Raw genomic sequence first — 121,896 nt, forward strand, 5'->3', positions numbered from 1 at the left:
GTAAAAGAGCGATAACACCAAATTTAACACACCTGCTCCCCATTCACCTGAGACCTTGTAACTCTAACAAGTCACATGACACTGCGGAGGGAAAATGGCAAATTGGGCCCAATATGGACATTTTCACTTAGGGGTGTACTCACTTTTGTTGCCAGCGGTTTAGAAATGAATGGCTGTGTGTTGAGTTATTTTGAGGGGACCGCAAATGTACGCTGTTATACAAGCTGTACACTCACTACTTTACATTGTAGCAAAGCCATTTCTTCAGTGTTGTCACATGAAAATATATAATCAAATGTGAGGGGTGTACTCACTTTTGTGAGATACTGTGTGTGTGTACACCTTCTGACCGTGGCTGTGTAACACTGTCGTATGCATAGTATAGTGCCTTGGCCTCTCCACGACCCCGCGACGAAGCTCCTGTGTGATCTGAATGGGCGTCGTTTTGATAGGCTGAACACGAGAGCCAGTATCGCTGCCTGTATAATAACCCGAATGGTTACTGTCACGGAGGAGTGGGAGGGGTTCGGGTTTCTCTCCGGGTTCCTCGAGTGGTTGTCTCGCGCCGTCAATCCCTGGGGGAGCGTTGTTTTTGGCCGTGGGGCCGTGGTTTGTTTTGCTAGCGGTAGGCCTGTTGTTTGCGGTGGCGGGCCTGGCGTAAGGTGGCGAGCCTCCCTGTTCAGCCACCGGCCCGGCGGTGGGTACTGTGGGTAGTGTTTGTACCGAAGGAGAGGAGAGCTAATTCTGGCTTCCCTCTGCAGCTTTACAACTCTTCGGCTTAAGCCCCTGCAAGCTGCTCCAGCAGTGTTTCTGTGGTTAACAACGCGCTCTCTTGCTCTCTCTGTTATTCTTTCCTTTTTTTCTCTCTTCCCTCTTTGTCTCTAGCATGTGTGTTCTTACTCTCGTCACACCTTTTCTCAGTGTATTATCTCGATTTCCCTCCCTCTCTCCCTCTCTCCCCCTCTCCCTCTCCCCCTCTCTCCCTCTCCCCCTCTCTCCCTCTCCCCCTCTCTCCCTCTCCCCCTCTCTCCCTCTCCCCCTCTCCCCCTCTCCCTCTCTCCCTCTCTCCGTCTCCCTCTCTCCGTCTCCCTCTCTCCGTCTCCCTCTCTCCGTCTCCCTCTCTCCGTCTCCCTCTCTCCATCTCTCTCTCTCCATCTCTCTCTCTCCATCTCTCTCTCACTGTCTCTCTCTCTCCGTCTCACTGTCTCTCTCACTGTCTCTCTCTCTCACTGTCTCTCTCTCAAGAGTGCTGGAGGCAGATTCCTTCGCTAAGAGCTCACAATCCTAGTGCACACAACAACCCCCCAGCCAGCGCGTCATAATTCTAACATTACAAAGCATTGGTGAGGGGATGTGCAAGCCTCTTACCCTCCTATCCTCCTCCACCTTAGCTTTCCCCTCCCCTTTTTTCCTATTATGTCAGTAGAAACACAGAAAAACCTTTCGGGCCCATTGGAGATTAACAAGCTGAAGGCAATCGGAGGGCAGGGTTTATTGGTATACGAGTCAAAGGCGAAAGCAGACTCTGAAACAAACATGCCACCTTGACACAAGGCTACGAACGCGACTGTCACGGACTACACAGCCGTGATCTTTCCACAGTGCTGTTTTCAGGGCTAAAATTGGGGTCTTGGAAATGGAGGTATTGCGAGTCAATTTTGTTATCAAGGCAATTTTGTCACAAGACACGTGTTATTCTGTCATTTTCTACTCATCTCTCGGCCGTGCACAGAAACACAGCAGCGCAGTTTGATTGGATCAGTCGCAATAATCTGATCTGCGTTCCGTTCTGGGCACTTTGCGAGGTTGGTTGGTGGATACGAGGCCCAGTTTTTTTCTTTTTTTGCTGAGAAAACCGGCCACCTGTGTATTTCTGACACATCAGCTGTTGCGTTCTCTAGCCTCTCGATCCACCAACACATGACTCCATAAAGGCTGCAGCTTTTCGAAGGAACAGGGCTTCTTGGAAATCACCTGACCTTCAGAGTGAGTTTTGAGAAAAGGTTACAAGGGTGTGGGCGGCAGTTATATGGACCATTTGAAAGTGTTTGTTCCCTTTGCGTGTACGCGTGTGCTCATTTCTGGGGCTGGGAGTGTGTGTAAACCTTTGTGCATGAAGTGTAGGAGGTGTTTGAAGTCTACTAAATATACATGGTACATACACTTCAAGTGAGCTGATCAGATTCACAAAAGGCACATGCCCCTAAGTGACAAAGCTGCCTCATGACAAGGACCAAGTGGCCCATAATGTATACCATACCCTCATTTGTCATTATCGCAGCGGTTCTCAACCTCGGACCAGGTGACCTGAAGTGCTGTCGATTCCGTTCTGCCTGCTAGTTTACCGCACTCACCTGACGTCCCCGGTTTAAACCAGTGCCTTGTTAGAGGGATAGATTGAAACGCAGCGGTACTCCGGTTCCCGAAGCATGTGGGATGTACGGAAACCCATTTATCTCCACACACTCACCATACCTCAGCGTGCTCCATACATTTTAGTCGACGTAAAGCCAGTGTCGAGTAAAGCGGTGACTGTTTGAAATGGTCCAGTTTTTTTCCCCACCTCAACCTGCGGTGTAATTAGAACTGGCCAGCAGCCAACCCAATCTGGTCACATCCACTGGGACTCCACTTTAATCCTGTGTGGCCACCGTCTTCCCCTACAGGTGATGAGCAGTCGCTTTCTGCCCTACGAGACCATCATCACCGACGCCGTGCTCAGCCTGGACGAGGACACGGTGCTCTCCACCACAGAGGTTAGTGTTGCTATGGATACGGTCCTGCATTGGAAGGTGGTGGGGGCCCATGACAAGCAACATCTTGCTTTTCTAACCCCACTTTCCTTTGACCTTCAAGCTCGGTCGTGCTCCGACTCCCTGTATTCGTCACCTCCTTCTGTACCCTCTCCTCCTCCGGTTCGGTCTTCAAACGTCTCCCTCCCTCCGGCCTTGGTCTCCCTCCCTCCCCCTGTCTGTCAGTGTGCTGTCCAGGCGGCTGTGGCCTCAGCTCGGCTGGGTTTTGCTCTGTTCTGACGATGGGGTTGATGTCACCCGTGGCATGTCTCCAGAAGCCCTGGCTGCCTTGTGCGGTGTTTTGTCAGTTCAGTGCAGGAACCACAGCTGGCCGGCCATCCCCGTGGGAGTACAGAGAGCTCCGAACGTCTCTCCCACGCCGGCTCCAGTCCCACACACGAACGACTTAGGCAGTACTTCGCAGTCCTGACATCCCCCTTGCTATTTCGGCTTCTCATTATCTCCCAGCGTTTCGGTACCGCACCCCTTCTCTGTCCCACACACTTCACTCTCCACTCACCCTTTCTCTGTCCCACACACTTCACTCTCCACTCACCCTTTCTCTGTCCCACACACTTCACTCTCCACTCACCCTTTCTCTGTCCCACACACTTCACTCTCCACTCTCACCCTTTCTCTGTCCCACACACTTCACTCTCCACTCTCACCCTTTCTCTGTCCCACACACTGTACTCTCCACTCTCACCCTTTCTCTGTCCCACACACTGTACTCTCCACTCTCACCTTTCTCTGTCCCACACACTGTACTCTCCACTCTCACCCTTTCTCTGTCCCACACACTGTACTCTCCACTCTCACTCTTTCTCTGTCCCACACAGTTCTATGTTTTTCTTTCATTGTTTGATTAAAGCCTCTGATCAGCCAATGACAGGTCTGGTGACTGCAGAGGGCTTTTGAGAACACTTTAGTGTTTGTCCGTTTCTTTTATCTCAGTTTTGGTTTCTCTCTGTCTCCGTTTCTCTCTCTTTGAGGCTTCCACGGAGAATGTGCTTTGATGGAGTTAACGTCAACCTGACTGTCTTCATCCTCAGGTGGATTTCGCCTTCACCGTCTGGCAGAGCTTCCCGGAGAGGTTGGTGGGTTACCCGGCCCGGAGCCACTTCTGGGACAGCAACAAGGAGCGCTGGGGCTACACGTCCAAGTGGACCAACGACTACTCCATGGTGCTGACCGGAGCCGCCATCTACCACAGGTACTGTTCCAGACCACTGGAGGAGGCAGTGGACCGGGCACATTGGAATCCCTTGCAGGGAATAACTGGCAATGTATCCCAGCGAAGTAGCCTGGGGCCACAAACATAACATTGTGGATCATAAAATAGAATGTTTTCCAGCTGTTCAACAAAGACAACATTTTGCCCCGTCTGTAGACTAATATTGAACTGCTTGATTAGCTCGATTCATTCAGATATAGTTATCAATCAATGGATCTTTTTCAAACACCTCGAATCCACCCTGTGAACTCTTGATAATATGATGATTTACAGTCTTGGCCAAAAGTGTGGTCGCTCTTGCACCGTTTTCAAATAATACACAACTTCTTATGGAAACCTTAACATTTTTTGATCCACATGTGTATTTGATTTGCAGTTGAACAAAACCAAAAAATCTGCATTATGTACAAACTCTTAGTTTATTTTACAGAGAAACTTGAAATGGCCAAGACAGTATTTTTGGCACCTTCTAAAAGTAGTTAGATATAATTAGATTTCAAGCAGGTGATTCTTTTTCACTTGCAATTGAAGTAACTTGCAAGTTGCAATATGAAAATCATTCATTCAGACACTTTGACAGGACTTATTTTCCTGTTTTGTCTCACTGTGTGTACATCCAATGGGTGGAGAAAAGGAACTAGAGAATTGTCTGAAGAGGTCCAATATAATATTGGAAAATGTCATGGCTTCAGGACCCTCTGCAGAGACCTAAATGTTCCTGTTTGTTCCATATGTGATGTTCAAATCTGTGAAAATAGCAGCAGACAAAATGCCAGTACCGTGGTGCAGGAAGCTCATACATGGCTACAGAAAGAGCTTGATTGCATTTTGTTTTTGCCACTGATCAGCCATAACATTATGACCATTGACAGGTATGACCACTGACAGGTAAAGTGAATAACACTGATAATCTCGTCATCATGGCACCCGTCAGTGGGTGGGATATATTAGGCAGCAAGTGAACATTCTGTCCTCAAAGTTGATGTGTTAGATGCATGAAAAATGGGCAAGCGTAAAGTTCTGAGCGACTTTGACAAGGGCCAAATTGTGATGGCTAGATGACTGGGTCAGAGCATCTTCAAAACTGCAGGCCTTGTGGGGTGTTCCTGGTCTGCAGTGGTCAGTACCGATCAAAAGTGGTCCAAGGAAGGAAAAGCGGTGAACCAGTGACAGAATCATGGGCGGCCAAGGCTCATTGATGCATGTGGGGAGCGAAGGCTGGCCCGTGTGGTCTGATCCAACAAATGCGCTACTGTAACTCAAATTGCTGAAAAAGTTAATGCTGGAATAGAAAGGTGTCAGAACACAGTGCATCGCAGTTTGTTGTGTATGGGACTGCCTACAATGGGCACGTAAGCATCAGAACTGAACCACACAGCAATGGAAGAAGGTGGCCTGGTCTGAAGAATCATGTTTCCTTTTACATCACATGGATGGATGGATGGATGCGTGTGCGTTGCTTACCTGGAGAACACATGGCACCAGGATGCACTATGGGAAGAAGGCAAGACGGCAGAGGCAGTGTGATACAATGGGCAATGTTCTGCTGGGAAACCTTGGGTCCTGCCATTCATGTGGATGTTACTTTGACACTTACCACCTACGTGTCAAAGTAATTGTTGCAGACCATGTGCACCCTTTCATGGCAACGGTATTCCCTGATGGCATTGGCCTCTTTTCAGCAGGATAAAGCGCCCTGCCACAAAGCAAAAATGGTTCAGGAATGGTTTGAGGAACACAACGAGTTCAGCATGTTGATTTGGCCTCCAAATTCCCCAGATCTCAATCCAATCGAGCATCTGTGGGATGTGCTGGACAATCAGGTCCAATCCATGGAGGCCTCACCTCGCAACTTATAGGATCTGCTGCTAACGTCTTGGTGCCAGATACCACAGCACACCTTCAGAGGTCTAGTGGAGTCCATGCCTCGACGGGTCAGGGCTGTTTTGGTGGCAAAAGGGGGACCAACACAACATTAGGCATTGTTCATAATGTTATGGCTAAAGTGTTAATTTGTTCAATGCTGTCTGATTAAAAAGGATATTAATTTCTGAGTCAAATACCAAGATTCATAATATTACATTGACAGTGAAATAAAGAAATGTTTAGACAAAATACTTATTTTATACTTGCTTTTAGAAACAAAGGGACTTATTTGAAGATGGTTCAAGGGTGCCAGTACTTTTGGCACCAACTGAATACCATTGAGCAGACACTTTTATCCCAAGTGTCTAAGTCGTTAGTGCATCTTTATGTACTGGGTCCTGGGTATCAAATGTTTTACCAAATAAGCAGCAGTAGACCAACTCCTCTTCTCCACTCCAGATATTACCATTTCCTGTACACCAATTTCCTACCTGCCAGCCTCAAGGGCATGGTGGACCAGCTGGCCAACTGCGAGGACATCCTCATGAACTTCCTGGTGTCAGCCGTCACCAAGCTGCCACCCATCAAGGTCACCCAAAAGAAGCAGTACAAAGAGACCATGATGGGACAGGTAATGCATTTCATATAACTGGTTCAGAGGATTCTGGAATCCGATTGGCTTGAACAGGCTTCTGAGCCATGGGAATTCCCTGGTGTCAACCCTGTAATATTGAATTATTAATAATATTATTGATATGAATGTTAATGGTAATATTTTATAATATACAGGCTGTGATGTGACTTGGATTATGTAATGTGTTATAGCCAATTATGAAGAATTGTGAATGATGTGCTTTATTTTGGTATTGGTGTATTCTAAATAATCTGGCAGGTTAGTGCAACACTTTATGTACCATTTTATTTCCTGGGACCCATTTGTGTATATCCAGCTGGCAAAAAATCTGGGACTCCCCTAGAACCTTCTGCAATCCGACTAACTCTGTTCTCTTTGCAGTCATCGCGGGCGTCGCGCTGGGCCGATCCGGACCATTTTGCCCAGCGGCAGACGTGTATGAACAAATTCGCCAGCTGGTTTGGCGGCATGCCCCTTGTCCACTCCCAAATGAGACTGGACCCAGTGCTGTTCAAGGACCAGGTCTCCATCCTCCGCAAGAAATACAGGGACATCGAGAGGCTCTGACAGGACTTGCAGCCCCTGCTGGAGAGGCTGGGGGAGGCGTTGGTAACAGCCAGAGACTCTGTGCCGAGACAGTAACAGCCCTGGTCCCGGTGGCCCCGGCAGCGCTGTCTTCCACTCAGCACATTGCCAATGACCACAGCAGTGCCAGGACTTGACGAGCGGAAAACGGAGATGTCTGAAGAACTGAAGCACGTCCCCGCAAATCGACGGATATACAGATCTGTAGAATGTTTGCATAAACACACAGACACTACTGACGACAAGGAATATATTCATTTTTTCTGTGTGAATGCCACAAAGGAGCGAATTGCTGAGGGACTATCCTGCAACTCTCAGCACACATGCAGGGCGGTAGTGGAAGGGAGGAATACAGCACGACCCCCCCAGCTGGGAACCAAGTGACGCACTCCCTCCTAAACCTCACCTTGACCCCTCTGCAACCTCCCCCATGTCTGCATCAGGACCCATGACACTCACCATCAGCCCCCGCTCCACCCTGGAAAACCATGTTCCTCCGTGACCTTTTTTTTCTAACCACAGTTCTGCCCGTCATGTGTGCACTGTTTTTAAAGCCCTGGGTTATGTTCCTAGGATCTGTCATGTGATGAAGTAAATTCAGCATTTGGATGGAAAGAGTCTGAAGTGTCTAGTCACGTCTTCTGTTTTAATTTTTTTTGTTTGTTTTAATAGAAGGATGATCAAATGGTGCCACTTGTATCACTACGACTAACTAAAACAGCCAGTCTATCTATGCTCATTACTTGATTTTCTGATATTTAGTGTCAGACTATTTTTTTTTTATTATTACTGGTAGTAACAGTAAGCGAGAAGAATCCTGTTTTAAATGCAGCCTTTTTTCCCTCTTCAAAACTCAAAAGTAGTTTAACTTCTTATTTTCCTGGGCCAAAACTTCAGCTTCAGTCTTGTGTATACAGGCTGAAAGTAGGCTCATCCAACCATAAGCCTGGAGTACTTTCACTCTCTCAGAATGAACGAAGAGAACATTTCTGAATGAAATGGAGCAGAACGTTGCCTTCTAAACTGAATCCTATTCACCCATTTATTTCCCCTTTAGTGCCTAAGAGCACTATCGTGGCAGAAGAAATCTAAATTTAGACCCTAAAAAGTTCCTTATTCACCTGCTTCATTTCCACAGAATGCATTATAATTTTTTTTAATGCGAAGTGCGTCTGTTGTGCCACGTCCACATTATTCATGGTTGGTCTGCCTTTCTAAATTGCTTCTTGCACGTATTTCCTGTAAATCATTCTCGAAGCAATAGAAGACGCTAGTCAAAATGGCCGCTGAAATATTAATCGTTATGTGTCGATTGCCTCATCATAATGATGTTGGTGAAATACGAGCCTCGAACCTATTTGTTCCGTTTCCCTAAGATACGCGTTTGTGGTTCGATTCAAGAAAGCCATTTCATATGAAGTGTGGCTCTCCCTGGGGAGCAGCCCTCATTGAGACCTTCTGTCTCAATACATTTCCCCATCACCGATGCGGTGACCCTCAGCCGTGACCCTACAGTGTAAGGACAACCAGCTCCCAGACACAGAGGGTCGGCATTCTAACACACTTCAGCACTGTAACTATTCATCCCTTATGTCGATCAAGGTCCTCTAATGTCGTACTCGCAACTCGTCCCAGATGAACTGCATTCTTTAGCCACTGGTAAAGCATGCATATTGTGGTCGAAAAATGAAAATCCTGTATTGATCACTTTCAAGGGAGTGACTTCAAGAGAAGGGGTGACTCATTGCTGTGTAAGTTGATATCCTGTTTGGAAGAGGCTTTTGCCTGTGTACCATGCCAGAGTACCCTGCCAATCCACTCGACCAGGCACTTGAATGTCTGAAGACTTGGAGGAGCGATCTGCTTTAGTGGCCTTTCATTGTGAAGGTGACTGAATTCAAGGGGCATGTTTCCCAGACACACCAAGCCTAGCCCTGGGCTAAAAATCACTCTGAACGGATATGTTCCATTGAGATGGCCTTTTAATTGAGAACAGTGTAATCTGGCATGGGAAACTAGCCAAAATCATGTCAGCTGAGCAGCTCCACTGTCGTCATTGACTCACTGATGATGATTTTGTTGTTCACAATCTTCCATGTTCTCTCATCACTATAAAATCAATGGAGGTCAGTCTCTCCTGGTTACATGGTCAGTGAGATGATATTGTTTCAGAGGTGGGCCTGGGACATCCACTCTTGTCATTCATGCGATGTCATACTTGATATTATCATAACACTTAATACTACAGTACAGTTATAGTTAGTACAGTTTCACAATGCTGTCATTATAGGGGTTTTTTCACTACATTGTTGCATATCATATTTGTATTTTCTTTCTGGAAATGTACTTGTACACAGGGAGGAGGAGTTTGCAATGAACTTGATTCGATGTTGCCCAAGAGAGATTTACGTTGTATTTGATGATTTGCAACGAGCCTTAGATCTCTTGGCACTAGACATTCATCTCAATGATTATGAAAAATGTTGGCCCGCATCTGGTCCCCATTTGAAGTTCAGTAAACCATTTTTGTTTGAATCTATATCAACTCTTTTTATATCTATGATTGAACTTGTTGTCATTTCATCTCGTGAGAGAAAGTCCCCTGCCTTGCACACTGACTTCACGGGCGATACCAGAGACATTTCAGAAAACCCTAACTGTCATCTGTACATAAACATGTATATTTATTTTCATATGTGAGCAGAAACAAAGTGTATAGTATGAAATGACAGGGGAAAACAGGATTTATTGGCTGAGGGAACAGTTGGTGAGCAAAAATTTAACAAATCCTATCTTGTACATGTATCCCCCATCCCCTTCCAAAATGGAGCAACTGCAACCATAGTCTATCGAAATACATGTTCAGAGTTCCTATATAACTTAATTCAGAATCACCATGGAGACAAGTTTACATCAATAATCTAAAATTGTATTTCCTGTGAGTATTTCTGCTTGTGGAACACTCTTTTGCTAAAGCAACAAAGAACTATTTGGAAACCAAAATGCACCTTGGTCTCTTCTAACTTCCGCAGAGGTTTTATTTTGTTGCTGGAATATGGATCTTTTTATAATACTCATAATGTTGCTTGTCCGACAAGGTCCCCATCTGCATATTCATCAATTAATTTTGGCCAACTCAGGCAATTCATGGAACATGTCTGGTAAAATAAATACTCAGCAGTAATTTTTAGGGAATTAGATACATGATTGTATAATGCAACCCAGTCCCCCCAGTACCCATGTGTAATTTAAGCATATTCTTTCATACTATACTGGACATTATGGTTTACCAATGCATGGCATCTTTATCAATGTCGGTCTGTATGTGCAGGTTGGCTCTGTACTTTTACTGTGCCTTTTATCAAATGTTGGTTTATGTGCTAGTAACACACTAACTGACATTTAGACCATCAGTCAGAAGGGGAGTACATAAAGGGGTCTCGTTCACCTCAACATACACTGGAGGTTCATCACCACTTCCGTTCCATTTGTTGTATACTTAACTGTGGGGGAAACCGACAACACCTCTGCATGAACACTTCCATGGGATTATTTAGCAGTAAATAATTTATCACAAAAAAAGGAATTTGCTCCCAGCTGTCCTGATGCCTTCCTCCCGCCTACCTTGTAATTAACAAATGACTTTTATAGAGGTAAGAAATGAAATAGAAAAATGCCAATTTTGTATGAATGATTTATAATAATAAAAGAATACTCATTTGATGATTGCTGCGTGTGTGTGCGCGACTTTGTGCCGAAACCTGGCTACGTTCTGTTTACCTGAGACCAGGTTGTGTTAATGTCCCGCGTACACTACGCAAATGACAAGGAACATATGTGATGGTTTTGTTTAATGGTGCAGAGACAACAAAAATACAACTAAGAACTTAAATACACTGAACTTGCATTCAGGTGAGTGAGAATGAATTCCTTGTGCGCTGTACAATTAAACAGTCCTCTGTTATTTTCCTTAAACACACCCAGTTTAAAATGATACAGCTGAAAAGGAATTATGATCCACAATCCAGGGATTAATTTTGACTGTGGAAGGACAGTCTTTGCTTTCAATATGGATACGTCCCAAGTTGTGTTCTATTCTTCTGTGTCCTTCTGATTTGACCAAAATAAAGTAGTGCACTATATATAGGGAATAGGGTGCCATTTGGGAACCAACATGTCCTCATTTCCCTGAGGACAATAACCTCATAACACACAACCTGGATACTAAACCAACCATCTAAATTATAACAAATCTAAAGCTTTTTATAAATAGCTGTGATTTATTCTTTTGTTGAAGGGAAACCCACCATGCAAGAAAAAAAACTGTGCCATGGAGCAGACAGAACATTTTGCCTTTTTGAAGTGAATTTCATTTTGTAGAATGGCATTCTACTAAGGTTAGCCAATTTCAGCTTGATTTAGGACTAACGGACACAGGAGGGTGTGGGGGTAGAGGTCAGGGCACCTGGGCACCTCTGTTGCACACTAAAGGCTCATTTAAATCCGTATATAAACAAAAGCTTGCTTTCCACTGGTCGAAATTGACAGATTGGTTTTGTGTACTGTGTATAAAAAATACTAACTACGATGTGGGCACGAGACCAATTTTGTGAATAATTCTGCTCTTGAGAATCAATATTCTGAGACATTAGAACTAAAGGTTGATGTGTAAATGCAGTAACATTAAAATAATGATTTGCTCTAAATATAAATGGGGTGGAGGTTGTAGTTGATTTCCTAAGACATATTGTAGTTAATGTATGTGGTTGTATAGGGTCATTAAATGAAGTCAATTTCTTTTAATGAATGAACATATTTTTAGGAAATGAGTGTTTTATTCTAAAACTTTCAACTGAAAGGCTATTAAAGAAACTGCACAAACAGTATCCAATGCTGTAGAACGTCTGTATTGGTACATCGTCATTATCACCAGCAAATCTTCAATACATTTTCATGATGGATGTTGCAATTTTCCATGTACTGAATACATTTACTTTCAGATTTTAGAAATCGATCATTATCTCAAAAATGACAACTTGCTGACAGGCAGCATACATTACAATATCTCCGCCTCAGAATATCTCATCCTTAAAAGGTACAAGTGCATGTTGTTCAGAAATGCCATTCTACGCCAAGGGAATCTATGCTGAGACTGGCAATTTGTGTTGACTAATGTTCCCATTGTTCTTTATCTTTCATTAAAGAAAACATTGGGCTTGATCCAAACGGATGCTAAGACATCAGATGCAAAATGGAGAAATCACAAGCTTATATGCCCCAGTTAGAAATACCATTTCATCCTGGTTTCTTGTAGCATGGATGACAAAAACAGTCATTTTCCCCAACTGCATGATATCCAATTTGTGAAGGCCCTGCTTCGTCACAGTAACTCGAAGCAGACCTGGGATTTTAGTCAATATTGTGATATCTTCCGAAGAACATTCAATCCCACTTGACTGGAATACTTACGCGCTGGAAGGAGTCACTTGTGTGTGAGAAAGCAAGTCAACAAAACTAAATTACCTAGCCCCTCCCAAACCCTGATGGCACTGGCCAATTGCACAGCACTTAGTTGGACCCCTGGGATGATACATGTGCAGGATTCAAACCCTGCTTTTGCAAGGGCCAGAGGAAGTAACTTTTCCCCCGCAATATTTTGTAGGTTTGCTGGGCTACTATAATGTATCTTATTCATACTGCCAGTTTGTGTTTAATTTCAACATTCAAATATTGAGGTCAATACACACTGACTGAAATTAGATAATGCAATTGTACTATCAACAGCACATATAGGGAATAGGAAGCATGTGGCAAGCATATGAATCTTAATAGTCAAATTATAAATTCAACTGATACTAATCCTGCATCACATAATAAGCCGCTTTCCAAGGCAACAAAAAAGTATACTACACAGAATGTCTGTAAAAAAAAAAAACAGTACTTCTCAAGTCCGGTCCTGGTGTACCCCAAACGGCACACTTTTTTGTTTTAGCCCAAGATAATCATACCTAATACCCCAGATAATTACTTGACAAGTTGAATCAGAATGTGTCTGGCTGGGGCTAAAATAAAAACTTGTAATGCTGGGGGTATTCGAAGGACCGAAGCTGGGAACCACTGTTTTAGACTGCTGTATGAGAACCTTTTAAATGGGGAAGGTTTCAGTTCATGATTTTATGATGGATTTTAGTGGTTGTTTTTTCTCTCAGTCTGTTGCTCTAAATGACAGTAGGTTCTCAGTAAACTCACCAGTTAAAATAACTGCGAATACAATAAATAGAACATGGCTCAAAAAAATTAAGGGAACATTTAATCATCACAGTATAACACCAGGTCAATTCAACTTAAAGGATATCAATCTGTCCAGTTAGGAAGAATAAGTGATAGTGAATCAATGTCACATGTATTGGTGCCAATGAAAGTGACAACAGGTGCACTGGAGAGGCAACAGCAAGACAACCCTCAAAAAGGGAATGGATTTGCAGGTGGTGGCCACAAACAATTGCTCTTTCCTTATCCTTCCAGACTGACTCTTCTCTAGTTTTGTGTTTTGCTAGTGTTGTTGTCACTACTGGTAGCATGAGGCGGTCCCTGCAGCCCATTCAGGTTGCACAGGCAGTCCAGCTCATCCAGGATGGCACATCCATACATGCCATCACAATAATGTTTTCTGTGTCTCTCAGTAAAGTATCAAGAGCAGGGCCAGGAGCTGAGGTGTAGATACCAGAGCAGTATATCTATCAAAAACTGATGCAGAAAAATTAATCCATGCTTTTGTTACTTCTAGACTAGATTACTGCAATGCTCTTCTCTCTGATTATCCAGACAAACTAATAAATAAACTTCAATAAGTGCTGCACACGGCTGCTAGAATCCTAACTAGAACAAAAAAATGTGAACACATTACCCTGTCCTGGCGTCCTTACATTGGCTGCCTGTTAGGGTTAGGGCTGATTTTAAGGTTTTACTCTTCACCTATAAATCTATACATGGACTTGCTCCTACTTACCTTGCTGAAATGATCCAGCCATACATACCTACACGTAACCTATGATCGCAAGATGCAGGCCTTTTAATTGTACCTAGAATTTCTAAACAAACAGCTGGCGGCAGGGCTTTTTCTCATAGAGCTCCACTACTGTGGAATGATCTGCCAATTAAGGTTAGAAACGCAAACTCAGTTCAAACTTTCAAGTGTCCACTAAAAACTCATCTCTACAGCACGGTTTATAATTAGGTGTAGCCTGGCCCGGGGGCGTGAAGGTGACCAGTAGGCTTGATACTGTCCACCCTTACTGTCTTGCCAGATGGGCTCTCGTCGCCACTGGGATGCCCTCCCTCCAATGCCTTTCAGGGGAAGAGTCACTGGCTTGTTGTTGTCTCTCTGTTGCGCACTTGTGCAATTGGGCTGTACGCTGCTGCCAATACTCTGGCCTCTTTCAGGGGGGTTGCGGTTGGGGGGTGTCCCTTTGGTTGATGCCTGGCAATGTGGGTGGATTGATTTCCTGCCTGTTGGGCCCTGTCCGGGGCCTCCCCCGGGTATGGCCACAGTGTTGCCGGACCCCCTCGTCTCAGTTCCAAGGTGCTACGCTGCTATATTATTGTGCTGGGGGATATGAGGAATGCACTTTCTAACTTTTCTCAGTCTCCTCCAGTTTAAAATTTTAGGAGGAGATGAAGTCCTTGTTCATACTTTTGACCTAGTCTAGAATCAAATAGACTCTGGATTTAGCCCAGCGAAATGTATTTATTATTCTAATTGGACTCTTAATATCTCACCCGGCACAGCCAGAAGAGGACTGGTCACCCCTCTGAATTTTAAGGTTTCTTCCTTAAATTCGGCCTTCTTAGGGAGTTTTTCCTAGCCACTGAAATCCAACACTACTGTTGTTTGCTCCTTGGGGTTTAAGGCCGGGTGTCTCCGTAAAGCACTTTGTGACAACTGGAGACGCTGTGGTGCCTGCAACACCGGGATGAAATCCACAGACCCATCTTCAGAAGGTACGCTGGTGCAGTGGGCCCTGGGTACCTCCTGGTGCAGGACAACGCCCGACCTCACTTGGCCAGGGTATGTAGGCAGTTCCTGGATGACAAATGCATTGTTGCCCTTGGCTGGTCCTCACGTTCCCCAGACCTGAATCCAATTGAGAACCTCTGGGACGTTATGTGTCTGTGCATCTAACGCCAGCAAGTAGCGCCACAGACTGTCCAGGAGCTCACTGATGCCCTGATCCATGTCTCAGATGAGATCCCCCAGGACACCATCCGCCGTCTCATCAGGAGCATGACCAGATGTTGACGGGAGTGCATTCAGGCACATGGGGCCCAGACACACTACTGAGTCACATTATGAGTTGCCTTTATTAAATACACAGAAGTTGGAACAGCCTGTGATTTCAATTGTTTACTTTGATTTCCTGTGTGACTCTGAATCCAGCCCACAATCGGTTGGTGATTTTGGCCTTCAATTGACAGTTCTCACCTCATTGTGTTCTCAACTAATTACACAATGCTCATTAAAGATTTTGATCTTTAATATATTTACTTCATCGAGACCCAATGTGTGATTTAAGTATTCCCTTAATTTTTTTGAGCAGTGTATATCTATAAGCACAAGTTAAAGTTTGATTTGACCAGGGAGAGCCAGTCTCTTGCCAACTTTGCTGATGGAACCACCTGGTCGATCTTAATTGGATCCCTTGTCATTAGTTTAGCCCTTGAGGAAGCGCCTCCATCAGATATGATTACGGCTGGGATAAGGGCCCCTAATAGATGTGGGACCCTAAGCGTCTTATCACTTGTATGATCCGGCACTGCAAAGAGACCTTCCCACTTGATCTGGCTGTCCTCATGAGCAGTGAACCCCACTGATGTAAAAATAGAACAGAAAGAAAGTTGGCCTAAATCACAGCAGGATTTATAGCGCCATAGAATTACCAGTTAACGAGACAGTAGGATGAACATAAAAAAAAACATCCAGAAGATGCAGCATACAGACGCTTCTAAATCAAGCAGCCAACCACACATGAAAAGCAAAAGAAATACAATACACAATAAAACTCTGTTTTATCACACTACCATTTTCATGGTGTATAACTGCACAGATCTGTATGTGGTTGGTAGTGGGCGGGGATCAAGCAAGCCTCAATTTGGAAGCAATTTCAATCTGCGTTTTTTCATTTCAACGATGTGTGTTTTGACTTAAGTGCTCCTATGCACCCTGAAAATGCTGCCAGATATCTTTTTCGCTAAAATATTTTAGGAACATGACATGAGAAATGAAACTTCAAATACCCCTCTAAATAGGTACATTTAGTATTTCAAATATCTGAGGTTATAGAGATTAAATAATTTTTTAAATGTTGAATGTCTACATATTGTCCTGCATTAAACCTAGTACCTACAGTAAATTGCCTGATTTAAATTCTACTGAAAGTCATTTCTATAATACTAGTCTTTTAAACCACAACACTGAAAGTCCTTTACCATAATAGGCTGCAACTGTCACAGCATTTCTCCATTGCACGACTCTTATCTGCTTTCTTCCCCCTTGTTCTCTCCCAGTAGGTCTTGTGGGACTCTGGGTGGTGTAATATATATTATTATATATATAGATATAAAATATGAAAGCCCGCATTTCTAAAGTGCAGTCTCAGCATCAGCCCTGTCACAAATCCAGTTAATAACCATGTCTTCCAGTCTGTCTCCGGTGTGTGTGTGTGTGTGTGGGCGAGCCAACGCTCATGTGTCAGTCTCTTGGTGTCGCCATGTTTGCCGTTTCAACTCCTAACAGCCAGCATGGAGTTTATCTCCCAGATGAGGTTACGGAGCTGGTCCATTATCTGCTTCAGCTGTTGGTTCTTCTGTTTGAGCTTCTGTAATAAAAGCACATGAAATTACATTGTCAGAGTCGATCAAACAAGCCGTAGTTGTACAAGTATTTACACCGTGTTGGGCTGGTTGATAAGATGTCTTTAAAAAGCTTTGAAAGGGGCATTAGGTTCAAGTGCCTCCACAGGATTTTATTTTTTTTAAACACAGGATGTTCCTTTTTTTTTTTTTAACAAGCTTTTTTTTGGCTGAGATGATCAATCCCTGTAGTATTTGAATCTCTAACACTGGCCATGACTCTGAAGTGCACTACATGACCAAAGAGTGCAAAGTCAGTCACTCAAAACCAGTGTGCCTGCAGATTAGCTTTGAATACACCAGCCCAATCTCAAAGTCAACAGCGGTGGTATATTCAAGTGCCTTATTGCCTAGGTTTATGCACAAACAAATAGAGGCAAGGTTTAAGCTGCTCGAAATGTGCAGCTGGCAGATGTGTACACATTGGGCTCCAGTCAGGCACCAGAGTTGGAGAGGTCTAGCTAAGAATCAGAAGGATGATCTGAATAGCTATCAGAAGGTGGCACGCAAACAGAGACACTCAGGGGCTACTGTATCTGCAGTGCAGTGAAAAATCTATAAAGATTAAACCCATCCTGCTCTCTCACTAACGCTCCTTTAGCTGTGACTAATTACCAGCCACTTTTGGGAGCGCAGGCAGCACCTTCAGCAATCGATTTCACACAGCCCCTCTTAATATAAACTATTTAGCTGATTGTCCTTGAAGATATTCCGGAGTGGAACATTTGGAACGGTTCCAGTGTCCCTCCCGGCGGGTTGTTCCCGTCTCTCTAACTACCAGACGATCACTTTCAGTCACTGGGAGGGAGGAGTGTGTGTACTGTATGGGATGTACCTCATTATCCTCGCCAGCGACTCGTTAAACAAACACATCCTTTATCCTCTATTCATGAGTTCAGAGATCTATCGGGAGATCTTTGGAATTTCCCGTTCAGCCGCGAGCCGCCTGCTCAGCGAGCTCCGGCGTATCACCGATAACGGAAGTACAAACAACGACATGAGGTGATTCCTCTTCCCTGTACGAACAACTATATATGTATTGTTAGATACTGTAGTTCGATAATAAGGCCAGAAATAATGTTGAAAAGAATGAACACCTTCAACTTAACCGCTACTCCAACCTTGTGGCACAGGACTAAATATCGTGGAGGGAAGAAGCTGGATAAGATTTTTAATGCTCAAATCTCAGAGCTGCAAGTCTGTGAAGGATCCCCCTGATGATGGAAAATCGTGGCTCTGGCTCTTCTGACTGGTTGGCCCAATCTGAGAGGAGCTCTGCCTTCCGCTCCTTTGACAGCCTGGCCTGACTGATGCTGCCGGGTCTGACTCCCCCCAACTCCTTCTCCTCAGGGATCCTTGGGATGCACTCTCTAATTTCCTCGCCTGCCATTCAAGACCGGGCATTGAGATAATGTTTTGATAACATCGCCACCCCCTCCCCGCCGTTCGAACCTTCCCCACACAGTCTAACATTGTCGAGCAGAGCAGGATGGCTGGTCGACAAGTAATGAAAGGTAAACACAGAATTGTGTTAGGAGCCGTCGTCTCCAGAGACCTCCCACAGACAAGAGGCCGGTTTGTTGTGGTTGCCTCAGAGTGTCTCAGGCTGGAGAATAGTGGTGAAACGTGCCGACCCGGAGGTAACATAGACACAGCTTGATACAGTGGACTACCAGATGTGTGTGTGTGCGTGTGCGTGTGTGTGCGTGTGTGTGTGAGCGTGCATGCTTGAAACCGTTACTGTTGATTCCTCTTTCTCATGACAGCCAGCTGTATGGGGGGAGAAGATGGGGGATGAAAGTGTTTTCGGGGCCTGTGAGGGAGGGCAGAATGTGAGGAGTGATGGCCCGACCGCAGATGAGATCCTGCCTCTGTCAGGTGCTTTCAAAGCACACCTGGGCAGAGGAGAGAGAGAGTGGGAGGGAGAGAAAGAAAGACACAGTTTGGCCCGGGCAGATGTTGGGGAGCTGCAGGGCAACAGCAATTCTAATGTCTGTATACTACCTTTAATTCTGTGTACAGTCTCTTTGTCCTTCCCAAATTCATTAAAGACAGCGCCTTACAGTTGCAGGCTACCGTGCGAGAGGAAAGGAGTGATTGGAGATGATACCTATTACTCATTAATACCCTGGTGCTTTTATCTTGACAGCCTCCGCCATTTTCTCCTTTCCTATTCTGACTTTAAAGAGTTCCTCTCAAGTCGAATCAGCATGTTAAAAAAGCCAAGAAAGGACTATGGGGTTATGCATATCTAAAGGGGCCAGTTAGACTTACAGGAGGCAACTTTGAACAAAGTGGCTTCGCCATTAGCCTTGCCTTTTGAGAAGAATTCGGAGAATGAGAGAACTTTGATATCTTAGCGGTGAAGCTTTGTCACATAGAACGCTGTGTGGAATGAGTGTTGGGCCTAAATGTGAATACCTCTCGTTTTCTCCCTCTCTCTTGATTTAGTCCATTCATCTAATTCTGTTCAACCCTCATCTGGAAGCAAGATCAAAGGAGCCGTCTTGAATAATGGGCGAGAGATGGATATTATTTTTTTTTTAGCATAACGCCTTATCATAACTTATTAAAGTTCTGGTACAAATCTGCCAACGATCCGGTCTTTTCTCAGCTGAGTGACAACAGAGTATTCAGGGCAAACCCCTAAAGATTATACCTGGCCTTGGATCCATAAGTCATTAAACTTTGACATTAGCATGTTTAATGTGGAATGTGCTAAAGTAATTGATTGAGAATGGATGATTGCTTAAAGAATTCACTAAAGCTGTCAAATATTGGAGGCATAATATCAGCCACCCTCACACTGTGTTTATTAAGAACAGCAGACTGGCTATTATCTTACATAACTGACATTCATGTTTAAATTAAGTCTTTTGCTATTGGACAATGAGAGACATGGAGGGATTTTATTCATTAGACTAAACAAATCTGGTAAAGTTAAATTTTTCACATTTAATCCGCACACACACAAAAAAACACATCAGACGCATGGAAAACCTAGTTCCTTTTATTTTTTGAAACCAGAGGATTTTGCCAATAACCGGTGAAACGTTCCAACAGGATTTAAAGTTACAAACCAAAGTCGAGAACAGCGGGTCGTGCTGAAATGCGCCTTCACTCAGGATTCTGCTTGGCTAATCCGCCCTGTCGCTGGCAACTCAAATCACTGCTTTCACTCTGGTGGATCTGGTTGAGAATTACAAGTGTAAGTGCCTGTGAGTGAGGCAAGGGGATTAGACAGATGCAGAGGAAAGGAGAGGATAGTTGTCTATCAGGGCCTGCTCGCTGTCACTTGCAGCTGAGGACAAGTCGGCTCTGAGCCTGTCGTCTGTTTGAAGCATTGAAGTCAAAGAGTTGAAGTGTCACAACTGGGGGAGCCTTGTCCATCATTCAAAGAGAGACATTCAAATGCTCTCTCTCTCTAAACCCCACCCCCCCCCACAAACAAAATGTGGTGACTACTTGATGTTCTGTTATGGAAGGGTGTGCCATCTGCAAAGGGTGGGCTTGTTCAGAAAGACACTCTTGACGAAATGCTTCATGCTGCACATACAGATAAGACGTTAGATGCAGCGGGCAGACTGTCCCGTGACAGTGTAGCCGTCGGTGGACTTTCTGGTAAAGGTCTTGTGCGAGTTGGGCAAGAGCAGCGCAAACTGAACTGAGGCGCCAAGCCAGTATGCCCTGCGACCTGCTTGAGAAACTTCCTGATGCTAAGTGGGCTTAGCAGTTGACAGCGGCCTTTGGGGAGCTTGGCAGAGCGGCCTAAATTTATCTGGCATTGCTTTAATAGCCTTAATTGACTTTATAAACATTATGGCTTTTTTAAGGGAGAGTTTAACTGCCCATGTGTACACTACTTGTCATGGGACTCCCAGAGGATGAAGGTCCAAGGTTTGGTGGTGGGAAATTAAGCCCTCCACTGCTCGGTGGCAGAAATACAATAACCATGTTGTCATCCTCTGCATACACCCAGTTTTCAATGTCCTCGGCGCTGGGCTGGAAAGAGGCTCGCGGTGTCAGCTCAGTGTTGTGGAACAGTTCCCATTGATTGTGCTGCTTTAGACGTATCAGTGCTGCTGTCTCTTTTGTCTTTGCACCCCCCACCCAAACACAAACTTTTCAGTACTTGACTTGCTGCCAGGTAACCGTATTGATTGGCCACTGCTTTGTGATTTTGTTCACAGTGATTATTATATATATAAATAAATATATATGGGCGGGGCAGAGGCTAAGCTGCCATTTCACACCCTCTCAGTAGAACCAATAGTGAGGCCAAACAGTCCACTGCACTTGACGCAGACCTGTTTTAGCACAGAAATGAAAGGCTTATTTAATCTGACCTAAGCACTTCCAATATGGATGCATTCTTCTGTAAACACTAAACCTGGGGAGTCCTGGGGATCCATTCTAACACTGCCATGTAAGTTGCTTTACAGCCGAGGATCAAGATTCTTTTAAGTATAGTAATCCCAGGATTGAAAAGTTCAACCTGATTATAAAGCAGGGCCAGGACACTACATGTAGGTTCAATTACCAGCAGCGGCAGCAAATGGCTCACAGATTCTGCCAATGAACATGCAGTTTAGAAAGAAAAGTAAAAGTAAAGGGAACATTAGAAGCGGAGGATGCCTTAAGATCTAATGAAGGGAACGACTGTGGGAAGCTGCAAACCCTGGATGGAGTGAAATATTGAGGGCTGGAGGTGGAGGGCTAGCTTAAAGACAGACTGTGTAGCCACATGAAGTGGAAAGGGTATAGCTGAGTGGGAAGGTGATATGAGGTTGTTAGACTGCCATTTTCTAGGTAATGCAACCCCTCTCTCTTGGCCAATGAACGAGCCGGTTTCATATCTGCCTCAGCTGTCAGGTGGCTTAAATCATTTGGGTCCAGCCCTGTTCTGATGTGCAACCGTGGACGAAATAGAGAGGCAGGGAGACATCCAGGAAGATGAAAAACTGAAATTCCACTTTAAAGTATTAACTGACTGGAGATTATATTTTTGCTCTTCTTATTCAAGGGTAAGTTTTGAGATTTGGGGAGTGTGAAAAAGTATTGTTTTTGATGCACTGCTTAAACCTCTACTGTCCCTATCCTGAATTGGGCTCGAACCATTGATCTTGACACAATCACACTTCTTGAAAATGTATACAGCGCTGAACTATTGAAAAAGAATTGTGAAAACTTCTAAGCTACATAGTTGTGGACCGAGCTTGCAGTATGTCAACTCTAACACAGCAGATTCAATGTGTTGGCCTGATTTACAGTAGCAAGCTATACCAAAACTATGGAGCAATTTTAGATCGTAAAAATAGTTTGGTAATGTTTGGTATGACAATTTTCTGTTGTTACGTTTAGTTCAAACGAGATTGAGAGGATCAAGTATATCAGTGCATAAGAGCAGATTAATTAGCTTTCATGCTTGAGTAATGAAACAAGGCATGTCAGCCTTTGTAAACTGTAAATTGCTTTTTGCAAATGTAATGGTGTAAACAGGCTACAATACTTTATAGTCTAAGAAGATAGCTACCATTAACTTCCACCTTTTCTAGTCATCTTATATGGACTTTACCAGTTTGTTAAAATAATTTCTCCACTATGACAAAAACAGGTAAAAAAACCAGTCCAAAACTAGGGTAAAACCGGATTTACACAGTTAGATTGATACACTTGTAATAGTGGAAAAAGCCAAGTCTTTTGAAACCGACATGTAGCCCACGAACACACAAGATGGCTTTAATTTTTTGAAGCATTTTTGAAACTTTGGATGTTTTGAAGCATTTTTCCTGTGCTTTAAATCATTAATATGGCTCAAGCAAACAACTAAGCCTGCCAAAGAGGCTTTGGAATGGAATTTATACCCCCCAAAATGTAAATGATATGGCAGTACTGAAAATGAATGAGAAAGGAGCACACAAAAAACTAAAATATTCCGTTCTGTTCCATGTGTTATTTGATGCAAAACATTCCTCAAGACAGCCACAGGCTTTTATAAAGCACAATGCTTCTTCTATGCAAAAACAGTTGATCACTATGAAAATAAAGTCCAAAATCGAATAGATAGAAATGATATCAGCTGACAATACGACATCTACTGAATATAATCTATGCTCCTGTGGTGTTGATCAAAATAGATTTACCATTAAAATAAACTAGTTATTGTTTTTAGTTTTTTTTAGTATTTCATTCATTGTCTTCTTTATTCATCCCACTGTAGTTGTGTGTGTGTGTGTGTGTGTGTGTGTGTGTGTGTGTGTGTGTGTGTGTGTGTGTGTGTGTGTGTGTGTGCGCGTGCGTGCGTTTAAGCGTGTGTACCGACATACGTACAAATGATGTGGCAAAATGCATGGCCGTGCATGTCTTAGGTTGTCCCGGTTTCAAAGGTGGGATTTAATCATCCTTCTCCGTACACTGACATTTTTTCATTTTCCCCTGCAATATATCTATCTGTCTTGCTGTGACTCTTTACAATTGTCTGTATATTCATATGAACAGAGACACCATGACACAGCAACCAATAATGAACTTGATTCCAGAAGTCTGCCGCCAATGCACAGATGTTCCACTAATTCAATTTCAAAGTGACAATGTCTGCACAGTGCCGATTCTTCAATCCCCTATATATATATATATATATATATATAGACAGAGAGAGAGAGAGAGCTTTTTTTGCTACAAGAATTTGATATAAATGTGCTGTTAGAAATCAGCTGTTTCATATAGTGTTTGAAATAATGATTGCATACCCGGTTGTCAAGGGAGCGAGTAAAGCAATTATTTATTGCATCATTAGATAGTCTTGTTCATGAGGTTACGGAGCCGGTCTTCCTTACACAACCTCAATCTCACTCAATCTCAAAGAAACTCCCGGTTGTCCTCACCTTTATATACACTCACCTAAAGGATTATTAAGAACACCTGTTTAATTTCTCATTAATGCAATTATCTAATCAACCAATCACATGGCAGTTGATTCAATGCATTTAGGGGTGTGGACCTGGTCAAGACAATCTCCTGAACTCCAAACTGAATGTCAGAATGGGAAAGAAAGGTGATTTAAGCAATTTTGAGCGTGGCATGGTTGTTGGTGCCAGACGGCCGGTCTGAATATTTCATAATCTGCTCAGTTACTGGGATTTTCACGCACAACCATTTCTAGGGTTCACAAAGAATGGTGTGAAAAGGGAAAAACATCCAGTATGCGGCAGTCCTGTGGGCGAAAATGCCTTGTTGATGCTAGAGGTCAGAGGAGAATGGGCCGACTGATTCAAGCACTCATCTCCACTACAAATAGGGAAAAGAGGCTACAATTTGCATGACCTCACCAAAGTTGGACAGTTGAAGACTGGAAGAATGTTGCCTGGTCTGATTTGTCTCGATTTCTGTTGAGACATTCAGATGGTGGAGTCAGAAATGTCCATGTCCATCCCTTTATGACCACCATGTACCCATCCTCTGATGGCTACTTCCAGCAGGATAATGCACCATGTCACAAAGCTCAAATCATTTCAAATTGGTTTCTTGAATATGACAAAAATCTCCATCAACTGCAAGATGCTATCCTATCAATATGGGCCAACATTTCTAAAGAATGCTTTCAGCAACTTGTTGAATCAATACCACGTAGAATTAAGGCAGTTCTGAAGGCGAAAGGGGGTCAAACACAGTATTAGTATGTTGTTCCTAATGATCCTTTAGGTGAGTGTACATCCCAAACTGAATACACATTAGCCCATTGACTATTTACTGTCGCGCTTTGAATGAACGTGACTTCCTGTGTACAGATCAACAGATGGTCTTTTGCTATCTAAACATAACAAACATACACTCCGACAGCACCAACTGGAAAGAACGTATTGAAGATTTTTTGTATTTACATACACCTGTTGCCATGGAAGTGGGACATCAAGAATTTGTTCCAAAGTATTCTGAATTCCACATGGTGTAGAAGTCAAACATTTTACCCTTAAGTGGAAAATATACAAATTAAGCTTTATACTCATCATTTTTGCCATGCATGGTTTTTAAGTAGATTGGCATTCAATCCTGTTTTGTTGTTTTAATTTCTGCTTCCATTATTGTGGCAAGACTGCAATTATCTGATTATACATTTGAACCAAATATGACTCTCCATATACCTCAATGAGTTGTTGGTAAGAAAAATATTTTACCGTCCTTACTAGTCTTTCATAAACATGATACCTTTCTAATACATTTTTTCTATGAAAATTGGTTTACATGCTATTCATATATTTGAGTTTAGCCATAATATTTGCTGTAATATCTGATCTGGAGGACTGAACTGGAATTTTAACCAAGTCTGTATGGATTCATTTAAAAAGCAAGATGTTTTAAACTCAATCAGATTGAGAGCGTCCGTCCTCCGGGCTAAAAAGGAAAGGGACCATCCAGCATGTTATCAGCGCACAGTTCAAAAGCCAAAATCCATGATGGTACGGGGTTGCATTAGTGCACATTGCATGGGTGACTTGTACATCTGTGAAGGCACCATTAATGCTGAACAATATATACAGGTGTTGGGCTTAAAAGATTTTACACAGTCAGAATTGCCATTTGTATTTGCATTTACCTCATCGCACAACTATTCATTCCCACTTGGACATACATACACTTAATACTTGTAAATTTGTACATTTTCTGCCTTCACATCTCATTTAAAATTGCAATTTGGCACTGTATTTGCCTTCATTGCACATCTATACTTTCGTAACATACACATTACTTAATACTTGCACATTTCCTGCCCTCTTCTATTTCCACTTCTGGTTAGATGCTAACTGCATTTCGTTGTACTGCACTTGTTCTGTTCAATGACAATCTAATCTAATCTGCACAACATTGCATTTTACATAGCGTCCCAACTTTTTGGGAAATGGGGTTGTATTTCCAACAACAATTAATTTAATAGGCTTGTTCATAGTCCATTCGCCTCGTCACACAACTTCCAGCTCGGCTTTTATCAAACGTTGAACACAGTATGTGTGTGTTTATTTTAAAATGTTTTATATTTATTAGATTACAGTCGCTTATCAGGGAGTTTGCCCCCACACTTGTGACTTTCTGTTGATAATAGTCAAGTCAAGAAAAATGTACTTATAAAGCACATTTTAAAACAACAAGTGTCCACCAAAGTGCTGTACAATCAAACGAAGTATCTAGAACAGCAAAAGGAAAACCATGCATAAAAATATAGCTAACTAAACACATTTTCATAGGACATGAGAAATATAACTTTCTAACCATTGCAGACACAAATGTTAAAGAAAAAAGATAGGTCTTAAGGTGGGATTTAAACACTACGAGTAGACGACCTATTATATAAAGGTAGGCTATTCCACAACTTTGTAGCAGCAACAGAAAAGGCATGGTCTCCTTTAAACTTTAATCAGGACCGTGGAGCACACAAAATAAATTAATTGGAGGACCTAAGGGTGCTTGAGGAAGAGTGGTGGCTAAGGAGGACTGAAAAATAGAAAGGGTGCTGATCCATGTAGGGCATTAAAAACAAATAAAAGAACCTAAAAATCAACCCTATATTTAACAGGTAGCCAGTAGAGAGGCCAATACAGGAATGATGCTCTCCCTCTTCTTTGTACCAGTTAAAAACTAGGCAGCTGCATTTTGGACAAGGGGGACAAGGACAAAGAAGACTGACAGACACTCATATACAAAGAGTTAAAATAGTCAAACAATAACATTGGAGTCTGCGGGGCCAAATACAAGAACTTCTGTTTTTGTATTATTCAACTGAAGAATTTTCTTTGCTGATTGTCTCAAAGATAATCAGGGACTGTTTTCAGGGATTTCTTGTCATCACATTTCAGGGGAAGGTACAACTGTGTGTCATCGACATAGCAATTGTAAGAGATGTTATATTTCTGGAAGATGAAGCCTAAGAGAAGTATATATAACAAAAATAAGATAGGGCCCAGGACATGGCCTTGAGGTACCCCAAAGGTGATTGATGCAGAGGAGGAGAAATTCCCGATCTTTACAGAAAATGTCCTTTCTTTGAAATATGAAGTAAACCGCTTTAGATTAGTACCCTGAATGCAAACTTCTAGCTTAAGACAATCTAGAAGGGTGGTATGATCAATCGTGTCAAAAGCAGCACTAAGAATTTAAATAACACAGTTTCCACTGTCCCTAAACAAACAAAAAATGATTCAATGCTATGGCTTGCCCTAAAACCATCAATCTTGCCAATGAAGAAGGTCAGGAAGTCTCAGGAGTCGCATCAAGAAAGGCAGTAGCAACTGGGTGTAAAGCTTTGTTTATCACACTGAACAAGACTTCATGATTATTAGAGAGTTGTTAGAGACAATATCTGAGAAATATTTACTTTTTTAACAGAGAGCTGATATTGAATTCAACAATCTATCAGAATTTCATATGAAACATTTATATAGTTAAAAACAGAGCCAAACTGGATGATCAAACAAGAAACCAGGCAAGCCCAGTTCAGCCTGCCCGAGATTAGAAGGAATTAATGTTGTTGCCCTGGCTGGATTCGATCCGAGACATCCTATGTGACAGACCGTGTCTTAAAACACTATGCTATTTAAACAGCGGGTGTTGTTGCACGTTATAGGTGTCTAGAGATGTGGTGTCTGTTTACTTCCTGCTTTTTCAAACTAATTAGTCAAAACACTGCAGTTCTAGAAAGTACTCCCTACATTAACTATTAACATCCAAACCAACAACAGGTATAATAGGATCGCAACACATTAACCCAGGTTGACTGTGTGGCAGTCCACATCTCTAACCACTATGCTAGCTTGTAGCCACAGCATGGTTCTGGAAACTAGTTCCCTACAGTACCTATTAACATCCAAACCAACAACAGCCATGCTACATTCCTAACGTTAAATTAGAAGAGATTACTGTAGATGGCTAGCTAATAGCTATACAGTACCTATAATGAAACAATGACCCCAATCACTCCATGGCTGGTTCATTTCTTTAGAAAACAGTGACAGTTAAATAGCCAACCACTACGCTATGTAAACTACATTATGTTAATCAAAATGGTCCTCGTAGGTGCAGTTCGTCCATCGCAATATAACCGTCAACAGTTCTACTTACCAACAACCGTTATAACAGGATCGCAACACTACATGCAACACGTTAAATTAGAAAGAGACCACTGTGGATGGCTAGCTAATAGCTATATACTTATAATGAAAACAATAATTCCGAAATGGTCCTTGAAGTTCATCCATCTCAATATAACTGTAAACAGTTTTACAGTTGGCTTACTATAATGTAGCTACTGAAGCTTGTAGCCAGTAAAAGTTTTAGCCTATCCTGAACAAAGCGTAATGCCTACTTTGTTTTGTCCATGGCGAGGATCAAACCCCAGGCAACTGCATGGCAGTCCACATCTCTAACCGCTATGCTATATAACAATGGGTAGTCAGGCAGGCACTCACTTACTCACTAAGAGAAATTCACTCCTCTTGGCCGACTCCGTTTATTGCGGTCCGGCAAAAAGGGGATACAAAATATTCTCTAATGTAATGATGGCCAATTTGACCGAGCAGTAGCTGAGTTTATTGTTCTGGATCAAGTGCTGTTCTGTTATATACATTTTTGTTGTGGTCTCATTTTGGTGTTGGGTATAAGATATAAGTTCATTATAGACAAACTGTTTTATCTTTCTCCAAGCCAGTAAAACGTTCAGCCTGCTTCGCTTTAATTAACCAATGCCAACACTTAACAAAAGAATGTAATTGCTTAGATAATCCTTAAACTGCGCAACAAAATTAAAAATAAAAAGGAGAATTCACAAGACACTAATAGCACCACAAACCTCCGAACAATTTTCTCATTCCAAAAACATCCAACCAATTCCCGGCAACAAGAGTTGAGCTGTGTTTCCCCTCTGACCTCCTGCTCACCAATTAAAAAGCCCCTGGCCGACACACTGGTCTAATGGCCGACATACGAGCCGGCTAATAACATGAAGGTTTGGGCGCCACCTGTGAACAGCCTGCTAATGCTCAAATGTGAATGAAGAGAAGGGGAGGGTGAGAGAGGAAGGTGAAAAAAAAAAAAGAGAAAAAAAGCAAACGAGGGAGGTAGAAAGAGCGCTCCACGAAGCCATCCATATCCCTCTCCTCGAGTGAGTCTCATTAATGTCCGCGTGTCTGTTTGTTTATCACGCGGCCTCCAGAGACCCTGACCCCGCTCTTCGGATAACACTGCTAACCCGCCACAACGCCACCGGAATTCATTATCTGCGCCAGCCCCACCACTGGAGAGACACAACTACACCCTCCCACCCCACCCACCCCCACACAAACACACCCCCTCCTGCTCAAACAACCCACACCCTTCGCCTACTTCAAATTGCCAACATAATTTGCTTTTAATTTCTCACTCTCATTTGAATAAAGAGGACATATGCGGTAAGTAACAGGGTGTTAAAAAAGCAAGGGAACAAAGGATAGAGTGAGAAAGGAGGCGAGAGGGGAGAGAGAGAGAGAGACACGAGCTGTAGAGAATTAATAACAGGCCAGATCTCTCCAAGGCCTCCTTAATGGGCTGTGACAGGAATTTATTCACACTTAGGCTGGTATTAAATCAAACGCCGGCCGAGTGGCGATGGCAGAGAAGCTGGATGGGCACTGGGGCTGGTCCCGGGTCCGCTCCCATACCATGGGAAGGTTACTGTCTGCAACACCCCCGAGAGCTTCTCATCAGTTTGAACACGTGGATGGTGGGGGGAGGGGCAAAAAGGGAGGATGTAGATAAGCAGGGAGGGCTGGATGGAGGGGTTGGGAGAGAGGAGGACGAAGGAGAGGAGGAAAAGAATGATGGGGAGTTGACAAAGCAACAGTCTCATACCCCAGATGGAATGATTATCAAGGACTCTTGAGAGCTCAGTAAATCATCATCCATTCTGGACAAGACCTACAGCCGGTCAGGGGTCTATCTTGGATGGTTAAGGCGACACAGATGGGACCAAAATGGCTATACGCAAAGCATCTTTGGAATTTCAATTCGAGAAACCCGTTATGTGAGAGCGAAATGCCATTGTCGTTTGTTTCTTCTCATTAATTGGCGCGTGACAACTAATGCAAGGCAGCCATTAAGTCTGTAATTTGTGGTCACTTGGGCTTTTCCGAGTTTGTGTTGGAGCAGAGTATAAAAGGGAGAGTCTGGAATTGATATGCACAATCACAGTCTGCAGGACAAAAGGTCTGCAGCGCAGAGATAGAGCAATCTCAAACCATTAGGTTGGAATTATGGATAATGCATCTTAAACTTTTTATGCAAACACCATATGCGCTCACACTGAGGCTACATGCTCAAAAGAACTCTAACACACACAGACACACACATTTCAATCATATTCAGACTTGAGCGCGCACACACACTTTTCCCTTTTCACATATTTACATTCAAGCACACATGATGGCATGCGCGCACACAGACAGTGGTGCTCCCCTCCCCCCTTCCTCCGCTCGGCAGATTGCATCACCATCAGTCAGCGTGCCTCAGACAAACAGCAATTACCCCAATCGACAGATAACAAGAGCAGGCTATCACTCACACACAGGATGGCCCATGAAGCAGCAAGACATTACCATGTACAAATCATTCATCTAGAAGCGGCTCTTCGGTACTCCCTAAGCCCGACACCTACCCAGGCCACTGGGTGTGAGCAAAGGCATTCACTTGGGCTAGCCTGGTCCTACATCTCCTGTCTAACTCTAACGCCTCTACCATGGCAAACAATGGCCAGGGTAGTCGAGGAAAGTTGGGCTAGTCAAAGAAAGGTCCCTGGATCTCTGAGCCAACCAGGTGAAAAATCTGTTGCTGTGCCCTTGAGCAGGGCACTTGCTAACCATAACAGCCCCTATAAGTAACTTTGGATGAGAGCCTTAAACTACTAGAACTATTTTAGATTGCGTTGCAAGTCAGCACAAATGTCTGTAATCAAACCATCTGTTCCACGGGAATTTTATTGTGAGCGTGTTTCAACTGTGACTTTATATGAACTTTCCCTTCTGTGGACATATTCATCAAATCCACAAACACCCTTTTTTAATTATTGGTTTTCCCGTCTTTGCATGTGATTGTCAATGATATCCGGGGGTGCAGTGTATCTCATGTTTATTTCCCTTCCAGAGGAATTCCATCTGTCTTTTGTTCTCTTTTGGAAGCCAGACAATCTGGATCTGAATAGCGTCACTCCAGGTTTTGTTCCAACTGTTTATATATATTTGTCTTTTCTATTCTTGCATCTCCCTCTCTTTCCAACTCCCTTAAGTGTCTGTCTTATTTAATTTATTGACCACTTTCCGTCACACCCTCCGCTCGCTCTCTCATTGGAGAAGCCTCCCTGGCTCGATACAAAGACTTTCCCTCAAACATCTTTCCTTTGTCCACAGATCTGTTCATCTACCTGTCTTTCCTCAAAACAGTTTCCCTCCACCTATCTTGCTCTGGAATGAATGGAATCCTGTGTCATGTAGCCCACATTAAAATCTACCATCTCCTTATCCGGTACCATTATCCATCCATCGCCTTTTCCCCCCGCTCTTCTGTAATCCTTCCCTTTTCAGCCAAGCTCTCTTTCTGTGGAATGCTATCTGGCACCATATATACACAGTCTTCACTTAGAATTCTTTCCTTAATCCATCTGGTCCGGTTATCCATCCATCCATCTTTTCCTTTTCGCTCCATAGACGCACTTTTTCTATCTTTCCTCCTGGTGGAATTCGGCTTCGGGTTGTGGTTTCTGTGGTATCGGGCCCAGGTCACCGTAACAGATGCAGACATTGCCTCCCAAACATCTGCTGCCTGCGTTTTGCCGCATCACTCTGCTAATGACCAGTTGACCTCCTGAACTGACTGGAGACGAGTTCTGTGCGCACGGTAAATGTAATACGCAGATGATCATCTGGACGGCTGCCGCAGACATGCAGGTGAAGCCGACCTTCTCATTCCCCCTTTGTTACCCATGTTCCCTGGGGTTTTGGTTTGTGTTGTGAGCAGCTATGTTGGAAACATCAAGCGTGTACGCTTCACTGTTTCGCTCAGTGTTACTCAGATAATAATTAGAATGAGTTATATACAATGCTTTTCATTGTTTTCATCGCTACATTTGAGTCCATCCTCTCTGCAGTCAATGTTGACTCATATGTTCGGATGTTGGGTGTTTTTCTGCTTTCACTGGAGGTGTGTTTCACAGCAAACGTGGTGCAACTGGAATCCTGATATTGACACATATGGAAGGATTGTGTGTGTATTTGAGTATGTGTATGTGTGTGGGGAGGGGGGACACACATTATTGGGAGTCTGTCCGAGACGAGGTAAGTTCAACATTCGCTTCCACGACTGCAGTGGTTTGCATTAAGCAGAGAGGGACGCTGGAGCTCTTAAAGATAACCAATACTCAACTCTGACACCGGTGAGATTGCTGCAATATAATTAAACATACCTATAGAGACAGGCAGACCGGCAGGCACGCAGTAGTAGGCAAGTAGGCAGATATTTTCTCTAGTCATCCACCCATATCAGTCATTTCCTTTTTTTGCATTTGTTTAGGGCCTATTGCGCCTAGCATCATGGTTTCCTTTTAGATGCTGTTTCTATACTATGCTCTCTGATGCCCGACGGGTTGGACATTTATACACAAAACCCCAGTTGGCCGCTCACCTTGTTCACCTCCAGCACCTCCCTCCTATCCTCAGGAGCCGGGCGGGTCTGGCCGGCCAAGTGTTCGTCGTGTTTGGAGCTATCGTCCTCCACGTAAGGGATGAGTTGCTGCGGGAAGTAACAAAAGGTGCAGAGGTTTCATTTGCAGAGGAAAAATACATAGGTCAGGTTTATGGCCCCTTGAGCGTGACTCAATTGCTAAATTGATGATCTTACAGGGACTAGGAAAAAAGTATTGTTAATTGAATCAGGCTTATGTCCCTCATCAAACAAATATACAGCTCCAGAAAAAACTAAGAGACCACTGCACCTTTTTCTCTCCGTTTCCAAAAAGTTGAAAAGGAAAGTTTTGAGTGAGGAACAGAAACGTTCAATTTGCAGTGGTCTCTTAATTTGAACCCTTTGGTTCCTCACTCAAAACCTTCCTTTTCGACTTTTTGTAAAGGAAAGAAAAAGGTGCAGTGGTCTCTTCATTTTTTCCAGAGCTGTATATATATATATATATATTCTTTTTTTTTTTTTTTTTTTCTTTAATAAAGAATGTAGACTCACTAGCCACTTTTCAAAAACCATAATATTTTATGTATTGGAGTATTAAAGGCTGTGAAGATATAGCAGGGAATAAAAACATACTCAATGAAATGGGTCACATTATAAAGGGATAGTTTGGAATTTTGTCCCTGAAGACCTTTGTTTACTTTCCCAGTCAGATGACCTTGTGTATAATAAGCTGTTTACGTGTCTGCATGCAGGATGAAGGAAGAGAGCAATGTTTTTTGTCTAGCATGCTAACTGTCCAGTGCACTGTCATTTCCGTGCTAACTCCACTTAGCACTGACTTGTGAAACTATCTTTAACTTCCTTCATATTGGACACAGTGATATACAAGAACTAATCTGCTGAGCCTTATTGCCAAAATCCTCTACTATCCTTCTGTTTTTTTTAAGCTGAGGTAAAAGAGCTCAATAACAAACCTAAGAATATACAGTTTAACTGTCCTCAATTACATTAAGTCTGTACTTGTATGAGAACAAACTCTGTCTGTTAAGCTTGTATGAAGGGATTTCTAGAGCATTCTCCCCCCTCCCACTTATAAGATACTTAATTAGAATTGCCTTTATGTACAGGCATTGCTATAATCTTGTTTCCCTAGAGGGGGAAAAATGGGATTTTGTGTTTATCTTGAAAAAAACACATAAAAAGCATCTTAAATGTAAGAAACAGTTCAAAACCGCCGTCACCACTTCCAAATCAGGACTTCACATAGTCAATCCCCCAAGTGCTTAATTCATTTTTAAGCGCTCACCGTGCTTGACCTTGTCTGGTTGACACTACATTCGCTGTGCTGAAAACCCTCTCAGAATGCTGAGGTCTTCCTTCCCACCCTCTCTTCCATTCACTCTCTGGCTCACTGCTGCTCCTCTGCTTTAAATCACACTGACACCTGCTGGTCTGCGGGATAATGAGCGGCGCCGAGTGGAACGCACTGTTCTCTACTGAACCGTATCAGGCCCTAAAGTCTTATCTTTAACTGGACCATTATCCTGACATTACAGAGTCCTATCCTCATACCTGGCTGTGGGGCCAGATTGCACGCTTAAGCAGTTAAGTAGGAATGAGGTGACGGTTCGAGAAAAGAAACATCAATTCACGGCTACAGCCTCCTTCTTGTAACACGACCCATCGTTTCATTCAAGATGACGAATACAGATAAGATGTAAGAGAAAAAAATTATGGTAGCAGCCGAACGAAGGCTTTCACAGACGTGAAAATAACACCATGGCCATACAGGGGCTATCAGTATCAAGTGTATCTGCGAGGGTTATATTGGTTCTTGGTCACGTTTCATTGCAGCAGTGTCAATAACCTAAGGTCTAGCTCTAGGAGGAGACCAGAGGAGACAGTGATTGAATCAGGCTGTTTCCAAAGAATAGGGCTGGATAGGGGCAAGCCAGCAAACAGACAGACAGAATCAATGACAAAGAAAACAGACAGGGATCTGGCAGTTCTCTAGTCGGTGAAAGAGGGCCATGCAAAACCCAAAGTCCCTTGGAAAGAGGTCAAAAGACACGTGCAGGATATTACAGTAGGCCAACTCTGTGATCGTTAGAGGCATAGAATCCAAATTCAATACTTCCATAATTAAATTTTTCAGCCAAAATGTTTTAATGTAAGATTTTTTTGGCATTAAGAAGGGGGAAAATGTGAAGGGGTACAGAGAATGGGATTGCATGTGTGTCTGAGTCATAACCCTGGTGCCCCTCAAGAGGATAGATGTGGTTTCTCTCTTGACAGAGAAGAATTGGCTAATTAAATTCAGCAGGTTGCTTTACTAAGAGGGAACAAACAAAGGAGAAAAGGGAGGAAGAGGAAAACGAAGGATGTGTAGGAAAAGTAAATGAAATGACACGGTACACAGTGCAGGAAATGCCAGAGCTCAGATGATTGCCTGGCTCAGGCAGAAAACAGGAAAAAATGCTGACGTGTGCAGCCTTCGCCAGCTGTTCATCCCCCAGCTCGGCTGCTAATTAGGAACGCTGTGAGGTCACGCTGGTTGAGTCATTGATTCCACTTCCTGTTCAGAGAAGACCAGGCCAGAAGCCAGCCAATAGAGGAGCTGTGAGGACCATCGCCGGCCAATAGCAGGCAGGCCGGCCTCTCGAGTATTGGGGGATGATAAATGGCAGCGTGCGTCGAGCCAAAATCAACTTCCTCCAGACAACGCTGGGCTGTGAGATATAGGTTGGTCGGGACAGTAAGTGGCTTGCACAGCCTCAAGGGGAATATATAAACATTTCAAATTAAGTGGTAGAACTGTGGAGTGTAATGGGCAGTGAGGTTCACATACAAGGCCAGAATTACAAATTAAAGTGCCACTTTTCCCCCAGGAGAGAGAAATAAATATAATGTGCAAAACAAAACGTACTTCACAGTATATTGTCAATGCTAAAAGTTTCATCACATGAATGAAACAGCCCAATTAGACACGTGCATGGATCAGTTCTAAAACACTGGTTAAAAACCAACTGGCACCAAACCAGTGAAAGGAAACGACTGCAACAATAAATCTGACAATAAAACTGTGAAATTGCCCAGCGTGAGGTCTGAAACAGTAGCCAGAGAGTTTTGGAGGTGGGTGGATGTCCATAACAGCCACTAAGGAGGCCTTAGAGATAAACACAGACCGGCCCTAGAAGTGAATGTGGAGCTGTGCTGAGCTAAGGTCTGAGTCCTAAATTACAACCTATTCCCTACTCTAAGTGGACTGCTTTTTACCAGAATCTGGTCAGACATAGTGCGCTATGTAGAGTATCGGCTGCCATGTATACCACAGGCAAGGTAGACCTGACAGGGGGGTAGAGATAAGAATCCCCAGCGAGATGGGTGACTCTGACCTACTTCCTCAGAGCCACGTTTGTCCCCTTAGTGAAGTCCGACATTTTGTATGAGGAAACTGTAATCCATTCCCCCTGGTGAAAATGGAAAGGTCAATAAAGCTGCATTTGTTTTGGGTAGGATATACTGCGTTAATATGCAATGACTGAATTAATTGCCAATTAGATTTTTTATTAACAAATGTAAACAAATACAACTAAGCCCTGAAACAGAAAAGTCTCATTCATTTGACAGAATCATTCATCAGAATGTAATGCCACGTTACATACTTTATATATCAAACCACTTCATTCTCAATTTTAAGTAGCTTTAGATTTCATTCGAAATTGACTACATTTCTTATCTTTCCAATCAATCTTCACACAATATCCCCTAATGATAAAGCAGGAAAAATAATTAGAAAAATAGGTGCCAATTTAAAAAATAAATTACGTCATGTACAAAACAATCAATATGATTTTTAACAAATTCCCCATTTGCACAATGATGCAAGTTATTTGACAAGAATAGTTTCTCTATACTCATTAGAATTTTCTGTTTACATTAGGGTAGCAATCAAACCGTTTGGCTTATACATGGACCATTGCTTATACATGGACCATTGACTTGGAAAACATACTTTTTGCTGAGATTCTTTGTCAATGCATGCTGCACTAGTCACTCTTCATTCTCAATTTGAAAGTTTATGATATTTAAAACTGGTAACTGCCGAACCGCGTAAGCGGAGCTGGCCAAGGAGAGAGAGCGAGAGAGAGCGAGAGAGAGTGTGAGTGAATGACTGACTGACTGACTGACACTTGTTAAATAGCGTCGTGGTTAGTGAAGCAGACTTGTGAACTATAAGTCCCGAGTTCGTATCTCCTCGCAGGTGAAGCAAAGTATGCATTATGAATTATTCCGTATAGACGAAAACTTTGTTATTGCTGACCTAGGCTAGCCTGGATTCTTGTTTTTAAATGTATTCAGTCCAAATTAAGCCTATGACCAAATGTTTTTTTTATCAGCATACTTGAGGTGATGTTGCAGAATACAGCACCACAGACTAATAAACATCAATCTATTTTTTAGATAGATAGATATTCTGTAATTTAGTATCCAACTCTGTTGGAAGCAAGAGGCTAACACCAGTTGCATGTCCCCTTCCCACGTCTTTGGGCTTGTAGTTGAACAAAACTTCCACTGCTCTCAGTCAAGACAGGATGACAAAGTAGCCCAATTGTTTGAACAGTTCATTTATCATAAATGTGGGCAATGTTTCCATTTGCTGATTTAAGTGAATTCATTCACAGGTGATCCTAATGACGGTTAAGATTAGAACTTGAGGAACAGCAAGTTAAAGTGAAAAGCCATGTCCAGAAAAACCTTGCCTGTCATACAATACCTCAGCCTCATAATTTGCCCACATTAGATGGAGACGCGGCAGGCATCGCATGAGGATGATGACAGGTAAGTTAACACAATGCAAAACTAGCTAAACTATATCCAAAAGGAAACGTTAACGTTTTATGACATCACCGTCCAACCCATGATGAGTGTGTTTGTGTGCCAGGTATGGCATTTTGCTAGTTAGTGACAGTAAACAGACTGTAAGTAGTGTTGAAACAGAATGTGTTTTCCTCTCTCGTTAGTCTACTGGTGTGAAAATGTTGTGTGTCTCATTCCCTGACAGCCTCTGTCACACCATGACATGCTATGTCGCCGTGATATGTTATCAGAGTTATATCTGTCAGGGATCTCTCTGCCTTTCAATTTGTCAGAAAAAAAGGTGAGAGAAAACAGAAGCCCAGGGACAGAAATTAACAAAAATAAATGAATTAATCAATGTAAATCTAACTGTATAGTTCAGGCTGCTCAACCTTGTTCCCAGTGGGCAACATTTTTCTGGAGCTTTTCTCCCGGGCAGTGCTGAACAAAATTACGCTGCCCTGTGCTGGCCTCCCGTGATTTGTTATTATACCGCAACCAGGCACCGAACGGCTGGCCGTGTGAATGTATCTGACTGTCTTGCATCTAAACATCTACATTGCTGCTAGCGGCAACGTTAATTCGCCGTCTCCCTTATAGAGTTACAGAGTTTCCCAATTCAAACTCAACACAAATTCAAGAATTGTACTGGAATTACAGGATCAGGTAATTAATAAATTGTCATTTATATTGCACCCGACCCCAATTGTAGGGCGGTCCGGGCACAATGGCCACTCACCTCTGGGGGTACGGGATCCAGACCGGAGCAGTTTTGGTTACATTTGTCGTAAACCAGGCGCAGCTTGCGGAAGAGGACTGAGAGCATCCGCAGGTGCTCCTGCAGTTTGCCCAGTCTGTCCTGGTGGGTGTTGGGGTGGTACGTCACACCATTAGGCAGCTGGGGGACATGACAGTGACAGTCTGCTATATCTACTCGTCAAGCAATATACTTACATTATTAAAAGATACATTCATACGTTATTGGTTATTGATGGAGAGTTGGGAGTTGAGGAGCTTTTACTGAAAGAGGAGTGGGCCTGATTTCAAACCCATGCTACAGCGGAACATGGGCAACCGGAAACAGCACTATAATAACATTCTAATGGAAGATACTACAGGGTGACACTTCACATAAACTTGACCACTATTAACTGACCACTAGTTACTACTACTGCAATACATTGGGTGATCACTCAGGCATTTAGTGTCGATAAAGCACTCCATATCCCGTTTAGCAGTCTCTGTGTGCATACAGTTTATATACAGGGGATCCCAGGAATCGAACCCACCATTCTGGTGTTGAGAATGCCATGCACATCCAACAGAGTTGCAGAGGATTGTAAAAAATTAAGAATAAAAAAAAAAATAAAGACAAATAATTGTTTTTTCAACTATTTACATTAAGAACTCATAAATGTACTGATCTCACCGTGTTGTTAGGTATCATTCCATTGCGGTTCCATATAAAGTTATAATGATGAGTGGATCACTCCAGGCTGTTCCAACAGAGCTTTATGCTAACTAGCTTTACCTTCAGGCCCTTTTAACCTCATCTTTAGAGCAGAACCTGAGGCTAACTAGCTTTAGGCCCTTTAATTGGGAACAGTGTGTACAGCATCTAACATTTCCTGGGATCAGGGAAGGGGAGGTGTACAAGTGAATACCTGTATACATGCCCAGCACTCTGTAAACAGAGAAGTGTAAACAGACAGATAGCCCCCCCAGTCTGCAATCTGTGAAATGAATCACAATGTGCTGCCGTGAGGCATCGCTGGCTTGTGCTGTCACAGTAACGTATTCCAAATGTGTCCATCTTTTCCATAGCTGTTTTAATGACCTGCAGAAGGCCCTTCTCTGAGGCACAGACAGATAGGATGTCAATGTCCACAATGACCACTCAGGCCACGGTCAGATCTGGAAGGGCCAGAAGAGCTATAAGATGGTTTCTGTCTAATAATAAAATTGAAGTCCAACAGAATCATCCTTCTTGTGTTAATGATCAGTAGGAAATGAGGTTGTGCTATGTCACAAGTATTACAGGGTCAAGCTTAAAAAACTGTTTGTCTGAGCATTCTGCTCTCAGGTATACTTTACCTCCATCCCATCAGACCGCAAGAAAGGAGACGATGCATGTCAATGTATTACAGTTATTTATATACTGGGGGGTAGAGAGGGATGTTTATTGGATTCAACCAGTGGCAAACTTTTAATATACCTAAATGACTATCAACCAGTGCTGTGCTTTCAATTTATGTAATGCTGGGTGTCAGGGGACAAACATGGTGAAATTGCTCATTATTTGTATTTGTAAGTGTGTCTGTCTGTAAAATGACAGAGAAGTACCTGCTACCAACACACTTTCTTCAATGCTCAACAATCATTAAAAGAAACAATCAATTTTGACGGCCTAGCTAGCCTGTATGAGCTCACCTGCATGTTCCTCAACAGCTGGAAGATCTCCATGGTGCGCAGGACGATGTCTTGCACCGTCTCCTGGCCGATGCGGCAGAGCGACGCCGTGTTGACGTCCCGGGCATGAGGCTGCTGCCCAGGGAACGCCACGAGGGGAGGGGTGGTCATGAAGACAGCGGTGGGTGCCGCACACTTTCAGCCTATTCCACACTAGAACACCTTGGCATGCCTGATTGCTGCATGGAAGTTATTTGAAAGATGGGAGGGGTTGGGGAGAGAGGGGGACAGAGAGACTGATTACTTAGAAAGAATTAGGAAGTGTTAACAAAGTGCAAGTTATTAATGCATTTAAAGTATTCCTTTGTTTTAGGAGGTATTTTACAGGAATGTTGCATTTTATTGGACAGGAAAGTGGGGAAAGAGAGTTTTGAACCCAAGCAGTATGTGTGAACCAGAGGAAGCAGGATAGATGGCTGGACCTCCCTAAGCCAGACTTTTCCATCAACAGGAGTCAGAAGGCAGGCAAGTCTATTCATAGTAATATGTATGAGAATAATAGGGAATTGGGGTAGTCAAAGCACCATTCAGATAACCCAAGGACAGTGTATATTAAAGTAGTCAGTCAGCCAGTTCCATACTAAAAACAATACAATAATTGCCAGTAAAAAGTGAAATAAAGATCCTGGGAAAATTAAGTGTTTGTTTTGCCCATAATTGCACTTTGCATTGGACATTCATTTGTTGTTATGTATGGAATTAAAATGATATTTTTGCATCTGTCAATTACATGCACCAGGAGCCCTGTCGATGAATGGCTTAACTTTTTTTTCAGCACATGAAACAAAACCCCAGGCAACAAGGCAAGCACATCAAGGAAGAAAACCAGCCCTCTCTAGAGACCCATTTAATATAAAATGTATGTAATTATTACTTCTAGGAAACTATGTTTATTGTACAACGCTGACTGATTGCCATTAGATTTTTTGTGTCATCTTTGACAAATACCTTAAACTGGGGTCCACAGCCACATTTTTTAAACTTACTATGTTTCTTTGCCCACTTATACTTAACTGGACCAAACAATTATTTATTTCTCAGAATAAACAGCTCGTTTCAGGTCCAGCTATAATATCTCAGGTTTAGGTTGGTCGATTAACTAGGTAATTACAAAAATTTTAAGTATTGCTTTTCAGCCATTCTAGTGTACACTTTCTTGTGTGATGTAACTGGAACACCAGGGGTTCAGACCCTGAAAACTGGAGGATCCTCTGGCATTCTCATTTAGAAGCATAATGTATGATTCCTTTAAAAAACGGATTAAATTAATCTTGGCTAAGGAATCTGTGTAATATGTTTAGAGGGTGGAATACAAGTCAATTTAACATTACCAATAAGGCCAAACTATTTAAATTCTTATCTCTGAGCCACATGAGCTTGGGAGGCCCACAGCGAAATTGTATTTTATAAAGTCACAAAGTGCTTCTATGGATACCAAAACCAGATGCCTAAAACCTCAAAGGGCATGCAACAACAAGACGTTAAAGCACAGTGGCTAGTAAAAACTCCCCAGTAGGCTCGGAACCTAGGAAAAACCCAGAGAGGAGTCAGACTTTGGAGGGCTGGCCACTGACCGGCATCTACAGAATTGCACTATCATCTCTTTTTAAAGTACTTATTCAACATTGAAGGTTGGGTAAATGTGGTTTGGAGGAAGATAAGGTATTTCAGATAATCCCAGAGTCTTTTTAAATAAACTTGGCACATATACTGGAAAGTCACAGGCAATAAGCCAACACCTGTGTTGACACAAACCCTGAAGAAGAATGGACCACAGGATTTCATGAAATGGCAATAGAGCCGATTTGTTCAGAGCAAACAATTGTGTGCAAATTTGTACGATTCTGTATGAAATAAAGCAAATATCATCTTTTGGAGATCATATCTACTGGACTATATAATAGCCTAGTCAATAACTGGTTTAGACGGCACAGCCTATTGTAAATTTGTAAATGACTAGAAGGCATGAATAATTTAAGGTCAGTTGAACACAGACTTTTGACTCAAAAGTCCAGAGTATTGTTGACACTAGATGTCTAACAATGGAAAATGAAGGACAATGACCCAAAACATACTGCAAAAGCAAGTACTGCAAAAGCGAGTTTTTTAAGGCAAAGAAGTGGAATATTCTGCAATGGCTGAGTCAATCACCTGATCTCAAACCAATCGAGCATGCATTTCACTTGCTGAAAACCAAATTTAAGGCAGAAAGACCCACAAACAAACAACAACTGAAGACAGCTGCAGTAAAGGCCTGGCAAAGCATCACAAAGGAGGAAACCCAGCATTTGGTGATTTCCATGCGTTCCTGACTTAAAGCAGTCATTCCCAGCAAAGGATTCTCAACAAAGTATTAAACATTTTATTTATGATTGTTAATTTGTCCAATTACAGTCAACTGCCAATTATTGGCACCCTTTATGAAAATGAGCTAAAATGTATATATAAAAAGATCAACACATCGTTGCGAGTGATATTTTGGCCTCAAACATATGGATAAGCCGCCTGCTTTTATTTTCAAAGAGTTTGTTGGAACAAAATAAAGTTTTCCTTTAGTAACTCAAATGTTAGTGAAAATGCAGATTCCAAAGATATTGGCACCCCAAGTGTCAGTATTTGGTGGAGCTTCTCCAGCTTCCCCAGGAATGACACCACTCATCCACTTTCTGTAGTGTTTAACAAGGTTGGAGAACACTTCCATGCAGAACATCTCCAAATAATTGAGATTCTTTGGTTTTCTCTTGTGAACTGCCCTATTTAGTTGAGACCACAGAACTTCCATTTGGTTCAAGTATGGAGACTGATTTTGTGGTGCTGCAACCATTTCTTTGTCGATTCTGATGTGTGCTTCGCGTCACTGCCTTGTTGGAAGACCCAACCGGGGCCCAATTTCAGCCTTCTGGCAAAGACAACCAGATTTTTGGCAGAAATTATATGGTATGAATGGAATTCAATATGCCACTGATCTTAACATGTGACCCTGGACCTCTGGCAGCAAAACAGCCCCAAAGCATCAAAGAGCCACCACCATATTTTATCATGGGTATGAGGTGCCGTTCTTTGTATGCAGTCCCTTTTAGTTCCCCAACATGATGATGGGGTGAGTGGCCAAAAAGCAACATTTTTGTCTCATCTGAATACATCACACGATTCCAATGATGCTCCAAAGTTGCTGGGCAAAGTTCAGATTTGTGTCTTGGTCTCAGGAAGGGCTTATTTTTTGGAACTCATCCAAAAAGCTTCTGGTCATGGAGAAGGCGTCTCACTGTTGATTTTTGAAGTGGTGAATCCCCAAGTTTCAACTGAACTTTGCATTTGTTGAAATGTGATCTTTGGGCTCTTCGCCTCTCTTATCATCCTCCTCACTGTGCGTGGGGGCACTATGCAGATGCGCCCCCTTCCTGACACATTTTCAACAGTTCCATGCTTTTCAAATCCTTTACTACGGACCTGATTGTGCTTGCTGGTAATTTCAAATGAATATCTATTTTTGGAGCCATTCAACAATCTATGCAGCTCAACAGCTTTTTTTTCCTTATTTGAGTTCAGAAATCTTTGTTTTTACCTATGTTGATGGATGAAAGGATTTTACCTGTACCTCATATTTATAGCCCAGTGAAACAGGAAATGGTCATACACAACAAGAAAGGTCCGAGACACCAAAAGAAATATCAAGAAAAAACTAATCCCCAAAGACACAAATTCAATAGGATTTACTTATATTATTCTTCAAGATTAACAATTTTGCCATGTATGTTTTTTACAGAATCAACTTTTCAGAAGATAAAAAAACACTTTTGCAGGAATAGTTTATACTAAAACAAAAGTCAGCAATTTCTCCAAGCATTTGAGGAAAATTATAATCATTATACAGTGGGGAGAACAAGTATTTGTTACACTGCCGATTTTGCAGGTTTTCCTACTTACAAAGCATGTAGAGGTCTGTAATTTTCATCATAGGTACACTTCAACTGTGAGAGACAGGATCTAAAACAAAAATCCAATTAATCACATTGTATGATTTTTTTATAATTAATTTGCATTTTATTGCATGACATAAGTATTTGATCACCTACCAACCAGTAAGAATTCCGGCTCTCACAAACCTGTTAGTTTTCCTTTAAGAAGCCCCCCTGTTCTTCACTCATTACCTGTATTATCTGCACCAGTTTGAACTTGTTACCTGTATAAAAGACACCTGTCCACACACTCAATCAAAGAGACTCCAACCTCTCCACAATGGCCAAGACCAGAGAGCTGTGTAAGGACATCAGGGATAAAATTGTAGACCTGCACAAGGCTGGGATGGGCTACAGGACAATAGGCAAGCAGCTTGGTGAGAAGGCAACAACTGTTGGCGCAATTATTAGAAAATGGAAGAAGTTCAAGATGATGGTCAATCTCCCTCGGTCTGGAGCTCCATGCAAGATCTCACCTCGTGGGGCATCAATGATCATGAGGAAGGTGAGGGATCAGCCCAGAACTACATGGCAGGACCTGGTCAATGACCTGAAGAGAGCTGGGACCACAGTCTCAAAGAAAATCCTTAGTAACACACTACACCGTCATGGATTAAAATCACACGCAAGGTCCCCCAGCTCAAGCCAGCGCATGTCCAGGCCCGTCTTAAGTTTTCCAATGACCATCTGGGTGATCCAGAGGAGGAATGGGAGGAGGTCATGTGGTCGGATGAGACAAAAACAGAGCTTTTTGGTCTAAACTCCACTCGCTGTGTTTGGAGGAAGATGAAGGATGAGTACAACCCCAAGAACACCATCCAAACCGTGATGCATGGAGGTGGAAACATCATTCTTTGGGGATGCTTTTCTGCAAAGGGGACAGGACGACTGCACCGTATTGAGGGGAGGATGGATGGAGCCATGTATCACGAGATCTTGGCCAACAACCTCCTTCCCTCAGTAAGAGCATTGAAGATGGGTCGTGGCTGGGTCTTCCAACATGACAACGACCTGAAACACACAGCCAGGGCAACTAAGGAGTGGCTCCGTAAGAAGCATCTCAAGGTCCTGGAGTGGCCTAGCCAGTCTCCAGACCTGAACCCAATAGAAAATCTTTGGAGGGAGCTGAAAGTCCGTATTGCCCAGTGACAGCCCAGAAACCCGAAGGATCTGGAGAAGGTCTGTATGGAGGAGTGAGCCAAAATCCCTGCTGCAGTGTGTTCAAACCTGGTCAAGAACTACAGGAAATGTATGATCTCTGTAATTGCAAACAAAGGTTTCTGTACCAAATATTAAGTTCTGCTTTTCTGATGTATCAAATACTTATGTCATGCAATAAAATGTTCATTAATTACTTAAAAATCATACAATGTGATTTTCTGGATTTTTGTTTTAGAATCCGTCACTCACAGTTGAAGAGTAACTATGATAAAAATTACAGACTTCTACATGCTTTGTATGTGGGAAAACCTGCAAAATCGGCAGTGTATCAAATACTTGTTCTCCCCACTGTATGTATTATCCAGATTATATTAATGTTTTTGCTCATTTTTATGAAGGGTGCCAATACCTCTAGAGTTGACTGTACATTTGAGCCCCTGAAGTAAGGGGACTGTGTATGAAAATGGTTGCAATTCTTAAATCTTTCATACAATGTTTTTGTTCAACCCCTTGAATTAAAGCTAAAAGTCTGCACTTCAATTGCATCTTGGTTGTCTCATTTTAAATCCATTGTGGTGGTGTACAGAGATAGAATTATGAAAACTGTGTCAGTGTCCAAATATTTCCAGACTTCACTGTATATGTCAAACCGCATGTAATACTCACACAAAAAATCTCCTTCTGCGTGTAATGAATATGAAAATACCCTCCATTAACACACCGCTTCATGGTACCACACCATAGATTTAGATTAAGTTCTGCAAGGGAGTCGTGGTCGGGATTGTGGTCAGGCCAAAACGCCACAAATTAGTACCCCAATGCTTGCAGTTTGAATCACTATATTTTGGTTTACTTACCCTAACCAAAGGGGAGCAAAAACCAAACCTTAACGTTTTTTCTTGTCTAACCTTAACACTGGACACTGGAAGCATCACCTAAACGTAACCATTACCCACTATGTACCGCAGCGCTTCGCATACATCTGCATTTGGGAGTCGATGTCACTAACAGCAATGTCACAAAAGCAAATTTGACAGTTCATTTCATTATGATTACAGTATTTACTGTGGGGCTGCAAAAGTGGATTTTTGTGTGTATTGTGCACAGTTCAATATTTATTTCTTGGTAGTAAACATATGCCATATGAATGACCTGGTTGGGGACAGAAGCAGGCATCAGCAGACAGGCATAAGAATGTAGGCAGTTCTGACAGCTTCTGGTAAAAGTAAAAGGGTCTGAGAGGATTATTTGGCTGTCCCTATTAGCTTCTCACACGCTGGTTAATAAACATTAACAATTTGTATTTCTTGCTGTTGCTGATGTGTGCAACTGAGGGACAGACATCACTGCCTAAAGGCAAGTTCCGCATTATGTTTTTTACAGTTGAATGCAACCTTTTAAAATTGATGTCACAGAAATGACAAACTAATAATAAATAAAATGTTTGTGTGTGTATTGTACCTGTTGGAGGGAGTGTAATGTATACGCAACAAGCTGACTTATAATGAAAAGCATTTTGGAGTAATAAAGTTAATTTCAAGCGTTTTGATGTTCCATGAAATAGACAACAATTTTGAGGACACTGAACATATTCAAAAATGTTTGAGTTTGTCATTTTTTTCTTTTTTCATAAAGTGGTTGTAGTCCTTACAATCAACTGTACAAATAAATAAAACACACTTAAGGGGGTAAGTCCAATCCAGTACACAGTGTGTGGAAACTTATAAATAAATGCATATTTTTAACATCAATGTACATTTAATTGATTAGGTCAGCCTGGTTAGTATAAGCTATCCATTTCTATTTCAAAAACAGACATTTGAATACATAATTCACAAGTCAAACTTTCCATACAAACAATGACTAAACATTTCCATTCTTCAGACTTTCTACTGATTCCTAGTAATGTTTTTTTTTACTAGTCGCTAGTAAAGTATCTAAAATTAACACTACAACAACCCTTGGAACATTAACAAGGAATATTACAAAGCAAGTTCTAGCGGTGTTATTTGACATTCCCAAATAACACCCACTTGGCCACAGACCTGCCAGCATGTTGCTGCATACCTCTCAGCTGGCCCTTCATTCAAGGTGATAAAAGAGTATTTTTTCCACAAAAGGATGTTGTACATATGATAACCCAAACTTCCTCTGAAATGTCAGTGCATAATTCCCTTTCCCATATCCTAATAAAATGTTTGAGTTCAAAGCCAAAACCAAATAAATGGTGTCTCTGTCCAAATGCTTATGGATTGCACTGTTTAATGAGCTAAATAGGATACGAACGATAAAGAAAAAAAAAATACTATTATAAATAATGTAAAGTATTGATAAAAGTCGCCTTTATAGAAAATGTTTTGAGATACAAACTTAAAAAACAAAACAATATGGATCACTGTATTCGACCACCATGGAATATGATTAGCTATTCAAGCACCATTCTGAAATGTTTTACTTAAAAATAATAATAACAATAATAATAGTATAGTTTTACTTACTACGTGTGTTTGTCCAAACACAATCCTGGTCATCCCCCATTATTATTTTTTTTTTACCAGTTACAGCAATATCGGTTTACGCTTCTCTGACGAAGTTAAATAAATGCGTCTTTATAATGTTTGTTACAGTATGAATGAACAATATTAACACGTTTTCATGTTGCTACAATGTTGTGAGTTCTACTTTCACCTGACAACACTGTACAGTAATACACATATGGGGCTTTTTCAGTTTTAAAGTTACAGAACATTCAACTAAACAATTGCAGTCAGAGAACGGTGACAGTTATCTCATGTAAGATCAATAACTATTCATATCTTCAACGTAGCTAACGAAGTACAAGTAGCTAAGCTAGTTAATAATACAGCTACTACTAGATTGCTAGCTGTGTTAGCAAACACCAAGACGATAGTTTTTTTCATGCTGCTTGCTTTAGTATGCTTTTAACCGCTTACTATGAAAACAAAAGGTAACTTTGCCGCAATTTATATTGTCTAAATAACAACTACTTCGCAATACTTAAACTTACCGGGATTGTATTAATATTGTTTGTTGACGTGTGTCAAGTCCTTTTTCAACAGAATCTCGCAGATGTCAAACGTCGCGAGAGTGTACATCGAGCATGTATAGCTACCGTAAGCCATGGACTTCATGCGTTTCATTAAAGAGTTTGGTGAAATTTTTTTTATAGAAAGATAATGATATTGTATTGTTATATTTATTGTTATGAGATGTACATACCTCCTCACAGTCCTACAGCAGAAACAGATGTTAATCAAATAATTGTGATGCTGGTCTGATTAATACCACACATGTTACGGTAGAGCAAAGCTCCATTACAAATTCACCTGTGTGAAAGCGACACCTGGTGGTTTTTCAGAAATTAACACGACCCAGTACACCATTGGCCTCTTTGATGGACGCTTGTGATTTATCTCAACTTTCTAATTCAGTGGCGTCCTCTATTTTCAAAACATTTTGTTAAATTATCTCTCATGTTTCAATTGTCACCAAAATTACCCTCTAGGCATGAATTATTATTTTTTTTAACCTTGTGTGAGTCTGTATGTAAGGCTACATTAATGATAAATTGGACAAAAACCTATGAATCTCTACAAAAAAAGAAGTTACCTTTTCGATAGGTTTCTTTTTGATAGATTTACCATTTATTACCTGGACCGACTGCTCTGTGCGCTATTTAAATTAAAGTGTCTCTTATACAAGAGACACTTGAAATAGATACCTAATCCTGTGCACCCTGCCTTGCAAAATGGTTGCTTTGAGTGACAAGGAGAATAAGAAATGGTTTCATTGAGAGAGAAAAAATTGAAAGTTGTTGTATGCCTTCAGGCTTGAGTGAAGCTGAAGCTAGTTTGGAATGCCCAGTACTTAATTTCAAACTATTCATTCACATATGGGGTAATACAGCTACAGGATGGACTTCAATTTCAATTAATCTAGTCTTGGAGGCTGGGTGTGGTAATAATAACTTTGAGATGGGCTTTCTTTTTTCAATCCAAAGCCCTCTGTGCAAGCTACTGACACAGAAACTCCATGTCAGTTCACTTGAATGCCTACAACTTCTTAATTGCAAAAAATGAGAGCTGATTGGTTCACCATACTTAATGTGTTCATATCATGCTAATCTGGTATGCATCTACCAGACCAATTGAGGCATGCCTTTTTATAAATGAGGTGTTCCATTAACATTGGGCTCCTCTTGGGTTGTTTAATTATAACTTAGGAAAATAGGATCTGTTTCTCCACATAAAGTATGAATACAGAATTACTGAAGCCTGCTCAGATTAAGGCTTTGTGTTCACTTTTGGTCCTTCTGGTCTGATTTAGGAAAGGTTATCTGTCTATAATATACATTATATTTATGTACATTAAATATAAATCCATAATAAACATTATTATATTTATTATTCATTTACTAGAGATAATGAATCAACCATTTCATGTTTCCAAAAACATTACCTTAATAATACTGCTAGCATTGGTAGATAAAAAATCTACTTAGTTGCTATATAATGTCTTATAATGTCAAACACTGGTTTTAATTACCCATCTAATATACAAACTTTTGATTAATAGGCTACTGCAAAGCCATCCAAAATGAGAAATGCACTCATATTCAAACCACTTAGGAAAGTCTTAAATTAAAGATTGCTGACTTTGATGGCCTTGGTGTAGGTTGTAGGGGGTGTTGGGCAGTATCACCTCCACCAAACCTGCAGAGAGACTCAACAATGTACAGATTGAAGGCCTCAGAGTGTTGGTATGGAGAACTCCCAGCGAGGGGAGAGGAAAAGTGAACCGTTTAATGACTGCTGGAGGATATCACACTAAGGCGGATTATCTACCGTACTCAGCTATCACACAGTTTAATTAAAAACACACCGAGTGCACAATAGCCAGCTCTGAGGGTACCATCCAAAGGCCAAACAGCAGCTAACAGTTCCCATTTTGACAAGGATATTGTCTTGAGTTGGAGAGGATTAAAAGATAATGGACCAAGGTACAGATAGGTAAAAGATAAAAACTGTGTTTTTATAAAATTATATATATATATATGCAAATATACATGAATATGAGTAGTGTTAAACTGCACAGTTCTATGGCCCACTGCTTCATGTACATTCCATGGCTACAGCCCCACATTGACCCCCAGAGCAGCAACCGTGGGATAAAGGGCTTAGATTCCTTTCTTTTATAATGTGTGTGTCTGTAAACTGAGTAGAGTGGGGTGCAAAGTGTGAGTGTTTGTCTGTGTTAGTGTGTGTGTGTGAGAGAGAGAGAGATGAGGGCAGACGTTGAGCAGAGTGCAGAGAGGATGGGGTGCACAAGAGCCGGGTTAGTGCCTGGGGTCAGCTGGATTCAGGAAAACAATCTATCAATCAGATGTTAAACACGTGCACACGCACACACGCGCACACACACACACAGACACACACGCACTCTACTAATCTGCCAAGTCATGCTCGCACAGCTCACAGAGTGGAGTGCAAAGCCATGGGTTAAATGTTTACCCATTCACATATTCTAGAGATCTTGTGATAGCCATGACACAATGGCAGTCTACAACAAGAAGCTAGATGTGAATTTATAATAAATATAAAGAAATAAAATGACTTCAAACAACTGAACATATAAAAGGACATTTTAACCCTTCCCTAGGATTTTAACCTTTCAAATAGCCTATAACCATCAGTAAACTGACACTGAACATTCCCCCTGGGTACGTTTGAATAATTAACATTATCAGGGTCTGTTAAAATAGTCTGTGACCATAGGGCACAAGGTCGTCCTATTGAAGGTCCCCTTAAAGAAAGATCTGGCCAAACCAGAGAGGCGTTAATGCTAATGATCGGTTACACTAAATTAGAAACCTTTGAGGCCCAAGATAGCCGATCCATTTCATTGATGGCCCACAGGCGGACTGGACTTGCTGAAGGTCGAGGAGGGGACAGGGAAACTATTATTAAAAGGGATCAACGTGTGCAAAGAGACAATGAATCCACTGTGCTCCTGTTGCTGAGCAACACTTCTCCTTGTGAGGAGCTATGGCAAAGAAGGCAGAAAGGCAAATATAGTTAACAACAGTGATTTTATTATTTTAAGTATTGTATTTTGTCTGAATTTCTACTTTATCCTATTGCAATAAAAATATATAAATATCAGGTGATAGGAATGTATCATTACTGACAGGTTATGTACATTTAGATATTCCCAAAGTGGTCAAATATTAGACGAAAAGCATTTTGAACTGTCACTTGTTTTTTGTTTGATCTTCAGTGAGACAAAGATCCAGTTAACAGTCCGGAGGGCCAATAAAAAAACAATATAGCATCTTGCATTGAGCAGTTTCATCAAAAATGTTTTACAGCAATACACAGTGACCAGCAGTTTGATACAGACACCTAAAATATTAAGTCAACCAAGTGAACATTTTAACATTGTACTTACAGTAAATACTAAGATAAAAACGAGAAACGGTACCCCTTCAAGCCTGTGATCAGTTAAGGCATTCCATCCTTGATCTCCTCAAACTTTTTCTTTGGAATTGTTTACAGAGAGGCAATGAGGTACTTTCTGACTGTAGACAGAACACCTCCCCTTTCAGAGATAAACAAACGAACCCCAAAATAGGTCCAATGTCCGTCACAGATCAGCCAAAAAGAGTGCTATGAGTGGATAAAAAAAATGGTGCAAATAGACATTTTGGCTGCCATTATTATTTTGGTACCAGAACTCAGCATTATTCTATAAAAGGTGGAGGAACTCAAGGAGTAGAAAATGACACCAGCACTCAGTTTCAGTATGTTTGTCCCCCCAAGTCAAGCGTTGGCGAAAGCACTGTGTCCAGGCTACAACGAAACCCAGGTTAAGTAGTTTAACCTCATACCCCTGGGCTCCTGGGCTATCCTACGGGCCTTGAATCGGGGATCATCCCCAAACAGAAGGCTACATTTTGGGATCTGCACAGAGTGTACATCCAGGCTTTTGGTCGGCCTGTTGTTCCAGCTGTATGGTGACTGAGTGGAACTTGTAGTTGGAGAGGCAGGTCTGGGTCATCTCCCTTAAGACCAGTTGGGGATCCACCAAGTCATCTGTGGAGGGAAAAAGGGGAATTAAAGTATGTCGACAGGGACAAACTCACAATTTTGCAAGTCACTGTGGTTAGATGAAGTCAAGTTACACATACCTAATGGCAGAGGTATATCTGCTGTGTTATTCTCTATGTATAATGATGCACAGAGCAATGAAGCTATCACCATCATCATCATTATCATGTGGTAGCAATAACTACACATAATGAAGTGTTTATAAAAACATGTTTTATAGTTTATTAATCATTCATTCATTATTTTCTTGTATAAACAGCCGCACTTTAGGCAACACAAAATTACATTATTTTAAATTGTTATCAAACAGGTTGTCTCAATACACAATTGTTAGAGAACCAGCTGCAATAGGATTGACAGTACGCTCAAAACAAATAATATGTCTGTGTCAAAACGCTGTTGAGCAAACTTAAAACTGTGTTGCGGCTGGTTGCCTCTGTCATTTGTACTCTAAATCAACATGACGTTATTTTTACAGTGTGACAGCCGGGCCCACACTTACCTATAGCCACGTGCACTGAGAGCACAGCCTGGTTCATTGTCAGGGCCCAGATATGGAGGCTGTGGAGGGATTTCACCCCTTTGACAGCCAGCAGCCGACCCCTCACCTCAACATACTTCACTCCAGCTGGGGTACCTGGAATTAGAAAGAGATTAAAAGACAGAAATGGAGTTCATTACACTCACACACAAAGACACAAACATACACAATACCTCTAAACAAAATAAATAGCACAATCTACACACACACTCAAACACACACGTGTGTCTTTCCTGTCCTATACAGCATTAAACATGATGTAAATAAAATGTAAATACATCATACTAGTATATATGTGAGTTATGTTTGCCTGTAAATTATTTTTGTTCAGGGTTGGGTGCAAGGAAGTTTAGCTGGCGCCATAAGGATTGAAATAAATAAACCGACAAGGCTATCCCCTTCGGAAATAATTTCTAAGGTTCAATTCAATCAAATCCACATTGCAGTATTTATTTGGAACCTCTGGGTAAGCTGTTCTTTTCCTCACAGGTTTGCTTGCACTTTTCAGAATTCTGAGTGTTTGTGTTAACAGGCTGACACTGTCAATAAAGACAATGCCTAAAAGTTTCCATGGCAGGTTTGAACAGTTTAGCCTAAAGGAAGAAAACCAATTTGACCAAACCTAAAACAGGAATGCCGGTAGGAATGTATTACCTTCCATGAGCACAGTCAGGATGTCTCTCATGATAGTGATGGTGGTTCCCAGGACAAATATGGAAAATAGGAAGGTACAAATAGGGTCAGCTATCTTATATTCCGGCTGTTAGGAACAGAGAGAAGAAAAAGAGAGAGCAAAACCATCAATATGACATGGTCATAAAATGTATGTTATCATAATACCCTCCCCTTCCTAAAATATAATTAACTTTATTCAAATGTTGTGGTAGGGCACGCGGGGGAAATATGTGATGTCCCTCACGTTATGTACCTCACGTTACAAACACTTGGATGTGTGTGCCTGTACAGCAACATCAAATTCGTAATTCTACTGAGAATTGCCTCCTGGCACCAACATTTTTGAAAAGATATCATTATCTAATATGAGAGTTAGGATTAAGAAAATGACGCAGTCGAGGTTCCACGCTCAGCACATGAAAATCACAAGATAATCAAAGACAGGAAGGGGAGAGACAGCCTAAATGTCAAAATAGGCTTACTCGGAAATGAACAGTAAACTACTGTAGAGAAGATGATACGGTGAATCGATCCTTATATGAGCCACATCACAATTATCATCAAGCACCCTTAATCCCACCAATAGCCAGTAAAACATACTGCAGAGATTCTTATTTACATTTTTCCAAGCCCTAATGAAATCTTACAGGTGGTGGTAATATGCGTCAGTTCCATTAATTACTGTTTTATTCTCTTTATGTTTTTCTAATATCATAATAATACTCATGCTATGCAAGAGTTAGGTACATTTTGGAACCTTTTTTTCTGTGAAACTATAAAAATGACCTGATGACCTATTTCAGCCATTATCCGAGAATCAATGGCATACTGTATATTTCATTGTGATGCAATGGTTGTTCAGCAATCTAAATTACCAGGTCAAAATGACAGCTTACGAAAGCCAAGAAGACTGTGTCAACACTAACATCCGCTTCATGCTTATCTAGTTTACCCATTTTGCATAATCTCCCCATATCATCCTCCTCTCTCAGGTTGGCCACTATCTCCTATATCAACGCTGCCTGACCACTCAAACCGATATCTTCCACTTTGCTGTTGTTTGCTACATGGTCCTGTGAGAGATTGACACTGTTGAAGTCCTTTGTTGAGGTTCAAATTAGTGCTAACAAAGTCATCAGTAATCGAAACCTTTCCACATAAAAGTATTAAAGCTAATGATGACTTTTCGCTTGTAAGAAAAGGTCATCGATGTGGAGCGAATGAAATCCTGACTAATCGCTGAGAGTCAACAAACGTCTGTGGGTTTGGGGAGCCAAGCCATCCTCCTCCCAGTCTGCCTCTGACCTTGAAGAAGATGATGATGGCGCTGACCAACACGCTGATGCTCTGGAGCAGATCTCCCACTACATGCACGAAGGCGGCGCGCACGCTGGCGTTGGCCTGGGGTCGCGACCCCACCGACTCCTGCTGGTGACCATCTACCCCGACATGTTGTGGTACATCCCCGTTTCCGTGAGATGGGGTACCATTTTCGAGCGAGTGGTTGTCACCGGCCGTGTGGCTGTGTCCGTGGCCCTTGTCATTCTTGCTGTGGCTGTGCCCGTGGCCCTTGTCGTTTTTGCTGTGGCTGTGCCCGTGCCCACTGCTGAGGCCTCCGTGGCTGTGCCCGTGTCCAGACTGGTGCAACGTGAATGCCATTCTGCCCATAAGACATCCCCCCCAAAGAAACATTACATATTAGACACTTTGATTAAAATAAAATGCAACATTATATATGCATGAAGCATTTATCTAGATGCAAGATTGATGTGGAATCAATGGAATTTACAATATCTGTGTAGTTATTGTAACGTTTGGGTTAACTTAAAAATGTCCTTGTTGTTGAAAGAAAAGCAAATTTTTTCTTCATTAAAATAACATCACATTTATCAGAAATACAGTGTAGCTGGAAACAGATGATTATTAATGGAATGTCTACATAGTTGTATCAGTCCTGCGTTCCAATGGCACTTTGAGTTTGCTAATCCAAGTATATATTATTTTAAAAGTCTAACTGATCATTAGAAAACTGTTATGTTAGCAATTTTCTTAGACTAGTTGAGTATCTGGAACATCAGCAATTGAGGGTTCAATTACATTCTCAAAATGGCCGGAATTCTAGACAGAGTTGCAAAGAAAAAGCCATTTAAATAAATTATTAACATGGGCTAAAGAACACAGATACTGGACAGAGGAAGATTGAAAAAGTGTTATAGACAGACAAAAGAAGAACATTCATGAGGCGCAGACCAAATGAAAAGAAGCTGTAAGGAGTGCTTGACACATCTGATATGCATGGTGGTGACAATGTGATGGTCTGGGGATGCTTTGGTGGTGGAGAAGTAGGATATTTGGACAGGATAACAGGGATCTTGAAGAAGGAAGGCTATCACTCCATTTTGCAATGCCATGCCTTACCCTAGGGACAGTGCTTGATTGCTGCGAATTTGCTCCTACAACAGGAGAATGATCCAATGCACAGATCCAAACTATGGAAGAACTATTTAAGGGAAGAAGCAGTCAGCTAATATTCTGTCTATAATGGGGTGGCATATGCTGCTCATTGGCTTGATAGGTAAGAGATACCCATAATGCCAATCCAACTTATGGGAGGTGCTTCAGGAAGCATGTGGTGAAATCTCTCTTCTCTCTCTCTCTTCAGAGTTCTAAGTGACCCAAATCTTTAGAATGGTAGTATACATTCCAAAGTTTATGTGACAACACATATCAATCGGCTACTTTCCCATCAAATTACTACAGTTCTTTCATTTTAGATTTCTTGAACTCAACAGTAAGTCAATAGTAATTAGCCCTAGGTGGAACTGTCATCACCAGGAAATACAAGCGCTGTAGAACTGGTGCCTTCAGCGATTAACTGCAGTTTCTCAGCTTGTCTGCCAATTGTAAACACTGCATTTGTCACAGAAAGAATATGAATAGAATGCCAATTCCAGAACACATTTCAGTACAAGAATAGTGAACTTCGTACTCAGGAAGTGAATATTTCAACACCACCGGTAAACTGAAACGAAAGCTACCCCAGCCCTGCTGACCGTAACGGTCTGAAAAAACGGCCTGCGGTGGGGGATCTGTGGACTCACATAATATTTGCCAGAACTGCACAGCCTGAGGTGATGAGCATGATGGTGCCCTCGATCTCGTAATCATTGCTGATGAGACGCTGCACAGCCAGGTAAACCAGCACACCTGTCACCAGCCAGATGGTCACCACCGAAAGGAGAGCGCCAAGGATCTCTGAATAGAAAGAGTGAGGACACACACACAGACAAAAACACACACAGAGAACAGAGAAGGTGAACCCATACCGTTTCAATTAAGGGGAGGGCTGAGACGATAATGCTAGAAATGTCCATGTGACACGAACCACTAAACCCAGTCTGAGCCCGTACGAAAGGTCTCCAAGACCCATCGGGTAGCATTTTAACTCTGGTTTAAATGTATAGCATTGTACCATGCACAAATAGTCAGCTAAACGTATACTGGTTTTCTACCAGTGTAATATTTTTGGTATGTATAGGAAAGGCCCTGTTGTAAAGTCCATTATACACAATCACAATGCTCCAGCAACTGCTTAATATGCTATTCTGTAGACATGTTCAATTACTATAGACATACTCAATTTGTAACCGTGGTAGGTATGAAGCCATCGCATTAAACTGCATTTATAAACTTATATCATCTACTAATCTCTGATGAAAATGGTAGTAGTGATGGATCATTAAAATCACGAGGATGACGAAAATAAATATTAATTATGCACACCATTTTACCCAAAGTTACTTAACAGTCATGGGTGCATACAAATCCACTATTCTGGCCCTGCAAGCACCATACTCTAGCGACTGAGATACAGCCCCATAAACAGAGAACGTCCGGGGGAACATGACAAAACCTTCTGACATGCGGGAGTCGTCCTGACAACTGGATTTTGCTTGCCGGGAGTGGAGTAAGGACAAGAACAAAGGTTGATGATGAGGGGGGCGATGATGAGGATCTCACCTGCACGGTGCCAGCCGTAGCTGAGAGTGCGTGTGGGCGGTCGGGAAGACAGCCACAGAGAGACCAGGCTGATAATGAAGCTGGCAAAGTCTACCAGCAGGTGGGCAGCATCTGTCATCACAGCCAGACTGCCCGCAAAGTAACCACCTACAGACCGAGGGGAGAGAGACAGAGAGGGGAGACCAAAAAAAGAGAGCAAGAGAGAGAGAAAACGAGTAAGTTTGTGAGTGAGTGATGACCGGCCCACTGACTGGAAAACAAACAAACTAACCAAGAGTCAGGTAGATTTAGAAAAAAAGAGAAAGAGAAAAGTGGTCACGACAGAAGATTTGCGAATAAGTGCGTGAGTGATGACTGGTTGACAGACTGACTAACTAACCAACTAAATCGGTTAACCAAGAGTCAGGTATAAATTGAAACATTATCCAGAAGAATGACACTTTAATACTAACAACAAACTTTCAACAAACTATGAACTCGCTAAACCAAGAGTCAGGCATAATTTGACCCCTCACCCAGGATCTCTCCGATCAGGAAGACCAGGCAGACCAGAGAGACCACATAGAGTCTCTTCCTGGCCAGCTTCTTCTCCCGCTCCCTTTCTTCTACAGCCTGGCTGTTGTCATGACAATGCTTGATGTTGCTGTCCTTCTCCATCTGCATAATCTCATCTGTGGACACACTGTGGTGGAGGGAAGGATTGCAGGAGAAAGGAAACATGGATTAGCCAAAAGGTGAAAGAGGGGGTTGAACAGTGTACTGGGAGGGAGGGAGGGAGGGAGGGAGGGAGGACAAATGATAGGGAATTTCCTAACTTGTCAAAATAAAAGGAGAAACAAGAGATGGTTAGCAAGGGTCAGAAAGTAGAGAAGGGAGTGAGAAAACCTGTGAGAAAAGCTGTCCCTCTCGAGTTGTGTCAAGAAAGAGCTGACATAAGTGTCCAAAATGAAAGAGGAATGGAAAAAAGGCCGAAAGACAAAGCTGTTGGAGAAAACAAACTATATGTAAACTGGTTCCATCTCTCATGTAAGCATTCCAGATTTTTGGGTGGAACAATGAGTCCTGTCTTTAAAACATGCTCATGAAAAAGATAGAACACACACTCCATCTTTAAGTAAATACAGCATTTAATAACTTACAATATAAGTGAATTAGATTTAATTGCAGTGGTTTTTATTTATTAAGTATGTTAAAAAGTAGCTTCTATATGTTGGTGTGGGTGTATCTTAAAAACAGAATGCTGCAGGTATTACAAAATGTCATACAAATATTATCGAGCTCATCCTTCCCTAAACCTTCCCAAATCGTCTTTGGGCCATGAATAGGATTATATGACACATTTATTTTCGCCAGGCAGTGACTTTAATTCATCCACTGGCCATCAACTGGTGCGGAATCATCATTATTGTTGCCATCATTGTCAATATTCATGATTTATGTTTAATACAGTGGGGAGAACAAGTATTTGATACACTGCCGATTTTGCAGGTTTTCCTACTTACAAAGTAATTTTTATCATAGGTACATTTCAACTGTGAGAGACAGAATCTAAAACAAAAATCCAGTGAATCACATTGTATGATTTTTTTATAATTAATTTGCATTTTATTGCATGACATAAGTATTTGATCACCTACCAGCCAGTAAAAATTACAGCTCTCACAGACCTGTTAGTGTTTCTTTAAGAAACACCTGTTCAACTCCAGTTCTCCACTCATTACCTGTATTAACTGCACCTGTTTGAACTCGTTATCTGTATAAAAGACACCTGTCCACACACTCAATCAAACAGACTCCAACCTCTCCACAATGGCCAAGACCAGAGAGCGGTGTAAGGACATCAGGGATAAAATTGTAGGCCTGCACAAGGCTGGGATGGGCTACAGGACAATAGGCAAGCACCTTGGTGAGAAGGCAACAACTGTTGGTGCAATTGTTAGAAAATGGAAGAAGTTCAAGATGAAGGTCAATCTCCCTCGGTCTGGGGCTCCATGCAAGATCTCACCTCGTGGGGCATCAATGATCATGGGGAAGGTGAGGGATCAGCCCAGAACTACACGGCAGGACCTGGTCAATGACCTGAAGAGAGCTGGGACCACAGTCTCAAAGAAAACCATTAGTAACACACTACGCCGACATGGATTAAAATCCTGCAGCGCACGTAAGGGCCCCCTGCTCAAGCCAACGCATGTCCAGGCCCGTCTGAAGTTTGCCAATGACCATCTGGATGATCCAGAGGAGGAATGGGAGAAGATCATGTGGTCTGATGAGACAAAAATAGAGCTTTTTGGTCTAAACTCCACTCACTGTGTTTGGAGGAAGATGAAGGATGAGTACAACCCCAAGAACACCATCCCAACCATGAAGCATGGAGGTGGAAACATCATTCTTTGGGGATACTTTTCTGCAAAGGGGACAGGATGACTGCACCGTCTTGAGGGGAGGATGGATGGGGCCATGTATCGCGAGATCTTTGCCAAAAACCTCCTTCCTTCAGTAAGAGCATTGAAGATGGGTCGTGGCTGGGTCTTCCAGCATGACAACGACTCGAAACACACAGCCAGGACAACTAAGGAGTGGCTCCGTAAGAAGAATCTCAAGGTCCTGGAGTGGCCTAGCCAGTCTTCAGACCTGAACGCAATAGAAAATCTTTGGAGGGAGCTGAAAGTCCGTATTGCCCAGCAACAGCCCCAAAACCTGAAGGATCAGAAGAAGGTCTGTATGGAGGAGTGGGCCAAAATCCCTGCTGCAGTCTGTGCAAACCTGGTCAAGAACTACAGGAAACATATGATCTCTGTAATTTCAAACAAAGGTTTCTGTACCAAATATTAAGTTCTGCTTTTCTGATGTATCAAATACTTATGTCATGCAATAAAATGCAAATTAATTATTTAAAAATCAAACAATGTGATTTTCTGGATTTTTGTTTTAGATTCCGTCACTCACAGTTGAAGAGTACCTATGATAACAATTACAGACTTCTACATGCTTTGTAAGTGGGAAAACCTGCAAAATCGGCAGTGTATCAAATACTTGTTCTCCCCACTGTATATGTTTTTATCTATGTGGATTTTTTATATTTTATTTAAATGTTGTGTTGTGTGTATCTGAATCTCTGATGATTAAATTTGATTTCTATGACTTTTGCATAAAGAATTTGTACCTTCCATTTTGGGCTGGATGTATAACATGTTGTTTATTGGTGCACAATCTATTAGTACAATAGCTATGAAATTCCAACTTCAAGTCAAGTGGTTTTGATTATATGAGACATATTGGTAAAAAAAAAAAAATTCAGGGGTCCCATTTTGGCACAACAGTGCCACTTTTACAACCAGTGGCCAATAATCCCAGGAATGCATGTTTAAGGGCTCTATTGAAAAGTAGATATAGGTCTCAATGGGACTTCTTGTCTACACAAAGGTTAAATGGGAATTTGTTAGATTTTTACTGTATTACTAGCATAAATTAAAAAAAGACTGCAGTTCATGTTAGAACTTTATTTTTCAAATATTGGTTTAAAACAATTGTTCCAAGTCCTGGAAATATTCCCCATTAAAACTTGCTCACCAATCCTATCAGTTTTCATTGACTTGTAGTCTCATACTACTTCATACACTCGCACTAGCTAATATTATTCAGTTCTCATTCAGTAAGGGAAGGAGACAGGTTTAAAATGTCATTGTTTAAAATGTAATCTCATAAACATTAGAGGCAGTATTCCATAAAATGTGAACCTTTAATAAATAAAATGTTAACTTCAGCAAACAAAAACATCTTAAATTTGCAATATGAGTATTTGCACACTGACAATGGTGTGCCTAAGGTGTTTCCATGGTTTCTGCCAGTCATCAGTTGATACATTCCACTCATCTGTGTTTTCTTTATGGTTCATCCAAACACCCCAGGGTGATTACTTCCCAAATAAAGCCACCAGTATGGTTCACCTACATTTCTGAGTCTGTACTGTTTGACATAGCAAACAACATCCGTCAGGACAGTCTGGTTGTTAAGGAACCTTAATTGTATTATGGATATGCTTCTAGAAGAGATAAAACTGTATTTTTATAACTTTTGGATATATCTAGGGTACCTAGATTGGTACTTTGGCCTTGTGGGGGACTATTAGCTTTGCATGAACACGCAGTCGGTTACATACGTTATGCAGTGTTTGTTCAACATTGCAGCTCCAGGGCTACCTATCCCTACCCACTGGTCATATCCTGTATGTGATGGTTAAGTGTGAACACCTAGAAGGTTGAGTCCCCCACTCAACCTTCTAGGTGTTCACACTTAACCATCACATACAGGATATGACCAGTGGGTAGGGATAGGTAGCCCTGGAGCTGCAATGTTGAACAAACACTGCATAACGTATGTAACCAACTGCGGAAATGGTTAAAAATAGCAATGTGGAGTTTGGGAAATATTTTAACAAATCTTTTCAGTGAACAGAGTATACTAAATAGCATCTCTAAGTTTGTTTATGTAAATCATTATTGTGAAATATAAAGTCTTACGGATTTAGGCTGCTGATGAACAGTTGTCAGATGTAAACATGCCCAGATGAATGGTGTTTAAAAAATTAATTGTCAAAGAAAATATCTTTACATCTTTTAGTTTGCATCTTTTGCTAAATTACATTCACCAGAAAAAGGACATATAACCTAAATTGTAATGTTTTTAATGACTCTCATTACATTATAAAAATAAAAAGAGCAATTTGTTTTAAGTAACTTGCTCAAAGGCCCAACCGATTAAATACTGCTGAAAACCTATCTAAATAAATATTTTGACTGTGATCCAAGTAGATGCCTATAGGCCTATAGTCTACCAAAAAAAACACTGTTAAGCATAAGCATTCAATTTAATATTTTCCTAATTGTTGTTTATGAAATAACGAAAATATGTTAATATTATTGTTTTCATGAATTCTATGTTGGAAACCTCAAATGAGTACTAGGATAGTAAAAATAATGTCAGATCCTGTGATCACGCAAACCGATTAGATGAGAACATTCGCCTTACAAAGCAGTGATGACAAAGAACCGACGTTGTTAACAGGACCAATCGGATTGATTCGTTTAATTTGAGTGATTTGGATTTCGCTTCCACGAACATTTGGAAAATATATTTTCATGGATTTAACGCTATATTGGACAGGACGTTGTTAGGCTTAAATGGTGGTGAAGCGTTTTTTTGCTGTAAGAGCAGTGGTACGGATTGGAGCCCAGGCTTCAGCAGTAAATGCACGGAGCAGTAAATATGCACGAAGGCCGCTAGACTTCGCTATACCCACATTAAGGACGTTTCACGTGTAAAACCTGAACAAATCTTCACTGTGATTATGGCTTATTTTGAATATAAAAAGAGAACATATAATAGATAAGTTTGTATAGTCCACTATGGCTTTGGCTACATCCCTGTTAAAAACGCCACATTTGCTACAGTTAGGGAAAGACAAAATTATATCCGATACCTAATATCCGATTTGGATAAAAAAAAATCTGCATATGTTCTCGTTTTCAGGTTTAGAATAATCTCTCGACCGTAGCTGGTTCTGGGTAAATCAATTAACATTACTGTAATAGGCCGACAAGTACAGCACAATTCGCTTTCTACATTCAAACATTAGGCTGTATAAAATAGAAACAGTATCCGAAGTATTTGCTCCTTTTGATGGGCCGCTCCCAACCGCTACTTTGCTCCAATCATTTCTGTAGTTAGTTCATTCGGTCAATTACAAATCTTCCTGCTCCACTATCATGTAGGCTAATTGTTTATTCTTGTCTGTGCGCAAAACTGTAAAACTGTATCATTCCTCATCCCAAAACACGCACACAAACGCACACACACAAACACACACACTAACCACACAAAAAGATGGAATGTACAGTAGAGAAACAGCTATTCAAATATCACCACAACCTAACTCACCATGAGTACTCACTGGTGACAACATCCTCGTACACCACTGACATAATCAAAATGTTATTCTCCAAAGTCACTTCTAGAGAGTGGGATTCTCGATCCGGATCCGCAAGTTTGCGCACCACTAATACCCCCAGAGCACAGCTTCAGACCCGTGTGTATAATACTGTATAATCCACCCAGCCTACCGAGACACTAGACTAGGCTTGAGTACAGAGAAAGCCTTATAAGGTGAACACTTGTCTATAAATAAAACAATAAAACCAACTGGCAGACATACAAAATTAAACAAACTAAAATACATGTGACTGCGAAAAATATGTTAACATAACCTAATATTTAATCCGAATCCAGACAGTTAACAAACAATCTAATATAGGACGCTAATAAAATGTTTATTACATTATATTTACATTTATCAGACACTTTTATTCGTCACATTTATGATGTCAGTTTGTTTTAAGATATAAAATTAAATTACAAAATTGACAACACAGCCTGATAGAAACCTTCAACCAATAAATTAATGGGGTACTTTACCTGCCCATAGTGATGCTGTACATGGTGCCTTTCTCCGTGACGAGATGAGCTTTTTCGGGATCCTTTCTGAACATGATTTAGTGCTTCAGTGACAGCAGAAAAATGTAAAACTGGTTAGACTATTATCTCCCAGCCAAAATATTCAGACGCAAAAATGAAAATGAGTATAAAAAATAAGGGTAAAATACATATAGCCGATATATATTAGCATAACAAAGTTAATTCAAATGCTTTCATTATCTAAATAGATTTCTCACAAAAGAGGACAAGCTCCATACATCTTCAAATATTGTTTGAGAGACTATGCAAGCGCTCTTAGTATTTGAAGCCTTGTGACCACGCACCGTGTGCAAATTAAGCCGCTTGCAGCACCTTTGGGCAAAAGTTTCGCATTCAGGAGAGGATGGACATTTCAGTAAAACATTCACTGTTTACAAAAGATAAGATTACGTAAGATAGAATAGCTTGTAAGTTTTGTAGTATGCCACCTCCGTTGAATAAAAGAAGAATATGAATCAATACCAGCACCTCAACGTACGTTTTGCATGTTTATCGCAATTTCCATGATAAGCCAGGTACCGACGCTTCATGAATCATATATGCCTATACTGTTTAAATGGAATGTAAAAAGTGACAGTAGGCATCCAAATATAGTTTGAAAAAGTTGTTATTAAAAACCTATAATATTAAAATAAAATCTATAAAAATTCCTGGTTCTCCACAGAGAATATTTCATCACAATTAAGTAGAACATGAAGAACCTTTTGATTTCAACACAATTTTATTATTATATTTCAGAAAAGAAGCACCAATGAAAAAAACATTTGAAATTCAATACTAAATATTTGACTGTATATCCTTTGGCAAAAATAAGAGCAGTTAAACGGTTCTTGTAACCAACTTCCTGCACTTCTCTACTGGCAAGGTGGCCCACACTTCAGCTGCTAACCACTCCAGTTCTGCAATGTTGGCCTTCGCCCAACTGCTGATTTCAGCTCTCACCATTACTTTTTTATGGGATTTAGATCTGGATTAATTGCTGTTCACTTCCGAACCATCCAGCGTTTCTTCTTTAGCCATTCCTGAGTTGATTTGTTGATTTGTCACTGTACCAACTTATGGCCACACCCCTGTGGCCACACCAAATGGCCTGGGGCTGCGTTCAAGGGCACCATTTTGCAGGGTGCGTTCACACCACAAGCTATTCAGAAGGTATCAGTTATGTAGCTTCTAGCCTTGAACACAGCTTGGCTGTCAGCGCTTTACAAAGCAGACCTGTCTCCAATCAAACTTTGTCAGAGGGAGGATAAATATCCCCCCAGGAAAGCAGATCTGGACAGCAGGGAGTAGAAGAAGAGTGGGATTGTTTTGTCTGCTCCTTGCTTCATAGTGGTTTTCAGTTTTGATTGCATTTCATCCAGTTTGATAATAAATGATCTCTAGGGCCCAGAAAACTGTCTGTTCCCTGAGTCTCTGAAGCTCAAACAGTTGGAACATTGTGAAGTAGGATGGTCACATGTGTTGCGAAGCGGAGGACTGCAAGTTTGCACCCAGTGTGGTGCCAGGCACACTGTCAGTGGTGGAAGCTGGACTGTTAGCAACAGTACCTTAGATATCAGTTTCATTTTATGGTAATTGTTCTGCTGGAAGACCCACAAACTTCACCTGTGAGACTGAAGTTGAACTTTTCCATGCCAAAGCTATTTAATTTCATGGCAGAAAAACATTCATTTTCCTTCATTCGTGAATGACACTGATACAATAACTATCAATATAGGTGACAATAACTGACTTTCTCGTCAACTGAAAAGATAAGAGAATCGTGGAAACCCCTACTCTTATACTGCCCAATGGGTTTTTATAAAGCCTATATTACCCCAAAAAAGTAGTGATGGCCATTCGATGCTTCATTACCATTCTTCGAGCAGCAGGATATTAAGCTAGCAGAACTAACTCGAAATAAAAGCCATCATTGAGATATAAAAAGTCTACACACCCCTGTTAAAATGCCAGATTCTTGTGAGGTAAAAGAATTAGACAAAGATAAATCATATCAGAACTTTTTCCAATTTTAATGTGACCTATAATGTGAAGAATTCAATTGAAAAACAAACTGAAATCTTTCAAGGGCAAAGAATTAATAATTAAAACCTTACAATAATCTGGTTGCATAAGTGGGTACACCCTCTTATAACTGGGGATTTGTCTATGTTCAAAATTAACCAGTCACATTCAAACTCATGTTAAATAGAAGTCATTACACACCTGCCATCATTTAAAGTGATTAATCACAAATAAAGTTTTTTCCTGACATTTTCTTAGTTGCATCTCAGTGTAAAAGCCATGTCCGCAGATTCCATAGCATCAGAGGGTGCAGGTCTGCTTCTCTAACCACTACGTTATTTAACAATGGGTAGTCAGTCAGTCAATCACTCAGTTACTCAGTGGAATTATGGTTTGGGCCTAAATGCTAACACAGGGCCAGGCCAACTTGCCATCACTGATCTAGTAATGAACTCCATATTGTGAGGCCATTTGTCAAAAGCTGAAGACCAAACATGGTCTTGTAACAGGACAATGACCCAATGCTCACAGGGGGAGAGTTATGGAATGGTACAGTGAATGCCCAGATCTCAATCCCATCTAAGTGTGGGGGAACTTGAAGCGGCTCGGCATGCAGAAAAGCCCTCGATCGTTGACATAATTGATAGGGTACTGTAAAGAAGAGTGAGCAGAAATTCACCCTTGTCTATGTAAGAAATGCATTAAAAAAATAGATACATTAAGTAATTTCAGTCAAAGTGGACAAGACCAGCTATTGAAGCTCAGGGTGTAGCTATTTTTCTCCACTATGAAATTCCATTTTTGTTGATAGCTTTTATGAATAAATGATTGCTAAGCATGGTGCAGCCGGGGCCCCATCCTGGAGCCAGGCCCGGGGTTGGGGCTCGTATGTGAGTGCCTGGTGGCCAGGCCTTTCCCCATGGGGCCTGGTCGGGCTCAGCCCGAAGAAGCGTCATGGGGCCGCCTTCCCGTGGGCTCACCACCCACAGGAGGGACCATAAGGGGCCGGTGCGGAGAGGATCGGGCGGCAGTCGAAGGCAGGGGCCTAGACAACCCGATCCCTGGACGTGGAAACTAGCTCTAGGGACGTGGAACGTCACCTCGCTGGCGGGGAAGGAGCCTGAGATTGTGCGTGAGGTTGAGAGGTTCCGACTAGAGGTAGTCGGGATCACCTCTACGCACGGCTTGGGCTCTGGAACCACACTCCTTGAGAGAGGATGGACTCTTCACCACTCTGGAGTTGCCCATGGTAAGAGGCGGCAGGCTGGTGTGGGTTTGCTTATAGATCCCCAGCTCTGCCGCCACGTGCTGGAGTTTACCCCGGTGAACGAGAGGGTCGTTTCCCTGCGCCTACGGGTCGGGGATAGGTCTCTCACTGTTGTTTGTGCCTACGGGCCGAACGGCAGTGCAGAGTACTCGACCTTCTTGGAGTCTCTGGGAGGGGTGCTGGAAAGTGCTCCAACTGGGGACTCTATCGTTCTACTGGGGGACTTCAACGCCCACGTGGGCAACAACAGTGATACCTGGAGGGGCGTGATTGGGAGGAACGGCCCCCCTGATCTGAACCCAAGCGGTGTTCAGTTATTGGACTTCTGTGCTAGTCACAGTTTGTCCATAACGAACACCATGTTGAAGCATAAGGGTGTCCATCAGTGCACGTGGCTCCAGGACACCCTAGGCCGCAGGTCGATGATCGACTTTGTTGTCGTTTCATCTGACCTGCGGCCGTATGTCATGGACACTCGGGTGAAGAGAGGGGCGGAGCTGTCAACTGATCACCACCTGGTGGTGAGTTGGATCCGATGGCGGGGGAGGAAGCTGGACAGACTCGGAAGGCCCAAGCGTACTGTAAGGATCTGCTGGGAACATCTGGCCGAGTCTCCTGTCAGAGAGATCTTTAACTCCCACCTCTGGCAGAGCTTCGACTGGATCCCGAGGGAGGTTGGAGATATTGAGTCCGAGTGGGCAATGTTCTCCACCGCCATTGTTGAAGCAGCCGCTCGGAGCTGTGGCCGTAAGGTCTCCGGTGCCTGTCGAAGCGGCAATCCCCAAACCTGGTAGTGGACACCGGAAGTAAGGGATGCTGTCAAGCTGAAGAAGGAGTCCTATCAGGCCTGGTTGGCTTGTGGGACTCCCGAGGCAGCTGACGGGTACCGGACTGCAGCCCGGATGGTTGTGGAGGCAAAAACTCGGGCTTGGGATGAGTTTGGTGAGGCCATGGAGAAGGACTATCGGCTGGCCTCGAAGAGATTCTGGCAAACCGTCCGGCGCCTCAGGAGAGGGAAACAGTGCTGCTGTTGTAGAGGTGGGCAGCTGTTGACCTCAACTGGGGATGTCGTCAGGCGGTGGAAGGAGTACTTCGAGGATCTCCTCAATCCCGCTGTCACGTCTTCCATTGAGGAAGCAGAGGATGAGGGCTCAGAGGTGGACTCGTCCATCACCCGGGCTGAAGTCACAGAGGTGATCAAGAAACTCCTTAGTGGCAAGGCACCGGGGGTGGATGAGATACCTCAAGTCTCTGGATGTTGTGGGGCTGTCTTGGTTGACACGCCTTTGCAACATTGCATGGCGGTCGGGGACAGTGCCTCTGGGATGGCAGACCAGGGTGGTGGTCCCTCTTTTTAAGAAGGGGGACCGGAGGGTGTGTTCCAACTATAGGGGGATCAAACTTCTCAGCCTCCCCAGGAAAGTTTATGCCAGGGTTCTGGAGAAGAGAATACGGCCGATAGTAGAACCTCGGATTCAGGAGGAACAGTGTGGTTTTCGTCCGGGCCGTGGAACACTGGACCAGCTCTATACCCTCTACGGGGTGTTGGAGGGTTCATGGGAGTTTGCCCAACCAATCCACATGTGTTTTGTGGATTTGGAGAAGGCATTCGACTGTGTCCCTCGCGGCATCCTGTGGAGAGTGCTTCGGGAATATGGGGTCCTGGGTCCTTTGCTAAGGGCTGTCGGGTCCCTGTACGACTGAAGCAGGAGCTTGGTCCACATTGCAGACAATAAGTCAGATTTGTTCCCAGTGCATGTTGAACTCCGGCAGGGCTGTCCTTTGTCGCCGGTTCTGTTCAAAATTTTTATGGACAGAATTTCAAGGTGCAGCCAGGGGCCGGAGGGTGTCAGGTTTGGGGACCACACGATTTCGTCTCTGCTTTTTGGGGATGATGTTGTCGTGTGATGTTGCCCCTTCAAGCCAGGACGTTCAGCATGCACTGGGATGGTTTGCAGCCGAGTGTGAAGCGGTGGGGCTGAGAATCAGTACCTCCAAATCCGAGGCCATGGTCCTCAGTCGGAAAAGGGTGGCTTGCCCACTTCAGGTTGGTGGTGAGTCCCTGCCTCAAGTGGAGGAGTTTAAGTATCTAGGGGTCTTGTTCACAAGTAAGGGAAGGATGGAACGGGAGATTGACAGACGGATCGGTGCAGCTTCTGCAGTAATGCGGTCGATGTATCGGTCTGTCGTGGTGAAGAAAGAGCTGAGCCGAAAGGCGAAGCTCTCGATTTACCACTCAATCTATGTTCCTACTCTCACCTATGGTCATGAGCTTTGGGTCATGACCGAAAGGACAAGATCCCGGATACAGGTAGCCAAAATGAGCTTTCTCCGCAGGGTGGCTGGGCGATCCCTTAGAGATAGGGTGAGAAGCTTGGTCACCCGGGAGGAGCTCAGAGTAGATCCGCTGCTCCTCCACATCGAGAGGGGTCAGCTGAGGTGGCTTGGGCATCTGTTTCCTGGGAAGGTGTTCCGGTCCCGTCCCACCGTGAGGAGACCCCAGGGAAGACCTAGGACACGCTGGAGGGATAACATAGCTTATCTTTATCTCTCAATAGAGTTGACTTGGAGATAACATATCATCCAAAAAACTGAGAAAAACTTTCCAACTTTCCTGGGGGTTTATCTATGATTTCACTTACATTTTATAGCCTGTATACTCAGGCTATACAATGTATTTTATGTCTGTTCTTGAATGGGATAGAACAGACCCGTTGGGTTAACTTTCCTACTAAACTATGCACTTTCACTTTTCTGCTCAGTGTTGTGTGTTTTAGATTTATTCACTTGATAACGTGTCTTATCATAACCACAAGTGAGAGAAATAATCCAGGAAACAAGGATCACCTGCCTCTAACCTAATTACATATTTAGTTTTAGTTATCAGTTCTAAAACTTTTCTTGTGTCAGGTCTTGGCTGTGGGCCTCTAGTCACCTCTACGTGCCTTAAGGCCACAGTCAGGGCCTGACCGCAGAGGTGCCTCTAAGCATCTCTGCACTGCAGTTTTGATTGTCCCCAATCAAAAACTGCAATGGCTGCGCTGCCTCTAACTGGGGACCCTATTTAAGTTACCCTTGGTTTCCTTAGTTTGTGGGTCATTGCTTGGGCCATTTGTGTTATGCCTCAGGTTGCGGTACCTTTTGTTGGTTTTGTGCTTGTATTTGAAAGGATGTTACCCTGTACTCGCTCTGCACCTTGTGTCCAACCTTCCCACAGCCATGACATCTTGGCCCTGTGTTGTGACACTGATCAAAGCCCTTTTGAATATAACCTTTTCTTTTCACTTTCAACTTATTGTTGATGAAATGGGGAATTACTGAATTTCATAAAAGTATGTGAAGATGTTTAGCAGAAACTGTTATTATTTACAGAACATGTTTAGGATATAAGGTTCAGAGATGGCTCAAGAGATGTGTGCTCTGCTCCTATGTCTCTATGTTAATCTTCCTTAGTTCTTACATGTTCTCCAGTAATTACAAAGTTATCATAGTCTTATGCCAGAACACATAGGAGGTGGTCAGTGATAATAGCCAACCATTACACAGTCTATTATAAGAAAGTATACCGCAACTACCGCAATTACATACAGTTGCGGTCTGAAGTTTACATACACTCATCATGGACAGAATGTAATGGCAATATAGGGCTTTCAATGATTACTTTGAACTCTTCTTTTTCTGGGGCAGAATAATTCTCCAACATACATTTAATAGGAAAAAAGGATTTGGCTGAATTATTTTTGGGTTTCTGTAATCAACTCAGGGTCAAAACTATACATACAGGGTCAGAAATATACATACACTCACTCAGATTATTAATTCAGCGGTGCTGATAACATCCCAAAATATCCTTTAATTTGTCAACCCCAAGGCCTCTTAACTTTCTGTTAGTGATCATGATTGATTAGATTAACCAACACACTGGACAATGGGAAAGTCCAAGGAGCTCAGTGCAGATCAGAGAATGAGGATTGTAGATTTACATAAATCATTTCTAAACAACAGCAGATTCTAAGATAATCAGTTCAAACAACTGTACGTAAGTACAAGTTATTGGGAAGTGTACCCACTTTGCCAAGGTCTGGAAAATGACAGATACTGACACCCTCAGCTGAGAGGAAATTGGTTCGGATGGTCAGGAACAACCCAGGACCCACCAAAGCACATGTCTACCATGAACCGGAAGCTGCTGAAACACTAGTGTCACTGTTTACAGTCAAGTGAGTTTTACATCGTCATAGACTAAAATGCTGCTGTCCAAGAAAAAAGCCCCTGTTCCAAAATCAACACCTTCAGACTTGACTAAAGTTTGCCAGCTGACCACATGGACAAAGAAAAAGCCTTCTGGAGGAAAGTTTTATGGTCAAATAAGGAAAAAGATTGAGTTGTTCAGCCACAATGACCAGAGGTATGTTTAGAGGAGTAAAGTTGAGCCGTTGTAGCATCATGCTCTGGGGCTGTTTTGCTGCCAATGGACCTTGTGCATTGCACAAAGTGGATGGAATAATGAAGGAAGACTACCTCAGAATTCTTCAGCATAACCTCAAACCATCAGCCAGACAGTTGAAACTTGGACACAATTGGGTGTTCCAACAGGAAAATGACCCCGAACACACACCAAAGCTGGATGAAGCAAGCGAACATGAACATTTTGGAATGACCTTCCCAAAGTCCTGACCTCAACCCTATCAAAAATGTGTGGACCATGCTTAATAGTCAAGTCTGTGCCCAGAAAACAATAAATTTAATTCAACTGCCAAGAAGAATTTTCAAATATCCAACCAGAATTCTGCCAGAAGCTTGTTGATGGCTAGCAAGAGCATCTGCTCAAGGTGAAACCGAATATATTAGGTGCGCTGTATGTATATTTTTGACCCTGTATAGATAATCTTTACCCTGTGTTGATTACAGAAAACCCAAACTAAATGAAAGCTTGTGCACCAAATTAATGTTTTTTTCTATTAAAGATGCATGTTGTACAATCATTCTGCCCAAGAAAAATAACAGTTCCAAGAAATCACTGAAAGCCCAATATTACCATGACATCCACGTCTATAATGAATACATGTAAACTTCCGACTGCAACTGTAGTACCACTGTATGGTATGTTCCCACCTCCCCAATGATCCATGGGTCTATTCATGGAGTCCTATGACAGTCACAGTTCCTGATAAGGTCCCAAATAAGTTCCCAGCAGGTGGTATGGACAGGATGTACGGACAGGGTGTGTGGGACCCATCACAAATGGCATCACAAGCCCTACCTATTGTCCTTTGTTCAGTTGTCAGTCACTCAGTTGTCATGCGTTGTGTCAAGCTTAATTCAATTACTTTTTATACTTTTCCAGAGGTTTACCATGTGACCATGCCATTTAAATAATTCAAAATTGTACCTTTGTGTCTGTTTAGAATATGAATTTGTTATAACTTCCTGTATTAAAGCTGTAACATTATTATAGAAATTCCCCAAAATCATTAAAAAGAATTCTAAGACAAAAAACTGATGTGACCACCCAAATTAAGCCTTCCTTCCTCATGTTATTCTTCTAACCCAGGGCAGTGTGTGGGTCAAGCACTTCTCCTCCCTGTGCTGCTCTTTGATTCCAGGGTGTGACTATTTTTGTCAGTCCACATTTTTAGACAAGTAAATAACTAGTTCTTTAAAACACAAATGTAATCTCAGTAGTAGAAAACTAAAAGACAAATAAATTAAAAAGTTTCTCAGTTAACCATACCCAATTCAGTATTTAAAATATGTAATTTTATTTTGGGTAATAAACTCGCTTTTGGCTGTTTTCACCCTTTGCCTTTCATTTTACATAAGACTATAATCCCTATATTCTGTCTAAAACCAACTTATAATATACTCTACCGTTCAAAAGTTTGGTGTCACTTAGAAATGTCCTTCTTTTTGAAAGAAAAGTAAAAATGTTGTCCATTATAAAAACATAAAATTGATCAGAAATACAGTGTAGATATTGTTAAAGTTGTAAATTAATATTGAAGCTGGAAACGGTTGATTTTTCACGGACTATTCATAGGCGTGCCAAGGCCAATTATCAGCATCCTTCACAACTGTTTTCTAATGGGAAGTTGTATTTCCTAATCTATCATTTTAAAAGGCTAAATGAGTATTAGAAAACCCATTTGTGATTATGTTAGCACCGCTGAAAACTGTTGTGCTAATTAAAGAAGCAATAAAACTGGCCTTTAGACTAGTTCTGTATCTTCAGCATCACCATTTGTGGGTTCGATTACAGGCTCAATATATGCAGAAACAAAGAACTTTCTTATGAAACTAGTCAGTTGATTCTTGTTCTGAGAAATGAAGGCTATTCCATGCGAGAAATTGCCAAGAAACTGAAGATCTCATACAACGATGTGTAATGCTTCCTTCACAGAACAGCACAATCTGTTTCTAACCAGAATAGAAAGCGGATTGGCCAGCATCCCAGAGCCATTTCTTCACTGCTGATGTTGAGGCTGGTGTTTTGCCGATTCTACTTAATGAAGCTGCCGGTTGGGGACGTATGAGGGGTCTGTTTCTTAAACTAGACACTCTAATGTATTTGTCCTTGTGCTCAGTTGTGCACGGAAGCCTCTAATTCCTCTTTCTATTCTGGTTAGAGACAGTTTGCGCTGTTCTGTGAAGGGAGTACTAACATAGTGTTTTATGCCAGTACATTGACCACTGAGGTGGTCAGTGACCATAGTCAACCATTATACATGAGAAAGTTTTATCCTATGATACTCTTGTATGGAATGACAGTCACATACACAGTTCTTTATAAGGTCCCCAATAAGTTCCTAGCAGGTGGTATGGACAGGATGTACGGACAGGGTGTGGGACCCATCACAATTAAGTGGCATCACATGCCCTACCCTTTCTCCTTTGTTCAGTCAGTGCTATAATGCGTTGTGTCAGGCTTAATTTAATGACTTTTCATTCCCATAATAATATGTTGTGATTTTTCAACTCTGATCACACTTGTAACAAATTGTCTTGCATTCAAAACAACTGATGTGCTTTAATTTGGTTTGTAAAATTTTTTCACCACAAGATCATTGATTCAATCATTATGCTTTTTGGGAAATATTGTGAGTACATTAGTTAAGTTATAAAAACATAACATAGTGTAATTGTCTCAGTTCAGTCATTGTAATAACCACTTAGTCCAAGAACAAATAATGTAAAACACGTTTTATACTGCTCATTGAAATGCTAAAAATATACATTTACAGTATATTACACTGTTTTCACATTAGGCACAGTTCTTACTCTACACTACTCATTACAATTGACTCGAAATAATGTATCCCCAAATCAAGTGTGATGAATGAAGGTATCATATACGATCATTGATGCATAAAAAACACATTTGATTGCAACATTGTTTTTTTGTCTACTGTAATGTGACTAATGCTGTAAGAAAGAATTGACAGAAATAAATGTTTAGCACTCACTAAACAAATTTGCGTAAATGTTGTCTTCTAGATTTGTTTCATGAGATGTTGTCTATGTCAATGAATATCTATATTTTTATGCACTTGATAATATTTTTCATTTACTGAAAATATTTTGGGCCTGGCGAATCCAAATTTGGCATTGGTCACCAGTGATTTTATGACATGGCTTTTCAAAGGGTTGAAGGAGGGTAACCATTACACCAGAGGTTCCCAAACTAGGGGTCGCAACCCAATGTGTAGTCCCCAGATATGAAAATGGGGTCGGGGGAGAATGTTTTACAAATGACTCTTATAGCCTCAAATAAAAAAAATAACAACTATATAATTGTTTTCACATGGTTCAGGTTGCGAGAATTTTTAGATATCGAAATGGGGTTGTCGGCCGAAAAAGTTTGGGAAGCCCTGCATTACACCATAATGAAAAGGGGATTATAAGACAAGCTCTAGGTTTTAGGTATCAGGGATGGTCAATGGTGGTATCTAACATTTCCCACACAATTTCAGTGAGGAATTAGATGAAGTGTGCATCCCCAGCATTGTAAGACCCAAGAAGGAGTTTATGTACTAATATGTTTCCTCCACTGTGTCCAGGCACTTAGACAGTTGCTCATTGCCCAATGATATTGTGCCAACACTGTTTTGAGTTCAGGTCAGGTAGAAGCCTGCTTTATCAACAAAGATGTACTTGTGATGGTTCATAGATTTTATAGAGTTTATAGATTTGACCCAGTCCAGGGGCTCTCTTATTTACTCCTCTGCCTTGCTGTCTGTCCTGCTCCATTTGAAATGCATTGCAAGAGTTCACACCCTGTCTAATATGGTTACCAGTTGTGGTTAATACAACCCCGTTTTCCAGAAAAGTTGAGACGCTGAGTAAAATGTAAATAAAAACAGAATGCATTGATGCACAAAAAATTTAAACCCTATATTCAATAGAAGGTAATATAAAGACAACATATCAAAGGTTGAAACTGAGACATTATATTGTTTCTTGAAAAATATATGCCCACTGAATTTGATGCCAGCAACATGTTTTAAAAATGTTGGGACAGGGACAACAAAAGACTGGAACATTTTGTGATGCTAAAAAACTAAACCTGGTGGAATATCACACAACTAATTAGGTCAGTTGGCAACAGGTCCATCCATCCATCTTCTTCCGCTTATCCGGGGCCGGGTCGCGGGGGCAGCAGTCTAAGCAGGGATGCCCAGACTTCCCTCTCCCCAGACACTTCCTCTAGCTCTTCCGGGGGGACACCGAGGCGTTCCCAGGCCAGCCGGGAGACATAGTCCCTCCAGCGTGTCCTAGGTCTTCCCCAGGGTCTCCTCCCGGTGGGACGGGACCGGAACACCTTCCCAGGAAGGCGTTCCGGAGGCATCCGAAAAAGATGCCCAAGCCACCTCAGCTGACCCCTCTCGATGTGGAGGAGCAGCGGCTCTACTCTGAGCTCCTCCCGGGTGACCGAGCTTCTCACCCTATCTCTAAGGGATCGCCCGGCCACCCTGCGGAAAAAGCTAATTTCGGCCGCCTGTATCCGGGATCTTGTCCTTTCGGTCATGACCCAAAGCTCATGACCATAGGTGAGAGTAGGAACGTAGATTGACTGGTAAATCGAGAGCTTCGCCTTTCGGCTCAGCTCTTTCTTCACCACGACAGACCGATACATCGACTGCATTACTGCAGAAGCTGCACCGATCCGTCTGTCAATCTCCCGTTCCATCCTTCCCTCACTCGTGAACAAGACCCCTAGATACTTAAACTCCTCCACTTGAGGCAGGCACTCTCCACCAACCTGAAGTGGGCAAGCCACCCTTTTCCGACTGAGGACCATGGCCTCGGATTTGGAGGTACTGATTTTCATCCCCACCGCTTCACACTCGGCTGCAAACCATCCCAGTGCATGCTGAAGGTCCTGGTTAGAAGGGGCCAACACGACAACATCATCTGCAAAGAGCAGATGAAGAATACAATTTTGAGTACCGTGACGTCGCCCGGTATGGCGCAGCCGGGGCCCCACCCTGGAGCCAGGCCCGGGGTTGGGGCTCGTATGCAAACGGGCGACGTGGGACCGCCCTCCCGTGGGCTCACCACCCACAGGAGGGACCATAAGGGGCCGGTGCGAAGAGGATCGGGCGGCAGTCGAAGGCAGGGGCCTAGACAACCCGATCTCTGGACACGGAAACTGGCTCTAGGGACGTGGAATGTCACCTCGCTGGCGGGAAAGGAGCCTGAGTTAGTGCGTGAGGTTGAGAGGTTCCGATTAGAGCTAGTCGGGATCACCTCTACGCACGGCTTGGGCTCTGGAACCACACTCCTTGAGAGAGGATGGACTCTTCACCACTCTGGAGTTGCCCATGGTGAGAGGCGGCGGGCTGGTGTGGGTTTGCTTATAGCTCCCCAGCTCTGCCGCCATGTGTTGGAGTTTACCCCGGTGAACGAGAGGGTCGTTTCCCTGCGCCTACGGGTCGGGGATAGGTCTCTCACTGTTGTTTGTGCCTACGGGCCGAACGGCAGTGCAGAGTACCCGACCTTCTTGGAGTCTCTGGGAGGGGTGCTGGAAAGTGCTCAGACTGGGGACTCTATTGTTCTACTGGGGGACTTCAACGCCCACGTGGGAAACGGCAATGACACCTGGAGGGGCGTGATTGGGAGGAACGGCCCCCCTGATCTGAACCCGAGTGGTGTTCAGTTATTGGACTTCTGTGCTAGTCACAGTTTGTCCATAACGAACACCATGTTGAAGCATAAGGGTGTCCATCAGTGCACGTGGCTCCAGGACACCCTAGGCCGCAGGTCGATGATCGACTTTGTTGTCGTCTCATCTGACCTGCGGCCGTATGTCTTGGACACTCGGGTGAAGAGAGGGGCGGAGCTGTCAACTGATCACCACCTGGTGGTGAGTTGGATCCGATGGCGGGGGAGGAAGCTGGACAGACTCAGCAGGCCCAAGCGTACTGTAAGGGTCTGCTGGGAACGTCTGGCCGAGTCTCCTGTCAGAGAGATCTTTGACTCCCACCTCCGGCAGAGCTTCGACTGGATCCCGAGGGAGGTTGGAGATATTGAGTCCGAGTGGACCATGTTCTCCACCGCCATTGTCGAAGCGGCCGCTCGGAGCTGTGGCCGTAAGGTCTCCGGTGCCTGTCGAGGCGGCAATCCCCGAACCCAGTGGTGGACACCGGAAGTAAGGGATGCCGTCAAGCTGAAGAAGGAGTCCTATCAGGCCTGATTGGCTTGTGGGACTCCTGAGGCAGCTGACGGGTACCGACAGGCCAAGCGGGCTGCAGCCCGGGTGGTTGTGGAGGCAAAAACTTGGGCCTGGGAGGAGTTCGGTGAGGCCACGGAGAAGGACTATCGGCTGGCCTCGAAGAGATTCTGGCAAACCATCCGGCGCCTCAGGAGAGGGAAACAGTGCCCTACCAACGCTGTTTACAGTAGAGGTGGGCAGCTGTTGACCTCAACTGAGGATGTCGTCGGGCGGTGGAAGGAGTACTTTGAGGATCTCCTCAATCCCGCTGTCACGTCTTCCATTGAGGAAGCAGAGGATGAGGGCTCAGAGGTGGACTCGTCCATCACCCGGGCTGAAGTCACAGAGGTGGTCAAGAAACTCCTCGGTGGCAAGGCACCGGGGGTGGATGAGATCCGCCCTGAGTACTTCAAGTCTCTGGATGTTGTGGGGCTGTCTTGGTTGACACGCCTGTGCAACATCGCGTGGCGGTCGGGGACAGTGCCTCTGGGATGGCAGACCGGGGTGGTGGTCCCTCTTTTTAAGAAGGGGGACCGGAGGGTGTGTTCCAACTATAGGGGGATCACACTTCTCAGCCTCCCCGGGAATGTTTATGCCAGGGTTCTGGAGAGGAGAATATGGCCGATAGTAGAACCTCGGATTCAGGAGGAACAGTGTGGTTTTCGTCCGGGCCGTGGAACACTGGACCAGCTCTATACCCTCTACGGGGTGTTGGAGGGTTCATGGGAGTTTGCCCAACCAATCCACATGTGTTTTGTGGATTTGGAGAAGGCATTCGACTGTGTCCCTCGCGGCATCTTGTGGAGGGTGCTTGGGGAATATGGGGTCCTGGGTCCTTTGCTAAGGGCTGTCAGGTCCCTGTACAACCGAAGCAGGAGCTTGGTCCGCATTGCCGGCAGTAAGTCAGACTTGTTCCCAGTGCATGTTGGACTCCGGCAGGGCTGCCCTTTGTCACCGGTTCTGTTCACGATAATCACTCTTTTCACCAGGCACTCCCTCTAATCGGCAACGGCGCTATGGGATGGTGGATCTGGGAAACTGAGGTCATTTTTAAGGTTCATCGCTCATTTCCCCTGCTTCAGCAAGCTTATTTTTCGTTAAGAAGAAGGAAGAGGGCTTCAGCCATGTATTGACTCCCGGGGCTTGAATGGGGCCTCAGCAACCCATCAAGTTCAGGCACCCGATGACCCTCGTCCCTTCGGCCATAGAGCAGCTGAGTGGGCGCGCTTCTTCATGAAGCTGGACCTTTGGAGTACATACAACCTTGTGCGCATCCAGGTAGGAGACGAGTGGAGGACCATGTTCAACACGGCACCAGGCCACTATGAATACGTTGTCATGCCGTACGGGCTGGCCAATGCACCGGCGGTGTTCCAATCCTTCCTAAACAAGGTGTTCCATGAAATGTTTGGGAGGTACATAGTGGTCCATATTTATGACATTCTGGTCTACTCCCTGACCTACCCAGAACACGTGGCCCACATTCTTGCTGTCCTTAAACGTCTCTAATAGAACCAGCTCTACAAGTGGGAAAAATGTGCCTTCCATCAGTCCACCGTCTCCTTCCTAGGATACCACATCACTCCGGAGGAAGTGAAGATGGAAGAGCTGAAGGCAGTGAGGTCATGGCCAATCCCAAAAACCATCAAGGACGTCCAGAGCTTCATCAGCTTTGTTAACTTTTACCACCAGTTCATCCAAGGCTTTAGCTCCATCACTGCACCACTCACGTTGTTACTGAAAGGCCAACCCCAGCATCTCTGCTGAACCCTGGATGCAGAGAAGGCTTTCCTTGACCTGAAGGACCGGTTCACCAGAGCTCCCCTGCTATGCCATCCGGACCCAGTCAAGCCCTTCATTGTCGAGGTGGATGCGTCCGAGGTCGGGGTGGGAGCGGTCCTCTCCCAGCAGCATAGAAACCCCCCTTGTCTACACTCCTGTACCTACTATTCAAAGAAACTCTCTGCTGCTGATAGGAACTACAACAGGCGTGACTGAAAACTACAGGCGGTGAAGTTGGCACTGGCATGAGGGCAATTGGGCACCCTTCACAGTCCTGACTGACCTACATGTCCTGGAGAGTATGGGGAAGGTTGGTGACCTGGGCACACATGACACCAGCGACTGGACACTCAGGCATCACCCGGAACCTAGAGGAGCTCTGGAAAAGGTATCGATGGCCAGGGATGGGGAGAACTGTGCGGCACTGTCAGGCTGTTCAAGTGTGCGCGCAACCTAAGACGCTGCAAATGGCTCTAGCAGGCAAGCTTCACCCCCTACCAGTACCTCAATGGCCCTGGTCACACATTGCGGTGGACCTCATCACTGATCTGCCACCGTCAGAGGGGAGCACGACCATCTGGATTGTTTTTCGAAGATGGTTCGGTTCATTCCACGGCTTGGCCTCTCTTCACTCCGGGTTGCTGAGGTATTGTTTAAACATGTCTTCCGGCTGTATGAACATCCGGAGCACATTGTCACTGTCTGAAGCCCCCAGTTGACATTACGTGTCTGGAAGGCCTTCATGCCCAGCCTGGGGTTTGCGGTCAGACTCAAATCCAGGACCATCCGCAGGCTAATGGGCAGGTGGAGTATACAAACCAAGAGCTTGGGAGGTTCCTCCGGTCCTACTGCCTGGTTAATCCAGGTGAGTGGTCACACTTTCTCCCCTGGGCGGAGTACACTCACAATTCCCTGCGCCATTCCTCCACTGGTCTGACTCCCTTCCAAGTGGTTCTCGGGTTCCAGTCTCACTTGTGCCCCTGGGTAGGGAGTTCTAGCGACGTCCAAGCAGTGTAGATGTTGTTCAGGAGGTCTAATGGGGTCTGGTCTGCTGCCCATGTCCATCTGCAGGAGGCGGTGTAGCACCAGAAGAAGCACATAGACTGGCGACGGAGCAACCCACCAGAGTACCGCCCGGGAGAAAGATGTGGCTGTCGATGGCTGTCCATCTGCCCTGTCGTAAGCTTGGGCCCCAGTATGTGGGCCCATTTACAATCCTCTGGAAGGTGAATTATGTCACATTCACACTAGGACTCACAGCCCCTACAATAACCTCTCTCCCACTTTCCATGTCTCTCTCCTCAGGCCAGTGGTTCCTGGTCGGCTGGGGTGATCCGGTCCTGCAGTGATGCCAAAGAGCGTAGCTGGGTCTGGTTGGTGGATATCTACTACCCCTCCCTGACGGCTGAGTTGCACACCTGCTGCCGGATCGGCCTGCTCCTTGCCCTCTGGGTCGTCCAGGGTGTCATCGAGTGGCCGTGCTTCCGGGGGGGTACTGGAAAGACTGCTCCGCCTGGCACTGCGTGTCTTCTCCCTCTCTGGAACTCCACCTCCCCAGCATACTAACCACCAGCAAGAGAGTGATGGCAGCAATGCGCCCCATAGACACACCTGCCCATCAATAATTATGTTTGTTATGGGTTGTCTCTGTTTTGCTGCGCACCTCATGGATTATTTTGTCTGTACGCTGACTGTAAGGTGCCGTTCTGTGTTTTTTGTGAGAGATACAAAAAAATAATAACTTTTACCCCTTTGTTTTCGTCACTTTGGTTTTTCGGTTACTTTTTGCCTCATCATTTATGCATTGGAATACTTAAAGCTGGATTAACATGCCTGACTGAGATGTTACCAACATCACTGAAGTATTAGTAATTTTAAAATGTAATTTTAAACTTTAAAATGGTTACATTATCATGTATCTGAAATGACTTTCCAGCTGAAAAGTCCCACCATGCAAAAATTCACACAGTATAATTAACCCGTGCTAGTTAGGACTGTGGCATGCTCAGAAATCACTACTTTCTTAAAGTCAAACTGGAATTTTCACATTGAACACTTGAGTCCTATTAACTCCCGCAAGGCCTCGGTACAGAAAGACAACATTATTTGGGGTAACTATCTACTTGCTACACCCTTTCCGGACATAATGAGTATTGCAAGCCAGTGTTGTTGAAACAATTATCGCTCCCAGTATTTTCAACCTGACTACCTAAGAGCAAAACTGTAGCGGTTGCACTGGTCCTATTCACACTTCATTGGTCAATAAAAAAAAAATCTCTGGATGATACACTGATTTAATGTGAAATGTGAAATAGTTTTGAAAAAGGGCTGTATTGATGATTTGTAGATTTTTCTATTAAAAGTTGTGAAACATACTTTTTTTTTTAAACGTACTTGGGTACCACATTCTTGGGTAAATTGTACCAAATATTACAAAATTGACAAAAAAATTATAACAACCGCTCTATTTTTAGCCTCATGTACATTCCCTTTTACATACAAACCTTTGTGCTCATAAGTTTGCATACCCTGGCAGAAATTGTGAAATGTTGACATTGATTTTGAAAATCTGACTGAGCATGCAAAACAACTGTCTTGTATTTAAGGATAGTTTAAGGATATGGAGCCCTTTATTATCACATAGTTCTTTGGCTCCTTTTTTATGGTAACTTTTTATGCAAATTTGAGCACAACTGTATGTTGAACTCATACGTTTTATCTTATTTTAATATTTGTGGGACAATGAAATCATGAAATCACAAGTTGTATTGGTGATAATAACATGATTACAAATCCCTCGAAAATTTCTACTAAAGTAAGGATTACTGTTATAATATTCTTATATAATACATTTTGTTCAGACATTTATTTTAAAAAGGTATTAAGGTTATCTAATTGAAACCAACAAAAACAACAGAATGTAGGCAATAAAAAATAAAAAAACAATACCTCCAAATATTTTAACAATATTGCAGTAAATAAATTGTGTCATTTGGGCTTCAAAACAAGTAATTGGGTATTTATCCATTGTTGGTTGTAGTAAGTGGGATCATGGCACATTTTAAAATGATCCTTAGAATAGGTGGTCTTTGAGATAACTAATGCATTTATGTATATTAGCTGATCCTAGATAACACCTACTCTAAAGACTTAATATATGGAAGGAGCATCTGTTTTCCGGTGTAAAGCAATAAACAACCAAAAGGTGGCAATACATCTCTTCAGTACTCTCACCAAGCTAGGGTCCTGATGACTCTTCAAGATCCTACAAAATTCAGTCAGATAAGCTGGAGAGTGGACGTCTTCTTAACCCTTCACCGGATTCTGGTCATCAGTGTAGCATGGCCGTGGTTTAATCAAACATAATCCCATGTATCTTGTCAAACTATAGGCAATCATGTTTAACTAAATTGCCTGCATATCCTGAACGTTTTGTAACAGTTCAGAACAGAGTTAAGCAACAAGTGATGCCGGCAACTGATGTAGCCTAACAATCTCTTCTGAGAGAATGAGATGGATGTCAGTGTGGTTCAGTGACTTGCAATACATTAGTTCCTCATGTTACACAATGTGTTCCGTTTGAAAGAGCTAGTAGACAATCTCACCAATTTACTGGAACTACATTAATTTAGCTTAGCTTCTCTATGCAATAACGGCTATGGTGTTGACCCAGGGGTGGGAAGTAAGTTTTACTGGAGGGTCACATTGTTATTTCCATTGGTATTTCACAATTCAGCAGAGGGCAAAACAGCTATACTTTAAAAGCGGGGTCTTTGGCCAAAGCAAGTTGTGGTGCAAAAGAAGATAAGTTAACTTTTTTAGTATCAGACAAAAAGTCATTTTTTTCTACCCACCACATATAAGACTGACTGTCACGGTCTCCCAGGTTTAAATCCTGGTTGTGTTACGTTGTGACTGTGTGATATCAATATATATATCCCAAAAACAGTAAAACTGTCTCTTATTGTTTAGGAGAAAAAACTATTTTATTTAGTGGTCTAAAATTGGAATGAATGCAAATCTATATATAGCTGTACACCTGTCAAAGTTGTTTAATCTATGTGTCAGGATTTGTAGCTTTTATGTAGGGGCTGCTAGGTGCAACTCAGACAGCTAAGACAGTGTCTGCATGCCTGCCTGTCTGCTTGTCTGTCTGAGTGCTTGTATGACTGTCTGTGTGCCTGTCAACTGTGTGCAATGTGTGCAGTGTGTCAAAATAAACAGCTTTAGGGCTTTCAGGAACAAGCATCCCACACCGCATTACGTCCTTGATAACAGGGGTGACACGATAACAAGCCAAGAACATTCCAGACTACCTCTTTATCCTCAAGAGAACAGAGGTAACCCGGACAACTGCCCTTGTCCTCGTCTTCCTTCATGGTGTGTTTCATAAAGAGAGACTCCAAACAGTGAACAAGCTGGGGTTCGCGCATTCAGATAATGGCAAAGAGCTGATGTCACCCCAGCTGCGTCACACTCACACATGACTGACGCCACTCCACTGTCCCAAAGGAAAAGTGTGTGTGTGTGTGGGGGGGGGGGGGGGGGTTGAGGGAAAACGACAGAGGGGGACCTCTTAAGTTCTCAGTCAAGTGCAGAACTACTACTGATAGGAGACAGGACAGAAGGATGTGGACGTAGTGAAGCAGACAAATCCTTTTCCAGGCAACACTGTACCTTGCTACAGCCGAGAGAAGCTTTGACTGAACATCGATTCTATTAGAACACAGATTGTTTTTTTCGCCCCAATTCTAAAACAGAGTCTGATGATGATGGAAGTAATCCTGACTAGACTGAGAGACTTCTCCTGTAAGAACGTCACCTTTGACACCTGTAATACAGCCCGGGCCATTGGGTTCAAGGACCTGCCACCGACCAACAGAGGCTCCTGTCCAAGAGAAGCAGTCCAGACAGAGAGCTGCATGGCCGGAGGAGAGGGCAGTGGCCTCTACAAACTGGACATTGAGAGTGCACTGGCCTGGCTGCGCAGGGAACTGGTAAGACTGGACCAATGACTGAGGTCATTGTGGAATCAGAATGATCCTGTCTCTGTAGGACCATGGGCTTAAATGAGTCAACATAATGTAACTTCCAATGACAACACTTACTGCATTTGCTATTCTGGTGTTTTCTATGTGCAACATTTACAATTAGCTATTCTGGTGTTTTCTATGTGCAACATTTACAATTAGCTATTCTGGTGTTTTCTATGTGCAACATTTACAATTAGCTATTCTGGTGTTTTCTATGTGCAATATTTTTTATCTGCATTTTAATAGCTGAAAATGGAAAAAGACTGGTTGTTTTTCATACTTCATATTTGTAGAGAACCGGGAAGTGTTTATATGATTTTATGCTGGAATATATACACTCAAAATATATGTGTGGTCTTTTGACCCTGTTTGACTCCAGTGTAAATCAGATGTATTGACTATTATAGCTAAGGCCATATGCCACCCTATAGAATTACCTTTTCGGTCACTCAAAAAGTTATTGTGTGGGAGTGTCAGTCATTGCCTTCTTGTAATTGAGCTGAGCAGACAGGCAGGCCATGTTGCGATGTCACCCTTCCAGCTTTAATTCAATTCTACCCTTGGCTGCTTCGAAATGCAAAGAGGGTCCATTGTAAATGATTAATATATCTCTTGGCATTTAGAGTCCTCACCCAGACACTTTGTCATGGCAACCAAGTCCCTAGAATACAAAACACATGAAACCTCTGCGTCAGAGAAGACAATGAGGCACACTGTTTGAAGTCCAGTTTAGTCTCTTTTTCAGCTCATATATCAACTGATTTACTTAATAAAAGGCACATCTCAATAGGTGGTCCAGGTACCCTCATATGGCACAGTGACATTGTGGGCCAATTCTCTTTTCTCCAAGGCCAACTATATAGCAAATCCACGTCAGACCAATTCCCTGAATATTGTATGCCAAGAAGTTGTAAAGAAATATTTTGGCGAGTTGTGTCAAAAAAACGTGTGGGAAAAACCCTATAAGATGTGTGGAGCGGACTGAACAACTAGACAGGCTATTTCACTGGCATAGCTACTTCACTGGCTATTTCACTGGCATAGCTACTTCACTGGCTATTTCACTGGCATATCTCTAGCTGATTTACTTTAATAGCATAGAATAACAGAATGTGTCCTGTGTTTAGACATAATTTATAGATTGCTATATGAGCTATTAGTAGAAGAGATGTATTGTCAGACCAACAACAACTAGCCTTTAACATAGATATATTAGATATAACAAACATAGACTGTATCTAATTATTTCCACCTCCCAGTGACTAATGATTGCTGGCTTTGATGTCATGAGACGTGGGTTTTCGTTGTTGCGGTGAGACCGACTCAAGTCCAGTCCCGTGTTCGGACAACCATTGTGCCAAAGCTGCAATGCAGCACAAAGAGAAGTGACCTCCACCAACAAGAGCCATCACCTCCATTAAGCCTCATAACTGTAGCACTCAGTAGTTCTCATAAAAGAGTAAGCGAGAACTCCAGCAGGACATCTTTGTTTTTACTGTGTGTCCCCTATGGTCAGCGGCACATTACACATAGTTCAGTCTTCTACAATTGCTGGGCAAAGGACATACACACAGAACAAACACATACACAAACATACACTTTAAGGGGGGTTATCACCCCCTAGGAAGCCCACTGCTCAAACATCACTGAAAGGAAAGTTCATGTTTCTTCTTTCCTTTCCCTCATTTAGACGAAGCTTTAAATGCATATCCTTTCAGCAGGAGCCCAATCCCAGTCAGTTGCTGTAATTCACAGATAAAGAAATGCAACTCTGGCCATGGTTTGTTTTTGTTTGAACATTCCTTCCTCGGACAAAACTGGACTTTTGTCAAATTTGGCAAAATTCCGGATATTCTATTCTCAGAATGATGGCAATTAGAACGGCTCTCATAAATAAAGAAGAAAGAGAGAGAAATACATTTGCATCTGAAAGAGGCAGTGCTCAACAGAAATGGCTCGACCAGGGTATGTCAAGAAAAGGACATGAACTTCATCACCTAAAAGAGACCAGGAAAAGCCTTAGCACGGCACTTTTCCAAATGGATATAGGCATAAACACTTCCTTAATAGTCTATGTTTGCTAGATCCGTTTCAGTGTTCTTAATGTCTGTTTTTTTATTTTTATATCTGTTTCCGTGTTTACATTTGTATCAATGTTTATCAGATCTATTTCTATCTTTGTTATGTCTGTTTTCGTGCACATAATGTCTGTTTCAGTGCACATAATGTCTGTTTCAGTGCACATAATGTCTGTTTCAGTGCACATAATGTTTGTTTCAGTGCACATAATGTCTGTTTCAGTGTTTATTACATTTATTTCAGTGTTTGTTCCATCTGTGTCCGTGTTTACATTTGTATGTATCAATGTTAATCAGATCTATTTCTATCTTTGTTAGGTCTGTTTCCATGCACATGTCTGTTTAAGTGTTCATTACATTTGTTTCAGTGTTTGTTCCATCTGTTTCATTGTTTATATTTGTTTCAGAGTTTGTAACATCTGTTTCAGTGTGTTTTAACTTCTTTTGTAATGTTAATTACATACATCTCAGGACAAAATTAAGAGACCACTGCTTTTTCTTTCCTTTCCAAAAAAGTTGAAAAGGAAGGTTTTGAGTGAGGAACCAAAGGTTTTCAAATTAAGAGACCACTGCGAATTGAACACTTCTGTTCCTCACTCAAAACTTTCCTTTTCAACATTTTTCAAGAAAAAGGTGCAGTGGTCTCTTAATTTTTCCAGAGCTGTATGTTTCAGTGTTGGGAAAGCATTCATACCACCACATTCTGTTGTGATTTAGAGTTAATTCATAATTTATTACAGGATTCTTTGCCATCTACACACAATACCCCATAGAGAAAAATAAAATAAATATTTTTGGAAATTACACAAAATTTAAAATAGATAACTGATATATCTCATGTACATAAGTATTCAGACCATTATTCAACTGACCTTTATTCAGTTGACCATATTCTTGGTTATTCTTAGTAACAGATAGGAAAGCACTCCAGTGGAATATTTATTTAATCATGTATTATTGTTGCATGGATGTCTCAGGTACAAGCCCTTCTTTGGCAAATAGGACAACGGCAAATCACAATTATTATAAGTATCCTACTAGAGCCCTTTCCTATCACTACATTTCATATTATATATAAGGATTCATCACCCAGTTAATCTGTCAGATTGGAAAGGGAGCATTGGTGAACTGATATCTTCAGGTCTCCCCACCCTTTCAATCGGGTTCATATCGGGCTTTGGCTGGGACACACAAGCATGTTCACAGACTTGTTCTGAAGCCACTGCAGTGCTGCCTTGGCTGTATGTTTTGGGTCCTAAAAGACGTATCTTTGCCTCAGACAGTGTTCCTGCAGATCAGGTTTTCTCTAACTAGACTCCCAGTCCCTGCCATGTGATGAGTGGTTGTTCTTGTTTGCCAGGCATAGTGCTTGGAATTCAGGCCTAATTGTAAAATTTGGGTTTCATCACACAAACAAATCTATTTCTTCATGCTGTCGGAGTCTATATCTGGAGAGAAGCTCTGAATGTCATACGGAGCCCATTGGGTTCTTGGTCACTTGCCTGACCAAGAACCTTTCTTGACAAGTTACTTAGTTTGGGTGGACAGCAAGAGACTTTGTGGTTCTAAACTTCATCCATTTGTGACATGTGGGACCTTATTTGGACAGGTCTGTGCCTAAATTATGTCCATTCAATTGTATTTGCCACAGGTGGACTTCAATCAAGTTCTAGAGACATCTCAAGGATGATCAAAGAATACAGCATGCATCTTCAATTTGGAGTGTACTGCCAAATGGTCTGAATACCTACAGTTTGTACCTGAGATATTACAGTATTTCAATAAATTGGCCCAAATTTCTAAAAAGGAATTTTTGCGTTGTCATGTGGGGGTTTTGTATGTAGATTGATGGCAAAGTGTATTTAATCTATAAGAAATGAAGTGGGTAACAAGACAAAATGTGGAGAAAGTGACATGGGGTCTGAATCCTTTCCAAAGACACTGTGTATCTCTTTCAGCGTCTGTCTCTTGCATGATCTTATTGGTATGTCTGTGTCTACTGCTCGGTTAAACTCTCATTTGGATTGTTTATTTGTTTCCTTGTGTATCTTAACTGTGTTTCATTCACCACACAACAACCCAAACTATTTTCCACAGATAGAGATGCGCTCCCAGGACCAGGCCCTGGTACGACAGCTGATGGACCTTCACGCGGGCATCCAAGAGCTTAAATTGGAGTGTGCGGAGGCAGATGAGGAGGAGGAAGAAGCGGAAGAGGATACAGAGGAGGAAGGCAGCTGGGACTTTGGGAGTGAGGCAGGGGGCAGTGGTAGTAGTGTTGACTCTAGTTCAGGAGAAGGCTTCTATATATCCTCTCTGTCAAGCAGAATTAACCCACCTCCTCTGGGGTCCCTGCCTAAAAGAGCATTCAACAGAAGAAGCTCGATGCCTTAATAAAACCATGAACTGTACTCTATTAAGAGCCGACCATTGTTTTCCTATGGTCGACGTGTAGGTCAATATCCCGGTCTAATGACATAATATAATGTATTGTATTGCAACGACAAATCACACAAGCATGTTTCAGTGTTTACAACACCCGTCTTCAGACACTGATTCAAATAATTCAAAACAAAGCCACTTTTTAAAGGCTGCGACAGATTCCCTATAGATTTTTAAAGATTATACATTTGATTGATGTCTTAGATGGACCTGAAGCAATCATATTTGCGTAATGTGTTATTAATAACTTTAAAATAATGTCGGTGTACACACATTTGTGTGCGTGTGAAATTAAAATGTAGTGTTTCTCGTGAGACAAAAGACAGACTGCAGAGTTTACAATTTCTTATTAAGGTCCGTAACTTTTAAACTCTAACTAGATGGAAGAAACAACCTAAGCTATCATTGTTAAAATGACCTCACAGCATCCATGAGAGCATAACCATTACTTAATACTGTATTAGTGGAGTGTAGAGTCTGAGTGACTTACCGCCTGTAAAATATTAAATCCACCGGGACGCCATTTTGATACTCCTCCTTTGTAAAAAGGGTTTTTTGGAAGCTGTAGAAATTAGCATTGATTCATGTTGAAATACATTTTTTGACAAGTATATTATATTACTGGTGGCTTAATAATTTTAATTATTGCAATGGCCTCAATGGATCATAAATATGAGATGATCAAGAAGACTGTTGGTCAATAAGACTTCTAGGATTGGCAGACAGCTAATATGTCAGGCCAGACCTTGTGAAACCACAAGTACTGATAAAGGTGATCTAATAAAACACACACACACACAACATCAGAAACATATCCACACATCACTGGGAAGTGGGTAAAATTAAAACATCTATGAATACCTATTTAGTATTTATAGAGTACCAACTGTATTTTACAGTCTCTGCTATGACAAAGTTGTACAACCCCATTTCCAATAAAGTTGTGACTGCGGAAAATGCTAATAAAAACAGAATGCAATGATGTGCAAATAATTTATCACAACATTTAATTGAAAATGGTACATGGACAACATATCAAACGCTGAAACTGAAAATGTTTATTGTTTTTGGAAAAAAACATGCCTATTTTAAATTTGAGGCCAGCAACACGTTTCATAAAAGGTTTGGACAGGTTATGTTTAGCAATGTGTTGCATCACCTCTTCCTTTAAAAATTATTTGTAAATGTTTGTGAACTGAGAAGACCAACTGCTGTAGTTTTTAAAGTGAAATGTATTCCCATTTTTGTTTGATATATGATTTTAGCTGCTCAACAGTTTGTCTCCTTTGTTATATATTTTGTTTCATAATGTGCTAAATGTTTTCAATGGGTGACATCTCTGGACTGCAGGCAGGCCAGTTAAGCACCCAGACTCTTTTTCTATGGAACCGTGCTGTTTTACGGAATGTGAATGTGGTTTGGCATTGTCTTGCTGAAATAAGCAAGGCCTTCCCAGAAAAATATGTTGTCTGGATGCCAGCATATGTTGCTCCAAAACCTGTATTTATTGGTCAGCATTAATGGTGCCTTAAAAAATGTGCAAGTCACCCATGCCATGTGCACGAATGCACCCCCGTACCATCACGTGTGCTGGATTTTGAATTGTGCACTGATAAGAAGCCAGATGGTCCCTCTCCACTTTTGCCCATAGGACGCAGCTTCCATGATTTCCAAAAATGATTTTGATTCGTCAGACGACAGGACAGTTTCTGGATCTTGTTAATATATAGTTTCTTCTTTGCCCGGTAGAGTTTTAACATGCATTTGTAGATACAGCGACGTACTGTGTTTACAGACAACGGTTTTCGGAATTGTTCCTGAGCTCATGCAGTGATTTCCACTACAAAATGTTGTCTGTTTTTAATGCAGTGCAGCCTGAGGGCCCGAAGATCACTGCGCATCCAATATTGGTTTTAGGCCTTGTCCCTTGCATACAGACATTTCCCTGGATTCTCTGAATCTTTTAATGATATTATGTACATTAAATGATGAGAACCCCAAACACTTGACAATTTTACATTGAGAAATTGTATACTTAAATTGTTGCACTATTTGCCTGCGCAGTGTTTTACAGGGTGGTGAACCCCTCCCAATCTTTATTTCATCCTCTCTGGGATGCTTTTTTATACCTAGTCATGTTGTTGCCAGTTAACATAATTAGTTGTGAGATGTTCCTCCAGGTTTACATTTTAGCATTATGCAACTTTTCAAGTTTTTTGTTGCCCCTGTCCCACATTTTTTTAAACTTGTTGCTGGCATCAGTGCCAACCCTAGCCTTTTTCGGGGGCCCTAAGCAAAATTGTATTTGGGGGCCCCCTCTCCCCTAGTGGTCTGGGGTTCACTAGTGGTCTGGGGCCCCCTAGCGGTCGGGGGCCCTAAGTGACTACCTATGTCTATCATGCCTGGGGTTGGCGCTGGTTGGCATATACTGTATATGTATAGTGGGCATATATTTTTCAAGAATCAATAAAATTTATGTTGTCTTTGTACAATTGTCTATTGAATATAGAGTTTAAATTATTTGCACATCATTTCATTCTGTTTTTCTTCACATTTTACACAGCATCCCAACAGGGTTGTAGAAAAATGTAATAATAGATGTTATTTTATTTAAATACTGTTGAAATCCATTCCTGCTCCTTCTGAGAAGTATACCATTATGATGGATGGTGACTTCCAGGCATTTCATTGGCCAATACATAAAATCAGCAATTCAGGGTGCAGGATTGTTTTTATGTTTATTATGGATTTCAAACTTTTGAAGTTATAATTAAAAATGGTAACTATAATTTTTTTTTCTTATTATTCAAAGAAAGCAATAATAATTCTTCCAAATAACAAAAAACTCTGAAATTGCTCAAACAGTATTTCACAAGGCTTAATAATTATGTAGTTTTTATCCTCCACCTGCATTCCATTATATTGATTTATTATGCAGAACTTAAAGGGAATTAAATGTGTACAAACATGCAATTGCACAGTAGATTGAACATGAAAGCCTGTCAAATATTTACTTACTATTATGAATAAAACTCCCATTACACTGCGTTATCTGGACATATTCTTCTTAATGGAACACACGCACAGGTTGGCTGGCTCCTTTTGCAGTGTAGTATCAAGTTGGCTGATCCAGCAGAATAATACAATACAGTGGTCAAGTAAAATATTTCCTTGAAGGGCAAGGGATCAAGATAAGCTATACTTCCCCAATTTCATTGTGTATGTGTTATTGTCTACCAGTCTTTTGTTCTTTTTCATGTTTTGCATCCATACCAGAAAGAATAGAAGCTGCTTTGACAAAAGACAAACAAAAAAAGAGAGTTTATTAGGAGTTTAATCTGTGATCAAAATATGTGTTTATTCTTGCAGTAACTGCATTTGGGACAGGTACTGAATATAGTATGCCAGATCAATAAAGAGAACATAAAATTACTTTATATAAATGTTTTGTCATTCTTTTAATCAGTTGCTGTTCTCTTATTAATCTACACAGTGTGTGTGCACATACACGTATACACGCACACACAAATGCCTACAGGAAATTTCGTAAGTGCATTTCGTAAAACTCTGTATACGTGTCTTTAAAGAGATACTGTACCAAAATTTGAAAATGTACACATTATATATGGTATCCTGTACAATGTGTGTACAAGGTATGATATCAAATCATGTTTTGGTTTAGTTTACTTTTAGTTTTCCTGTTTCCAAATGTTTTTGTGGCAGATATCCATTGACACAGGACAGACATTATCATTTTCTGCACTCAATGTTTAAATCATCAACAGATGACTGGTGAGCATTTCTAATGATTTATTTTTTTAAATCAGTAACTCAAGTACAATGGGATTAATGGCACAAAAGCTAAAAAGTTAGCATGTGAAAAAGTGCAAGGGAAACTAAACCAAGCTTGAGTTGCATATCTCATCCATAAGACTGGTTAGCTGCAAACTAAAAAATGAATATGTAAATTGGTAATTTGGGTGAACTAATCCTTCAACATTATAGCCTACCTTGAGCAACAGAAGGCTTTGAAATCATCACAATGCATTCATCCGTTCAGTGACTACTGATGTTCTAGGGCGTTGCTTCTCAGGGTTGACTCAGGATGTCAAAACATCTAACTCAAAGTGTCCAATGGATATGTCAAAATTGTTTTTTCGACTGGACAATTTTGCATGAAACATTAAACATTTTCATCACGAGTTTGAAACATTGATGACCTATTCCTCATCAGATAATATCCAGTCCACTGGGTTCCTCACAGCCACTCTTATTGACCTTTACATGGGATTTAACATTACATCCGGAATGATCTCCATTGTATAACACTTCCGAACAAATCTGTCTTAATGCCAAAGGGCATCGTTTGTGCATGGAATGGCTCCAGGAATGTCCAGCAGGACCATCACTCTCAGTTTCCCCAAGGGGAGGGGTACTAGGAGGGGTTGGTTAATGGTGTTCATCACCCTCTGGCTCCAGAGCCCCACACATGCTCTCCCTCCTCATCCTCTGAATCTCAGTGTTGAGTCCCAGCAGAGTTTGGGCTAGCTGTCGGTCCTGACAGCGCATCTCCAGCTGCATGGTAATGATTAGAGAACAGATCCGCTTCTCAGATCAGAGGAGCAATAATAAATAAATAAATAAATAAAATAAATAAAACACTACTTAATTTTTACCCCTAGGCTACACATCTTACAAGACAAAAATGCTGAACACATGCAGCCAAACAGTAAACTGTACTCCTATAAGGTTTTGATAACTCACCAGTTCAGATCTTAACCAGGTCAAGGCACCATCTATCTTAGCTCTTCTCAGTTCCTCGTTTGCTTGGTAACTTCTGCCCATGCTGATCGGACCACTAGTGGAATCAGGGGCATCCCGTGGTTCACCAGTGGTCCTGAAGGCGTGAATCAGTTTGTTCTTGATGTTCTCCAGAACCATGGTGGACAGACTGTCCTCACTTTGACTGTCTCTGTTCATTCTGCCAAGGCGACACAGATGTGCATGCAAGTGTGTGTGTGTGTGTGTGTGTGTGTGTGTGTGTGTGTGTGTGTGTGTGTGTGTGTGGGTGTCTGTGTGTGTCTCTGTCCCCCGTTAGTCAAGAACTCTTTCCGGCACCAGCAGTCTCAAAAATATTTTTGGAATGCTTCTTGTGTCATACCTTTTTCACACTTGCTTCTCATCCTGTCTCACTTGACTGGATCTACTGTCCTCTTGGTTTCCTTCCTCTCCTCCTGTCTGGTCCTTCTCTTTCCTGTCCTCACGCACTGTAGGAGCCGGATTCCAAACACTGTTTCTCAGAAGAAGTTAGTGTGCTTCTGTTCAGCTGCCTCACTCATTCCATTCCCAGCTTGGTGTGGGACCAACTTGTTTTGTCACCGTTACTATGGAAAATCAGCCCTCCCTCCATACCCCTCCCTTTGGTAACCCCAATAAGAATGGTGGAAGATCTTGGACAAAGACCATTGTTGCCTCAAAAAGAACTGAAAGGACCCCCCCCACCCCCGCCCCACCCTCTTTCTCTTTCACTCCAGTCCCCATACAATTTCAGTGTGAGAAATGCGGTGTGGGACAGCTCTCGGTTGTGTGCAGTGCCCATGTGTAGACCTGTCTGTTTGCGCTTGAGTTAAATCTGTTAAATCCCAGTGGACTTTCTACTTCCATTGTCATTAAACACTCTAAAAAGTCTCACTTGTCACCAGCTTAGGAGACAGGTTTGGTGGGAATGACAACAGCCATAGGCTTGGTGTAGGCCTATTGAGATGGATAAAAAGCTGTCCAGTGGTGAAATATATCCAGGTCTTTTGGATCCATTCCCTGTGGGTTTTCTGGATAGCTTTTTTGGCACAGGCTACAATAGTCATTTGGATTTTTCTATAGAGATAAGACAGAAATCTAGTGTATTCTCCTCTCTGACATATGGGACATTGGGAGAACAATTGGGAAAACACATTTTGGTGTGTCATCATAACAAGAAGAAATTCAACCCTGCAGCATTTTACCAGTCTATTTCACCGGTTCTTCAGTTCAACAAAGTTAGATATTATTCAATTTCTAGTGATTCTAACAAGCATTTGTTTCCAAGAGGCTGGGAAATATGGAGAGAAGCCTGTGTTTTTCCTCTAGGCAACTGGTGTGGAGATGGATGAGTGCAGGAAATTAGGCCGGAGCCAATTTGTGCAGTGGTCCGGGGAGTATGAGAAGAGGTCACAGGACTGAGCCTTGATGTCCTATAAATCAACAAATTAGGGTAACGAATGAAAACAGGGAAAGCAACACATGGAGAACTAGTTGACTATACAGTAACCTTGTTACAAAACTATTTTTCGCTTTGCATTTAAGCTTGGCCATGACCAAATAATTTTATTCAATTTGGTGAACTGACCCAGTAAAAATGTTGGACACACCCACACTGTTAACCCTGTAAACTAAGAAAAGGTATTTTCAGCCATATTGTAATACCCCTATACTCACTGATTTAGCTCTCTTCACGTACCTCTCACATCTGTTTTCTGTCCTTTTTCTGGGCCGTCTCAGTTTGTGTGATTCTTATCACCGGCTGTTTCTGCCCTCTCTCATTGGTGGGTTGTTCTTCAGTGGCGTTTGTAGTATGTCATGGGCTCCTCTGCAGTGCTCAGTTTGTCAGCTCCGTCTGGTTTTGTGTCTTGCGGCAGAGGATGGTGGCTCCGCTGGGCTCGCGGTAGTCTGATGTAATGGCTACCACATGTTTACATTCGGCAGTGTTCAGTTCCACTGACATCTTCTCCTTTTGAGGCTGTGGCTGCTCCCAGAGTTTGTAGGCGTTCATTGTTTTAGTTTTTTTGGTTGTCTCTGTTGTGTCCCTTCGAGCCTGACTAGTGGTGTTGTGGAACGGGTCAGTTTGCCCCACATCATTCTTCGGCTTTGCGTGGGTTTTGCTATGGCCATGCTCGCCTGGAGGAATGAGTGAAGAGGGAATGAGCACTCCATGCATGACAAGGCCTGCCTTTGAGCTGAGCGCGCGTTTTGCCAATACGTGTCGGTGTCTCCCTCGGTCTCGTTCCATTCCATTGAATTGTGGTCGAGGGTTGGGGGGGGGGGGGGTTTCCCCTGGGATGTCCGGTGCGGGTGACCCTGTCTCTCCGTTAAGCCGCTCTGTGACTCGCCGGGCACAGCGGACGTATTTTGCCTCCTCCTTTATGTGGTTCTGTCTCTTCTGCTGGGAGTGGGTGCGAGAGACGTGCTAGACTATTTGGAGTTGGTGAGTGGGGTGTCGGACAGGCTTCTGGCATCCGTTACATCATTGGTGGCACCTCCAGGCACCACCCCTCTGCATTACCTCTTCCCCGGTATGGGACTTGTTCCAATGTGACCTCTGAACTACGGAATCCCCCCCTCCCCCCCCCCACCTCCAATCATGCGTGTTACCCCGCTTTCCTGCTTGGGTCTTGCCTGATGGCTTTGGCGAAAGGTGGTGACTATGCACGGTCCCTACATGGACCCTCGATTGGGGACACGGTTGTACAGGCTTCTGTTTGTCTCACGCCCAACCCACACGAGGCAGTTGGTGGCTGCATCCCTCGAGGTCTGTCGTTCCCATTCGAAGCGCGGTGATTGCTTTACTACATGTGGACCCTGGTAGTGTTTGTTGTGCCCCAGGAGGAGGCTCTGGTTGGTGGTTGGTGCATCCGCTGTTTTTGTTCTGACTGCTCAAGTTGCCTGTTTCTACTTAGCCAATTCAGCACACCGATTTGGTTTACATCGGTTTGGAGGATATTGCTTCTGCGTGTTGCTTTACCATCCCATATAGGATGTGTCTCAGGTTATATTTTTTCCTGGCCCTCATTTTTTGGCCTCCCTGTCTTTCAGCTCCTTTTCCCAGGTGGTTGAGGGAGCTCAGCTCCGTTGGGTCTTTGTGGGATCTGAGTGCTGGTTTGTTTGGGGAAATTAATGGTTGTGGCAGGTTGTATTTGCTGTTTGTGGTACCTGCTACTCTGTTTCTCTCACTCGTTCACTCTTGGCAGTTGTGGGTCTCAAGATGACATTGGTTCTCATCCATGAGTTCCTATCCATTCACAGTTGAGTTGCAGTTCCCTTTCCCAATTTGGTTTCGGGAATGTTGGTGTGCTTTGGCGCCTGCCTTTGTCTCCTGTGATTGATGGCTCCCATGGTGGCAGTACCTCTCGACTGTTATGGTTGTGGCCGGTTCAACTCTGCTGCTAGCCGTTCACCTGAACCTGTCACGCCACCTTCATCTGTCTTATCACAGTGCCCCCCTCTCAACACAGTCTGTTGTCCCGTGCTGTTTTTTACCTGCGGTTTTTATAGGGGAATGTTTTGGGTTTGAGTATCACATACCACTTTTTCCATGGTCGCCTTCTTTACGGGGTGGGGGTTTTGGCAGTGACACAGAACATACACCTCGTTGTGACACCAACTTTTTTTGGTTACTACATGATTCCATATGTTATTTAATAGTTATGATGTCTTCACTTTTATTCTACAGGGTGGAATAGTCAAAATAATGAATGATCCTTGAACGAGTAGGTGTGTCCAAACTTTTGACTGGTTCTGTATTTGACATCACTTCATTTTTGTGAATCAAAATACTGCTAACAGACCAGAATTTTTCTGACATTTGATAACTTGTCAGAAGGTGAAAAACAACTGGTTCAATAACAACCTAACAATTACAGCCATTGGTGATAACTTCACTGGAAAAGAAAATTCACCCTGGGAAATACAGAAATAGATATTTCAGTATTTCACCCCACAGTGTAGTAAGAGTTGTATATTTCTCACCTGATTAGAGTGAAATACATAATATTTGTCAATGTCACACAACCAGTGTACGTGTCCTCAGTATTTTCCCGCTAGATGGCGCTATACTATCTCGATTTCCGGAATAATAGCGCCATCTGGTGGAAATATGGTCTTACAAAGAGTTTAAATGTAGTTATTATTATCAGACGTTTACTGTTAACAAAGCCGTTAATGGGGATAACCTTCCGTTCTCATAATCAACATGAAACGATGTCCATATTAACTGTTCGTGTCATTAATTTGCCTGCCTGTACCACAAGTACTTAGTAAGGGTCAAAATTTGACAGTAAACATCCTGTGGATTTGAAAATAATATTTGGGCGGGCGGAAGAGAGATTCACACGGACTCTCAGAGTACGGCGCCATCTTGTTTGTTTTAGTGGGAGGAGGGGTATAAAAAGTAAACTACGGCCGCCAAAAAAGAAAACTACAAGTGGAGCTTAATTGGTGAGTTGATGACATTTTAAATACACTTTGATCTACTGAAATGTATGCAATTGAGATAGTATGCATTCTAGTTCTCTAGATTAAATTAGTAAAACACGAACCAAAAATATATAAATGATACATCATTCAAGAGTCAGAATATGCGCGCTCTGTTTTGGAAATTACGAGTTGTGCGGATTACGTCGCACAGACTGGTTTTTAGCATTAGTTAGCTAGTATACTGGCTAATTACTTACCGGTTATATGGTGGGAATATACTTTAGTTTATTATATTGGAATGTAATTTAGCATTTAAACGTGATACCAATATGTATCCAAATCAATTCGCGAGAATTTGCGGCGTGTGGCCAAAATCCCAAAGCTAGTTTTAGCTTGCTTTTTAGCCATCGGAGCTGGTTGGACTCGCGTGAGCCCTCTTCCATTACAATTAAAACGTTTTATTTCATAATTAACTAATTTATTTCTTCTGAACTATTTCTGTTACACTAATAAATGTTGCATTGCGGTTAAAAACTAGAATACATATGTGGGACAATTACCGAAACTAGTTGTGTGTCTGTCTGGAGTGCGGAAAAGATCAGGAAAGTTCCCGGATTGGGCCTCTATCTTGCTAGCCAGATTGACAGATGGCGGTAAACAAATCGCACAAAAAAAAACATTTTCAAAGGTTTTATTTACACATTTCTGAATATAGCATTATAAGTAATTGGATCAACATTAATCCACCACACACATTTCGTAATGTTTTTCCAGTGTTGTTGGTCCTCCCAGTAGCGAGGATTGGTGTAGCCTAACTGGGTCAGCGACTGCTGAGTGACAGATTGATCTACAAATTACTATGCATTTTATAGTAATCTATTATTTGTAGATCAGTCAGGCACAATTTACCTATAATACACTGTTGTTTTGATCCTCTGGAACATGACCAATGCAACCTAGGTCTGATTTTTTTCTTTCTTCCCCCTAACCTTACACTCACCTTTCCTTGTGCCAACAGGTTGGGGTCCCCTCCTTAGGTGAGAAGGTGCTGGGCTGGGACAATGTTTTACGCCCACTTTGTCCTCAGCAAACGTGGGCCGCTAGCCAAAATCTGGCTGGCAGCCCACTGGGATAAGAAGCTCACCAAGGCTCATGTGTTTGAATGCAACCTGGAGAGCAGTGTGGAGAGCATCATCTGCCCCAAGGTTAAACCATCAATTATCCTTACCAGGCATTTTTTATTTATTGTGTGCGCCTCCCAAGTGTTCACTAAAGCAATGCTTTGATAGCACGGTCACTGTCAATGCTGTGTTGTCAACCATTTACCTGACATGATATTGTTATTGTTTCCGGTGTTTGTGCAGCAGAAGTTCAACATTCAACCTTTACACTACTTCTGTCACATTTGGTGTATTTGAGATTTTTTGGACCAGTAAATGGAAAAGATTGAATTCAATGTAACTGACTTGGCCTAAACACGAGACTATCACCATAGTTAGTCCATTGTTATGTTTAAAAGAAGTAACTTGGGAAAAAGTTCCTACAAGCCAGAATGTTGAGTATCAAACAAAGTTCAATCAAATGTATTTCTGTAGCCCTTTTTACATCAGCAATTGTCACAAAGTGCTTTTACAAAACACCTAGCTCTGAAAGCCTAAGGAGCAAACAAGTGTTGATGCGCGGTGGTTAGGAAAAACTCGCTAAGAGCTTTCTTCCTACGTTTCGGCTCCTAAAAACGAACCAGGTTCGGAGGGCTGACCAGTCCTCTTCTGGCTGTGCCAGGTGAACATTTTAAGAGTACAAGTTGTAGTAATAAATGCATGGAGCTGTGTCCAGAGTCTATAAAACTGCATTGGGGGGGTCAGCAGAGTGGCAGCTGGTATTGTCTTGATCTGCAACATCGTCTTGATCAACATCGTTTCTTTTGAGTCGGGTACTCGGAAGGTGTGGGCCAAGACCTCATGTTCTTCTAACTTTAAACGGAGCAGGAGAAAAGTATAATTTGGAGTGCATTCCTTAGATTGACAAGGATTTACAGTGGAGAAGGAGAACTTGTCCTACTCCCCTGGCACAATAATATAGCAGCGTAAAACCTTGGGACTGAGGCGGGGGGGTCCAGTACAATTATATGGACTGTCATTAGGCTGGTAGGTAGATTAAATGGCCACAGTAATGCAGTAGTAACTCAAGTATACAATAATAATTGTTAGGTTGGTGTCCATTTTTGCATATTATTGGTCAACAACCTTGGAGAAATTACGTCTAATTGCTTTGCTAAAGAGAAATTAATCTTCACGTTACTGGCTCAGGTTTCGGTCCAGCAACCCTTCACATACATTGCTAACACAACTGCTAGACCCACCTGTTGCTTGTTTTAGGGCCAATGGTCCGAACAATGCTTGGTTGGCTCGTTTGTAAAATTTTTGATCACCTTTGGCATTGCATGTAATGCACGATATGCAAACAGTTTCCCAATGTAACTGACAAAACACAGTCTCTACCTGTCAACTGGAAGCGAGTCCAGTCCTACTGTAAATTACATTTTCAGTCTGTAGTTCTGTCTCGCTCAGCTGTTTCTTTGAAAATACAAACTGCAGAACCGTATGAAGACTGGCATATTTGATAGTTGGATTAATATGGTTACACTTTCCTGTAAATCTGCTAACGTGTGTTGTGTACATATCTAATAAAGGTTTAATCTCGGATTACATCCTACATAAGGACTAAATTTAGAAAACAACAGTACAGTTCACGTGTACTCTCAACATTCTGACTTGTAATGACAAGTCACAACAACGGAATCTAAATGTTAGACCAGTGAGGAGTATTGCACTCTTGGATCCTGATATGGACAACAGCTGTGCAACGCAATGCTGCAAGCCAAATTCTGAGTTTCAGTGGAAGTGAATGTTCTTGGCAATAACCCTGTAAACTTGCTAATAGTGTGATCCTGCCCATAAGAATAAATTGACAGACAAGTTTGAACATGTGGAAGAAAAGCAATTTCACCGTACACTGTTATGGTAAACAAAAACACCTTTTACTTGAGTTGTAGACTCTGATTTCAAGTGAATTATCCAGTCACTGAAAGGAGGGTATTTGTGAATAGCTTAACGGTAACTGACTGTTTATTTGTTCAGGTGAAAATGGCGCTGCGCACGTCAGGCCATCTACTCCTTGGGGTGGTGAGGATATACAACAGAAAAGCCAAGTACTTGTTGGCAGATTGTAATGAGGCTTTCATCAAGATCAAGATGGCCTTCAGACCAGGTAATATATTGGCTGGCCCAAAATCTTCGTTGTTTATATTCAAGACTAGTTTATTAGTTTTCCACACCTGCCCTCTCCTTTAAAAGTTCAATAAGCTTGTACCTTTTTAAATTAACTTAAGTTGGTGCTTACAATTAATTGTCGCAATATGATTTATGAGTAGCCCATTGGGAAGCTAGCCAGTACTGCTATTGCTAGAAAACGATTATGGCACGAATAAGTCACGTGTGTCTGGCCTCACACCCACCTCGGTCCATGTATTCTCTCAGGTGTAGTTGATCTGCCTGAGGAGAACCGGGAAGCCGCCTACAACGCCATCACAATGCCAGAGGAGTTCCACGACTTTGACCAGCCGCTGCCGGATCTAGAGTGAGTTGTACAGCGTCACCAAAGCTCCAGCTGTGGCATATATGTTTCTGGATTTTTCACATTGGGTTGTGATTTGTCTCAAGATACATCTCCTTTGTACACTAACACTAGTGTTGGTTTGCTTATATCCAGTCCACCAGATGCTCCTCTGCTCACTGACAGGGATGTGTGTTCTCTCTTTGAAGTGACATTGACGTTACCAAGCAGTTCACTCTGAACCAGAGTCGCGTTGAAGAGATCACCATGAGGGAGGAGGTTGGCAACCTGAGCCTGCTGCAGGAGAACGACTTCGGTACGTAGCCAGGCCTCCTTGTTGGCAATAGGTTGGCTAGCAGTTGATGTGAATATTGCCCCAGGAGCTGAATGGTGGTTAGATCAAATCCCAGATCTGACAGGCTGAGGGAGGCACTGGAGTTACACCCTGGTGCATAGCAGCTTAAGTATTTCAGTCAGTCGCTTTGTGTTCCACGCTCCACCTTTCTTGGCGTGACAAAACACCCACCATCCATTTCCACTGTATGTAAATATATCAATCAGATATATTGTTTTGTCTCCTCCCCAGCTGACTTTGGGATGGACGACCGAGAGATGATGCGAGAGGAGAGTGCCTTTGAGGTGGACATAATAAACGGGGCTTCAGCATCTAACCTTCTCCTGGACCCTGAGACCTCTGGCCCCCAGATCACAGACAAATCCAATCACCTGGAGTATGACGACCAGTACAAAGATGACTTCGGAGAGGACCCCATGGCTGACAGCGAGGGAGGCATGCTGGGTGAGAGAATGGAGAATTTGGTTCCTGTTGGCTCTTCGTTGTCTGTTTGGGTGCGTCACGGTAATTTCTCCTTCCCCTTGAGTTGTGCGCTGTAGCGTGGGAGTAAGAAGAGGTAATTGGGACATAGCCCTGCCTTCACGATGACTGATGAGACAAATGCCTTTAAACATGAGTGAGTGAAGTAATCCCAGTCCGAAAACTTCGGAGGGAAGATAAAATCATTTCCACCATTTTGCAGTTTTACTGTATTAACTCTGACTTGTAGTTAGGATGAAGCGCTTCGCACCGCCTCATATGTACCTTTTACACTATTTAAAATGGCAACCTTTACATTACTAACCGCCATGCTACCACCCCTTTCCCCTGTCTGTAGTTGACAAGCTCCTCAGTAACGAGGATGGAGGTGGCATTTTCGACGACCCTCCGGCCATCACCGAGAGCGTGCTGGGGCTGCAGGACCACGATGATGAGGATGACTTCGATGCCTTGTCACGTGAGTTACAGCAATTACTGTATGCTATGTAGTGATACCATTAAAGACCGTCGAGTCCTGTTCCTATTCTAGTCCTTTATTAGTTTTTTATAAATTGTGGATACTTAATATTTTTATTATTGCAGCAGGGGGTCCAGACAGCCCAGAATCTGGTCCAGCAGAGCCCCTGCCTGCCATGCAGGACCAGACAGAGCAGACCACATTGGTGCACAACGAAGAGGAAGCCTTTGCCCTGGAACCCATCGACATCACCGGTCAGCCCACAACCTCTCTATCATGCCCCCCAACACTGTCATTACATCACATTAATCGATACAGTAACAGTTTATTAGCCATCTTCTGCTGTGTAAAAATGTTGGAGACTGAGTGCTTGGCCCTTGGAGGTGTCCAGCCTCTGATCCCTCCGTCGCCTTGGAATTTCATCTTTAACCCAACTCTTTACCCCTCACAGTTAAAGAAACCAAGGCCAAGAGGAAGAGGAAGCTGATTGTAGACAACCTGAAGGAGCTGGACAGCAAGACCATCCGCGCCCAGCTCAGCGATTACTCTGACATTGTCACCACGTTGGACCTGGCGCCGCCCACCAAGAAGCTGATGATGTGGAAGGAGACTGGCGGCGTGGAGAAGCTTTTCTCCCTGCCGGCCCAGTCTCTCTGGAACAACAAGCTGCTCAAGGTAACAGACAATCAGAATGGCTTTCCTTTGCTAAGTAAATTTACACATACATAAAAATTAACTCAATGTAATGCTGCTGCGAGTGTTAAACAACACACAGTGACTTAGTAATTAAACCCATTAATTAAATGCTTCACTGCCCCAATAATCAAAGGGCGTGGTATGTAAATTAACAATTCATGTTTACAACAAACAAGTATATTTAGGTGCAAAGAAATGAACAGAATGCAAAATAGTGCAGCTATTAATTTATAGTTAACGGCAAATGGTTGAGAAAAATAAGGGCTTTATACATGTTGTAGTCACTCAAGCACCCGCCAGTGGCTTCTTGCTCACCCAACACTGATGTAAACAAAACTATATTAATAATAACCAAGATGCATGAATTAAGTTGTGCTTCTTTCATCACATAATTTAGCAGGCCGTTACAGTGCACACAGACTTTTGCTGCCACCCTTGCATGTAGTCTGATAACATTACGAATGATTAGTAAGCAGTCATAAAATTAAACGGCAGGCAAATGCTTGGAAAAACTGCAGATTACTTTTTGTGCCATAATTTGCAACTTGCACATACTCATACTTTAGGAATTAATGTTGTAAAAAAAGAGTGCTTGTCTTTTACTCTCCATGTGTGTTTTCCTGTAGATGTTCACACGCTGCCTGACCCCGCTTGTGCCAGACGAGATGAGGAAGCGGAGGAAGGGAGGAGAAGCCGACAGCCTGGATGAGTTCCTTAAAGACCTGGAGAATCCAGAGGTGCCTAGAGAGGAGGCCATGCAGAGGGACATCATCGGTGAGACACGTGACAAGCTTGTCCACTACTAAACAATGCTACCCTAAACCAATCAGTGCTTTCTAAACCAATATGGCTTGCCACCAATGTCTCCCTGGAGGAGTAAAGCAAAAATGCATACACATTTGATGAGTTGTGGGTTCACTATCTTAGATTTTCAGATTTTTCTACCAAGACATGGGGTGCAGTATTTGAAAACACAGAGCTGGTGCTTGTCCAAGAAGGGGATATCTGTGTTATCTTAGATGGCATCCTTTAACCACTCAGAACAATTTAATGCTACGATAATGGCTTATATATTCGCTAGTAACCACCTTTCTTATTCTCTTGGCAGAGATGTCAGAGTTGGAACCCATGACTTGAATTACAAACTGTATATACCATAATGGAAACCGTTAAGCTTTGATATTTGCACTCCCCTGTTAAGGACAAACTGCACCAGTGGAACAAACAGACTCCCATTCATATTTGAGCTTGTCATCCTCTGATCTTCCACAACATTGATCATCCTCTGATCAGCCACCGTGCACTTTTAAATGCTCTTTTTGTGTGGTGTTGTCTTCTGCAGACCAGACCATCCTGGAGGAGCCCAGTTTGCTTCAGGCATCAGCCATGGAGGGCAGCAGGACGACTCTGGACGAGTCCGTCATGCCCCCGCCTTCCTCCACGTGCAACCAGAAACCCAAGGCTCAGGACACAGAGCCAGCCCTTCCAGTGAGTGCCTCCCTGTCTCCTCGAACCCCTATTTTAGCCATGGCTACAGACAACTGTAATTAGAGTTGACAAGACACATTTTCTTTCATGTTTAAATGCACATTTTCTTATCCTTTTATAAGTTTAAATGATAAATTAGACATCAAAGCACATTAGGCTAAATTCATGTTAGAGCCTCAGTGTTCAATCTGGCTACTCTGTTGAAGAGTAATTAAAATTACAGCGCTGAAATTTAAATGAGAAGGACATGCTACAGCACCAAACTGGTAGGCTTGCAGTTTTGAGCACAGGCTAGGTGATATGGTCAAAAAGGATTAGCACAATGTATCCATGTCATCCATATCGATATGATATGGATGAACCTATATTAAGATATCTTCTAGCTTACGTCTCCTAAATAACATGGTTTGGTTTGAGTCTTTGGTTGTCAAAATTACAATAAGCTAACAGACATTGATCATCAAATAAAGTTAAAACAATGACAAACTGCTGTCGGTTACAGTTTTCTGTGCAAGGATTTATTAATACACGTCTTGTTTTCTATTGTAATCTGACTTCAGGTTATGAAATAACTGGATAGATGAGAACTAAACCAGCTAAATAGCCCTGTTGTCTCAAGCAAAAGCTAGCCTTCCATTGCATTGGAAGGAGCAGTTCCAAACACGACCGACAAAAACATTCTTATATGTTAGGGGTATTGATTTTTTTGGGAAAACATTAGAATTTATTACCTAGTCTGTGAGCAATTCCAGGTCTGCCATACAGCAACAGCTGCATGAGGCCGAAGTTAACCCACTAACCCAACCGTTGTGATGACATTCAAATCCTGACCCAAATGCTGTTCTGCATTTCTGTTTTTTTATTTTTATAATTTTTTATGGTGAGAAACAAAACAAGCTGTTATTGCAAAACTTTGAAACGCTTAATCATCGGTAGTTTTGCAAAAATTGTCCATCACATAGCACAGGGCGTGTGTCGTGCCTAACTTCACTAGGAATACTTTATCAACCACCTATCCTTAACCCGGTGGTAGTAATATGGGGGTAAATGTGGAGTAAACGGCTCTAACTTTTGAGCTTAGCAACTGTGTAGGCCATTTTCATTAAGTAGTAGCAATAAACCAATTACGTCATTACTCATTACATATAAATACTTAGAAATACCGTTACCGCATCCGGCAGTATGTTTGACTTGCTTACATTCTTTTACCCTTACTCAGTCTTCACACAGTAACTTCCTCAAACATTTGTCCCCTCTTTGTCCACCCAGATGGGTACTCTGGAGCAGGCGGCCAACCATTCAGGGGTGTCCCAGCAGCTGGATGTGACTGTAGAGCTGCCCCCCGAGGATGTCACCAACATCAACCAGTTCCCCGATCTGGACCTGATAGGGGAGAAGAAAGACAAAAAAGACGGAGAGGAAGAATCGGAAGAAGAGGTGAGATATTGATAAAGATGAAGTTGCACGTTAGCAAAGGGCGTGCTGACAACGTGGCTCACCTGGACGTGTGCTGGTGACCCCACATTCATTCAACTGGGTCAACATGTACTTTTGGAAGCAAAGATTGTCTTTTCCTGTCTTCTATTGCTTGTTCTTTGGTTAAAGTGTTATGTACATAGAGTTAAGGTTATGTGTTCCATGATAGGATGAGGAGGGTCAGGCTGGAGACCAGGATCAAGAAGAGCGGAGGTGGAACAAGAGAACTCAGCAGATGCTCCATGGCCTTCAGGTACATAACAGGAGATTTTTCTAGAACAGCCCCAACAATTCTAAACCCAGGGTTTGCACAAGGTCCTTGAAGTACTGAATTTGTTTCTTAGAAATGTCAGTACTTAAATACCTGAACAGTTTGGAGAAAGTACTTTAAAATTGACATTAGGCATTGACATTAAAATATATCTTAAAAATGATTAGTGCTTGTTAGTGATGGCCATACAAGGCTTCATTACCGTTCTTCTAACAACAGGATATTATGCTAGCAGCACTAACTGAAAATGTATTTTTCAAAATAAAAGCTATTCAAATATATTTAAGGCAATATAGTTAGCAATCTAGTCTGTACATTTTATGTTTAATGTCTGTTCTGATATTGTTTGTCTGTTCTTTTTGCCGGGCCACATTAGTGGAGCCCGGGCAAGAAGAATGTCTCTTACTGAGTACCCAACCCTTGTTAAATACCGTAGTGGTTAGAGACGTGGACCTGCGTTTGAATCTCATCATAGCATATTATGCGTTCGGCTTTGTTTCGGATAGATAAAAGCTTTGCTGGCTACAACCTTCAGTAGCTATGTTGTACTAAGCCTAAAATAAAACTGTTTATATTGCGGCTATTTCTGGTGGATTTTCGAAGTATGCATCTGTGCATGATTTTTTGAATAATATAAGCTAGCTAAAAAATAGTAGGGGTTTCCACGATTCAAAAAAAGTCAGTTATCACCTATATTGATAGTTATTGTATCAGTGTCATTCACGAATGAAACAAAAACTAATGTTTTTGTGCCATGAAATTGCTTTGGCTGTGTTAAGTTAATGTAGTAAGTTAGATACTATTAAGCCTATTACTGGTTAATAAGCTGTTAAAACAGCCAGTGGCAAAAGCCATACATTTCATAGATGCTATTTGTGGTGGAGGTAAACTTAATTAGGAATGTTAGTCAGTTAAACAATGTTTAATGGTGTCTAGCGAAATATTCAAACTCTGCGTGATGTTAATGTGTGACAAAATGGCAAACGAATAGCACCGTGGTGTAGTGGTTAAAGCCACAGCCACTCCGGTGGGACACCCAGGTTCAAATCCAGTGAAGGAAACAATATATCACTTAATTGTGGGCCGGATGAATTAGGCTTGCCTGGTTCCTTTTCTGGTTCACAGACTAGATTAACTATATTGCCTTATACAGCTCTGGAAAAAATGTAGAAACCACTGAAGCTTTTTCTTTCCTTTCCAAAAAAGTCAAAAAGGAAGGTTTTGAATGAGGAACAGAAGGGTTCAGTTTGCAGTGGTCTCAAGGGTTAAAATTAAGAGACCACTGCAAACTGAACCCTTCTGTTCCTCATTCAAAACCTTCCTTTTTGACTTTTTTGGAAAGGAAAGAAAAAGGTGCAGTGGTCTCTTAATTTTTTCCAGAGCTGTATTTCAATGATGGCTTTTATTGGCTAAAATAATGCTGATGTTTGGCCTTCACTACATAAAGTACTTAAGTTCTTGAATTTGATTTATTCAATTCTGTATGAACCCTGTAACCAGAAACCACTTGTTAAACCGTGACCTAACTGTTCTCTCCGTCCCTTCATCAGCGGGTCATGGCCAAGACTGGGGCCCAGCAAATTGGCCTGCTTGAGCTGTGCCGAAACAACAACAAGAAGCAGGCTGCCGCCAAGTTCTACAGCTTCCTGGTTCTGAAGAAACAGCAGGCGGTGGAACTCAGCCAGACAGAGCCGTACAGCGACATCATTGCGACCCCCGGAGCTCGCTTCCACCTCATCTAGAGACTTAACACTGGCTGGTTTTACTCTAAACAGTTTTTTGATGGTTTGTATATGATGTGTTGTTTTGTGTACCTGTGCATTTTTTTTTTATACCTTTTTGTTCTCTTGTCTTTCATGTGATACGGATGTTTTTTATTTTTAAGGTCAGTGGCAACTGGTTGTGAATGAAGTCTCTGAATTACCATTTGTGGGGTTATCGTAAGCAGGCTGTCATTGGTTCCTGTTATCCAATGAAAGCACTGTGTATTTTTATAGAATGTGAATGATGGTCCAATAATGTGTTGTTTTCAGAGGCTCCATTTCTCTAATTTAAACAGAAAATCAAGTTTTATATCCTTTAGCCAAAAGGAGCATGTAGTATCGGTTTAGGTTCTGAAACTTGACTGAAATTTTAACCAGTACAAAAGTAATTTGCATACACCAGCATACACCATTGTTATATAAGTGCTTGATTCCTAGACTGTATGTTTTCAAATAGGTCTTAATTGTGGGGATTGCAGGATCATGTAGAGATGGAAAGTGTCCAGACTTATTGCATGCTCCATTTAAAAATATATATATTTTATTACAAGTAACTGCTCCTGAAATTGCATTTTTATGGCATTACTTTAATTCCCTTTGAGTCGCTTTTGGCCAGTTTCAATTACAGATTATTTTTTAGTACCGTACTAAGCTTATTCTTTGTCCAACAAAACGGCCCATAGAGACAAATATACTTAAGCAACTATCTCTTTCAGATGGTAATTGTTTTATCCCAATTGGATCTGACGTTGCATCCTTTTTTAGGCTTTTCTGCTTTCAATAAATTATGACTTCCAAAATTTTATGGACAAAGATTAAGACTCTTAATTGAGCTTGTTTGGTCCAGGATTAGGCTTGATCTGTGTCTTTGAAACTGGCACATTGGTTATCAACTTTTAAATACAGTCAACTTAATACATTTCTGGTCTATAGTGGAATTAACTTTATTTGGTATTTAATAGACATTTGAGATGGGGTTTTGATCCAATAACTTTAGTGGGAACTATCACCACTTGGTAAGTCTGAAATCACTACAGTGCATAGGACTCTAAACTTTTTGCTTACCTCTGTACTCAGTCATTTTTGTAGAGTGTGAGTAAGTTTTGGGGATCTTCAAATGGTTTATTCCATCAAAGAGCTAAAGCACATCATTCTGATGATCCTTTTACCAATCTGTACTTAAAAATAAAAACACATTTTGATATCCACTTATTCTTTCAAAATTGTATGTCACGTTTCAGTGCATTCCTTTTGAACTATGTGCCTGTAAACTTGCATTATCCCTTTTTGTATAAAACCCTAAATGACCTTGTAGATACTGTTGCCAAATTGTATCCTTACACATTGAGACTGATGCCATGCCTGTAGTCAGAACCCCCAGCAATTGTGTTTATGTAACTTTTCTAATTAAACAAATACTGTTTCAACAGTTGATGACAATTACAAATGATTTTCATTGGTGGTTGAGTCATTGCATCCAATATAACAGTTAAGGCTATGGTAAGAAAACAGTAAATGGGTTTATTAAACACCTGTTGTTGTTAATATACCAGTAACATAGGTAGAAAGGTTTACCAATATTCAGCTGTTACTACAATACTGGTGGAGAAAATATCTATTATCGATGCACTAAACTGGTTTAGTTGTAGGGATGGACCCTATCCTCTGATGTTCATCTGGCAGTTCCAAACAGATTATATATATTTTTTTAAACTGACTGTAATAAAATATGCAATGTTGTTTTCTAGGGGGTTGGATTGATGGATGGACCGTGTCCTCCCGCTGTCTTTCTGCGTTTACGATGCCGACTGCGTTTCTTTTCCCCTTCAGTCTTTTTAACTGGTTGTGTCGGTGGCTGTTTTTTCTTCTTCTTCAGGCAACTGAGTGGGTTAGGGTTGGATATTTTCCTCTTGCGCTTCTTGCCCCGACGCTCTCCGTCCTGCCCGATCCCCTGCACTGCCTTCAGGCTGTTGATGTTCTGCTGTTGGGCAGTAGTGACCATCTCACCCAGTGCCACCGCCTGCACTTGGTTCACTGAACACTGGCTGGGCTTGTCCAGCACTATGGTGTTGAGGATTATGTACAGGAGAGGCACGCCTGGGATCATCTTCAGACCCGCAGTCACCTCTTGGTCCTGCAATAAAAGACCAGACAGAAGCAAATGGATCAGTCAGTGTATCTGGTCAAGATCAGATGTGTGCAGCAGTACAATTGCCTCAGAAAAGATAAACATTTGGTTTTGAAAACTACATTTAAAATCACTTAAATGTGGGAAGTATTCTACTTGTCTTTAACCCAGCAGGTAAAGAAATTAACAATTGAATACATCATGTACCTGTGTGGCAACAAAGTAGTGGTGAGGATTATTCTCTTCCAGCATTGACAGCAGACACTCTGAAGCAGCAACCGGGTTCTTAAAATGTTTGCAGTTCCTGACCTGAAACCTCTGCAGGATGAGTTTGGCACCATAAAGCTCCTTTATTGATTCAAGTTCTTTCATTGCACAACTGTGGGAAAGAAAACATTTTCAGGAATTATTAACCTCAATGGATAGAGACAGTGGTGAAGGACAGGTGAGAGTTTTTGTTAAAAAGGCACTAGGCCGGATTCGAACCCATGCTATAGTGGCACAATATACGTGCACCGAATGCAGTGGCTTATACCACTGGATCTCCACAGGAACAGACATTCAAACTTACTAGGTAACAATGCATGTGAAAACTACCAACAGCAAACCCTACTCACTTTGTAGTACAAAGCTGCACCTCTCCCATGAGGTATTTTGGCAGCTGCTCTTTGATTTGAATCTTATTCTTCAGTGCGGCTTGGCAAAACGTTCCATCGATGAGAATTTGAAAAGGCTCTCTAAAACTGAAGTTGTATTTATAGAAACTGATGGTTTTCTTAGCTTGTTTTTGCCTTTTGATTTTCATTGTGGCCGGTTATTAATGTTGACTCGGTTAACTTGTCCGATAGATTTTACTTCCTGAGAAATCCTAAAAGAAATAAAGTATTTTGATATCTAAGACCATTATCTATAACCTATAAAATGTGAAGTGTATCCACAAATCGCATGCAAACTTAGAAATCACGTTACATGGAAAAAAGTAGACAACATAAGATAATTAGAACTCAAACATAACACGCTCGCTATGTTGAGTAACAGCTGAGAATGCCCGTCTAGAAACCCATACAGCAGCAATACTTTAGTTCCTGACAGAAGTAATTTCCACTATGTCATGTGAAGTACTGCTAATTACTTATTGTGAATATGTATACATGGAAAATTAAACTTGTCAATAGGCTGTAGACTTGCAATTCAAATTTTGTAGTCGTTTACTGGGGGCCGTGGTTTTACACTGGAGTGTGGATAAAAAAAATGTATAGGGATATTAGGCTGTTGTTTTGTAATACCATTACTGACAATCAATAATTATCTAACATTATTTATTTGGCGCGATATGTTTATTCCATACCACTGAGTAATCGTTTTAATATTTTGAAATCAGGTACATGTCTTATATGTCTATGTAAATCAAGCTTGATTTTTCGTTGATTTAATTAAGTCACATCTTTGCTGTAGACGATTGTACTACACTGTAGAAAATAGGTTATATCATATTTGTACAGTCCTGATACAATCAAAATTAGCTCCTCCCAGTTGTTTCGTTTTTTACGGAAACGGAAGGGGTGGTACACAGAGAAGGACAGGTAGTAAGTGTGAAATCTCAACGCAAGCTTACGTCTGGCTGGCGGAGTTAGTACTTTTCTGTAAACAATTATGGCATCGGCGGATCCCCGATCCTCGAGTGACGGTGGGCCCGCAAGCAGAGGAGGAGTTCCAGCTGGTGAGAGCAGCAACGAGCGCGATGGTCCTGGAGGTAGCGGCGGAGAGGGAGAACGTGAACCAGATCGGGCCACATTTGAATGCAACATTTGTTTGGACACAGCAAGGGACGCTGTCATCAGTTTGTGCGGGCACTTGTTCTGGTACGAGGCGGGATTTTGATTAATCGCCCAGTGGGGAATGTTTTTGTAGCCCGTTAGCTTGCTAACTTAACATAGACAGCGGTTATTGTCATGTTTACGGTTCAAAGCCAATACAAGATAGCTTCTATGCACTAACATCTGTTTGTTAGACGGTTGACACCCATAATATGTTGATGATGAATGCATGTACAAAGTAGTTTTTTTATACACAGTTCAATGTTCGTTAACTGGACTGAAATATGGCTAATTTGGAAGCCTAGCTAGTAACGAGTCATGAATTGGTGTTGGTCGGCTGAGGTTCTCAACTACACTCATTATTAGGAACCAAACAAAATCACACATTTGTTATTAAATAATTCTATAAATGTATGCTTTCATTCCATAATTTTGAATAATGTATTTGACCATAATAACATTCATTCACCTTTGCTCGATAGGTTCCTACTGTACAATAGGCTAGTGCAGTAAGCTCGTACAGTCTAACTTAACTGGCTTAGTTAGTTTTGGGACGTAATGTGATCTGTAAGTTGAAGCTCTGTCTGTGTACCAAAATCGTCATTGTGGAACTGCCCTTTTTCACCTGAATGCTTGCGACAGCAGAAGTATGTCGATTTGACGTTTGCAGTGCGACTAACAGTTTCGTTTGTGTACACCTGCTTTCTGAATTGATTGCGATCAGTCAGTGTGATGTTAAAATAGTTGTCGTTATGCCTCTGCAATGGCAGTATCAGTAGCCAATTAACAAGTAATGAAGTATTGACAATTAACCACTTTGGTGAACCTTACTTATTTGCTAAACAACCATTGGTAATACCAAGCACGCACAGCAAACTGGGATGCCAAGTACTGTGTATTGAAAGCAGGTTTTTCTGCAGTGGTGTAAACAGGCTTGGGGTCATGTTAACAACAATGATGGACAGGCTAAGTTGAAACAGGTTGCTGATTATTTTGGTTACCATAGCAAGAGCAATATATTTCATAAAGCAGTTGGGACCCAGTTGGCAGCACCTTCAGTGACAAAGATTGCTAAACTTGCAGATATTTCACGGTATGCAATGGCCATTTGAAAGAGAGCAGAAACAAGCTGATCTCAACCCAGTAGAACTTTTGGGTGATTTTGGTGTGGTGCTTGACAACGTTTTCCATCAAAATATGGAGTTTCTTGTTGTAGAATGTTATCGCATCTCACCTATCCTGCCTCTAGTATTTATGCCAGGTCGCATTAAAAAGGTTTTTGTGCTGTGTTAATACACTCTTTGGTCACGTTTTTGTTTCCTTTATTTATGCATTGGTATGTCTTAGATACACGATTCAGCTGTCAATATTGACTAGTATTGCCAACACTCACACGTTGACCTTGAAGATTTTGCAATGTTGTTGGCTACTCTTGCGTTGTTGGTAATGTAAACAGGGTTTAGTTTGTCTCACAGTCATTCCCAGGCTCTGTAACGCTACAAACATAAGAAATTACCCATGGTGTTCGCAACAACACTCTCCTGTCGATCTGAACTAGACATAGCCAAAATCAATAATGCAAAAAGGAATGCATGCTGTTTGTGTTGTAATATTTGAAATTGTGTAATTGTGTCAACTAGTGAGATACTATTTGGAGATGCTTGCTCACTTATACCAGAGTTTGTCCACTTATAGTACCAAATTCCAGATGCAACCAATAGGCGATATAGACCCCACTCAGGTGGAATAATACCAAGGCAGCTGGAAGAGCATACACAGAGCCAAAGCCTATGCTGAAATATAGAGACCTATGAAAAGTGGTTGCAAGTTTTGCAGAGCAGACTCCTATTTGACTAGAAGAGTGACTTTGAAGATGTTTACCATACATTTGTTTTCACCTTTTCTAGTACATTCACTGTTCACCTTAGATGAAAGTTAGAAGGTGGGGCAGCCTGAGCCAACTAAGAAGTCTTGACTCAAGGCTTTTTGTGAGATTCTGTAAATAAATAAAAAAATATCCTCACTTCCTGGTAAATGATTAGGCAGATTGGTTGGTACTCAGCACCCCTAGATCATACATACATTTTGAACTGAACAGTGTAGTTGTATCAGTATTGAATAAAATGCACTTCAAGCTCAAGACAGACTGGTAATTATTGAACAATTTGGGCTACATTGGAGAGTGTATTTTTTTTGTCTTCCCTGCTTCAGTGGAAATGTAGGTCTGCATGAATATGACAACTAAATGGTGTTTTACTGGAAGTTCTTTGTGTTTTTTTGGTAGTTTTTTTCACCCAAATGAATGCTTGTTTTGGCTTTCATAAGAAAATGTAGCTTATGAGGTGATGTCCTGTTATAGTGATATCACCATAACATGTTTTTATAGTGTGATCCGGACATATCTAATTATTCTCACCAAATGTATGTTAGGCTGCCATTTGCCCTAACTGTTTGTCCAAAGCATTTGCAGTGCCTACAATGCTTTATTATTGACGCCTGAAACCATTGTCCTCAACTAGTTATTCCAGTTATTTAATGCATAGGTTTCTTTTCAAATCTATGTCTGTAAATAGTCTAGTTTAAAAATAGATTTGGCTTGAAAAACAAACTAATTGAATTCAAAATGTTGCTTGAATTAAGTGATAACATTTTTAGATGCTGTAGACCTGGCTATTCATAGTCAATTACGTACTTACAATACTTACTTTATTCACGTTCAAGCATTTACTAGTATAGGGATATATTTACAATTTCTGGTATGGAAAGGATTTATTGTTTCGAAGTTGACTTTTTGTTGTTTTTTGTTGCCCCTTGATCTCAAAATGACGTAGTTTGAATAACACTCCATAATGTCCACAATGTCTTCAGTTACAGTGGATTGGCAAATATTTACTCACCAGACATGGGGTGGCTGTACACAAATGCACATCTTAAAATTCTGATTGATTATTGGCCAAATGAAGACGCACTGGTGTCTTCTACACATTTCACTCAATTTCTGTTCATGTGAGAAAACAATCAGTGAATAGTGTAGGGAATCATTGTGATATCTTTTATATTTTTAATATATACAGAAATAAGGTTTTTACAGCATTTTAAGTCACCAAAAGTGACAGAATGTTATCAAATGAACAGTTGTTGATATAGCTCAGGATATGCACTCAGTATATTTAATTTAGATTTCAAGTAGTCATTTTCCAGAAGGGCAGCCAATAAAGAAAACATTACTTTGCATACAGTTAGAGAGTAGATAAGATTTGTTTTCTTTATGTCTGACTGAATTGGCTGAGTTCCTATTTTGTCTTGACGCTCCAAGTGCTTTTATTGCACGGAAAGAGTAACCAATGATTTGAATAGAAAACATCTGTGAATATTTGAGACTGCATTAGATTAGATTTCCCTGACAAATGTCTAATTTCCATGTAATTGATGTGCATGGAGTTAGGCCAGGGAGATAACGCTGCACCTGTCGCCCACACATTTATAATGTATTAATCTTTGTTCCCTTTACACTGCTGCCTCAACCCCAGCACTTCGTATCAACCCTGAATTTTAAAACTTTCCAAAACCACCACTGTCCGTAGTTTCACACTATGCAAATGCCTGCCAATGCAAGGTAGGCTTCTGAAATGGCCTTGTCGGAAAAGGAAAAAACTGTACTGCAAAATTTGTTGTCTGGGGGCCTTTACCAGTTTAAATAAAAAATATATATTTTATTACCACAGTTTACGAAAATGTCTATGCAGGCTTTTAAAACCACATAAAAAAATAAAATAAAATGCCATGGTCACTTACTGTACTAATACCATACTGTTGTCTACAATGCAGCTATCTGACCAGAGTCAAAAGGCGGTGCTGAGAATCAATGGAGGTTGGAACTAGTTAACAACAACTGGGAGACGACATGTTTTAACTGCTCTCATCATTAAGACCCAACAGGCGCTGTGAACAAGGTGGCCTACTGGCAAAGTGGAATATGAATTCCACCATCTAGGTCTATGCACCAATTCAGATTTGATAAAGTAGGACACTAGGACGTTGCTCCAAATGTCCCCAGGTTTCTAGGTAACATTTGGAACAATTTTATCATTGCTAAATCCACAATTAATCTCTTTCTCCTTCTTGTTCACAGCTGGCCCTGCCTTCATCAAGTAAGTGTGCCGGTGTTATCTTTGTTTCATTGTACTTGTTAATATCAGGCTTCACTTCTCCTTGTCGAAAACCTTCCGATGTACCTGAGACCTTAATGTAGCAGCTTAAAGTTGATTATGTTCTTACAGTCCCTTAAGGTCTTACTCATTATTACACCAGTGTTTACCGAGACTTCATCTCCCTCTGTCGCTGCAGTGCTTTCAATTACAACGCTCACTGTACATTTTAACAACAATGCCTTTCATTGATTACTCCACGCTAAGCTAGATGGTATAATGTTAACAGTATCAATACTGTGTTGTGCATCTAGTTGTTCGCATTTCACATTGTTTAGTGGCCCAAGCCCATTTCTGCTCACACAATGTGTGTTGACGGCTTCTTGCCGCCAAATTAAACAAGCAGCGGCAGTGTTGATGTTGATCTGTCTAGCTTCTAGCCCACCGAAGCTGTCATTACCATGAAGGAATCTGGATTAAATAAACATGCATTTTACTGTACAGCTTCTGTGTCACTGGCAGTTAATATGGTGTTTCTCTGCTTCTGTGTCAGTGGCTGGAGACGCGGCCCAGCCGACAGCAGTGTCCTGTGTGTAAAGCCGGCATCAGCAGGGAGAAAGTAATCCCTTTGTATGGCAGAGGGAGCTCCAGCCAAGAAGACCCCAGGTACTGTGCGTGCGTGTGCGCGCGTGTGTGTGTGTGTGTGTGACAAGTCAGAACTGCCATGTAGAAAGGGGTAGTTGCTAAAAAATGTATGCAGAAACACTCAAGATAATCAGATTTTTGTTTGCTCAAATGTAACTCTGAGAAACTGCAATTGGTTAACTGGCCTTCCGTTGTCCAGGTTGAAAACCCCGCCTCGACCTCAGGGCCAGAGAACCGAGCCAGAAAACCGCGGGGTGAGTCTCCCTCTCCTAATGATCTCCTCCTTTGTTTCTGTTTTGCGTTGTGTGTTTGCAAACAATTTTTCTGGGTGTCACTCTGTTTGCAATGAATGGTCACATGCTTTTCTGTGTTCTCCCTCAGCCCTTTCCGGGGTTCGGGGACACTGGCTTCCACATGTCCTTCGGGATTGGTGCTTTCCCTTTTGGCTTCTTCACCACTGTCTTCAACACAAACGACCCCTTCCACAGAGCAGGTTGACACACACACACGCGCACACACACGCGCCCGTCATTTATTCCCTGATGCAACAGCCTACGACTGACCACCACAATGTTATCACTGTTCCTGCAGACGCTTACGCGGCAGATCGCAACGGCAACCCCAACAATGGCAATAACTGGCAGGACTCCCTCTTCCTGTTCGTGGCCATCTTCTTCTTCTTCTGGCTGCTGAGTGTGTGAGGGACAAGATGGTGGGAGGCAGGAGTGCAGGGAAGATGGAATTTATATATATATAAAAAAAAAAACAAATGGCTCACGCACTCACACACACGACACGGACAGACATCGTCATAGTGACTGGGAGGCTTTCCATAGTAGACAGTGGCAGCGGGGCGACTAGCAGTAAGCAACAGAAATCTGACGCAGGATTCACAAACCAGTCTAAAGGATTTGTGTACACCCCCCCCCCCCACCACTTTTTTAATTTATTTACGAGACTTGAATAGGAAGAGCATACTGAGATACCAGCCTGTGATGGCAAACAAAACTCATAGTTGAGGGGGAGGGAAGAGATGTCTCTATCGCCCTTTTTCTGTGCACGCACAGTGAATTGTTTGGGTAAGGGGGTAAGGGGTTGGGGTGGCTGACTTAGATATGGGGCCAGCGGATGGACAGGGATGTGTCTTGGATAGTCAGTATTAAACGATCGGAATGAGCACAGCGTGAATGATCCCTTTAGGTAATGTGATTGTACCAAAACACAATGCAATATTTGGGATGCGTACTGCTACTTAAGGCAAAATGGAATTATGTATATTTCTGGTCCATTGAAAGAATTTCAGCTTTTTCCCCAAATAGTAGAGCTTGGTGTTGTATTGAAGGAGGGGTAAAAACAGGATTATAATTCGATATGATTCCTTAAAACTGCTATAGCCATGTTTTTCCCAGGCCAAAGAGTACCCTGACTGTCAAGTATGATTTTGTGAAAATCGATTTGGATATTGCTGATAAATGCTTTTTGTCTGTAGATTTATAAACACACAATTTATAAATAATCTTTCCGGCATAGATCCGGTAACACTAAAAACCTTTGTATATTCCCTTAACAAACTGCCATTGCACTGTGAAATCACATAGACAAACCTAATAAGGTGGATTGGATCTATAGTGGATATAGCCACATGATTTATAAGTTAAATAGCATAAGTAAACACACTGTATTGTGAAGTGTAATGAGGTTAATGTGCGGTAAGACTGTAGAGGGCAGTATTCTGTATAGCTGCGATGTGGACAACTGGACACTGCTCCTAATTTATGTCACATTATCCTCTGGGGACTTAAAAAACATTTAAATCCAAATGATCTGGAACAGAATTCAACACAGCACACAATCCTTTCATCTGGACTAAAATGTTGTGAAGAACTGGTCCTAGGGGGCTCGTAGTTGGGCACTGGGTAAAGACAAGATCAAATGAGGGACATGTTCATTAAGGCACAACATACTAAAACGTTTTGCGGCAGAAAGTGTTCATTGGACACATCTAAATGTACCTCTGTTTTGCCCAGTTTTGTACAGTTTTCTTCCGTTTTCAGCCTACTGAACACTACTCAGGTGCAGTAGTCAATACAGTGTTCATCAGATCTTTTGTGACTCAAGTCAGAAAGAGCATTTGATATTTTCATTCGCAGCTGAGAGTGTAACATTAGATGGACAACATGAATTCTGTCCAATATGAGGTCATGGACAATTACCATAATGATTTATGTTGCAATGAGTATTTCTCCTGAGTGTAAGTGTTTATGTGTCTGTCTTTGGGTGTGTGTATATATTTGTACATATGGATATTGTAAATGCTGTTTTTACATGTGTCCGAACGGCCAATCACAGAAAAGAGGTGATACTTGTGACGGCTCAAGTTGTTAACAAGGCAACCTGGGAAACACGTCATGACACTGCAGAGGCCCACTGTTTCAGTCAGTAAAAGCAACCTGGTCTCAGGAGAATACGTACAGAGGATATGTAAATCTGTGACAGCCTATAACATTGTTACGTAAGGGTGCAGACTGGTCTCTAGGGGCATTGCTGCTGTTTGGAAGGGCGTTGGGTTGGGGGGCAGGTGGAAAAAACCCTGAGCTTCACCTCCATGGTTGGAAGTTTTAATCCTTACCACAATACTGTGAGACCTAAACCTTTTCCCTTTCTTACCTTTACCCTGACACTGTACTGCCTAAACTCTCATTGTCTAACTAACAGTGCTAGTCTGTAACCTTACATTTTATTTATAACACATCTTACGTTTTTGTCAATTCGTATATATTATGCTGTCATAGCGTTCTTAACATATGATACGTAAGTCGCTCTGGAGTGTCTGCTAAATGACTCAAATGTAAAAAGTTTATGCAAATTCTTAATTTATTATACATTTTGGTAAATAATTGTAATGTACCTTAATGTAACATTTCACAAATTCAGTGGTCAAAGATTTATGTATTCCCCTGGGACCAGTCTGCATCATGAAACGGACGTTACTCTCCTGTACTTTTACAATGGGCCCTCACCTTACTGAGTGGTACGATTGACTGCATATGATGCACACAAGCCAGCCAGAGGCAATTGAACCCATGTATGAAACAGTAACCCCACCATAACCATGTCATTATGATACAAATCCTGTGGTATTCTCAATGGGTGGAAGAGCAAGGACCTCTGCAGCACCTCACTAAATAACGCCCACCCAGTAATGTCCATGCAAGTGGTTAGGGAAGGGCTATGGGGTGAGAAGGGGTAGATGATTGACAACATATGTGGGTGTTTTTTGGGATGTTCTAGGGCCTAGGTTTCAAAAGCTATCTGGATTTCAGCTTCCTAATAATTCATTAAAATAGTGTGAATGGAACAGAAGTTCTATGCATTTGGAAACCTCGGCCCAGTCGATGGGGCTTAGTCATTTCTTGCATATCACTGTCTGATCTAAGCATTTGTATTCTTAGTCTTTTGTGACACAAAAGAAAATGATGGAAATTACATTTGTATTGCAAGTCTTTTGATAGACGAAACAGTGAGACATTGTGCAAAATCAAATGGTCACGCAGTTATGGAAAATGATTTCTTCTGCAACCTGAATAAATAGTTGTTTATTACATATCATGGTCTTGTTTTTTTTGTCCAATAATGCTGAATTGTATGAGGTGGGGGTTTTCAAAGTTGGACACAGCAGACCTCCCTTCATAGAACATCAAGACAACCGCCTCACCCACATTTCTCAATTAAATTTTCCAGTTTTGCCTGATTTTCATTTGAAGACTGAATTCCTAATATAGATTATGATGTCTACATATGTTTGTAAATATGTGTATTTTAGGTTACATTGACATTACCGTTTGGGGTCGCTTTTGCAAACTGAATTTGATAGTGATGTAAATTTGAAAAAGAAACATGTTTACAATTTAAATAAGTTTAATAAATATGTACAACAAACATTTTCTAAAGTAATC

General features: G+C 42.1%; 8 protein-coding genes across 15 annotated transcripts in view; 4 read left to right on the top strand and 4 right to left on the bottom strand.

Annotated features, from left to right (window-relative positions):
• ext1b (exostosin glycosyltransferase 1b) overlaps positions 1-7,136 on the top strand; it is an 85,292-nt gene extending 78,156 nt beyond the window's left edge. Inside the window, exons 8-11 of one of the 2 annotated variants that reach the window (XM_013135668.4) lie at positions 2,667-2,756; positions 3,845-4,005; positions 6,352-6,523; positions 6,908-7,136. In XM_013135668.4, coding sequence (XP_012991122.1) covers positions 2,667-2,756; positions 3,845-4,005; positions 6,352-6,523; positions 6,908-7,093 — 609 coding nt within the window. In that variant the 3' untranslated portion in view covers positions 7,094-7,136. Of the gene's footprint in view, positions 1-2,666; positions 2,757-2,856; positions 3,383-3,844; positions 4,006-6,351; positions 6,524-6,907 lie in introns of those variants that run through there. The other variant, XM_020050306.3, reaches the window with a different exon arrangement.
• Positions 7,137-16,011: 8,875 nt separating this feature from the next.
• Positions 16,012-48,265, bottom strand: med30 (mediator complex subunit 30). 4 transcript variants are annotated; one of them, XM_010900197.4, is made up of 5 exons: positions 48,191-48,265; positions 40,004-40,221; positions 38,313-38,471; positions 32,714-32,821; positions 16,012-16,986 (listed from the first exon to the last, which is right to left on the bottom strand). In XM_010900197.4, exons 2-5 carry the CDS (start codon positions 40,151-40,153, stop codon positions 16,891-16,893), a joined length of 513 nt encoding a protein of 170 aa, XP_010898499.1. In that variant the 5' UTR covers positions 40,154-40,221; positions 48,191-48,265; the 3' UTR covers positions 16,012-16,890. The 4 variants fall into 4 exon arrangements, with proteins under 4 accessions (XP_010898499.1, XP_010898501.1, XP_010898500.1 ...); XM_010900199.5 differs by lacking the exon at positions 48,191-48,265 and adding an exon at positions 47,661-47,788; XM_010900198.4 differs by lacking the exon at positions 48,191-48,265 and adding an exon at positions 43,970-43,995.
• A 2,988-nt stretch (positions 48,266-51,253) lies between these two features.
• On the bottom strand, positions 51,254-83,316 carry LOC105027864 (zinc transporter 2). 3 transcript variants are annotated; one of them, XM_010900191.3, is made up of 9 exons: positions 83,055-83,316; positions 63,997-64,079; positions 58,041-58,207; positions 57,526-57,672; positions 56,607-56,760; positions 54,811-55,165; positions 53,485-53,590; positions 52,792-52,926; positions 51,254-52,274 (listed from the first exon to the last, which is right to left on the bottom strand). In XM_010900191.3, exons 2-9 carry the CDS (start codon positions 64,068-64,070, stop codon positions 52,129-52,131), a joined length of 1,284 nt encoding a protein of 427 aa, XP_010898493.1. In that variant the 5' UTR covers positions 64,071-64,079; positions 83,055-83,316; the 3' UTR covers positions 51,254-52,128. The 3 variants fall into 3 exon arrangements, with proteins under 3 accessions (XP_010898493.1, XP_019905996.1, XP_010898497.2); XM_020050437.2 differs by lacking the exon at positions 83,055-83,316 and having other exon boundaries at positions 63,997-64,242; XM_010900195.5 differs by lacking the exons at positions 63,997-64,079; positions 83,055-83,316 and adding an exon at positions 63,463-63,659.
• A 1,108-nt stretch (positions 83,317-84,424) lies between these two features.
• LOC105027865 (alanine and arginine-rich domain-containing protein) lies at positions 84,425-90,358 on the top strand. The gene is made up of 2 exons (XM_010900196.3): positions 84,425-84,817; positions 89,029-90,358. The coding sequence occupies exons 1-2, from the start codon at positions 84,587-84,589 to the stop codon at positions 89,323-89,325; spliced, it is 528 nt and encodes a 175-aa protein (XP_010898498.1). The 5' UTR covers positions 84,425-84,586; the 3' UTR covers positions 89,326-90,358.
• A 2,331-nt stretch (positions 90,359-92,689) lies between these two features.
• si:ch211-153f2.3 (protein FAM167A) lies at positions 92,690-94,798 on the bottom strand. The gene is made up of 2 exons (XM_020050438.3): positions 94,138-94,798; positions 92,690-93,948 (listed from the first exon to the last, which is right to left on the bottom strand). The coding sequence occupies exons 1-2, from the start codon at positions 94,351-94,353 to the stop codon at positions 93,823-93,825; spliced, it is 342 nt and encodes a 113-aa protein (XP_019905997.2). The 5' UTR covers positions 94,354-94,798; the 3' UTR covers positions 92,690-93,822.
• A 3,719-nt stretch (positions 94,799-98,517) lies between these two features.
• LOC105027861 (double-strand-break repair protein rad21 homolog A) lies at positions 98,518-110,652 on the top strand. 2 transcript variants are annotated; one of them, XM_010900188.3, is made up of 14 exons: positions 98,518-98,622; positions 99,620-99,806; positions 101,742-101,871; positions 102,141-102,240; positions 102,426-102,532; positions 102,803-103,015; positions 103,389-103,508; positions 103,634-103,762; positions 103,960-104,183; positions 104,831-104,978; positions 105,547-105,692; positions 106,962-107,129; positions 107,338-107,421; positions 108,990-110,652. In XM_010900188.3, the coding sequence occupies exons 2-14, from the start codon at positions 99,663-99,665 to the stop codon at positions 109,179-109,181; spliced, it is 1,905 nt and encodes a 634-aa protein (XP_010898490.1). In that variant the 5' UTR covers positions 98,518-98,622; positions 99,620-99,662; the 3' UTR covers positions 109,182-110,652. The 2 variants fall into 2 exon arrangements, with proteins under 2 accessions (XP_010898490.1, XP_019905936.1); XM_020050377.2 differs by having other exon boundaries at positions 103,637-103,762.
• On the bottom strand, positions 110,493-112,383 carry utp23 (UTP23 small subunit processome component). The gene is made up of 3 exons (XM_010900190.4): positions 111,948-112,383; positions 111,538-111,709; positions 110,493-111,336 (listed from the first exon to the last, which is right to left on the bottom strand). The coding sequence occupies exons 1-3, from the start codon at positions 112,133-112,135 to the stop codon at positions 110,947-110,949; spliced, it is 750 nt and encodes a 249-aa protein (XP_010898492.1). The 5' UTR covers positions 112,136-112,383; the 3' UTR covers positions 110,493-110,946.
• Positions 112,384-112,884: 501 nt separating this feature from the next.
• Positions 112,885-121,544, top strand: rnf5 (ring finger protein 5). The gene is made up of 6 exons (XM_010900187.4): positions 112,885-113,192; positions 117,280-117,298; positions 117,849-117,961; positions 118,140-118,194; positions 118,322-118,433; positions 118,532-121,544. The coding sequence occupies exons 1-6, from the start codon at positions 112,984-112,986 to the stop codon at positions 118,639-118,641; spliced, it is 618 nt and encodes a 205-aa protein (XP_010898489.1). The 5' UTR covers positions 112,885-112,983; the 3' UTR covers positions 118,642-121,544.
• Positions 121,545-121,896: the final 352 nt, after the last annotated feature.

This window comes from Esox lucius, chromosome 10, assembly GCF_011004845.1.
Source record: "Esox lucius isolate fEsoLuc1 chromosome 10, fEsoLuc1.pri, whole genome shotgun sequence".
Lineage (NCBI taxonomy): Eukaryota > Metazoa > Chordata > Actinopteri > Esociformes > Esocidae > Esox > Esox lucius.

Excerpts from the sequence above, each read along its gene's own strand:
- med30 (XM_010900197.4), bottom strand. The coding sequence starts at position 40,153 with ATGACCACCCCTCCCCTCGTGGCGTTCCCTGGGCAGCAGCCTCATGCC. Across the intron at positions 38,472-40,003 it reads AGCTGTTGAGGAACATGCAG|CTGCCTAATGGTGTGACGTA; the intron begins GTGAGCTCATAC and ends CATGTCCCCCAG. Across the intron at positions 32,822-38,312 it reads TGGATCCCGTACCCCCAGAG|CAACTCATCCCTTACGTGGA; the intron begins GTGAGTGGCCAT and ends TACTTCCCGCAG.
- LOC105027864 (XM_010900191.3), bottom strand. The coding sequence starts at position 64,070 with ATGTTCAGAAAGGATCCCGAAAAAGCTCATCTCGTCACGGAGAAAGGC. Across the intron at positions 56,761-57,525 it reads CTACGGCTGGCACCGTGCAG|AGATCCTTGGCGCTCTCCTT; the intron begins GTGAGATCCTCA and ends CTTTCTATTCAG. Across the intron at positions 53,591-54,810 it reads CCATCATCATCTTCTTCAAG|CCGGAATATAAGATAGCTGA; the intron begins GTCAGAGGCAGA and ends TGTTCCTAACAG.
- LOC105027865 (XM_010900196.3), top strand. The coding sequence starts at position 84,587 with ATGATGATGGAAGTAATCCTGACTAGACTGAGAGACTTCTCCTGTAAG. Across the intron at positions 84,818-89,028 it reads CCTGGCTGCGCAGGGAACTG|ATAGAGATGCGCTCCCAGGA; the intron begins GTAAGACTGGAC and ends TATTTTCCACAG.
- si:ch211-153f2.3 (XM_020050438.3), bottom strand. The coding sequence starts at position 94,353 with ATGAACAGAGACAGTCAAAGTGAGGACAGTCTGTCCACCATGGTTCTG. Across the intron at positions 93,949-94,137 it reads CCTGGTTAAGATCTGAACTG|CTGGAGATGCGCTGTCAGGA; the intron begins GTGAGTTATCAA and ends ATTACCATGCAG.
- LOC105027861 (XM_010900188.3), top strand. The coding sequence starts at position 99,663 with ATGTTTTACGCCCACTTTGTCCTCAGCAAACGTGGGCCGCTAGCCAAA. Across the intron at positions 103,509-103,633 it reads TGACTTCGATGCCTTGTCAC|CAGGGGGTCCAGACAGCCCA; the intron begins GTGAGTTACAGC and ends TTATTATTGCAG. Across the intron at positions 104,979-105,546 it reads CATGCAGAGGGACATCATCG|ACCAGACCATCCTGGAGGAG; the intron begins GTGAGACACGTG and ends TGTCTTCTGCAG.
- utp23 (XM_010900190.4), bottom strand. The coding sequence starts at position 112,135 with ATGAAAATCAAAAGGCAAAAACAAGCTAAGAAAACCATCAGTTTCTAT. Across the intron at positions 111,710-111,947 it reads GTGCAGCTTTGTACTACAAA|TTGTGCAATGAAAGAACTTG; the intron begins GTGAGTAGGGTT and ends TCTTTCCCACAG. Across the intron at positions 111,337-111,537 it reads ACTACTTTGTTGCCACACAG|GACCAAGAGGTGACTGCGGG; the intron begins GTACATGATGTA and ends CTTTTATTGCAG.
- rnf5 (XM_010900187.4), top strand. The coding sequence starts at position 112,984 with ATGGCATCGGCGGATCCCCGATCCTCGAGTGACGGTGGGCCCGCAAGC. Across the intron at positions 117,962-118,139 it reads TCCAGCCAAGAAGACCCCAG|GTTGAAAACCCCGCCTCGAC; the intron begins GTACTGTGCGTG and ends TCCGTTGTCCAG. Across the intron at positions 118,195-118,321 it reads CCGAGCCAGAAAACCGCGGG|CCCTTTCCGGGGTTCGGGGA; the intron begins GTGAGTCTCCCT and ends GTTCTCCCTCAG.